The sequence below is a fragment of the Girardinichthys multiradiatus genome, chromosome 20, assembly GCF_021462225.1.
Source record: "Girardinichthys multiradiatus isolate DD_20200921_A chromosome 20, DD_fGirMul_XY1, whole genome shotgun sequence".
Classification (NCBI taxonomy): Eukaryota; Metazoa; Chordata; class Actinopteri; order Cyprinodontiformes; family Goodeidae; genus Girardinichthys; species Girardinichthys multiradiatus.
In genome coordinates, this window is record NC_061812.1 from 30187936 (window position 1) to 30307594 (window position 119659).

Consider the following 119659-nt stretch of genomic DNA (forward strand, 5'->3'; position numbering starts at 1 on the left):
TAACCTTAACCAGGATTGGACTTGGGGAGGCCACTCCCAGTTAGGCGCATCAACCCCCTTTCACCACAGCAACCTTAGTATATCTTTAAACTTGTCCAAGAAATATGATTTGTGCATTTACCACAACAGATTTTACAGTTAAATTGCGAGACTTGACATTCTAATAATTAATTTCCCACTATGTAATGAATGAAAAGAAATTGGGATAGAGTGTTTCGGAGTTAGACAACAGTAAATAAACAGGTTTTTTTTTTTACTATTAGATACAAAACATGACCAATAAATAGGGTTTCTAATACAAATACATGTTAGGGCCTACACAATCAATTGTAAAGTGGCCAGCAGACAGGTTTAGCCACAAAGGTGCTTCAAGAATCAACTCATATCCAAGACACGAGCGACAACTCGAAACCCGGTGTTGGTCCACTGCATTTTCATCAACACCGAAGCCTGTGCAGTTGTCTCTGTGCTTGACTGGCCAAACTGGCTTGAACTAAATATCACAGAGGAAGATGAGAATCACCAATCATTCATGAAAAGTTCGGCACAGCCACAGGCTGATTGGCTCCGTGCCACACTGCGTGTGTGCAGTAATTCCTGCAAAATGAGCCCAGATCAAGTATTGAAAGCATATACTGTGCAGGACGTGGAAATACTTTTCAGTACGCCCATGCTTGTGTAATAAAAAATCCCGTTTTATTGGTCTTATGTAATATTCCAATTGTCTGAGAAGGGGAAGTTAAGGTTTTCAAGCTGTTAGCCATCTACAATAACAGAAATGCAGGCTTGAACTATATCAGAGAGTAATGCATCTGTATAATATGAGTTTCACTCTTTGAACTGAATTTCTAACATAAATGTAGTTTTTAATCACGGAATTTATTGACATGCACATGGATGTTAGGTGCAAGAATTTGAGTGTCCTTGGGGCCCCCTGCCGGTTTAGGGTCCCTAATCAGTTTACTAGATAGCTTTGGGCAGTATTGTTCATTTTCTTCACTCCACCCACTCATGTCACGGAGACAGTTGATGCGACACGTTTATCTCGTCATCAGATTGTAACTAGACTAACACTGAGAAGTGAGCAAAGCTTCCTGTTCTCAGGAATTTCTGTCCCCACATACGAAAACAAATCTCCCAGGTAAGTGTAACGTTTTGCCTGAGGTCATTGGTGCAGCGAGTCACGTGATCTGCCTCTTCCACTCACCTTTGCGCTCACTCCCCCTCCGAGCCGTCCGCCAGTCCGGGCGGTGTCGCGACGGCGGTAGTCAGTGTCAGGTGTCTGGCAGGTTTCTGAGAAGCTCAGACTGAACGGAAATTCCCACAGGTAGGAACAGTTTCACGTCAGGGGGGGATACATACACTAAAAAACCATCGCGACTGACATTCAAAGTTGAGAGGTATGTTGAGATGCTTTTAGTTCGTATTCGCTAATATTGAGGTAGACAAAGTTTAATAAATACACGTGTATGCGCTCGGCCGCCCTCTGAGAGGAGCTGCTGCTTTCTCTCAGTGTTTCTGTTTATTCCTTAAAGTTAAATGGGCTGTATTCTCCGTCTGCGTCTTCTAAATGTTACGGACAATTTTCCCTTCTTTTTTCCCACTCTTAGCGACCATGAAAGCTACACCTGTAATTAAGGTTCTTCAGATGACATGTTGGCCTTAGAGATGGGCCCCCTGTCTTTGAGTTATGCCTCTTTATTACATACTTCAGTAATGACTCTTTATCTCAGACTCGTGTTCTCCTGAACACCTGACTCGGGCTTTTGTATTAATTCATAATATATTAATTATACATTAAGCAAGTAGGACTCCTCCTTTCCAAATGGGCCGTGGTTGCTTGTTGGCAAAGCAGATACATTTAAGAGTGTAGATGTCAGACATGTAGAGAACAAGGGCCTTGAGAACATATATTCTGTTGTTTAATTATGAAATCCTGAGGAGTTTACTGGATTATATGAAATAGGTTGTAATTTTTTCAAGCCTTTACTTGTGTCTCTCATTCCGTGCTGAAACAGGGCCACCTCTGTGGATGCTTTGTTTAAAATTTCGCAACATGATGCCACTGATTCAGTCTGTACTCCTTTTGTGAGCTTGTGAGCTAAAAAAAAATATATATCTGATGAGATTTGTATGGCTTTTATTATCACACACAGGCAGTTAATTGCAACAATCTTGTAATGAAATACCAAAGTCCAAACATAATGATGCAGGAACATGGGCCACTTAAAAATCCCCAAAACTTGCAGGAGAACACGGGGAGCATGATTAGAACTGGCAAGAGGAGGAAAGCAATGTGAATGCAGCAGAGAACAGGAGGATCTGACAAAAGGAGTGACTGCTCTGCAATGCTGAGAGGGGATGATTACTGGAATGGGACACAGTGCCATGAGGTGTAACAAGAAGTAAACTAAATACAACACACCAGGAAGGCATATTACAGAACTAAACTAAGATCACAAGAATTAACAATAAATTGTACTAGATATATGAGAATAAATCAGAACTAATACAAGAACATTGAATGACACATAAAAGACTTAAGAGAGGAAAAACAGAGCCAGAGTCCAGGCAATTGTGACAATTTCACATTCCAATGGTAAGATAACCCTGAGTGAAATAACACCGTATTTCAGTATTTACACAAAACCTTAAATCAAATGCATAACATGATGTAACTGCTTTTATTTGAAGCATGAAATCTAATTATTCCTCCTGCTGCTTAATTAATATAACATATTGATCTCACAATTCTAACACCGCTAGCCAACTTCTGTTTTAGCTGATTATTATTATTTTTAAACAAATTAAAACGGCTCAAACTGACAATTTCCATATCATGGTATACAGCAATACTGGGTAAAATCTATTGTCAGAAGACCGTTGTTAAGTTAGCTGTTTTCTCAGTCAAGCGATGTCCGTGTTACTATGCTGCGATGCAGGAGGCTGTGTTAAGCCGCCCGATCAGCTGAAAAAATGTACCATCTTCAATGCCCTTGCAGAAACAACAACCCATTGAAAAATCTCGAACTTAACTTCTCTATTGGCAGACTTAGAGCGGACTGACGAGCCGCAGCTGATAAGGTGGGGTGATACGGCCGGCATCTCCAACCATTGTTACTTTGACGTCATATGAATGGGTGGATGACTGATTGTAGTGTAAAGTGTTTTGGAGTCCTCGGACTTCCTAAAGGGCTACTTGTTTACTTTTCTACAAACTCATGGTAATATGGCATCAGTCTATTTTAGCTAATGGCACTAATAATAACTACACAGAGCCTCACTTCCAAAAATGAAAATATTCCTGTAAGCAAAATATACATAATAAAATAATTATAAAAGAGTACTATAGAATCCCATCTAAATTTAGTTGCAGTTTTCAAGTGCTCATTGCACAGAATCTTATATCTTGTAAGTGTTCTTCTATTTATAGTGTAAAACAGACAGATATTAGCTTGTCAATTAGTAAGGCTATCTGCTCAGGTAGCTAGTCTGCAGTTTTAATACAGAAAAAAAAAAAACGGTTCTTTCAAAGTGCACAAGATAAGCCTTACAGAGTTTGGTTGAAACAATCTCAGTATGTAAAACCTGTAAGATTTGGTTTCATGTGAATCACAGCTTTCAACTAATCCAACCCTCTTAAGTTTTAATTTTAGTTTCCAGTTCATGACTACTCGTATTTTTGCTGCTGGAAGTAATTACAAAAAGTCTAATTTATCTTTCTTGTAATTGGGGAGAACGTGTTGGAGCCTTCTTTCAGCCAGCTGACTGGTAGTGTTCAGCAACATGTGGGGGCGGACCATTTTGTCACTCTTTACAGCTGGAAAAAGCCTCATTAAAATGACTTTAAACTAACAGAATGGTATGAAGGAGAACTTTTTGGTTTTAAAGCTAACTTTGTAAACCCTAGATGTACATTTTTAGCCACCAAATCCCAGCATGCAATATTGCATAAGGTGTTTCTGCAGAAACTTTTCATACAGCAATAAATTTAAACATTAAGGCTGTTCTTTGCATTCCTTAAAAGCATGGCCCTACCTTCTTCTTAACAGCTTTTATGAATGTGTAGGTGACAGTGGATCTGCATTGACAATTCACTCCAGTAATATCTGGAAGGACAGGTCTGATGCATATTTCTGCTGTGTGGAGTCATTAATCTGTACCTGGTCTCATTCATTGCTATAAAATCCTTTGGCTATTTAAGATTTAAGTAAAGTAGCACAGGTGACATCTCCAGGGTGTGTCCCTTCCTTTGCATGTAGGAAATGACTCCGGGCTTCAAGCAAAAGCTGAAGCAGAAAGACCAACAGTTGAATGACAAGAAAGTACCCAGACCAGTGTGCCGGCTTAGCAAAAGTATCAAATAACATACAGGGTGACGAAATGAGCCACCCTGCCTTTGGATGGAAAGCTTGTGTCAGTAATAAGTAGCCTCAAGGAATGTAAACATAATATTTTAATGCAAGTTTGTGAATATGTGCTGCATTGCACTCTGCCTTTGGTTTTGTGTTATTATTTGTCAAACGTAATACAGAAATTAAATATTACCTGTGCAGTAGAATGAACTAAACACAAAGAAATAGATTTTAGAATTCATACCATATTGTCTTTGTCCAAACCGATAACATTTGGGCTAACATAAGAGGAGAACTGTTGCTCGTTTGATTTTGTTTGGAGGGTTGAAGTTCAGTCCAAAGTCCTGAAACCAGTCACCAGTGCAGCCTTGCATTGGAGTGGTGATGTAATTCTCTAGGTGTGCCAGGGTGAATATGTCTTCAGCTGAAGTGATCATTAGAGATCTGTAGTCAGCAGGGATTTATAGGGCCCTGCTAAAGGTTTATGCCTCTGTAACTTGTTCACATTTGGCCTGTTAAAACCACAAATGTCAGCCCCACTTTAGTCTGATGTTCCTAATTAAGGTTTGCAAGTGTTTTGGAATATGCCTTGACCAGCTTTGCACACCTAGAGTGATTTTTTTTTGTTTTTGTTTTGTCCATTCTTCTTTTCAAAATAGCTCAAGCTCAGTCAGATTGAATAGCAAGATTCTAAGGTAGATTTTGGTCTTGACTTTGACTAGGCTGTTCTGAGACATGAAAATGCTTTGATCTAGGGCTGCAACCAATGATTATTTTACTAATTGATTAACTGTGGACTTTTTTTGATTAATCGATTACTAATCGAATAGCAAAGGGTGTTTAATAGGAGATTTTTTACAGAATTTGAGCTACGTGAAGCTATGCTGCTTGAGGAGTTCTGGATAGAGCATATTTACAGACAGAACGGTTTTCATCTTAAATGCAAAATGTACATATTTTTGTACAATTTTGGCCTAATTACTGCTCTGAGTGGGTTGTTCTTTCAGCAAATGGCAAGTTTTAGACTTTGTGTACTCCAGTTAACGACATTTCAACTACTAAATTATTTGACGATTATTTCAATAATCGATCAATCATGAATAATTCAATTAATTGTTTTAGACCTACTTTGATCTAAACCATTCCATTACAGTTCTAGCTGTAGGTTTAGAGTTGTTGTTTTCCTGGCTGATACATTTCTGCCCCAGTCTCAAGTTTTTGCAGCCCTTACAGGCGTTCAACCTGGATTGTCCTGTTTTTAGCTCCAACCATTCTATCTGACCAGCTTTCATCATTAGTAAGTAAGTAAACTTTAGGTATAGAGTACCTTTCACAGGTCAAAAACCACAAGTGCTTTTACAATAAAAGCCAGCATAAAAAACATAAAAGTAAAAAACAAACAGCATAAATGTAACAAACATAACCCATAAAACCTGATCTGAACTCTGAATAAATGAGTCTTCAGCTGCTTCTTAAATGAATCAACGGATTCAAGACAGCTGAAAGTTGGAGGCAAGGCCTTCCACAATTTGGGCGCCACAGCTCTAAAGGTTTTATCTCCTCTGGTCTTAAAATGTGTTTGTGGAACCATTAACAGCCTTTGGACTGGAAGATCTCAGACTGCGAGAGGAGGTGTAGGGCTCCAGAAAGTTAGAGATGTAGACCAGGGCTTGACCACACAGGGCTCTAAAAGTAAAGAATAAAAATGTAAAATAAATTGGCCATTGTAAAGAGATTTAAACTGGAGTAATGTGCTGTGTCTTTCGTGTGTTGGTTCAAAGCCTTGCAGCAGTATTCTGTACCGACTGGAGATGGTCAAGATCTTTTTTTATTCAGGCACATAAAAGGGCTGTTACGATAATCAAGATGATTAATTATTAAATAAAAGCACGACTAAGCATAATAAAAAAGCATCCCCACAGCATGATATCACCACCACGTTTCACAGTGGAGATATTGTGCATTTACATTGAAATTAAATTAAACTAAACAGTGGTGGACTATATTTCATAATTAGATGACTTCTGAAGGCAGTTGGTTGCACTGGATTTTAGTTTGGGGTATTAGAGCAAATGGCGGTTAAATATACATGCATGACACACTTTTGAGATTTATGTTTGTTAAAGGTTTTGAAAACCAAGTTTCGTTTAGCTTCTTGATAGCTGTGCACCACTTTGTGTTGGTTTATCACATTAAATTCCAATTAAACACATTGAAGGTTGTTTGTAACAAACAAAATGTGAAATAGATCAAGGGGTGTCAATACATTTGCAAGCTACACTAAATTTAAGGTTTGTAAATATCATGTTTGCACTCATAGGAATCATAGTCTTCTAGCCTGTCTGTCCCTGGAGAAATTGCTCTGAGGTTCATCACTGGACACATAAACCAAATCTTAAAGCAATGGCTTAGTCAAAGTATAATTAAATGAAGGTGTAGTTTTGGGTTTACGCTCATCCTGTGAAACTATGCCACCACTAAGCCAGCATCGTGTTGTGTTGCTGTCCCTACTCTCTGCTGCTCTCTGTTTGTGTTTTCCTTTCTGCATTCACGCAACACGAGCTACAGGACAAGTTTCAACACGTTGAGTCGTCTGATTGCATGCATAACTGAATGAGCACAAATATGTGCATTCAGTTGCGAGCCATTTTGTTAGGGATGTTTATGGTATAAACTTGCAAATGAATAATCGCGAAACAGAAAGCAGATCCACCACAAACACAAAGCCGGACTCTGACATTGAGGTGCCTCACAGTCTGATGCTAGAACAGGTTTAAAACTTGTTTATCCAATTTAATTAAGGATTTAATCTTTATAACAGAGACTCTCTTTGTGATGAAAGACGGACTAACTGCTAACAGATACAGGAAAACAAGGGAGCTCCCTGTTGCTATATTAATTATTTTTTTGTGTGTTTATTGCCTACATGCTAGGCTGGGCCTGTGAAGTGTTAATTCACTCAAATAAGATTTATTATTAAGGATTATTTCACATTTAATTTCAGTTTTTTGCATTTATATTTCAAAATATTGTGCTTTGAAATTTTATTCTGTGATGAATTTATTTTCTACAGGCATCTGTTTGTGCAAAACAAATGTCCCCAAGGAAAGTATATTTGTAGATTCAGTGTCTTCCAAAAATATTAATTCCCCAAATTCTTCACATTTTCTCACTTACCATAACCATAAACTTTAATCTATTGTATTGGCAACAAAAGTAGTGCATCAATGTGAAGTGGAGGGAAAATAATGAATTTTTAAAAACGTTTTACAACACAAAATCTGAAAAAGTGGTGTGCATCTGAATTCAGACCTTAGTATAAAACCCCTGAATAAAGTCCAGTGCAACACATTTTCTTCAGAATTCCCTTAATTGGAAAAATTGAGTCCAGCAGTGCGTATTTCATCTTATAACAGTATAAACACAGCAGTTCTGTGAAGTTGTAATGTGACAAAATGGGAAAAAATTGAAAAGGTGTATAAATACTTTTTCAAGCACCGTGTGTTTTATCCCTTTGTTGTATTACTTTGTATTTGTTTCTCACCATGTCAGAGGCCATCACAATCAATCTGAGGGCATCACAATTAGGGCGGGCTGCAACTAACGATTATTATGCTAATCGATTCATCTGCTGACAATTTGTTTTGATTATTCGGTTAATAGTTTGATAGCAAAAGGTTAATAGTTGATTAATAGTAGATTTTTTACAGAATTTGAACCATGTGAAGCTAAAGCTATGTCACTAGAGGATTTCTGGATGGAGCATATTTACAGACAAAGGTTTCTCTTCTTAATTGCAAAATGGACATATTTCTTGTACAGTATTGGCCTAATTACTGCTCTGAGTGAGTTGCTTTTTCAGCAAATGGCATGTTATAGAGTCTGAATACTCCAGTTAGCGATTATTCGATTACTACATTAGTTGAATATTATTTCAATAATCGATTAATCACGATTATTCTGATTAATTGTTTTAGCCAACACAATACATTGTATCATAATCATATTGTATCACAGATTGTCTGCTTCTGCCTCATAATGTATTGAATAACAATTCTATCACATCGTATCATTGCTTACCAATTTGTTTTTGCAACAGGCATAACATTAGATATAGCAGATGTTGATAATTATACCATATTAGTTTTTGTTGATTACTGTTGTTTTATTTCATTTTTCTCTTTTTCCCAAAGCCAGTTCCTTGTGGTATTTTAAACATCAGCAGTTTAATGCCAGTGGCCAACTGCTAACTGAAGAGATTATATTTCACAGCAACAATTTCCAGTCAGCAGCACAGCTTCATTTCCACTGGAAGAAATATACTTTCAGAGATATATTATTAAATAAATGTGATCGAATACACACTGAATGTGCTTGTGTTTTTTTTAATTTTTCCCATCTTTAGGTTGACAGACATGGAGAACGGCCCATTTAATCGGCGGTCCTGGATGGCGCAGTCATTGCGTATCACAGCCAAGGAGCTGTCGCTGGTCAGTGGGCGAGGGAAAAGCACTGCCATTGCAGAACGATTCTCCAAGTGGGTAACAAGTTTTTAGCAACGTTAGATAGTAGTTTCCACTTTTAACAACTTCCTTTAATACAGTTAGAGGTTAAAGGAAACTTGAGAACCTGTTGAACACGATTGAATAGTAAATGATATCCTGTTGCTTATAAAAGACCTTGAAAGTTTGTTTATTTTTCAGTACATCTGAAATTATGATCAGACTTGTCTAATGAGTGTGAATCTCTTGAACTGTCATAATCAATTGTTTCCGGTCAGTTTTTCAGAATTCGTTTAAAATGAGTGCAGTCATAATAATCACACTAATAGGGCTGTCAAGGTCATGTTAGTTATTGACCCTAAAGTCCTTTTGGTTCCTTGGTCATAGTGACCTTAACAGCCCTATTAATACATGTTAAATTTAACTTAATTGTATATTATTTCCAAAAAGTTTGAGCTACACCCTGTTTCTATTTATTGTGGTTTTGATCCTCCGCTGGTCCAGTTGAATCTTATGAAATATAACACGTTACGACCCACATAAACACATTTCCTTAAGGTAGAATACACCTTGGAATATGGAATATTACTTGTCAAAGTGGGTAGGAAACGTCCTCCTGCCAGTCGGGTACGTAAAGACCACAGCCACATGGGTGTAAACTGGTGACGGAGCAAATTGACCAGCACCCGCCCCCACCAGGGGAAACTTGTAAAGTAAGGGAGCCAATGGCATAGCTGTAAAGATAAAGGGACATCCCCTTCAAAAACACCATTGTTGTCTGTAGTTTCCTGAAGACTGTGTTGGCAGGCAGGAAGGTTGTTTGAACGCGTTTGCTCGACGATAGCATATTTATTGTTTAGGTCAGAAGTGTTTGGCTTGGAGAAACTATAACATATGATTCCAGTTTGAGATTGTTATCATGGTGGTGGGGGTGCTGGTCTCATATAAACCAGTTTTACTGCACCTGGACTGGCTCCAACAAGGAACTAACAATTATTCCAGCTAACTTGAAGGGATAATGTCAGGAGACATGACTATACATTTTATTCATCCATAATTAATGCAGTAAATTTGACAACGGAGTTTACACCACAAAATGAGATGTAACGTGTGATCTTATCTTTAATAAATAACTTACAGAGTGTATTTTTTCATATGTCCTTTATGTAGCTCTCTAGATCTCCACTCTACTTGTAAGAGTTGGAAAAATCTGATAATTTAAGTATTTTAGTTGAATCGATGATGAAAGTTTTTAAACTTTCAAGCACCAGTGTCTATTAACAGAATAAAACGTTTCCAGAATTTTATTGTCTAATACTAAAATAAACAAAAAAACAAAACAAAACTGTTTCCTTTGTATTTTGTAATTTTAAAAACCTCCCTAGGTTTTTAAACCAAGAACCATGAAATGTCTGAATGCTCTGTATTGTTTTGAGTCAGGAGAGGTCAGTGTTGTTTCCTTGCCCTGCAGGTACCAGAAAGCTGCTGAGGAGTCCACTGCAGAGAAGAAAAAAGGAGTGAGTATTTCTCTTTAAACAGATTGAAAAAAATGGATCCTTGTATCCATTGAGTGAGGAAACATTTACAATAATTTCCAAAATAATTTGTATCCACATTTTGCTACTCTGTTGCTTTAGTGTGTTTTTAATAGGATTGTATGTGATAGACTAACACTAAGTCATGCGTAATTGTGAAGTGGGAGGAAAATTATGGTTTTCAGCAATTTGTACAACAACAACAAAAAAAAAAACCTGAAAAGGTTTGCATCCATTTCTATTTCCAAACTTTGTAGAATCACCTTTCGCTGCGATTACAGCTGCAAATACTTTGGGTTATCTTTTTTGTACATTTGTCTTTGCAAAATGGCTGAAGCACAGTCAGATTGTATAGAGAGCATCTATGAAAATAATTGTTTAAGTTTTGCCGCTAATTCTCAAGTTGAGGTTTAGACTTTCACTGGGCCATTCCTACATATGAACACTTTGATTCATGTCCTTCTAAACCATTGTAGCTTTCCTGCTGGAAAATGAACCTATGCAGCCAGTCTCAAGTCTTCTGAAGTCTCCAACAGGTTTTCTTCCAGGAATGTCCTGTATTTGGCTCCATCTAACTTCATGTCAGCTCTGTAGAGATTCACAGCTCCTGCTGAAAAGAAGCAATCCCACAGCATGATGCTACCACCACCATGCTTCACTGTGGGGATTATGTGTTTAAGGTGATGTTACTGTGTCCACTAATGTTCTCTAACAAACCTCTGAGGCTTTAAAGAACAGCTATAATTGCAGACATTTGGAGTCAATTAATTAATCAATTAACTGACTTCTGAGGCAATTGGCTGTACTGGACTTTTTTTTAATGGTTAGCAGCGTAAAGGGAGCTGAGTATAAATGCAAGTCATATATTTCAGAATTGTGTTTGCAAAAAAAAGTTGAAAACCATGCATTATTTTCCTTCCACTTTACACTAATGTGTTACTTGTTACTAAGGCGGGAGAGCCACTTTTAGATGGATGCAGAGCTGTTTGACTGAATGCCAATGAGGGAGTTCAGGTGTGCTGAACAAGGGAGGCTTTTAGAAGTTGCAGGATAGTAGCTCTTAAAGACTGGACTTGGCACCTCTGCAACATAAAATACATAAAGTTGGGGGTTTCAGAAAACGTTCTAGAGGTGTGAATAGTCTTGCAGGGTGCTGTAATGAGCCGTTCCTTCATTTTACACAATACAGAAAGAGATGAAGGTCTTTCATTTAAAGATGATGTGTAAATAGGCAATTTATTCCCTGTCCTCAAAGCCAACAGGAGGATTATATAAATTGTGTGTATGCTGCTTGTCTCCCCTGATTTCCTTCTTTCTAATCGTGGTGGTAAACTAATTAAAGCTTGGCGAGATGAGGAATATACACACAAACACACTGACTCACTGTCAACACACGGCACTGTCTTGTCCTGTCCTGGCTGACCTCTCATTGGCTACTTGTTGCGACAGGCAAGCTATCAAACCCGTAATCCCATCCTGTGTAATCCCCCCTTGTAAAACGTAGCAAAGTACCAATCGCAGGTTTAGCTGCTTTGTCAGTGTGAAAGAGCGATAAACAAACCTGGACTGAGATCAAATGAGAAACAGATCAGAGAACATCATGAGGAGATACAAGGTACTGTTGCTACGGTTGTGTGTATCTATAGGGACTGTTTCCCAGCCTGTGTGTCAGACAGCATCTCAGCATCTTCTTTCTTTCTTCAATGCTCTGGGTGGTAATGGCACTGGCTACAGTCTGGCTTCCCACTTCTACTGAGACCTAATTGAAGGTGGCTGCTCAGACGTTAAGTGTAATGATAGGAGCTGAATTCTCACTGCAAGCTGTAATCTAAACCAATATTTACACCAATTCACCCTTTAGTCTGATTCAAGTTAATTATTGTTTTTCATAGTTTTAACTTACAAGAGGTGAGTGTTTGCCTTCCTGGTAGATTTACTTATAAATTACTTATGAAAAACACTTGTAGTGTGGTGTGCCTGAGCTTAGTTTGAATGAGCACAGTGAAAGACCATCTGTTTGTGTGTGTGTGTGAGTGTGTGAGTGAGTGTGTGTGTGTTCTTGTACTTGTTGCTGAGTGAGAACCATTTTTTGTATTTTTATCGCAAAGTGAGGACATTTTGACAAAGTGAGGACATTTTCCTGGTCCTCACTTTTTCAAATTCCGTTCTTGGGACAGGGGTTAGGTTTAGGACTAGGGTATGAATTGAGTTATTGTTAGGGTTAGGGTTAGGTATTAACTGGTTAGTGTTAGGGTCAGGGTTAGGCACTAAAAATCAAGGAAAATGAATAGAAGTCAATGGAAGTAACCGAAAAGTCCTCATAAAGATAGTAAAACACAGAGGTGTGTGTGTGTGTGTGTGTGTGTGTGTGTGTGTTTGTGTGTGTGTGTGTGTGTGTGTGTGTGTGTGTCTCTATGGGAAGATTGTTGGGGGATGGGGGGACGTTTTCAACATGTCCAGGAAATAACAAGTCCATCCATTATTACAGAAAACAGAGGCAGATTGGTATCAAAAATAATATTTTTGGATTTTATCCTGTTGTGACTTTCAGTAATTCATTAACTCATTCAACTTAATTCATTGTATGAATAATTCAGTCCTTTTTTTATTTGGACTGTGCTGACTTGTTTATAAATTTAAGAAAGGAAAACGTGAAGGGTGGAGGGACAAAGTTCAATCTTCAGACCTGCTTTAAAGTGGGGCTACAGCCTGAAATTACCCAGTTTAACTACATGATGTACAATTAAGCCCCAAATTATTCATACCCCTAAAGATTTAGAAATGAAATTATTTGTATTTACCCAAGTAGTTTGTTTCTGACAGGAGATAAGTCAGGCATCTCTCAAAACATAATAAAATAATATAAAATAAGTATATTTTTAATGGCATGATGAAAATCATTTATAATCTTAAAAAACAAAGAAAAATCATTATTGGCATTACAGGAATCAAACTTTTCTCATAATTGCTGCCCAGTTTTTTGCATGTTTCTAATGATATTTTGATGGTTTATCTTTCGTGAGCTTCGAACATCTCATGTTGAATACTGCTCCATCAAAATGGACAGAGCAAGGTGATGCCAATGAAAGCATTAATCAGAGAAGCAACCAGGAGGCCCATAGTAACTCTGGAGGAGATGCAGAGATCCACAGGACAGGTGGGAGGATCTTTTGATAAAACAGCTGTTAGTCGTGCCCTTCACAAGTGAGCCCCGTATGGAAGATTGACAAAAAGAAAGCCATTATTGGCTAAAGCATTTTGCAGTTTTCAGATTTTTATTTTTGAAAAATAGCCATATAACAAATATGTGGTACTTTGTGTTGGTCCGCCACATAAAGTCCCGGTAAAATATACTGAAGTCTGTGGGTATAATTTGACAACATATGATAAATTAATGGTGTATACAGTAAATACTTTTGCATGGGACTGTAAATCTGTTTTTTCCTCCCTCATTTTAAGCCTAAAAATTCATTTTATAAGTTTTTCACAAGTTGAAGCTGGTTTGTATATCCATTATTATTTGGAGCAGTAACCACTGTATTTTCAGTTTCCAAAGAAGTCTTTTTTTCTTTTAACCAAGAAAAGTAATTTTTGTATCTATACCCCCACTTATTTTGCCTCCATGGATATTGCCTCATGTCTGTCTAACTCTGTGATTATGTATTTAGTTGGTTTTATAAAAAGAGAAAAACTTGCCATGCATTCATGTGAATCCTTGGACCGGCTTTCGGGGATGGCTTAAGACTGAGGTTTCCAATTCCAGTACTCGAGGGCTGGTGTCTTGCATGTTTTATGTGTTCCTGTCTCAGCACAGCTGATTTAAAAGCAGTAGGTTGTTAACAGGCCTCTGCTGAACCTGATAAAAACCTGTAAAAATATTTAAACCTTGTGATCTGGTGTGCTGAAATAGAAATATCTTAATAAGATAGGCTTGATGTATTTAGCCAAGTGACACTGATACTCGAGACCTGAAGACGGACACCATGGCTAAGGTATAATTCTGCCTCTATGCAAGAAATTACCAAAAATACTGCATCCATGATCATTTTTATATTTCTGTAGCGATAAAAGTCTGCAGTCTGTAAAGAATTGAGATTGACTTTCAAAGGTATACCCATACCCTTTGAACATTCTGTTACGAGCACAAACTTTGAAATAATTTATTGAGATTTTATGTAATAAATTATAATCTCGTACTCGTACTCATTGTCTTCCGCTTTATCCGGGACCGGGTCGCAGGGGCAGCAGACTCAGCAGAGACGCCCAGACGTCCCTTTCCCCAGACACCTCCTCCAGCTCTTCCAGGGGGACCCCAAGGCGTTCCCAGGCCAGCCGAGAGACATAGTCCCTCCAGCGTGTCCTGGGCCGTCCCCTGGGCCTCCTCCCGGTGGGACGTGCCTGGAACACCTCCCGAGAAAGGCGTCTAGGAGGCATCCGGTATAGATGCCCGAGCCACCTCAACTGGCTCCTCTCGATGTGGAGGAGCAGCGGCTCTACTCCGAGCCCCTCCCGGATGGCCAAGCTCCTCACCCTATCTCTAAGGGAGTGCCCGGCCACCCTACAGAGGAAGCTCATTTCAGCCGCTTGTATCCGGGATCTCGTTCTTTCGGTCATGACCCAAAGTTCATGGCCATAGGTGAGGGTAGGAACGTAGACCGACCGGTAAATCGAGAGCTTCGCTTTTCGGCTCAGCTCTCTCTTCACCACAACGGACCGGCACAGTGCCCCCATTACTGTGGCAGCCGCACCGATCCATCTGTTGATCTCCCGCTCCATTCTTCCCTCACTCATGAACAAAACCCCGAGATACTTAAACTCCTTCACTTGAGGCAGGAACTCCCCTCCAACCTGAAGAGGACAAGCCACCCTTTTCCGGTCGAGAACCCTGGCCTCTGATTTGGAGGAGCTGATCTTCATCCCAGCCGCTTCACACTCGGCTGCGAACTGCCACAGCGCATGCTGTAGGTCTTGGTTAGAGGGGGCCAGCAGGATCACGTCATCTGCAAATAGAAGAGACGAAATCCACTGGTCCTCAAACCAGACCCCCTCCGGCCCTTGGCTGCGTCTAGAAATCCTGTCCATAAAAGTTATGAACAGGACCGGTGACAAAGGGCAGCCCTGCCGGAGTCCAACATGCACCGGGAACAAGTCCGACTTACTGCCGGCAATGCGGACCAAACTCCTGCTCCGAATGTACAGGGACCAGATGGCCCCTAATAAAGGGCCCTCAATTCCATACTCCTGGAGCACCCCCCACAGGGCATCACGATGGACACAGTCGAATGCTTTCTCCAGGTCCACAAAACACATGTGGACCGGTTGGGCAAACTCCCATGAACCCTCGAGTACCCTGTAGAGGGTATGGAGCTGGTCCAGTGTTCCACGGCCGGGACGAAAACCACACTGCTCCTCCTGAAGCCGAGGTTCGACTATCGGCCGGACTCTCCTCTCCAATACCCTGGCATAGGCCTTACCAGGGAGGCTGAGGAGTTTGATCCCCCTGTAGTTGGAATATACCCTCCGGTCACCCTTCTTATGAAGGGGGACCACCACCCCAGTCTGTCCCCGACTGCCACGCAATCTTGAAGAGGCGTGTTAACCATGACAGCCCCACAACATCCAGAGATTTGAGGTACTCAGGGCGGATCTCATCCACCCACGAAGCCGTGCCACCGCGGAGCTTTTTAACCACCTCGGTAAATAATAATATGTAACATAATTATGACGTGGAAGGGAAAGTACAGGAAAACAGGTGGATAAAGGTGTTCTGGTAAGATTACCCTTCCGGCGTACATGCAAGATGATATATTGGGCAGGAAATGAATACTGCATATCACCCTGAACATATCCTCCCCACTGTGAAACATGGTGGTAGCAGTATCATGCTGTGGGAATGCTTTTCTATACCACTAGTGAATGGGAAGATGGATGTTATAGGACGACAACCCTAAATATGCAGCCAGAACATCGATGGAAGGCAAACATTTTAGAACAAAATTTTCATTTCCAAATTTAAAACTTCTGAGACTGGAAATTTTTAGTTATAATACAACATCCTCGTCTTTTATTAACCACATTGTTTGACTTTGTATCCCCCTCATTTTTGCTTAATAGTAAACAAGACCAAAAGGATCCAGCAACTTTTCCTCAGAAGGAGAAATTGGTGCAACCATTCATTAAACTTTGCTAAATACATCAAGCCTTTTCAAAGAAAGAGTCCTTATCCCATTTTTCTAAATACAATTCCTAGACTAAGAAAAGGGAAAACAATCGGCCTAAAATTTTTGAAAATGTTTTGTCTTTCTTAGAATAAGGCAAATGTGCAAGATACAAGGCTAAAAATTCCTTTTCTACAAAAATCAGACTTACCCTAACCCAAATTTTATCAAGATATTGCATGTTTATTGTTGAACAGATAAAAATAAAAATAAAATCACAAAATGTTGTTACTTTAAATATGACGATTTTGATCCTTATGGCAAAATATTTGGACAGCACTGGTTTATATCAAAGGAGTGTTGGAATGGCCCAGTCAAAGTCCAGGTCAAAATTAAACTAAGAATCTGTTGCAGAACTTCAACACCGATGTTCACAGCGGCTCTCCATCCAGTCAGCCTGAGCTGAAGCCACTTTTTAGAGAAGAATGACCTAAAGTTCAAATCTCTAGTTATGCACAGATGGTCAAGACATACCACAAAAGACTTGAAGCTCTATTTATGGGCCTCAGAGTAAAGGTGGCTCAGAGTCACACCACACTTTTAAGATTTATTTATTGGCTTTATAAAACATTTTGAAAAACAGGTATGCTTATCCTGACCCCTCACAGTTATGCACTGATTTGTGTTGATCTATCATAGCATGTGTGACCTGATAAAGAAACCCATCATTTCCCAAGTTATTGTAGGTTTTTAGCTATCAACAAGCAAAACCAGGGAACAAAGAGTTAACTTTTCCCTGAGCGTATCATTTCCTGCTCTGGTTTCCTGGGTATTCTGACTCTCTGTCTCTCACTTTCCTGCTGTTAGAGAGGGGCTGGACCGGCTCTCACTGGTAGATTTTGTCTAGCCGCCTGTATCATGCGCAGCTCGACCTTCTGCTGTGTCTCACACACTGAGCTGAGGAAGAAAACCAACCAAACGACCTGGACTTTCCTTGCTGTCCAGCTGTAGTGACACTGATCCTGGCTGCTTCATCTAATTTGCAAAGGTTTTCTTTTCTTTTCTACTTGTTTAAAGAAAAATTGGGAACAATCTCGTGGTGGTCTGGTTATCTATTCAGGCTGGCCTCGCTTCACAAAGACAGCAGTTGTCCCACTGCTTTTTGTTCTTTGTTGCGGTTTCGTCGTGTTCTTTATCGTTTTGTTTCTTTTTTTAATATTTTTTTATTGAGTTCATGCTTGCAGTCTTTAATTACCTCGAATTAATTGTAAAACATAAATAGTTTATTTTTTGTGGAAATTTGACGAGGGTTTGGCCAGGAAGTTTCATTCTAAAGTCCGTTTTGTTTTGTATGATTCATAGATCTACACATTGTCCTGTCCACATCCTCTTTGCTTATGTCTCATTTCTTTTCTATAATTAAGGAAGTGTGGGGTGCTCCTGCTGGCTTTTCTTCTGTGCTGTCACTAAAAGCAGTAATTTGAGTGGTAAACAGAATGATTGTCTGTGGGTTTCTGGGGAAAAGTGAAAAGAAATGCAGCTGAACAGTGTGTCACAGTAAATAAATCAGTATTTCTGACTTCGGGAGCCACATTTCTGAGCTGGAGCAGCTTTGAACAGCTGTTCACTTCATCTATTAACTGAGCCAAGTTAAGAATCAGGCATTTTCTTCATTCCATTGCGTTAAGCTGAGGTTCTACAGCTGTCTTTCTTGATCAGTTTGCCTCACTCCACTGGAACTAAATATTTCCTGGGCTCTGTCAATGAATGTTTTTTAATTAAGTTAATTTATTTTTCTCCTCTTTTTCTTGTTTTTCTTACAGAACATCGAGAGTGCTCCATCCTCTCTGCGCTCTGGCAACCTGAGTGTTCTCAAGGAGCGCTGGGAGCAAGCAGGAAACCTAAATCAAGATAAAAAGCCCCTGGTACCTCCTCCAAGCGGGTCCAGCATTCTCCGTAGACATTCAGCCCTGACCAGGCCTGCTACCATCCGTGGGGATCCCCAGCCCATGAAGAATCAAGACCTACATACTGATCAGGGGGATCAGCGTGCAGCCAGAAAAGTCCAGCAGCCACTCGCAACCCCAGTTGTTGAAGAGCAGACAAAGATGGACAGGTATGAGGTTACAGACAGAAGAAAACCTGAGGCGAATGAGAAAGAGGTTCCCACCAGCCCATTCGCCACTAATGAAAAACCCAGAGCGCCGCTGACCAACCTGAAGATGAAGTTTGAGAAGCGAGAAGATGGCAATGGAAAGGTAAGTCTTTACCAATTAATTTGTTTCTGCCAGTACATCTTTTTGCACTATTTGAAGGGATGATAGAAAAGTAATAAAAGTCTGAACTTGGCAGGACAATAAAACAGGTTTTTAGTTTAAAATTAAGGGCTGGAATCTTATTTGCAGGTCTTTTCAAGCATGTGCTGTCGGCCCAGTTTGTCAGGCGATAGCCGCCTTGATGGAGCTGTTGGTCTAACTAGTATTTTCTTTATGCTCTTCTTCATCAAAGGGTACCATATTTATTTCGTGGCCATACAAGTTCAACCTGTATATTTAACTGACGCTGAACTTACAGTGCCTTGCAAAAGTATCAAATACCCCTGCATCTTTTAATTTTATACAAGGATCTCAAGGGATGGACCAACAATAGGTGTGTACTGGATCACCACACCTTTCATTTGTTTTTTGTTTTTTTATGTTTTTGTAAAAAGACAATGGGCAAAGCCTGTATCTCACAATTAAATTATGCACTACTTTCTGCTGGTCTATCATATAAAATCCCAATAAAATAGGTTAAAGTTTTTTGTTGTGACAAAGAAAAGGTCTAGGGGTGAAAATTGTTTTGGAAGGTGCTGTACTATTTCATAATGTTTACAGAGGTATTGCTATTATGAATCCCACACATTCTTAGCCTAACTAGGTTCAAGATCCTTAATATTCCTTCTTGCTTCTAACTTGTAAAATGGCCCCTTTTTCCTTCGTGATTTAGTTCCTTCACCAGTTTATACCTTTGCTAGTTCTATTATTTAACTCCAGCTCTTTCTCTTGTAGCCCAGTACAACAAGTAGTCCACTCTTCAGTTTCTGTAACAGAGGAATGCAGTCATTCCTGTCCAAGGCCTGTCTCAGTCTTCATGGAATCACCTCTGTAAAGCTACTGTCTGTTTCAGACCTGGAATCCAGTTCTTGCTTCTTTTTTTTTTGCTTTGTATTGTTTTTTCAACCGCAGTTAAATCATGTTAGAGTGTACATATTTCCAGGCTATTCCTCTCATTTTATTATACTTCATCATCTGCACTCAAGTCAGTTTTGCCGCTGTTGTAGTTCTCTACAGTTATTCATTTTAGCATCATCACACTATCAACAGGAAATGTACAAAAAAGTGTGGGCTGTTTAAAAAGGCTCAGACTTTTGTATGTGTGCAAAGAGAAATTACCATTAGTGTTGGTGATGCAGTGCAAACAGGCACATGCACATCCATGTTGTGTTTAGTGAAGGACACAAGAATAGTTTCAGTTGTTTTGACTGCAGATCAAATGCTGGCTGGTGGAAGTCTTATCAGATCCCAGCTGTCCTTGCTGTTATGAGATAAGCATCAGAAATCCTCTACTTGTACCTCTTTTGTTTTGCTTCTCTTTTCTGATATAACACGTCTGTCATCACCTTCTAATAGAGGAAGTTGTTTCCAGTACCTGGTAAAAGCATTCATACTTCTTGAATGTTTTCATGTCTTGTCACATTACAACAGAAAACGTGAATGTATTCAAAGTGTGGTGTGCATTTGTACTCTGACACCCTTAAATAAACTTGCGTGCATCCAGAGCTCAGGCAGGAGAATCTGAGGACAGGACAACTATTACTTGTGAACCTGACAAATTTAGCCTTTATGGAAGAATGGCAAAAGAAAGTTGAAATACAAATTTGCCATAAGCCATGTTGAGCAAAATTAACCTTTTTGGCATAAATGAAAAAAATGATGGATGGGGTTCACCTTCCAGCAGGAAAACAACCATAAAAATACAGTCGGAGCTATAATGGAAGGGTTTAGATCAAAGCATGTTGAAATGTTGAAATGCCCTAGTCAAAATCCAGACCTACATCAAATAGAGAATCTGTGGTAAGACTTGTAAAAATAATATCCAGAGATGCACTCCATCTGATTTGATTAAGCTTGAACCATTTTGCAAAGAGCACAAATTCAGTCTCTAAATGCGTAAAGCTGTTGAAGACATACCCAAAAATGTCTTCAAAATGTCTTCAAAAGTATAGAAAAATGTCTTCGACTTGCAGCTTCAATTACGGCCAATGTCGGTTCTAACAAGTACTGAATTAAGGAGGTCAATACCATCGCACATTCCACCTTTCAGCTTTTCATTTGTTAAATACATTGAAGTTGCGGTTGCAATGTGATTAAATGTAGATGAGTTCAAGACATATTGTTTGTAAGACATGCTTCACTTACATTTCACCATTGCTCAGTCAGTGGTGTAATTTTTTAAAAACAGTGCTCCACAGATCTTAATATGACTGAACTTTAGTTTCTCTCTCATTGAACAAAACAGAGCAGAACTCAATGATGTTTGTTTTTTGCTATTTAACACATTCTCATTTGATGTTTTGCTGTTTCCACTTTATGTTCTACATATGTTAAATATACAGAAATTCAGGTTCTGGACCTAGATTTTAACCTTTAATTTTCACACTATACTTGATGACCTATGACATGGTTTGCTAAGTTTAGAATGGTAAAGGTTTGGGTGGTGTCTCTCACTATCAACTATTGCGAAATTTGGCCCACTTCTACGATAGTTTTGAGTAGTGAGGGCACTCCTGAGTAATACTAGAAGTCATGTCCTCACCAAATTGTGGAAGGAAAACCAGGGCATGGTAATACATGCATTCATAGCTCAACTCTCATCATCTGAGTCTGTTTTTACTGTTTTAGGTTGGCAGGTCAGCAATACGCAGCACTTCTGAGGAATCAGAACATCCTATCAGTAAGCAACGACGGCTGATTTATTTCTATCAACATTTGTTGTTTTTTAATTTATATAAAGTCCACAAGTATGAAAATCCACACCTCTGCCTTAGGTCCACGTGGGTTGACCCGATCTTCGTCTTTGAAGGAGAAGATGGCCAAGTATCAGTTTGCTGTTGCTAAACAGGACACCAGCCGCTCTGTGAGTTCAGTACAAGAAACATTTCAAGTCAGTTGAAACAGACAACAAAAATATTGCTGCTTTTTTTTTCTTATAAAAATCTACAGTGCCTTGGGATAACATCTCTGTGAATCGGTGCTAAATTAATACATTTACCAGTTCTGTTTACCTGTTGATAATGTCATCACATATTGCAGCATGAATCTTTGCCTACCTAAGTTGTATTTTCATGTGCCTGAATTCCCAATAAAGCTTCTCTTATTTACCAGTCTTCTTCCTTTAATTGAAACAAAGAGAAGTGAGTCTGAAATTCTGACTAAAAAACGTCTCATAAGGACCACATTTTAATTTGCTGCCATTTTCTGTGCACTAGTTGGTTGGTGTTCCTCTCTGTTAAAATCCTAAATCTGTTTAAGCACACGAGCAGACAAAGTCGTCACTCATGTAAAGCAAATATAAAACTTGTTAGTTACTAAACTCTGTGATAGATTGTCAGAGAGCATAGTTAGAAGTGACTGGCTGCATTAGGATGCAGCTTCGTTGCTCTGCTTATCTGTGCCTGTAAATCTGCAGCTGGGCTTTCTCCCTCGCTGCAGCAGGCTTATGCGTAGTGACAAGAGATCCAAGGTAGTGAAACAACTTGGCACAATCAGTTTCGAGGGTTAGAGCATGAGCCGCTCCTTTATAGTGATGAGCTTTAAGTGAGTGAAGAGGCATCCATTATGAATACCAGGTTTTCACAGAGAGATAAATGTGTGTGTGCATGAAGTATGCAAACACACACACGCAGCAGTCACCAGGCTCTCGCCTTTGAGGGTAAATGTTTGAAATTTGATGTTTGTCATGTAAAAAAATTGCATTGTTCAGTAAACGTTCTCTGAAAGGCAACAGCCCCAATGTTCAGAACACTGGATATTTGGTATCGTTTTGAAAAAAGCTTTAGGCAGTATTTCGTATGCCTTCTTAAGATTATTAACTTGTTGTTGATTCGTAATAAAAAGCAAAAATAAGGAATCCTCTTAAGGCACCGATTAAAATGGCCTTTTCAAAGAATCATCATAAATCTTATAGTTTAATCTGACTCTCATGTCTTTTTCAACCGATTTCATAAAATGTTTTTTTTTTTTTTTAAACTTAGTCATTTTCATAAAAGGTACAGAATCGTTTCCATTTAAGTTACTGTATTTTTTGCATCGTTTTCTCTCACTTTCTAAATTTGGATATTATAATTTATTCACTAAAAGGTGGTTTCTCTCTGTTTTTCCAAGGCTCAGCCCCAAGAGACGCCTGCCCCCAAAACATCTGCATCTGTGAAAATCAAACACACGCCAGCAGCTGAGTGCAATGGTAACTTTTTTCCAGAAAACAGAAGAAAATGTTTAATTCACTGGATTCTAACGTAAAATGTACAGTTTTGACACTGCAAAGCAACATCTTAAAGGCTTTTTCCTGCTTTTCCCACTGGCTGAGCAACATCGGAGCTGATTCTGTGTTTTATCTGTTTCAGGAGAAGGCACAGAACAACCCAAAGCAACCAGGGTAGGGCAATATGACATCAGACAGACAGTTTCTAAAATAAATTAAGTGTTGTTCTTTATGAATAAATTTGACTGTTTTTATTTTTGCAGCTGTTTCAACTATCAGTCAAAGAAACATGCACTGCCTGTCAGAAAACGGTGTACCCACTGGAGAAACTGGTGGTTTATGAGCACATTTACCACAAAAACTGCTTCGCTTGTATTCACTGCAACACAAAGCTGGGGTAAGCTTCTGCTGCATATTTTTCTTTTCCACTTAGACATAATGTCACATTTATGCTTGTATGATAATACAAGTGTATCTCAATTAATGAGAATATTATTGAAAAGCTTACTCCACTCACCATCATTCTTCCCAAACTCTTATATAGCCTTTACTACACAATCCTTTAAATGCAGCAGTTATCCTTGCTGCCTGTGTTACTACCTTGTTCTACCACACTTTTTCCTTCCACTCAACTTTCCATTTCTAGGCTTACATGTCAACTGTCAATTCAAGTCTTCCCCATGATTGTGTAGGACATAACATGAACATAAAAGTTTTGTATGGTTTTAAAAAAAAAAAATCCTTATTGTTCCTATGTAATGATCTAATTTTCTGAAAAACTAGATTTTATGTTTTGATTCACAGTTTATTTTAAAGATAAGCCATTATCTTTAAAATAAACTGAAATAAATTTCCCCATTGAACTGTTCTTTCTTTCTTTCTTTCTTTCTTTCTTTCTTTCAGTTGTGTCCTATCTGAATTCCCCCCTTCCTGCTCTCTGGTGCCATATTTTTAAAACCAAACAACTACCACAAATTCCTTATGAATTATTATTTAAAAAAAAGAACTTCAAGTATTGAAAACTCTGGAAAAGTCTTACAGGAAATTCTGGAATCTTTACACGAAGAACATGTAGGATTCGTCTTAAAAATTGTATGCTTATGTCAAATGACATGTTTGCTTCTCTGTCTCTAGTCTGGGGAACTATGCTTCTCTGCATGGTAAGATCTACTGCAAGCCACATTTCAATCAGCTGTTCAAGGCCAAAGGAAACTATGATGAAGGTTTTGGCCATCGCCCTCATAAAGAGCAGTGGGAACCACGAGAAGATGGAGATGAAAGCGAGGAAGCACTGAAGCCAAAAGAGCATCCAGCGGTGATGAAACAAGCAGCCGAGAATGAGTCTGAGATGCAGGCAGATCTGAGTGGGGAAACATCCCCCCAGGTGAAGGTCACAGACCTTGCTGCCCTACTGGAGTCCCGCACAAAGAAACATGTTGGCTCTGGAGAGAATCTCCAGTCTGCAGATAGACCAGCCGAGATGCGCAAGCTAAAGGTCGCCTGGCCTCCTCCGGCTGGCGAGGAGCACTCTGGAACAACACCGCTGAGTCCAGATGCAGAGGAGGTCCCTTCAAGCAGATCCTGGAAAGCTAAGTGGCCCCCAGAGGATGATGTGCACTCATCTTTCCAGAGCACGGAGCGTGCTGAGCTGAAGAACCTGAGGAGGAGCACCTCTCTGAAGGAACGCAGCCGTCCTTTTACACTCGTGGCCAAACCGAATCCCACAACCGCTGCGGGTCCCAGGGAGCCCCGTCGTCCACCCAAGGCTCTGCTGGAATGGAGGGCATCGTTCGAGGATAAACAGTCAGCTAAAGGAAAATCCAAAGTAAACGACAAGCAGGATGAAAAGGAAGAGCAGAAGATGAATCAAACACCAAACGTAGGTGTGACCTCAAAGGAGGAAGCTGGGAAAGAGAACCGTTCCTCCCAGGATGTGGGCTTCTGGGAAGACAACAAAGAGGAGAGTGATGCTGAGGATCTCAGCGCTGAGGATATAATCAAGCGGAACCGCTACTACGATGAAGACGATGAGGACTCAATAGTATAAGAGCAGCTTACAGTTTCACATGCAGCAAACAAAACAAACTTTTTAACTCATAGATTGATCAATAATTGAGCTTTTCCAGATTTTACACCTACAGAAACTAAAACTATACTAACTGTCTGAATTAAAGTGCAAATATATTATTGCTTCTTTTTTATGTTTCAATTATGATTGTAAAAATATTACAAACAGTTGCTCTTTTGATTGCTTGCCCTCTGAGAAATGAAGAATTGCACTAAAATCCGTTATTATTTCTATACGTGTCTGATTTTAGTCAAGCTCCCGGACTTGGAACAAATCTGCTCAGGGATGAAATACCTTCATATTAGGTCCTCTCTTCTGCAGGAGTAGCATTAATACTGCTTCATTTCAGTTATCTGCTTTGGACTGTTATTCCCCCCCCCAATGTTTCTGAATAATCTTTTAATTTCAAGTTTAAATGTTTTAGCTGTCAGGATGCCAGCTGCTTTAAATGTGATTATATTCATTCCTTTACAGAATCTCTAGCAAATATTCACATATTGCTTTCATACATTTTTTTTCATTGTTTTCCATATTAGAAAATCTGCAAATGTTGTAAATTCATCTCTTGAAATGGAAACCAAATAAGTTGCCAACGTTTCAGTGTAAAATGGTAATTTCTAACATCTCCAATGGCCTTTCAAGTTTTAAGGAACCTTTACAAATGTAATCCATTTTGTATGTGAAACATTTTTAATGTATTTTTATGTTTTGGAATATTGGTTTGCACAACAATTTGTCTTCTCGTGATTGGAGATAATACTCTGGCTGAAACAGAATAAAATATACTACTGAGGGCATCCAGTGTTTTTGTTGTGCTTTATCTTCTATGTTAATAAACAGTTTATTCAGGTTTTAAAAGGAATGCTGCACACTGTGACCACTGAGTGCTAATCTGTGCAGTTTTGATGAGAGAAACGCTACACATCACCCTGAAAACACCACCCCTACAGTGAAACATGGTGGCAGCATCATGCTGTGGAATGCTTTTTTAGTACGGACAGGAAACCGGATTATATTTAATAAAAAGCTGGAGCTAAGAAAAAGGTAAACCTGTTAGAGGCTGCAAAAGACGGAGGTTCACCTTACAGAAGGACGATGATCCTAAACATGTAGTCACAACTACAGTGGAATAGTTCAGATTAAAGCATATGTGTGTTAGAATGGCCCATTCAAAGTCCAGACCTAAACCTGACTGAGAATCTATAGTAAGATTTAAGAATTATTCAGACACATCCCAATCTGGCCTGATTGAACATATTTTACCAAGTTATGATGGCACGTTTTCTAGTGGGAAATTACCCAAAAGGTTTGCAGCTATAATTATAGCCAAAGGTGGTTGTACAAAGTATCGAAGGTTTGCCATCCACTCCACATAAAATACATCGACACTGGCAGTGTGCAGCAACACGTGGGGGCAGGGTAATGCTGTTGAAATGCTGAGAAATTTTCACTAGTCCCAGCAGTGTATGACATAAAATGTTAACGCTGTGACTGGTACAACACAGGGAACAGAAGGAGTGAAGTCTGTGCTGTGGTGAGTTTAAATATTAATTTATTAACATTTTTTGCATTATTGCTTTAAACATAAAAAACAGAGGTGAAAGGAGAAAAAGTACAATTAAGGACATATTTCAACTTAAGATATTTAACTGAAGACCATTCCATGGCCTCATCATCACAAGCAAACAATAGAGAAAATAAAAAAAATAAACAGGAAAACACCCACTACAGTACAGGATGATGTGATTTTATACCAAGCATTTTTCAGCACATAAATAGCAGCAACTCCGTATCAAATGAACTTAAAAAAAAAAAAAAAAAAACTTGCTTAAACTTGATCAAATATTCCAGCAAAGGTTGAAATCCGTTACATGTCTTTCATTTTTTGCAGACCTTTATGTTTCCATCCTGATCAATCTCTAATAATCACATTATACCCAAATCCTCTTTCTGTGGCAGTTTATTTCATAAAGGAAAAAGGCTCAAAGTTGCATACAGCACAAACTGCTCGTTGGGTCTCATGTTAAGACATCCGTATGTGTTTAAGGTACAGCTTTACAGGCACGTGCAAATGTAGCTGACAAAACAGCCTGACATGGCAAGGAAAAAAAGATAGGTGAGCCCTTAAATGTAGTCATCGTCACTGACTAACAGCACCAGAAAATCTTTAGAAAGGTTTTCTGAACAGATATGTGACACTGTCTTGGAAAACATTAAAGGAAAAATCTTTAAGAAGTAAAAAATCATGACCAGAAAAAGCAGAACAATTTTGGCAAAAACAAGCAAAAGTTATACAGAGCAAAACTCACAAAACTCAAAAGAAACTAAAAAGGGCACATTTAAGATCATCTATTATACCTGAGAGCAAATATGGCTTTAATTTCAAAATATAGATTAACATTTTAATTTTGAAGAGGTGAAAACAGATGCATGATCTTCAAATCCTCTCCTGAAAGGGTTAAATTATTCATCCTTGTAGTTTTCCTCATGTGAGATTTGATACCAACCTCTAAAATACTTCGATTTATTTTAATCAAACAATTTTCATATTTTCTTTTTTTTTTAATAAAATTTTAATAAATGTAGAATTTCTTTCATTAATTTACAATCATGAGAAACAAATGTGGGTCTGAAATTAAATTATTTGGACACCATAACAGAGGACATGTTTGGCTTAAACCAAATACAGCATTACAGGAAAAGAACCTCATACCACCAGTGAAGCATGGAGGTGGAGGTGTCATGGTTTGGGGATGTTTTGCTGCAGCAGGACCTGGTCAACTTATCTTCAAAGAATCCACCATGAATTCTACCATGTATCAGAAGAATGTTTAGGAAAATGTGGAACCATCAAACAAACCAATTTCCAGGACTGGCTAAAAAAAAATCGGAAAGCGAAAGCAAACAATGGCCAAGTCAAAGCTCAGGTCTTGATCTCACTAACAGATACTGTTAGGTGACTTGAAACAAACTGTACTTGCATGAACCTACTCAAACATCTCACAGTGGAAAGTGAGGATTGTGGCACCTTCCTCAGGCCGATGTCAGAGACTCGTAGGTGACTATAAGGAGCTTCTCACTGACGCCATTTCAACTAAAGGGGGTAAGACTAGCTTTAGGGGGTTAGGGTGTCCTAACTTTTTCTCATCTAAAAACACAGTACTGCTGATAGCTCTTGTTTAATGAGTAAAAAAAAATAATTTTTGGTGTTTATGTGTAATTCAACCCCTTTCCTTTCCAAAGACAAACAAAAGAAAACATAAAAATCAGCACATTTTAGGTGTAGGTGTTGAGGTTAAAAGAAGCCATGTCAGAATAAAGAAGCATTGTGTATTTTCACCTGAATAGCAAATGTTTCTAAACAGACAAAACACATTTGAAGTCATATCAAAAACATGAAAAAGAAAACAGAAAGTAAACACACCTTTGTGATAAATTATTTGTGATCATTCTTTGGGAATATTTAAATTCCCAAGTGTCCAGAGAAAGAGAGACCGTCAAAAACACATTTCAGAGTTTCCTACAAATCAAAGGAAACCAACCTGCCAAAAGATCCAGCATAGCTATTAGAGAAAAATTGTTAGTATTTCACAGATTGTTTTGCATTTTAATTCCTGCTGAACCTCGTCTAGTATCACCTTGGTGGAGTTTACAAGTTTAAAATGCTTTCACCATCTGCTCAGTGAGGACATCAAAGTCTGTTTTCCTCACGTCAATATAGTCTAATCTTCTGGATTGAGGCTATAGGTTGTTTCAATAGCATCTACAGCTGGGATGAAATGATACCAGATCAAACAACATCGTTTAAAAGCTTTAAGATACACTTTTTTATTGCAAGATAACAACCAGCATAAAAATAGTTTTGATTTCCACAAATTGTTATTGCACTTTATTTCCTCAGTTATCTGAAACAACGTCCTCCAAGCATACTGTGTTGACTTCATGAAATGACCCTCACTGCCTGAATCACTGCAGGCAGTATTACCGGCTCACTGCTGCTTCCTTAGAAAACTGAGCTCTCTCACCACTAGGTGGCAGTAAAGGACCATCGTAGTCATGGTTAAAAGATAGTACACCCCCTTTAATTTCTAGGGTTTTTCCATTTCTGCTTCATCATTGTGTAATAAATAAATCACATCTTTAGTTTTGTACACTTGAGATTAAATTTAAATAGATCTAGAAACTCATTAAAACACTAGAATTACTAGAGGGTGTACTTTCTTTTAACCAGGACAGCTTTGCTTATTTATATTATTGCTGATCGGTTTGGTCATTGAGGTCTTTTCCATTTGGACTTTTACATTCAGACCCCTTTTTGGCATTTTGTTTAAATTCACACTGTTTGATCAAACAGTCAAAAAGCATAACATTTACCTCCAAAATCAGACTGCTTCAACAGTTTCTTACAGTACAAAAATCATTTCATAATAAAGCTGTTTCTCTAGGCACAAATGTCTTATAAAGATCTTACTTTAGGATGTGTTTAGTCAGCATGTAAAGTGATGTTTACACCATAAAGGTGCAGTGAAGATTTGGAGGAATCATTTATCATCTTGAAGATTTTCACTTGTCTTCGTTCTGGTTTCAGTCAACCACTGAGGGGGTGCAGTTCAACTCTGACCTTCTCCCCAGTGCTCATCATCCCAATAGTGGGATAGAAACCGCTGGGTGGTAAGGACACTTCCCTTTTCCCCACCACCTTCCCGTTCCGTGTGAAAAACACCTGTTCCAAAACAAAAGCAGGAAAACAAGCAGTGTGAATGTGCACTGAAAGCATACGAGTTACTTGATTTATATTCCTGCATTCTGACAGAATCTCACCATGACCTTTCTGCCCTCTAAATCTTCGCCCTCCTCCTCCTCCTCGTCATTGTTTGCATACAGGTTGTTCTGCACCTCGCTGGGCCTAGAAGCCACTTCGAAGTCCCAGTCATCTAAATCATCTGAAAGAGCCGCATTAGGAGGAGTATGTTAGGGTCGGTAAGTTATGGAAGATGTGAGAAAAGATGTGAGGATGTTCACCTCCGCCATCGATGTTGAAGTCACGTGGGAACATAATCCCGCAGCCCATAATGTCTCCTTCAAAACAGCGCGGCCCAAAGGGGTCCCCGACCCCACTGCCGTGGAACAACTTCCCATCATCTGCAATCAACAAGGAGGCCGTTAAAACCTTCATGCCACCTTAAGGGACAATAGAGATGCTATACAGATTTTTTTAAACTGAAATTTTATGCCAAAACAATACCCTACACAATCTGAGGCTTGTCCAGCACACAGTCATTGGCACCCTTCACGAAGAGGGTAAACTTGAAAAGGTCATTGCTAAAGAAACTGGCTGTTCTCAGAGAACATTTTAATGAAAAGTTGAGTGGAAGGAAAAAGTGTGGTAGGAAAATGGTGCACACGCAACAGAGATAACTGCAGCCTTGTTAGGATTATAAAGCAAAGCCCAGTGAAGGGTTTGGAGGAGATTCACAAGGTGTCCCCTGCAGCTGGAGCTGGTGCTCCTAGAGCCACCGCATACAGATGTATCCAAGACATGGACTACATCTGTCATATTCCTTAGTCTGGCAGCTGATGCTTGAGTCATTCTGAGGTACAGAATCCAAGCTGCTTGAGCTCTAGGTTGAACTATCCACAGTCATAGTTTGGGAGCCAAATCATCTGCTGGTGTTGGTCCACTGTGTTTTAATTGAGTCCAGAGTCAGTGCCTCAGCAGAGCCACAGGGTTATCATCTCATGTTGGAGCACTGATGCAGGAATTCACGCAATAGGATCCATGACAAGTATTGCGTGTACTGTACAGTACATGGACATACTGTTCAGTAGGCCCACACTTTTGTATTAAACATCTTTTTTTTATTGATCTTACATAATATCCTAATTATCTGAGAAACTGGATTTTTGGATTTCATTAGTTAAATGTCAGCTTTATCAAAATTACCAAAAAAAAAAATGTTTTAAGTGTATCACTCTGTGGGTAATAAATCTTGATGGTGTGTATGTGTTTCTCATCTTGATACTACAAATACTAAAACAAAAAAATGTTTCTATTACAGGTCCTTCTCAAAATATTAGCATATTGTGATAAAGTTCATTATTTTCCATAATGTCATGATGAAAATTTAACATTCATATATTTTAGATTCATTGCACACTAACTGAAATATTTCAGGTCTTTTATTGTCTTAATACGGATGATTTTGGCATACAGCTCATGAAAACCCCAAATTCCTATCTCACAAAATTAGCATATCATTAAAAGGGTCTCTAAACGAGCTATGAACCTAATCATCTGAATCAACGAGTTAACTCTAAACACCTGCAAAAGATTCCTGAGGCCTTTAAAACTCCCAGCCTGGTTCATCACTCAAAACCCCAATCATGGGTAAGACTGCCGACCTGACTGCTGTCCAGAAGGCCCCTATTGACACCCTCATGCAAGAGGGTAAGACACAGAAAGACATTTCTGAACGAATAGGCTGTTCCCAGAGTGCTGTATCAAGGCACCTCAGTGGGAAGTCTGTGGGAAGGAAAAAGTGTGGCAGAAAACGCTGCACAACGAGAAGAGGTGACCGGACCCTGAGGAAGATTGTGGAGAAGGGCCGATTCCAGACCTTGGGGGACTTGCGGAAACAGTGGACTGAGTCTGGAGCCACTTTTGAACCAGAAACAGCGGCAGAAGCGCCTGACCTGGGCTACAGAGAAGCAGCACTGGACTGTTGCTCAGTGGTCCAAAGTACTTTTTGTGGATGAAAGCAAATTCTGCATGTCATTCGGAAATCAAGGTGCCAGAGTCTGGAGGAAGACTGGGGAGAAGGAAATGCCAAAATGCCAGAAGTCCAGTGTCAAGTACCCACAGTCAGTGATGGTCTGGGGTGCCGTGTCAGCTGCTGGTGTTGGTCCACTGTGTTTTATCAAGGTCTGGGTCAATGCAGCTAGCTATCAGGAGATTTTGGAGCACTTCATGCTTCCATCTGCTGAAAAGCTTTATGGAAATGAAGATTTCATTTTTCAGCACGACCTGGCACCTGCTCACAGTGCCAAAACCACTGGTAAATGGTTTACTGACCATGGTATCACTGTGCTCAATTGGCCTGCCAACTCTCCTGACCTGAACCCCATAGAGAATCTGTGGGATATTGTGAAGAGAACGTTGAGAGACTCAAGACCCAACACTCTGGATGAGCTAAAGGCCGCTATCGAAGCATCCTGGGCCTCCATAAGACCTCAACAGTGCCACAGGCTGATTGCCTCCATGCCACGCCGCATTGAAGCAGTCATTTCTGCAAAAGGATTCCCGACCAAGTATTGAGTGCATAACTGTACATGATTATTTGAAGGTTGATGTTTTTTGTATTAAAAACACTTTTCTTTTATTGGTCGGATGAAATATGCTAATTTTGTGAGATAGGAATTTTGGGTTTTCATGAGCTGTATGCCAAAATCATCTGTATTAAGACAATAAAAGACCTGAAATATTTCAGTTAGTGTGCAATGAATCTAAGATATATTAATGTTAAATTTTCATCATGACATTATGGAAAATAATGAACTTTATCACAATATGCTAATATTTTGAGAAGGACCTGTATATGCTGTTTAAAGTGTAACATTCCTGTTGAAACGTATGAAAAACTGAGCTTCCAGAACATCTCATCTGTCTCGGTCCGACTTCAGGAGGAAATCAGCCAGAAGCGACTCGGGCAGATATCATGCAGAGCTGGGATCAAATACTAACACACCAGCTACCTGTTGTTAGCATTGCCAACAAAAGCAATTATGTAAAGACCGACATGTTCTTCGTAGCGTTTCCTCAATCTGTACCAACACAAGAAGTTGAGACAAAATGATTTAATCTGCCAGACAATATAATCCCAAAGTAATATTAGTCTTTGATACAGATATATGAAAAGAGTTCATCCAGACCTTCATGGATCTGACTCTTGATTGTTCTTCATTTTCTTTTGGCGTATTTGTTAAACTTCTTTTTATATTTTTGTATTGTGACAGCAATTTTGCTGGATTTCTGCTTTACTTCTACAAATATTATGTCAATATGACTTTCACACAACTAAAGAGGACAAGTCTGCAGAACAGAGCACAGGAAGATCAGGTTAAAATGACGTCTAATGTGTTTAATAATGGAATCCTATCACAAAAAATCATCATATGCATATTGAGATTACCCAGAATACACAATACTTTGTTAAAATGTTCATTCCTCTTTGACGTTTACAAACCCCAATGTACTTTATTGGTTTTTATTTGACAGACACAAAGCAGTGGATGAATGAAATGGAAGAAAATGATGGTTAGATAGGGATTTCCTTGGAGCATCGGCCTCTGAATAGACGCTACTGGTGTGGGCTGTTTTATAGATAACAAGAGGGTCGTCATTTTTCATGTCTGACAGAGGCCATCGATGCGCCTTATCCGACCAGAGCACATTCATCCACATCTGTGCTTTGACGTCTTTTGGCTTTCTTTGAACAATGGATTTCTTCCTGCTACTCCTCCATAAAGCACAAAAATTTAACCTCTGATGTTCTCCAACAATCCTCTGAGGCCTTCACAGAATATCAGGATTCAATTAAACCCAGTTGGACTTTTCACTTCACAATTATGCCCTACTTTGAGTGTGTCAATCACATAACATCCTATAGTTTGTGGTTGTAGTGTGACAAAATGTGAAAAAGTTCAAATTGTTAGGAATTCAAGCCAACTTCCAAGTTTTATTTAAGGTGCCTTGTTTTGGATACACAGTGGCAGGAATAAAGCCCGGCACCGTTGTTGTCAAGAGTCCAGGTAAACAGGAATCAATCAGAGGCTTGGAAAAGAGATGATTGACCTGCTGCCACCACCCTGGTCGTAATGGACCTACTCAGCTAGTTTTCACATGTCCTCTTGGTTATGTTTACATCCATCCCACCGCTAACCAGGCAACAGCCTGCGCTGTCATCCAGTCGGTCGCCAAAACACTCCCAACTCTCCATCCAAGTGCTTTTTGTTCTTCTGTTGTGTAACATTATCTGTGTGATTTCATCCCTTTCAGGAAGTGAGAACTGTGGAGTACTGAGTTTCATTAAGTCTAGATCCTATAGAACATGAACAGACAGATCAGAAATGACTCACCTGCATGATAAGCTATGGACCCTTTGTTCCAACCTGGATGTTTGTCCTTTGGGTAGTCCTGCAAATCAAAAGACAAATTAGCTAATGAAAAAGAAATCCATAGAAAAATATTAAAAGTCTCTCATTAAACCGAGTCGAGCTCTTAAACCCTGAGTGTCAACATGAATCTTGGAGATGATTTACTGCTGAAACAGAAAAACGGCATCATCATTCATCACGTTTATAGCGGTCACGGATTGTTCAGGTTCAATCCAGCATCCTACAGAACTTTTACTGGTTTTACAATGATTTTAATTCTTACTGGTTTAATCCAGTTAAGCTCCACAGCAGGGACGACCACAACAACAGGTAGAGCATGGAAGGATAATTTGTGGGTGGTGGGCGCTGGTTGGTTTGGTCCAAGGTCATAATTCATCATATTTAAACAGTCAACTGATCCAAACACGGAAACAGAACCAAAATCAACAGAGAAGGATGCAATATAAAATCTTTAGGAAAATAAAATATGCAACTGAAGTCACTCTAAACATGTCAGAGCCACTGACAAGACTCTTCGCAGGGATGTCAACACAAAAGTTAAATGAATTTAGCGTAACGTACAATGCAAAACAAATAATGTTGCAACTGCAACACCAAGGAACGACCTGGTCCGGGTGACTCAGTCGGATCCGGTTGCTTGCTTGAATAGAAGCTTTGTTCCGGGGTCTGGCCTCATAACCAAAAACAAACTTCCTGACGTAAAATGGACCAGCATTAGGAGAGGGGGGAGCCAATCAGCAGCAGACATTTTGGTAACATAAAAGTTATATGATGTCAAAAAGTCAATCGGGTAAAGGGAGTCTAAAGTTAGCCAAGTACGAACGTTTCTTCACGCTGTTCTGGGGAGGGGTGTGAGCATTGCGTACAACTCGATTTTTTCACAGATTATCTGTCTCATATTCTGCTGTCAGGACATAGTGACACTTTAAACAAATATGTCAAAAAAGACATTTTTACAACTTTAAGGGTTGCCTTACATATTTTTTTTATCATACAACCGTTCTACTGACTAAAGCACATCATTTTTAAGAATTTAACTTTACAATCACTTCTTAACCACAGTACTTTAATAAAAATGGAGATAAAATGGTTAGCCTTGACGCTCACTGGTTTTGTCTCAGGTGACTCCAATTCAGCAGCAGATGGGTTTCATGAGAGCAGAACAACTCAGTTTGGAAGGTAACAGACAGGTTTTGTTCTCAGAAGACAGCTATAATTATGAGAAATATGCATCATTTCGGCTAAACTAGGTGTTCAATTTGACTACATATTAAAGTCTGGTTGGCTTTTTGAAGTAGGCAGAAGAGCTAGGAGGGAAATAAAAGAGCAAAATCCAAACATTGGTTTGTGGTACACTATACACTATAAGAATAAGATGATATTTGTATAGTGCTGTGAAAAATGATCCACTTACAGAATATTTATTTTGTTCTATGTGGAGTTATATTATCTGCCCCTTGGTAAATCAAGAGTTAACAGTGATTAGAACAACTTCACTAGGCACAGCAAGGCCTACTCACTACCGGACCCATAGAGTCAAGAAATCACTTGAATAAAACCTGTCTGACAACAGGAAGTAGGCTCAAGGATCTTAAAAATCATCACATCATGATTCAATCTAAAGAAATTCAAGAACGAATGAGAAACAAAGTCACAGATATGGAAGCGACTTCCGAGGCTTTGAGACTCTTTGGTCGGATGAAATATGCTAATTTTGTGAGATAGGAATTTTGGGTTTTCATGAGCTGTATGCCAAAATCATCCGTATTAAAACAATAAAATACCTGAAATATTTCAGTTAGTGTGCAATGAATTTAAATTATATGAATGTTAAATTTTCATCATTACATTATAGAAAATAATGAACTTTATCACAATATGCAAATTTTTTGAGAAGGACCTGTATGTCAGTAAAGGGTGGCAACAGCTTGGTACAAAATGGGGGGGGTGCTCATGAACTGTCAACAGAGCAAATTCACCCAATGCCAATAAGGAGAGCGCTGGAAGGTAAGACTGAGGTAAAGCAACACAATTAAATACCCACTGACACTTTCCCCTTATGGCAGAAAAGGGAAAAGGAATCCACTATAAACAATTGCTCATTTATCCAGAGTCCTCAACCTCAGGGCAAATCGTAACCACTAAACTCATGTTACACAGAGTGAAAAAGATGGCATTGTTTTGATTTTCTGCAGCAGGAGGTAATGCTTCCCATCAGCAGGCTGATGCGCCTTACAGGAGAAGATGTGAGGAATGACCATCTACCATCTGATGGATTTATAATTCCTCAACTAACCGCAGACACGGTAGGAAAAACAATTCCAGGAAAATAATCAGCCAAATGATAGAGCCCCATTCTCTATGCTGCCTGACCTGAGGGTATAACATGCCCACACAGAGTAACTAAGAGCAGAGCAGATGGGGTCATCTTACCGTCAACAGCGTCTGCGGCAATAATTCATCATCTCCCGGCTGTGGGTGCTATCGCAACTGGCAAAGCAGCGCTATGACTCTGATGACTGATGCTCAATCAATTAGAGCCCAACAGTTGAGAACAGCAAGCGAAAGCATGCAACGACATCACATTTCATAACCTTCATACACACACACACACACGACACGATAACTGCCCTCTCAGCAATTACTGAAGTGTTTTATTTATATTAAAACAGGATGTGCTCAACGTTCACCATGACTTTATTTCAGGCGAATGACTGCAAACATTCAACAAGGTTTATTTCCAAAATAAATATCACTTGACACCATTTTATAATTGGGAGAAGAACTATGTATCAATTTTCCCTTTCCGCCCCTCATAACATATTTCTATTTACAAATGCAAGGAATATTTTTGTTCAAAGAGATAAGATAAAGTGAAATAAATAGACAATCAGATCTTATCTCTTTACTAATGTTGCCATTTTGAACTGGAATCCCGTTAAGGTTCGATCAACATGCAAATGGAAGAAACACCATTTAATGGAAAACCAGACATGGGGGTGAAATGAGACAATATTTATTCAGTTGCTAGTTTTTCCTCTTTCGGTCATCCATCACTTACACTGGAAACACAGAGCAGAAATGCCTGTGAGGGAGACGGGTGGTGAGGTGTTTGAGGACGAAAGAAGAGCATTTAATGAAACGCAGAGTGTGTACAGTAAATCAATCCCTGTATCAGTGTTGGTGACATGGCTTCGTTGCTGTGTTGACTAAAAGGCAGTGACCCCTACCTTGCGTGCCAGCCCCAGGGCGATGTAACACTTCTCTCCAGCATCTGTGATCTCCAGCTCGTAGTAGTGGAAGCGAGGGTTGAGAGGTCGACAGGCCTGAGCCAAGCCCACGTCCACGATGCTCTTCCCTTTCCCTGTGTACTCCAGCAGCTGTGGTATGAGACACGTAAAACGTAGACCAACATCAACAGAGGCCAATCGATTCATATTAAATAAACATTTAAAAGAGCTGCGAAGAGATCAGTACCACGTTTATTGTAACTTTGAAACAGAACTGAGCCAGTCTCATCTCTGAATCTAAAGCAACAGATTTTACTATTTGAAATGGATCCTATGCTCTGTAATAGTTCCCCGGCCTGCAGTAGAAAGACATCATCTCACTGTGAGCTTGTTGGAATTTAAACTTGCAAGAACGGTGAAAGCTAACAGCTAGTGAGACGTACCCCGCCTGCTTTAGCTGTCTGTAGCTGTTTGAATCAACTCAAAATGATAACATTCATATCAGTGGGATAAAAAGCTACAGATATGAACAGTTTAGCCATTTCCCAACAGACCATTGCTACGTCTGGTACTCTTCCAGACGAACAACATCCTTGTTTCTAAGTGAAGTTACTTTAGTCGAGCCTTCCACCTGCATCAGTCCGCCAGATCGGCTGCAATTTGTCAGTCCAGTCTAGCTCTCCTCAGAACAGAGTAAACTTTTGGATTTTTGGGCCAGTTGTGCAGCATCATCAAATATGTGATGCTCTTCTGATTTCCAGCTGTCATAGCTCTTTGACAGTCACCTGATGAGGCAGATTGATATGGCATACGTCGGACTAGTACAGATAAGGGAAATACTACAGATTATTCCATCCATCTTGTGTGATGCATGGGTATGACCAGCAGCAAATCAACCCCACAGCATGATGCTACCACCACCATGCATGACAGTGGGCTGTGCCCTTTGATTTTAAAATCTAATCTTCTCTTTGGCTGGTTTGATGTTGGGAATTTGTTGCCATTCCTAAAGCCTTTTATTATTATTAGCCTGCTTGTTCCGTATGTTTAGAATTTTTGTTCTGCTGAAATACCTTGTTTTGGCGAAATATCAACCATCTGACCTCAGCTGTTACCCTCAGGTGAAATTGGAAATGAGTAATTTGATTAGGATGTTCATAAAAATCCAGAACCAAGCCTATCATCAACTGGAAAGGGTTGGAAGACACATAAGTGTGCCACGCCCACAGGTTTCTCTTTTTTCTCCATAACTTAACGTCCTGAAACCTTTTTATCAGCGTAGGAACATAAATATGACATAAATGCTGAAAAATATTCACAGGTTAAATTATTTTAAAAAGACTTCGATGGGAGCATTTATCTGATAGCATAAGTCGGTGCTTCCTTTAATTAAACATTGCTGGATTTGAGAAATGAACGTAAACTGAGTGAAACACAGCGATTTGCAACATGAGTTGGCTTAAAAATTGTTTTTTTACAAACAAAAATCCAGAACTCCTGTCAGGATTTAAAGATAGTACAAAATACAAACTGGTGAAGATAAAAGTTCAGGGTCCATCTCCCTACCAGAGGTGTTTTCTAGGCAGATTTCTACCTGGTTTTGTCTGATATGGCTCCAGAAAACTGCACTGGTTCCTGGAAAGGGTCCTGCATTAGAAGAGCACACAGTCTCACCATCCACAGAGAACCACATTTCTAAATCAACAAGGAATGAGGAGAGGCTGAAACAGACGCCTTCAAGTACAACAGAAATATTCAGCTCCCCACATGGAAGATCAGAAACCCTTCTGGAGAAACATTGTATAGTCAGATGAGAATATAAATTGCACCGTTTGGTTAAAATGACAACAATTATGTTTTGAAGAGCCAAAGTGAGGCTTTTAAACCTAAGAACACTGCAGTAACTGTCAAGCACGGTGGTGGTACCATCATGCCATTGCCTGATGTAACTAGAATAAATAAGTAGTATTACTTCCTCCAAATTCTTCAACTTCAGCCTAAATAGGCAGTTAAATGTCTGAAGTCCAGACACAACTGGGTGTTTGAACAGGACAATAAGCCCAAACAGACACCAAAGTCTGTTCTGGGAAGAATAATAAAGCAAGCCAACATTAAGCTTCTAGTATGACCACAGTGTCTTAATCAATGCCAGGAAACAAACAGTTTAAATCATTTCTACCGATTCTGATAACAAGAGTGCTCAGACATCCAGCCAGGATTGTGGCTGAAGTTTGTTGAGGTTTCTCTGCAAGTTTCTGTGGGACATCTAACCACATATTCCAGGGGATGTATGTATGTAATATTTCTCAGAGATTCACCATGAATTTAAACAAGTCTACCCACCTATTATTACTAAAAGTGACTCAAGTTTCATTTTCCATTATCAGTCCTCTCTGGATAAAAAGAACAATTTCAATAAATCAATAAAAGACCAAAACTGCGCATTTCATGCCAGTGATATAGTTTATGTCAACCAGAATTTAGAAACTCTGGAGGCTGGTGTTCACAAAACAGTTAAAACGACTGTGATTTCCTGCTAGTGTAAACATGCAGGACTTTGCACCAGCATGATGACAGTTTAGGTTCACGAAAACAGGAGATAATGGATGAGATTTTTTTAAGCTACCTGGACAGAAAATAGTAAGGAACAAAATCAGATCCTTTCTTTTGATTAGTGAGATTTTGTCTACAGTGAAACAAATCCAATCTTATAAACTATCGCAAAGTAGTTTTAAACACCTCTCACTGTGGAACATCATTAATCTTCCTGTGTAACAGATATACAGAGGTGGACAGCAAGGATTTACATTTAAAGACATTACATTAATTGAGTGTGGTTTCTGTGTAGTTTTAGTAAGCGGTCTTTAAAATACACTACCTGCTAACACTAGGGCTCATGCTTCAGCTTTAATCTGTCGGGTTGTCGCTTTTAGGCACAACATCGAAAACTGCAGCATGTGTCAGGACAAGCCAGGCTAAAAAAAAACCCCCAAAAAAAACCCGGAGACTTGGAGATGCAAAACATGTCGATCCAGCTTGCAGCCAAAACACATCACTTTCTGTTGCAGCTCAACTAAAGACATGTCACTCTGGTTCTATGGAAAAAGAAAGTAACTTCTTTATTCATTATGCTGAGTAAACTGTGTTTGTCCCATAGCATGACTATAAATAACAGCTTCTACAGTGGATGATAAGGTGGGGACAGCGGAGACAAGGCTTCCAGCATGTAGAACCCAACATTATCTGCTGCAGTGACACAGTTAGTCAAATAACAGCCTACATGTTTTGTTGGGCTGGACATTAAAAACTTTGATTGTTAAAGCTTTGGTAAAAAAAAAAGAAAATAGCCCAACTAAAGTTCATTAATGACCCAACTGGATAACAATCATTTTACTTGTAGTATTTCATTATGTTAATATTGACTGACTGGATGCTAAAACAGATCTTTGCTTATCAAACTCATGTAAAACATGTCAGACATAAGTCCCTTTTCCACGGCTCTACTGTGCCCGGCTCCACTCCACTCAGCCCGTTTTGCTACTGTTTCCATTACTGGCCCGGTACAGTCTTTCTTGGTCCCTGCTCATAAGCAGGTCTTATCTGGGCTGAGCAGGGCCAAAATGTGACGTGAACAGACTGCTGTTGAGTGGACATGAGCGTGATCAGCCGTATCTCAGCGGCATGAGAATGCGGTCGCTGAGGTAGCGTAGAGAATGACAAGCCACGGACTTTACAGCACACCGCAGTGCTGGGAAAAGCTCAAAAAGAGCATCAATTTATTAAAAGATACAGTCAGCAGGTCATATAGATACTTTAGGTCACCTGTGGTTTTGCCCTGTCTTTTACATCCCAGTGAAATGAAAATAGGCTGCAGCTTGATAAACAATCACATTAAATTAGCAGCTATACAGCAATAAAGTGACTGTCCAGTAATCAGTGTTTTAACTACATAAGACAGCTCGAATGTCCACTCCCATTGACAGGAGAAAGGTTTGGTGCAGGAACCGAAACAGATGCACTTTGTGCACCTACGTTATCATCTTTAAATAGGGAGAATCTCTCAAAGCCATAAACCTTTTGACAGTTAAAGCTGAGCTCAAAGTACAGCATATTTAAAGTTTTCACAACTACATTGAAGCAAACATTACTCCCTGGCCGACCAGGGATCATGGTAACCCTGGGGGAGCTGCAGAGATCCCCAGCTCAGGTGGGAGACACAGTTGACAAAACAACTATTAGTAATCCACTGCACAAGTTGGCCTTTATGGAAGAGTGGAAAGATAAAGCAATTCTTGAAAGAAAGTCTCAAAACGTCCTGCTTTAAATTTAACACAAGGCATGTAGGGGACACAGCAAATATGTAGAGGAAGGTGCTTTTTGATGAGACCAAAACTGAACTTTTTGGTATACATGCAAACACTATGCTGGAGGAAAACGAACACTCCACATCCCCACTGTGAAGCATGGTGTGGGCAGCATGATGCTGTAGGGAATGCTTTTCTTCCTCAGGGACAGACAAGACTAAGGTGCTGAATGTAGGGCAAGAAAACCTGTCATAGAATGCAAATGATTAAAGACTAGGGCAGAGCTTTACTTTCCAGGGGGGCAAAAACAACCCCAAACATTCATCGATGGGATAGTTTAGATGCAAGCATATTCATGTATTAGAACTACCTGGTCAAAGTCCAGACCTAAACCCAATTTAGAAAACATTATAAGCCTTGAATATTGTTTTTCACAGACATCCTTCTAATAAATCTGAAGGAGCTTTAGCCTTTTTTATTTCTAAAAAATGTACTTTGCATAATTTTTCTTCCACTTTATAGTAATGAGCCACTTTGTGTTGGTCTATCACATTAAACCCTAAGACACTGAAGTTTGTAGTGGTAATGTGATAAAATAGCTTGAGTTTGTGTAGAAAAACCTGCTGAATCATTCAGAGGCAGACTTGGTGTTTCTGTGTGAGGTTCTGAACATTGCTAGAGTTAGAGAATCGGCATAGTTGATTAACTTCACCCATTTAACACAGCACTTAAATTACATCTTCAGCCTAATAATGGGGAGTCTAATTTCTTGTTTACCTTTATTATTCTCAGTAGTGGTACCATCGGTACTCACAAAGAACTCTCATTAGCAGAATTAAGGAGAAAGCCAGCCCCACCTAAATGCTGATTTTCTGATTCAGGGAGATGGACTGCAGGCTGAAGAGGAGGTCTTTGAGACTCATCTTCTTCTAATTCCACACCATATTTCCTTGTAACTCTTAGCTTCTAGTCAAAGCTGACGCTGACTGAAGTGACACACTTAAAGAAATTTTCTTCTTCAGGGTTGACAAACCTTATCAATGACTTACCGTGCCAGTCGCTTTGATGTCATGGAGACGGCTCCAGTCCTCTTCATGGCTATCAACTATCATCTGTCCATCATCATCCTCCACCCTCCATTCAGCATTCAGGTCCAAAACCACTTCTTCCCCCAACGAGTGCATCCCCACTGCAGGGTAAAGATCATCAGGAGATGCTGGGATCTCAACACTGCCGATCTGAGGAAGCATTGGGAGACAGGACATGTTTAGGGACACCTTGTAGGGTTTGTATGACCTGCCGGTAGATTCTGTGAAAAGCAGAACTCTTACTTCTTCACCGTTTTTGGTAAAAAACACTGTTATCTGTCCATCGTCAGAGACAATTGATATTCCACAACCAATTTTGTCCCCTCTGCAGCATTTGGCACCAAACTGCTGTCCAACCGTGCTCCCATTATAGAGCCTGCAGGGAAGAGTGTAGGACAGGTTCATGTATGAATGTGACAGGTCATTACCATGTTAAGGCTTCTCATTATTTAAAAACATCTTAACAATAAAACAAGGAAAAGAGAAGGTATTCAGAAGATAAACCAAGTTGGAGAGAATGAAGAAAAAACATGGACAAAGAGCTGAAAATAACATCCACAGCAACTTACAACATATTTTATACCCATTGAATCTATGTTAAGAAAAACCAAACTTCAGAGCATTTTATTTGGATTTAATGTAAAAGACCAACAAAAACTAATGAAATAATGAAGAGAAAGGTGAAGGGATTTTTCCATCCATTCTTCATGGAAAATGCCCTCAAGCTCAGTCAAATTGGACGGAGAGGATCTGTGAATATCAGGTTTTAAGTCAGATTCTCAGTTGGAGTATATGTTTGTATTTAGGACGGCTGTATATGTATTAAATTTGCAGAACACAATTTCACTGCAGTTCCAGCGGCATGTTTTTTGGGGTATTTCCACCTTTGCACATCTTGAGACTAAAGTGTTGCCCGTTTTCTTTAAAAATAGCTCTGGTCTGTGAACATCAAATTTCACTTGTACCCCAAATCCCCAATTGGATTTAGGTCTAGACTTTGACTGGGCCATTCTAATACATGAATATGCTATGATCAAAACCATTTTCGTTGTAGCTCTGGCTGCATGTTCCCATGGCAACATTCGAGATGTGAAGATGGTGCAATTCCCCTGTCACACCACTAGTGAGTGGTATGTTCTTTGAAACGCAAAAACATGCTTAAAAATGTTTCCTGTTTACAAAATGGGGGAGAGAATGAGCACTTTATTGAAGAACCGTTGCTAGATTCAAAAGAGTCAGCAGCACAAGTAAGTACTCTTCAATCTGCTATTGTTATTGTAAAAAAAAAAAAACAACCTTGGTCTATAACATAAAATCCCAACAAAATACAGAGAAGTTTTGGGCTACCGTGTAACAAAATGTGGAAAAGTAAACAAGGCACTGCACATGAGATGAATAAACCAGAATTATGTCAGACTGACTAATCTGCAGCCTCTCCACAGCATGTGTATACATTATAAACATTAAAAAGATAATCATGACATACTTGCCATCATCAGCATGAAAAGCTACAGAGTGCGGGAGCCAGCCAGGCTGATGTTCCAGATTGTGGGACTGAGGCACCAAACCAACAGCAATCATCCCCCTCACTCCTGTATCATTGACAGTCACCTGGAAACAGAAGAAAAACTCAGTGTTTGCAAGATAAACACATACCAAGAGTTAAAAATGCCCTTCGACTATATGTTTCTGTTCGGTATGTTAGGCTACATACGGGAATATTAGAAAAAGAGACGCAGAGAGCAGCAGGTTTAAATGCTGGGGGAGAAGCCTCTGGTTTTCATAACAAAACTAATTAGATTTTATTTGGAAATGGGTGTGTTCCGTTTATACTTGATTACATTTCCATGTAGCACCCTTCTAAGCATCTCTGAAGTATGGGTCAAAGTGAAAAGCCTTAAACTGATAGCTGGCTTTCGCAACCATTGTCATAACTACATACTGACCACATAACATCATCCTGAGGGAGTCCTATGGGGCACATTAGAAGCACAATACATGGAGATGAGGAAGATGAAGTTGTTTCCCGTGACCTCATTTCACCACTGGTTCCATGGGAGTTACTAGGAATAGGCCTTTGTTTCCCTGTAACATGTAGATAAACCCCAGAATCTGCAATCAGATCTACAATCAGCACACACCTATCATTTAATGTGAACCTTTCTGACTCCTCCAGCACAGCTCCTCAACAGGTGAGTCACAAGAATGGGCTGCCTGGAAGTTTCAGGGGTGAAAACCTCACACGTCAGACTAGGAAGGATGTAATTGTAAGGCAAGTTAGGACATGGCTAACTCAGAAACACTCATTGCCCTCAGATGCTTGTCAAGTACAGTATCTAGATTACAGAGAAACTAAGAAATGCAGAGAAACCACAACGATGACTAAGACAACTGAGTCATGAGCACCCAAAGGTCAAAAATTACTGCTCGTTTATCTTTAGGGCTCTGAGCTGCAACTGTAAATCATGCATTTCTTGCTTTTATTAAGTTCGACATGGTTCAGTTGGGCTTTTCTGGATGTAACAAAGTTTTGATTGGTGCCATCTTTGAAGTCTGGCATTCTTTAGTCCCTCAGTACCAAGCAGGCATAGTTTAGGGTGGTATGATGTGCATATTCAACACCTCAGAAAGTTAAACAACGTGGCTTCACAGGCAAAATAATGCCTTTGACAACAGCTTAAATTACCCAATGAGCTCAGTTATCTGTGCAATAAACCTACTGCATTCATGTTTCGATCATAGAGCATCAAAGAAGGAGAATTGCCTTGTGGTTTCACTTATTTATTTTGAATGTTTTCTCTGCAGCAGGAAATATTGTTCTGCTCAGAGGTTTTCACACACTCACCATGAACATCTCAGTCAGTCAGTCATTTTCTACCGCTTATTCCATAGTGGGTCGCGGGAAGCTGGTGTCTATCTCCAGCAGTCTATGGGCGAGAGGCGGGATACAACCTGGATAGGTTGCCAGTCCATCACAGGGCAACACACAAACAACCAAGCACACACTCATTCATACACCTAAGGGCAATTTAGAGAGACCAATTAACCTAACAGGCATGTCTTTGGACTGTGGGAGGAAGCCGGAGTACCTGGTGAGAACCCACGCATGCACGGGGAGAACATGCAAACTCCATGCAGAAAGACCCCAGATGGGAATTGAACCCAGGACCTTCTTGCTGCAAGGCAACAGTGCTACCAACTGCGCCACCGTGCAGCCCACCATGAACATCTTTATCATGTTTTGGGGGCTTTTAATGTTGCCTTTGAACCGCTCTTTTTCACTGTCAACTGATGATTAAACGCCTATCTTCAAAACAAGAATTAGATGCACAATTTGGAGTTTACTGAGGATTTTATCCCAACGTACACAGGATTGAAATTATACATTATAGTTTACATACATAAAGTTTAAATGTATTAATATTTACAACTAATATTTGGACGATAAAAAAAACAAAAAACGATATTAATCCCAGAAGGGAAGTGAAATATTGCAGTAGATAACAAATATATAGAAAATAACAACTTTCTGTCGCAAGTGAAGAAGCACCAAAGCTTCTTCAAGAAGTACAGCCTGCTCTGTTCTTTCTTGTAGACAGAATCACTGTTGCATCACCAGTCAAGTCTGCTGTCCAAGTAAAAAGTGGCTATTTATTCTCCTCCTCTTCTTCTGCCATGATGGAAATAGTGTTTATTCGTATTCCTGCTAAAATCCACAATCTTTTCCTTTGTCTTGTTTACATTCAGGAAGATGTGACTGATAGTCCTTTAGACGGCTGCGCCCTAGTCTACACACTTTGTGTTGCCATCAATGACCTTTAGGGTTGGTTGGATTTCAAGTTTAGTCCACCAGTTTTTAGTACGCTGTATGGGGTCAGCTTAATGTTGGCACGTTTTACGCAGTAGGTTTGGGATCGTTGTCCTGTTAAAGCACTCAGCTGTGTCCGAGGTTCAAACACTGAGCTGTTGATCTCAGCTGAAGCTGTGGAATTTGGAGGTACGCGCCTTCCTTCATTATTCCACTTTGTGCATTTATAGTAGCAATCTCAATACAGTACCAAAGCATAACGCTGCCACCACCATGCTTGCCTGTTAGAACCATGTTGCTAAATGTGTAAGAACTGTTTTTGATATGAATAAAAGCATTAAGCTTTTGTATATTTATTTGTACAATTATACAAAACGTTATGAACCATGCTCATAATCTGGGTAAGTGGCAAGAAAACCAACAAGTTTAACTGAACTCTTTCATATCTACAAAGAAATGTGGTCAAGTAATCAGCCAGAATTATGACTGTTTAGAAGCGTGCTGATGACTAGACAAAGCATGTTGTTGAGGTGCAGTTTGCAAAGGGAAATTGACCAAATATTAGTGGATTTGTGTATATATATTCATGTCTGAAGGTATAAATTTGACAACATGTGGATAGGAGAAAATTCATAATAAATGTACTTGTCCACTAGGGATGGGAGATAAAATATTTCTTTCGGTGCATCAAGATGTGGACATAGACGATTTTGAATCGCTTTAGAAATGTCAAAACTCAATTATCTTGGGGCGTCCTGTGGCTCAGTGGTAGAGCAGGCACACCATATGCAGAGGATACAGTCCTACACATTGTTGTCCAGGGTTAATTGGGCCATTACTGCATGTCCTTCCCTTCTCTGCCCTTCTTCCTGTCCAGCTACTGGTGAATTAAGGCCACTAATGCCACAAAAATAAAAACTAAATGATCTTAATTAATTAATAATCTAATTCTGAGATTCACAAAGGTGCACCACCTAGACAGTTAATTGTGAAGCCTAAACCCCTAAACTAACAAAAAAATGAACCATACTTATGGGCAGACTGGGTATATTTCATAAAACATGGGTTAAATAACAAGGCTAAACTCCCCCATTCCACATTCACACAATCACCACACTCACATTTAAAAACAAATAATGATTTCAAGGAGGTATGGGGGGTAAACGAAGTGAATTATTTCTAACTTTTATTTGGAAAGAATAACAGAACCTGGGATACTTTCTCATATACTGCTTGTTTAAATAAGAAGAATTAATTAACAGCTAATGAAGACTGAATCCTTCATGGTCATTAGAATGGATCGGTCTTCAGCAGGTACTGAATCGTACTGATCTAAATCTAGGCTCAAATGCACAAAAAGCACACCACAGATTTCACTTCATCACAAGTCATCATTTAATAAAACAAAAACATGGTTGTTAGAGAAAAACTAAGCACACTCTTGCTGTGGAAGAATAGGACTTTTAGAACAATTTCCTTTGGATAGATGAGAGCAGAGTAGAGATGTCTGATGAAAATCAAACAAGGCATATCAACAAGAACACCTCACACCATCTCTGAGGCACGATGGAGGACGGATGATAGCTAAGGTTTGTTTTGAGAAAACCAAACAGTATATCAACACAAACATCTCATATCAATTGTCAAGCATGGTGGTAGAGGAATGATGATGTGTACTTGTTTTGAGAAAGCATACCAGCATAAACACATCATCTCAACTGTCAAGCACCATGCTGTAGGGGTGATGATTTAGGCTCATTTTGCAGCCATGGGACCAGGGCATCCTTTGGAGTCTGAGTTCACCATGAACTTTTCCATACAGCAAACTATTCTAGAGTCAAACAGGAGCCCAGCTGTACAACAGCTGAGCACGGCTGCAGTTCGATCATGCAAGAGGACAATGAACCCAAACACAGAAGCAAATCTACAACAGGATGGCTGAAAAGAAGAAAATCAATCTGCTGCAGTGACCTAATAAAAGTAGAGATCTCATCCTGACTACAATGCTGTGGCAAATACATAGACAACTATCTGCAAACCTCTATGAAGTGGAGATTCATCTCTATGGAGGAATTCCTCCACGGAGATGTGAGGGACTGATAAAGTCATACAGACAACAACTACTTCAAGTTATTGCTGCTAAAGGTGTTTGTTTGATAAATAATGGCAGTGTGGCATCAGTTGTATTTCTTTGTACACCTGAGGTACGTTGTACATAATAACAGAACCTGGTAAAACCAGAGTGACTTTTATTATAACCTAAGATGTAAAACTCTAAAGCTGAAAGATGGTGAGCCTTTCTTTCCTTGTGACTGTGTATCACATGGTGAGTAACGCTAAAACTGCGATTTTCATAATAATGGAAATGTGCATCCTGTTGCACAACAAGTACTGGAGAACAGCCATAGAATAAGAAGCAACACTCAGTTCTTACTTCAAAATAGCGCCTCTTTTTTGACAGTGGTCTCGCTGCCACAAAACAGCCAACCTCATCTGAATCCCCATGATACCTAAAGATCCAACAGGAAAAAGACACGGTTGTTACTTCAGCTGAAATCATGCAGTTTTCTCACTTTCAGCTTCTAAAATGAGCATTTGCTTATCATTGTTACCTGAGTATGTCACCTTCTCTGAACATGTTCCTCCACCGATCCCGGTACCGCACTGCTCGCACCTCACGAATTTCTCGAATCCGTCTCCTCCAGTTCAGAAAGCGATAATGAAGGTTTATGTCGTCCATGTCTGAAAATCATCCCCAGCCTAAGACACAGAAACCAGACACAGGACACGATCGTGATTTAAAACATTAAGGTTCAGAAAAGACACAAAGATACAGATGATAGAAGAGTCAATAAAAAAACAAAACAAGAAAAAAAAATCTATTTTTCACACATGAGCAGAGGGGGTTTGGTAGAACTTCAAATAATCTTATGTGAATCATTATTTAGTAAAACTTAAAGAGAAACAGTTTTAAGCTGAACTTTAAACAAATGCTGTAACTGAGATGTATCACTCCTCCTCCTTAAAAGTCAGCTAATAATGTTGAGCACAACATTATCACCACTGTTGCCTGACAACAACAAGGTTATGGATTTGATCCTTCAGCCAAACCCTTCCCTTTGAGGAGTTTTGAGTTTTTCCATTCACATTTAATCCCATTTTCCAGAGACAAGTCCAGGCCTGGACATAGACTGCCAATGGGCATAAACATGAGACCAAAACTGTTTTAACCCTGAGACGGTCACGTTTTTTCCTCAGGCATCCTGAGCAGGACATCTATGATTTAAATATGTACTGTTTCATAATTTCCAAAGTTTCCCAAGCAAACCCAGGACAAGAAACAACAACAATTTATGAACATTTTATATGATCTTAGAATAAAATATTCAAGTAAATGCAATCTATATGCAGTTAACTGTTTTATTAGGGTTTCTTTATTCGGGTATTTGTGAAATTGAAGGAAACAATATGTGGTTTTTAATGCCTTTGTAAAAGTTGTCTCAATAGAAAACCTGTGTGTTTTCTGAGAATAAATGTAGCTGTTCTGTGACGGCCCCAGAGATTGTCAGAGAACATAAGTGAACAGACAGCATTATAAAGACCACAAAAAACTCCACACAGGTGAGATGGCACCAAAATATGCTATGTGTGTGGAAAAACCATTACTGTACATCACTCTGGACTCACAATCACCCCACAAAACATGGAAGTGGCAGCATCATGCCGTGGGAAGGCTTTTCTTAAGGGAGGATAGGAGACCTGCTCAGAGTTGATGGGAAGGTGGATGGAGCTAAAGACAAGGCAAGGCTAGAAGAAACATATTAGAGGCTGCAAAAGACTTGGAACAAGTACGGGGTTTCATGTTGCAGAAGGACGAACCTAAACATAAAGCCAGAGCAAGGATAAAATTGTTTAAATTTACACATTTAGTTGTTAGCGTGGTCCAGTCAAAGTGTAAACCTATATCCAATAGATTATACACATTACCTGTGGCCAAACTTAATTGATTTTCACAGCACAGCACATGAGATGTGAATATGTTGGTATGGCACTACACTGATCCCTTTGACAGGAAATCCATTGTTTATTAATATATACAACTCTTTTGGAAAGGTTGCCAACACATATAATATCACCAAGTACCGCTGTGAAATTACTTTTTCCAAAACTATTACATTATTGATGTTGTAGTTGCTATTGTATCTTTTTAGTAAATTTAACAATTTATTTGTTTTGTCTGTCAAGCACCAAATGAATCATCAATATCAGCCTGCCAGCTACGTCACCCTCGTTTACCTAAAATTGAACTCATATAACAGGAACAATAACTTAAAACAATGGGTCATTTATGGCTAAACTGACGACTAAGATAAGCGACTTAATAACAGGAATGTGTTCGGAAAAAGTAAATAAACATCTAAACTGCTCAATTTTTTGATGATGGCGTTTGAACACGTCCTAAACCACTAAATTCCGAGCCGCCACTAAACGCAGCCTCGTAAAGTACACGCAAGACTGTTGGCCGGCTAGCTGTTTCCAGCGTTACATTACCGCGCCGTGCGGCTAATTATGAGGCGAAAACAGCAGTTTGTCCCACGTAACGCCGGCCCTAATGAAAGACTTTTAGTCTTACGCTGGTTCCTTACTGTTTTATGACTCGCAAAGCGTGGTCCTTCGGGTTTTTCTTCCTAATTTCAGGAGGTGAAGTCTGACACTTTATGTCCAACCTGTTCTCTCCCGGAAGTCCCGCCTACTCCACCAATTAAATGTGAGGGATTTTTAACCCACGCACTGCCACAACTGTGACTGTAATGTATTTAATTCATTTCTTAAATGTATATATTTTTTATTTAATTCCATGTAGTATTTTCGTTATTTCATTTTGTTTATTTCATTGTGTTTTATTGTTTGCTTTTTTATTTTAATTTATTTTTTGGTTTACTTATATTTTTTCTATTTATTTTATTGTTAACTTTTACTTTGTTGTATTTTATGAGTTGAGAACTAGTCTGCTTCTATTTTTGGGTTTAGATAAACTGTATTCACATTTTCATAGTCAGTGTTGTCACAAATTAGATATGAGCGAATACTGCTATAGTTCTGTGACTCAAGAGTGTGAAATTTACTGATTGGGATTTTTTTTTTGCTTAGCTGTCTTACTCACTGAGCTTTCAGACACACCTTTATAAGTCATTTCCTCAGAAACTACAACCAATTTTAAAATGCTGTGAAATTATTCTGTAAAGCCTGGTAGTTTGGATACTGCTGTTATTAAGGAAAAACACCACAAACTGTAGTGAAATGTGTCAGAATGACAAATTTATTCAACTCTCTTAAGAGCAATACCTCTATTCCTCTATTATATAAGAAAAATCACACGATGCCAATTAACTTCTTAATGTCTAACATTTTCTTGGCAGTTTTTACAAGATTATTGTATGTAGTGACAATAATATGATAGATCCTTTTAAAATAAAACTTGTAACCTGGTTGACAGATGTGAAAGTTTATTGCCACTAAAACATCAAAAGCCATTTATTCTCCAACTGTGATACAAGTACCACTGGTACCTGGGTTACAATTAGTGTTACTCAGAGGAAATTTTTATTTTAAACCATTGAACAGAAAAATATAAAACAAATGACCTGTAATATCTGGCGACCTGTCCAGGGTGTACCCCGCCTCTTGCCCATAGACTGCTGGAGATAGGCACCAGCTTCCTCGCAACCCCCTAGGGAATAAGCGGTAGAAAATGACTGACTGACTGACTGACCTGTAATATGGAACTGTGAAGCCCAAAAAGTCCAAAGCATGACGAGTTCAAGCACATCATCTTTGCTTCAAATAGATACTAACCAAAAGGAAAGTGTAGTTAAAAATATTTTGAAAAACTCCCATTAGAAACTAAATCGGATGACAGCTGAGTTAGTGTTGATGTACACTTTTGCGCCTTTCATTGACCTCTAAGGTCAGTTAAGGTGTCCTGTCTGGCAGAGTAGCACCCGGAATTGTTGTCTGAGTGCCAAGAAGAAGCCCAACAGATTTACTTTCACAAGTGGAGCATTACGGCTAACACTATAATGCTCCGCTTGATATATATAACAAACACTTAATTAGAAACTGCTTTGGGATCATTTCAGTTACAATGGACCCGGAGACGGAAACGAAAAGCAAAAAAAAGCAAAAAAAGAAAGAGAAATTGGCCAAAAGGAAGACCTGCAGACCTGCCCCCATAGACCCCAGACAGATGAGGAAATCCAAGCCACAGACCACAGACATCCAAAGGTCCCCCAGAACATGGGAACCCCGGGAGGACCGCTGCCAGGACTACCGCAACCCCCCCCCCCCCCCCCAAGAGAAGAGCAGGGAAGATTCCCTGGAGAACCACCCAACAGCCACAGTGCAGAAGGCCCAGGGGGAGCTGCAGCGACTAGCCCACATGCCCCGCCAGCAGCCGTCTATGCCAGAGCAGATCCAGCCATGGACCCAGAGACCTGAGACCCCGGGGCACATCAACCCCCAAGCAGAGGCCCGACTAAGCCAGGGGGCCCAGGGCCAGGCAAGCAGCCACTGGGAGTGAGCCGGCAGACCCCAAAACACCCAGCCCCGGACTCCAAGAACCAACAATGGACAGAGACACCAGCCACTGGCGGGAGTGTGGCAGGGACAAAAAAGGCCCCACAAAACCCAGCCTAAAACAATAACAGAGGCACACCGTCACAATCACACATTCCCACCCTCATGCGTACACATAAATAGTATAAATACTCACACCCACACACACCCAAAATAAAGACACACAACAATGGATGAAGGACTCTCACGCACACTCCTAAAACATACTCTGTATTCCAGATCCAGGAGTATAGAGCACACCACAATGGCAAGGCAGGGGCCCCGCGCCTTGTGTATTTTCATCAGAAAACTTTGTTTTGTCTTGTTTATTTTGGTCCGGATTACTATTGATAAAACCAAAAGATCTTCGTTTGGTAGTTATTATTTATTAGAGTCATAGAACCACATTACTTATAAACAAACTATAAGTAGATTATAGAAAATTACCTTAAGTCACTGGTGATCACAACAGAAAGGAAACAAACCACAGGCAGGAATGAAATAACGCATGGTCAGTATAGAACAACTTGCAGCAGAGAAGCACTATTTCGAATTCGTAAAAGTCTGGTATGTAGCGTCAGAACCCCAGGATATTCCAATACTGGAGGGGTGAAATGACCAGCACCATAAATTAACTATTAAAAGTAATACAAGCATGGCTGTTTTTTATTTACTGAAACACTAAAAGAATAAATTCACAAAGAGGTTTCCTCTGTATTTATGTTTGAAAGATTTAATGTGACAAAAACTACAAGAAGTGTAAATAATTTGTTTATTAACACAGCTATAGCAATGTTTTACACACTTGGCAGCCACAGTGGATTTTTGAGGTTAGGGTTGGCGAGTAACTTTTATATTTCCATCTTTAAATTCGGACTACACGGTATCTTTTTGTTTGTTTGTCTAAATTCAAACTTTTAAGTAAAAATGTAACACATAATTAAACTACATTCTTCAGCCAATCATAGAGGTGCAATGAATACAAAACAAGTTTTCTTCCATTTTGTTTCTATGCCGTAACACAACAAGCTAATAAGGTCCAAGTTATTTTCTACTACTAGAAACGGCAATCTAAAACATGCTAAACATTCATTCCTTTACTGGATAGACTGGATTCTGGCTCTCTAGGCCGGTCTATCACATTCAAGAATTGTCTCCGTAAATAAATGACTCGCAGATGGGGAAAAGTCAGAGCAATGGAGCAGTAAACACTGCGATTACCTGTGATTTATGTCAGTGTTGAAAACAATCCATGATGACGGACGACAAACTGGTTGAAGGTGTGTGAGTCTTTGTGCGTGCGTGTGTCATGTCAAACTAGGGGTGTGCTCAACTGTGTGGAAATAAGAGGGAAAGCTAACATTCTCCATCATGTACCCTCCCATATACCTTTCCTCACTGCTTGAGGCTCCTTAAAAGGTGCTGCCAGTAGTGTCTGTCTGTCTTATCATCAGTGTCTTGCCAGGAGGAAATATATCCACCTATTATAGACAGAAAGACTGCAGTCTGAGGAGTTACACGATTCTGAGGACAGAAAATCTTCACAGAAAACATATTAACCTCTATTAGGAATTTGGATGAAATTACTTATGGAAATCCTTCCAATCAAGATGTTCCTGCACGTAAACATATTGATGCTGCTTGTCCAGAAGGTTGCTTTGTCAAGCATCCCAACCAGACCATCAGGAGGATGTCCCACCTGCACAGGAGAGTCTGTTGATTTGCATGTGGCCTCTTTGTCTTCTGGTGAGCCATGCGGTATCTACACTCTGAGCTGTGCCCCGGGTCTGCGCTGTGAACCTCTAAAGGATGAGCTGAGGCCCCTGCATGCCCTACTGGAGGGCAGAGGAGTCTGCAGCAATGTCAGCAGCACTACACCGGCTACACATGTCTACACAGTAGGTAAGGTATATGGAATTGTACTAGCTGTGACTTTCCCTGCTCATCAGACAAATGGGCAGCTGAAATGGAAAGCCAAAGTAATTGCACTGGTAGACTAGTTATCTGCAGCTCTCCTAAATGTCAGTCCCCAAGCATGTTTTGGGTTTGGGTTATGTATTTTGGATGTTAAATTGTGTTTTATTAGAGTGTTAAACTTTGGACACATCATCTGTAGTAAACCGTGAGATCCTAAGGTTTTCAGTAAGGCTTACTGCAGGGCTGACTGAATGAATGGGTAACTATGGATTCTTGACAAATGACTTGTTTACTTTGGATGTGGTTGGATAACGTAAAGGTGGAAAGCATTTTAAGCAGGATTAAAAGTTTAGCATGAAACAGTAAGAAAATAATTTAATAGTTACTTTTCATCAATTTCCCAAAGATGTGGAATGCACCTACAGAACTGTTTGTTGTCCGCTAAAAGTTAAATGTTGAGTAAAAGGATACACAGTAGCTACTTGAAAATTTCCTCCAAAATATTCTTGCAACTTTCTCACATTTCACAAGTTTTACATAAGAATAACTAAACAATGTCTGTTGTTTTTCCCACTATCTGATCTTAGAACTGGCGCCAACTGAGGATCCCAATGAGGTAAACGTGATCTAAATCTGTTTCAGCAGGCTGTATGCTGTAAATCCTACACTGTAAACATAGTATTCTGCATGGATCTGGTTCTTCCTGCAGGCTCCCTGCCGCAAACTGCTAATGAAAGTCATCAAAAGTCTTGATGCCCATTTATTTAAGTCCAATCATGATGTCTACATGCCCAACTGTGACAAAAGTGGTTTCTACAAAAAGAAGCAGGTGGGTTTCTAAATAAAACAAAATCATGAAGGAAAACAATCAACAACATCAAGTTTCATTCCACATATTTAGACTAATCATATATTGGTTGTCTCAGAGCTGCTAAACTTGTGTCATTTTTGGTTGACTGTTATATTTTATATCCAGGCATTAATGTTATGGATAAAAATAAAATATGTGGCCAGCTGGATGTATTCTCACTGTCCTTCATGGCCAAGCTTGATACAGATATAAGTGACTGAGATACTCACATAGAGCAGTGAGAACATTGTGATGGTGAAGTGAGAAAACTAAGAAAAATGTAGGTTAATTGTAATAGATAATAAAATTACAGTGTTGTGTTTTCCTAATCCTCCTGTGTCCCTGGAGATTTTTATTTTTTGCATAACTTTGCCTGCATTGATGCTAATGGCATATCATTCAGCCTGGTTGCGTATTTTGCAGAGGAGTTACATTTTTTATAATTTTCCTTTTCTTCCAGTCTTTCATACGTCTTTTAAACTAAATACAACAATCATTTCAAATACAATTCAATTGCAAATAAATCTTCAATATAAAAATAATTCTTTTTTTCCCCTGCTGTTTAAATCCTTTATATAGTTTCCAGTTTTATTATTTCTTACTAAGATATTTTTTCATATTGTAAATCAACCAATTTGACTAAATGGGATGTAAGAAAAATGTTTTTTTTTGTGTGTTTTTGTTTTAAAAAAATACCTTTAATTACCAAAAAAGGCATTTTTGGGGTTTTAATATGTGGATAATTTAGGAACACACGTTAATAATGGCATTCTTAAGAAAATATGCAGAAAATAAATTAATACATAATTTTTTAAGGCAATGTTTTAAATAAATCAAATGCTGTGTGCCAGGGACCCACTTGGAGAAATCTATTTACAAAGAAGTTCGAACAAAAAAATACCAGTTGATTAAAATGTTGCTGCCATTTACTGACACTTCAAGTATTGAATAAAAATAAGTTTGAACTGTAATTAATAATTTAATTAACAAATTAAAGCTGCAAGCCGCATTGAAGGCTCTCGCAGCTCAATGCAACTCGGCCTGTGCAGCGACCGTGGGAGCCTGGCATCGCGACCCACACGCCACCGACGTGGCCGTCGCTCGATTCCACACGTCGCCACTACCTGACACTGAACGAACTTTCATACGATCTTCGGTCATGCTGAGTTCTGCTATGGCGAGAATTTTTCAAAATTTGGCCGAGTCTGACCTTCCTGTTGGAAGCTGCACTCACTTGTTTATCAGTGGGTGGGGCTACAATGATGTCATCAGTTGACTGTGGCAACATGTTCAGCATTGATCCCTGATGATGTATACTACATTTGAAGTGGATCCGATGATGTATGAGGGAGATAGAGACCTTTAAATGTCCTAGGGGGCGCTGTTGATCCAAATTCAAATGTAATCAAATAGAGCTTTATGGGGGTTGATAACAATCAACCATATTCACTCTGGAGTAAATCGGATTTCCCTAATGGAAGTTACACTCACTTGTTTATTAGTGGGCGGGCTAAAATGATGTCATCAGTTGACTGTGGCAACATGTTCAGCATTGATCAGTGATGATGTACACTACATTTGAAGCGGATCCGATGATGTATGAGGGAAATAGAGCACTTAAAATGTCCTAACCATCAACTATCAACCATATTTATTTTGGAGTGAATCAGACCATGCATGTGTAATTTAGAGCCAAACGTATGGCCGTGGCGTGACATCAGAATTTGCCACGCCACCACAGCCACACCCTCCAGCCAAACCAGTCAGGAGACTGTCTTAGACCATCATGTTATCTTGGGACAGTTTTACATTGATTAGGTGAAGGACACCAAATATGGACGATCAAAAGGAAACCATGACACTTCCTGTTCTCAGAGGGCGGGGCATTGAAAATATGTCAAGATTTGATCAGTGAATATTGTTCAGGGCCAGAGGCAGATCAATCTCAGAAGGTTTCAGATCTCTGCGAGTTTCCTTGTAGGAGCTATATCAATTTCATGTTTTATGGCAAGAAGTCATATTTTGAGGCTTGGCCACATACTTTCATGTATCAAAAAGCTTTTGATAACTTTCTATCCCCAGTGCTTTAAGAGTATTATGAGTGATTTTCAGGCCTCTAAGTCAAAAGTTGTAGGAGGAGTTCGCTCAGATATGTGGGCTAGAATCGGCAAAACCGGGGTCAAAATGGCAATTTCAATTCAAAATGGCCAACTTCCTGTTGGGTTTGGACCAACGCTCCAAGAGACTTTTTTGTAGGTACTGACAAGTTACATATGTGTACCAAATTTCACAATCCTCGATCAAAGCATGGCTTGGGCTGAGTTTTTAAAATTTTCTAGGGGGCGCTGTGGACGAATTAGGCCATGCTCACCAAATATGTCATCAGATCTCTGTTGGGGACTGGACTAGGATCAATCACATTGAATTTGGTGCAGATCAGATGATGTATGTGGAAATTAAAGCCAAACGTATGGCCATGGCGTGACGTTCAACTTCGCTGCGCCACCACGAAAAGTCACTGTGCTTCAAACAAAGTTAGACCCACTAGTTATCTGTCTTCTGACACAGTTTAAAGAGGATTGAGTGTAGAGAGCCAGATAGCGACCTTTCCCAGTAAAAAAAGGGACTTCCTGTTCTCAGGGGGCGGGGCTTAGATGATGTCAGCCTTTGACCCCATAGGATCGTCGGGAACCCAAAGGTCCTCCTTCATGCCAACTTTGTTGTGATTTGGTATTTCTTTGGGAAAGTTATTGCATGGCCGAAAACTCACAATTTTGATAACTTTTAATCCCCCATGCCTTATCTGCCGTTTGACCAAATATGAAGCCGATTGCTCAAAATCCCTAGGAGGAGTTGGTTAAAGTTCGAGGTGAGTAAAAGTGGCCAAAAATTAGCCTTTGATCCAAAATGGCCGATTTCCTGTGCGTTTTAAGGCATACCCCCAAGGGACTTTTTTTTTTGTGTTTTGAGGAGATCTAGCAGTGTCCCAAATTTCAGATCTCTATGACTTACGGTTCAACCTATCTCAAGTTTGGGGGCGTGGCTAAGAGGTTTGGTCACGCCCACTGACGACGACATTAAAGAACAAAAATTTCAGGTGGGGGACAATTTTGGGTAAAATCATACGCGTTTTGGTGCATGGCAAAGTCCCCAAATTGCCCCGCAAAGAGGCACCGGAATAATAATAAGAAACTTTACGATTACAATAGGCCCTTGCAGGCTTCCTAGGCTTCCTGCTCGGGCCTAAAAATGGAAGAACTATGTATATAAACTCCCACTCTACAGCTACATCACGTGGCGCTGCATTATACACATCTTAAAAAATGTCAAAGAGTGCCGATGAAGATAATTTAACCCTGTTTCCTAAATGTTTTGCATCTGAAACAATTATTTCTGAGACCTCAACCTCTTTAGCGTTTGTGCTTTCCTCTCAAACCTCCTCTACCGAGTGAAAAAATTCTGCTCAGTATATTTCACACATTCTCTGTCAAAATGGAAAATGCTGTTTTAGTATGTCGCAGGTTTTTATGATACACACAGAATTAATCTTTTTAGTTATGATCATTGCATTAACTCAAAAGCCGGATGTATCAGATGTGATACAAAAAAGACAAAAACAGACTTTAAATGGTTAAAGAAGTCCGATAAAAACTAGATACTTTCAATTTAAAAACTAATTTTTGCTCGCTTGCTCTGTGTGCAGTGCTGGTCATCTAGGGGTAAGCAGCGTGGAAAGTGTTGGTGTGTGGATGAGAACGGCGTCCCCGTCCCACCGAAGACTAAACGAAAGCGCAACGTGATCTGCTGAGGAGCACGATAGATTACACACATGAAGGAGCATCGAACTTAATAAACTGAACACACTGTTTCGTATGATACATTTCCATCAGATGGAAACAGATCTTCATCCCTGAGGAGCCGTTTTACAGGGAGGTCAAACTTTGTCTACTTACGCCCTCTGCTGAACACACTCAGACTGTGCTGATTGGATTCTTTCACTTTCGCCTGGATTGCATATTGTTATTTAGAGTATGCATTCAGTCAATATCTGACTGCAATTAAATAAAATCAGAAGTTAGACTTTTTTATATCATTCACCCAAAAACTAATACTTTTTTTCTATTCTACTCAAACTTTAAAAATGAAGTTATTGGATGTTCTTAAAGAATTCAAAGCACAACCCATTAATGATACATTACAAACTCTTTTACAAATATAATTATGTTGGTTTAGGCGCTTTATGTCTTTGGGTTGTATCATATTTACATATTTTCATATTTTGCTCCTTACTTTCCTTTGAAACTACTCTAACTTTATCATAGTACCTGCTGCATACAAAACTTGTAACCATATTTATGTTACTGTATATAGGTCTATTTATGTTTATATTGATCATTATAGTAGTGTTAGATATAAAAGTGAACACTAGAACTCCTTTGAGGGAACCTAGGAACCTGAACTGTTTTTATTTATAACATTTCATGACTTTTAATATTGGTGAAGACTGATAATTTAAGGCAGTCTTACAATAATGTCCTTGATGAACTGCTTTTTGTGTATTTGATTCTTATGAATTAAAATATAGTAAAAAAAATATTATTTTCTCATTTCTTTTTTATATAAACAATGTCAAGAAATTCATGATCAAGAAGTCACATACCTGTAATCTGTATGATTTGTCTAAAAATTTGTAAAGTAGCTTTAAACTTGTTGTATTTCCTGTAACATTTCTGCAAAAACTAAAAATGTTATTTCTTTATAGATGGTATTCAAATCATTTGTGACAGAATGTATTGTACTTTAACATGTGGGAATGTGTTTTATCTATCTTTTCTAGGAAGATAACAGTTACTGATAACCTCTGAGGCCGCAAGATAATTTGAATGAACACATACTTAGAGAGCAGATGAAGTGAAATAAAGTGCAAAATATCTTCAGAGGATAATACCAATTTTAAAACATCAATGCGTAAAAGCTGGTTTTGGAATACACAATGTGTAAAGCAAACAAAAATCAACAATTAACTAGATGTCCCCTGCATACATATAATTTTATGACTTTATGTTTCAAGGCAGTAAATTTTATATGGGTTAAGCTGATAACAATAAGGATGAAGCCAATTTATCCCGGTTTTAAATATTATAATGGTTTTGTTAAAAAAATGTGTCAAAAATGTTTTTACAAGCAGAAATTATCTTACACTGCCACATTATTCCATTTCGCTGCAGCATAAATGCTATTATTATTATTTTTGGCAGTATAGTAGTAGTGCAATATTTTTCTTTGTTTTACTCAGTTACATATCAGCTCTCTCACAATTTATCACTCAAATAAATTACAAACAAATTAAATACATTTAAATAAAAACTGTGGAATACACTTCTCTTAAGAGAAATAAAATGAATTATATCTTTTTTCCATTAATTGGATAAACTTATTGCTAACTTATTAGCAGAAAGACACTCAAATTACACACACACACTACAAATTTTACTTCCAAATTTCTATCTGGTAACACTTGATATCTTGAAATTGCTGGAAGAGTATTGTCTTAGAAATTAATAATAATATTTGGGGGCTGGGCTAAGCCCCAGTGTATCCGGATCCTAGCAGCGCCTATGTGCCTAAGTGTCCTGTTAAAATGTGGGCCTGTGTGTCATGTAAAATAACAGACAAAATTGCCTCGCAGCAGTCAAGTGTTAAGGTTACTTTCATACAATACTACCACAAGGCGCACATTCATGAGATAAGCGCACTGACATAAATCTAGTTAATGTTTAATTAGATTGATTGCACTATAGTAGTTTCGCTGAGCTCTGCCCTTGTTTCCTTCTCTGTGACTGGACTGCACTGAGCAAAAGTCTCAGCTGCTGGTGCTGCAGAGACTCCACAGGCGGACCTCAGCCTACTTTACATAAACAAAGGACTCCACAGGAGCAACAGCAAGGCTGCTCACACAGACCCAGGAAAGGATAACCTGAGACAGGTCGATGTCTTCCCCGAACGCCGCCTCCTCCTCCATCCCTCCGGGCCCTCTGAAGCCCAAAAGGAAGACCAAGAAGAAGAACTTCGTGCAGCAGAAGGTGAAGGTCTTCCGAGCCAGTGACCCGGTGCTGAGCGTCCTGATGTGGGGAGTCAATCACTCGGTATAAAAACAAACGCCCTTTGCGTTGAACAGTGATCGGTTTACGTGGAGCCGGGTTGCGGAAACGGTCATTAACATTTCACCCATTGATCATGCGCAGATTAATGACCTGAGCCAGGTGCCTGTACCTGTCATGCTGCTGCCGGACGACTTCAAAGCCAGCACGAAGATCAAAGTGATCAACCACTGCTTCAACAAGTAATGTTGCTCTGCTCCGCTCCATTTGTGAGAATATTCACCCTGTTTTCTGTAAAGCTGCACAGATTTCTGCGGTCTTGGTGCTTATCAGAAATAGCAGACCCTTTAGAGAGCAACAAGGCTTTTCGTGATGACAGAGCTTTTTTTTTAAATTAAAATGTAGCAATAATAATAGAAACAAACATGCTGCAGCTTGTTTTATTTAATGTATGTTATTTGTGTGGGTTAGGGGACACTTAGCCCTAAAAATGTGAGGCAAGACTGTTAAATGAGGAGATGTTAGGATATTATAACAGTTTCTAAAAGTTGTGCCGTACAGAATGTCTCCATTAAAGATTAGTTTTCAAACTAACTGTGCAAAACCTTGAAAGCCTTTCAATAATCCCTTAATCCGTTCAGGAATCCAGCTCTTTGAAAAACGGCATAGACTGGAAGAAAAGGAAAATCATACCATATTTCTCAAGATAAAAGGACTTTGACCTTACCACAGTGACATCCAGATGTTGTTTTATGTGACTTAGAGGAGAAACAATCAGACAACAGGAAGACAAGTATCTCTTCAGCATGATGCTGCCACTACCATGCCACTGTGTTTGTTTTCTGCCACATATATGTTTAGTATGCAGGCTTTTTATTTTGTCTAATCAGACGACCTATCCTTTTCATATGTCTTTTGACAAACTTCTTATGGCTTTCTTTCAACAACTGCATCTCTGTCTAGCTTCTGTGTCCCTGTTTAAGAAAAGTATATCACACTCATATGGACTTAGAATTTCTATTTGCCTGTGTTCTGTGCTCTTGTTCTTATGTTCTGATTAATGCCTCTGGTTTGTTTTGTTACTGCTGACATTTGTTAAGTTGTACTTCTTATAATACCATTTTATGTCTTCTTGTATTGCTATCAAATCTGTGACTTACTTAGTCAATTTCCTTCAGTCTTTCAATCACCTCCTCTGTATTCCTGGTTCCTGTTTAGTCCTTTGACAGATCCTTGCGTTGCTTTTCCCTTTCTCAGTTTCTCATGCATTTTCATGCTTGTTTTCTCCTGGTGGTTTCTCCTTCATCATTCTCTCCTGTGATTTGTGTAACTTTCCATCTTCACTAAACAATTTCTGTATGATTCTTGTCTGCATTGGGGTCCTACTCAATGATAAACCATGACAAACCACCATGTTTCGCAGTGGGGATGGTGCGTTCAGTTTAATGTGCAGTGTTATTTTTGTTTCGCTTATAGCATTTTGCATGTAGGCCAAAAGGTTGAATTTTGGTTTCATCTTACCAGAGTACCTTCTTGCAAATATTTGCTCTGTCTCCAACATTACTTTCTTTCAACAGTAGGTTTTGTCTTGCCACTCTTACATTAAGGCGAGATTTGTGGAATGGTTGTCCTGTCGAAAGGTTCCTCTACCTGAGCTATCTGTGGCTCCTCCAAAGTAATCTTAGTCCTCTTGGCTGCTTCTCTGATAATGTTCTCTTATATTGACTTCTGAGTTTACCCATATCTTAGTAGGTTTGCAGTTGTGCCATACTGGATGGACTGTACAGTGCAAGACAATCTGCTTCTATTAAAGTTAAGTTTTTAAACATATTGAGCAAAACCAAGTAGCCCTTCAGTAATCCCGTAATCTGTCCAGGAATGCAGGTCATTTAAAAACTTCAATAACAGAGGTGGGGTGGGGAATAACAAATGTTTTCTGGAGCTGCAAGGCTGTTACTTTAAATTTGTCTACTGACTTTAATTCGTTTTTTTAATGTGACTTGGTACAGAAACAATTAAATAGCAAGATCTTGAAAATAATTAAACTGGATACCATCACAAAACACTGACACTGTAAGAAACAATGAGTCACTATTCTACTTTATCAAACTGCTTTTATCCTCAGGGAGAATCTTCCGGGTCAATTTAAATTCAAAGAGTACTGCCCACAGGTGTTCAGAAACCTGCGAGAGCGCTTTGGCATTGAGGATCAAGATTACCAGGTACAAACTCACAATTATTGAACTTTTGAAAGTTCACAAATACACAAATGAAGTACAAACACTGCTATTTAAGAATTGCTGAATTGAACAAGATGGAGAATATCCTCACAAGCACACCTCTTTCAGTATTCTCCTTTTGGGGGAGCTTTTTATTGATGTCCTCCGGTCTGCATTTGCATGGCCTTGTGCCTTATTTGCATGTGCCAGGTGGTGCACCGAGTTATCCTTCAGAGCGTGCGGCGCACATTTTCTTGGCATACAATAATGGTCAACATTTTCCATTAGCCAAACAAAATCTGGGAATTACTGGAAGATTAACACTAGAACTATGTTAGTACAAAAAAAGGGTGGTTTTATTAGATCTCGATGTGCAACAGTGGCATGAGGCTGCAGATATCTTTACAAAATGTTCAGTTTTGTGGAACCCTTTTTAAATTTGCAGTCTGATTCAGGTACCATTAGGCTATGTGACATTAATGTTCCTCTTTGTGCTGCTCTCTCCCTGAGATTTCTCTGACCCGCAGTTCTCCCCTCAGAGATGAGGAGGGGAAGTACTTGGAACTGTGGCTGACATCATATGACCGGACTTTGGTGGTGAAAGAAATTTCCAGTGAGGAGGTCGAGGAAATGCACAGCTTCCTGTCAGAGTATCATCAGGTACTAACAAAAGCATGTGTTATTTACCCTTTTCATTACATGGTAGGAGGTTCATTTGTTCTTTAGGATAACATACAATGTTTTTATGTTGTGTTTCATTAAATCACAAACTTAAATGTATTTTCATGGGTTTTTATGTCATAAACTAACACACAGTAGCACATAATTGTGGAGTGGAAGAAGAAGCATACATGGCTTTAAAAATGTTTAAAATCTGAAAAATGTGTAGTGCATTTGTATATTAATATACACTGCTCAGAAAAATATAGGGAACACTTAACACAATATAACTCCAAATAGATCAAACTTCTGTGAAATCAAACTGTCCACTTAGGAAGCAACACTGATTGACAATCAATTTCACATGATGTTGTTCAAATGGAAAAGACAACAGGGGGAAATCTTTGGTGATTAGCAAGACACTCAATAAAGGAGTGGTTCTGCAGGTGGGGACCACAGACCACTTCTCAGTACCTATGCTTTCTGGCTGATGTTTTGGTCACTTTTGAATGTTGGTGGTGCTTTCACACTCGTGGTAGCATGAGACGGACTCTACAACCCACACAAGTGGCTCAGGTAGTGCAGCTCATCCAGGATGGCACATCAATGCGAGCTGTGGCAAGAAGGTTTGCTGTGTCTGTCAGCGTAGTATCCAGAGCCTGGAGACGCTACCAGGAGACAGGCCAGTACACCAGGAGACGTGGAGGAGGACGTAGGAGGGCAACAACCCAGCAGCAGTACCGCTACCTCCGCCTTTGTGCAAGAAGGAACAGGAGGAGCACTGCCAGAGTCCTGCAAAATGACCTCCAGCAGGCCACAAATGTGCATGTGTCTGCACAAACGGTTAGAAACCGACACCATGAGGATGGTATGAGGGCCTGACGTCCACAAATGGGGGTTGTGCTCACAGCCCAACACCATGCAGGACGTTGTCATTTGCCAAAGAACACCAGGATTGGCAAATTCACCACTGGCGCCCTGAGCTCTTCACAGATGAAAGCAGGTTCACACTGAGAACATGTGACAGACGTGACAGAGTCTGGAGACACCGTGGAGAGCAAACTGCTGCCTGCAACATCCTCCAGCATGACCGGTTTGGCAGTGGGTCAGTAATGGTGTGGGGTGGCATTTCTTTGGAGGTCCACACAGCCCTCCATGTGCTCGCCAGAGGTAGCCTGACTACCATTAGGTACCGAGATGAGATCCTCAGACCCCTTGTGAGACCAAATGCTGGTGCGGTCGGCCCTGGGTTCCTCCTAATGCAGGACAATGCTAGACCTCATGTGGCTGGAGTGTGTCAGCAGTTCCTGCAAGATGAAGACATTGAAGCTATGGACTGGACCGCCCGTTCCCCAGACCTGAATCCTATTGAGCACATCTGGGACATCATGTCTCGCTCCATCCACCAACGTCACGTTGCACCACAGACTGTCCAGGAGTTGGTCGATGCTTTAATCCAGGTCTGGGAGGAGATCCCTCAGGAGACCATCCGCCATCTCATCAGGAGCATGCCCAGGTGTTGTAGGGAGGTCATACAGGTACGTGGAGGTCACACACAATACTGAGCCTCATTTTGACTTGTTTTAAGGACATTACATCAAAGTTGGATCAGCCTGTAGTGTGTTTTTCCACTTTAATTTTGTGTGTGACTCCAAATCCAGGCCTCCATTGGTTAATAAATTTGATTTCCATTGATGATTTTTGTGTGATTTTGTTGTCAGCACATTCAACTTTGTACAGAACAAAGTATTCAATGAGAATATTTCATTCATTCAGATCTAGGATGTGTTATTTGAGTGTTCCCTTTATTCTTTTGAGCAGTGTATTTCAGAAAGCACAATAATGCTTTCAGCCCCTTTTACTGTGATACCTGCAAATAATATGAGGTTAAGCCAAATGCCTTCAGAAGTCACCTAATTAGTAGAGTCCTCTTGTGTGCATTTTAGTAATTTAGTCCTCAGCTGTTCTGTGAAGACCTCAGAGGTTTGTTAGAAAACATTAGAGAACAAACAGCATCATGAAGATAAAGAAACACATCCTTTGAACATCTCACAGATCATTGTTAAAAACATAGAAATGAAACAACTCCAAACCTACCAAGTTCCTAATCTGTGAATAATTTTAAATTTGGAAATATAGTCATGTAATCACATTCAACAATTCTCTTTCATACCAATTAATTTTTTATTTTGTGCCATTTTTGTTCAGGAAAGGAAATCTTACCCTTTTATAAACCTAGTTTCCATGGCAAAGGCTTCACATCAAGGCTAAGAGATTAATGTTTTTTCCTTCTCAAACAGGATAATGCAACAATAATATACCATAAAATGCCTACACTTTGTTTTAGAAAGGACAGGTGTCCAGATAATATACGGTGCAAAATTTATATAAAGGACATGGATCAGTTGCATGTACAGTTTGTGTAAAAGACAATTAGTAGATAACTTGTTTAGTTTTAACAAAACAGGGATCTTCTGAAGGCACATGAAGACAAATATCAATGCTTTTCTACACTGTAGCATGCTGTGAATGTTGATATCTTTGTTCTTTGTCCTCCTGCAGCATATTGTCACTTGCCATGGCAGCACGCTGCTCCCTCAGTTCCTCGCCATGTACAGAGTAACGGTGGAGAGCGAGGACACCTACCTGTTAGTAATGAGGAACATGTTCAGCCACAGGCTGCCCGTCCACAGGAAGTACGACCTGAAGGTGAAAGCTGCAGGAGACGTTGATCCAAATGAGGTTTCAGAGATTAGTCAGGACAGCCATGATGTATAATACAGGTCCTTCTCAAAATATTAACATATTGTGATAAAGTTCATTATTTTCAATAATGTCAAGATGAAAATTTAACATTCATATATTTTAGATTCATTGCACACTAACTGAAATATTTCAGGTCTTTTATTGTCTTAATACGGATGATTTTGGCATACAGCTCATGAAAACCCAAAATTTCTATCTCACAAAATTAGCATATTTCATCCGACCAATAAAAGAAGTGTTTTTAATACAAAAAACGTCAACCTTCAAATAATCATGTACAGTTATGCACTCAATACTTGGTCAGGAATCCTTTTGCAGAAATGACTGCTTCAATGCGGCGTGGCATGGAGGCAATCAGCCTGTGGCACTGCTGAGGTCTTATGGAGGCCCAGGATGCTTCGATAGCAGCCTTTAGCTCATCCAGAGTGTTGGGTCTTGAGTCTCTCAACGTTCTCTTCACAATATCCCACAGATTCTCTATGGGGTTCAGGTCAGGAGAGTTTGCAGACCAATTGAGCACAGTGATACCATGGTCAGTAAACCATTTACCAGTGGTTTTGGCACTGTGAGCAGGTGCCAGGTCGTGCTGAAAAATGAAATCTTCATCTCCATAAAGCTTTTCAGCAGATGGAAGCATGAAGTGCTCCAAAATCTCCTGATAGCTAGCTGCATTGACTCTGCCCTTGATAAAACACAGTGGACCAACACCAGCAGCTGACACGGCACCCCAGACCATCACTGACTGTGGGTACTTGACACTGGACTTCTGGCATTTTGGCATTTCCTTCTCCCCAGTCTTCCTCCAGACTCTGGCACCTTGATTTCCGAATGACATGCAGAATTTGCTGTCATCCGAAAAAAGTACTTTGGACCACTGAGCAACAGTCCAGTGCTGCTTCTCTGTAGCCCAGGTCAGGCGCTTCTGCCGCTGTTTCTGGTTCAAAAGTGGCTTGACCTGGGGAATGCGGCACCTGTAGCCCATTTCCTGCACACGCCTGTGCACGGTGGCTCTGGATGTTTCTACTCCAGACTCAGTCCACTGCTTCCGCAGGTCCCCCAAGGTCTGGAATCGGCCCTTCTCCACAATCTTCCTCAGGGTCCGGTCACCTCTTCTCGTTGTGCAGCGTTTTCTGCCACACTTTTTCCTTCCCACAGACTTCCCACTGAGGTGCCTTGATACAGCACTCTGGGAACAGCCTATTCGTTCAGAAATGTCTTTCTGTGTCTTACCCTCTTGCTTGAGGGTGTCAATAGTGGCCTTCTGGACAGCAGTCAGGTCGGCAGTCTTACCCATGATTGGGGTTTTGAGTGATGAACCAGGCTGGGAGTTTTAAAGGCCTCAGGAATCTTTTGCAGGTGTTTAGAGTTAACTCGTTGATTCAGATGATTAGGTTCATAGCTCGTTTAGAGACCCTTTTAATGATATGCTAATTTTGTGAGATAGGAATTTAGGGTTTTCATGAGCTGTATGCCAAAATCATCCGTATTAAGACAATAAAAGACCTGAAATATTTCAGTTGGTGTGCTATGAATCTAAAATATATGAATGTTAAATTTTCATCATGACATTATGGAAAATAATGAACTTTATCACAATATGCTAATATTTTGAGAAGGACCTGTACGTTATTATCAGGGAAATGTTTAATTCTCATGTGTAGCAAACAATAATGTAATGTCAGGCAATGACAAAAAACTTGCAAATAGCATAGTCATTTTAAATTTAATAAAGCCAATAATGTAATAATTGTTACATTTAAAACCAACAGACACACTGACATTAAATCATAAATTTGCATGTTCAATAAAATTAATGCTATTCTAAATAATGCTTTTTATACCAAAGAATCCTGAAATTGGCTTTTACAATCACATTTAAGGACAGAAAGTGCTGCATTTATTCTTGATGAACGAGACACGTGATTGTCATGCCCTGTCCGTGTTTTCACTTTATATCTGCCTTCGGTTATGTATCCAGTATTCAGATTGTGAGATTAAAATAGTATAAAGATGCTGGTTTATTTGCGGTAAGAACATTTCAGCATAACTGCATTTGGATCTGTTTAGTTGGATGAACCATAGCATTAAAGCAAAGCTGTAACCTTAATCAAAGTAGAAATTATTGTACATCATCATAAAATAAATCGTAAATGTCTATTGATTCAGTCATCAACCAGAATTTATTTAAATTTAAATCCCCCCACTAATTTGTACCTGCTCAACAATAATAAACATGCAAAATTTGAATGAAATTAACTATTTTGAAAATAAGACGCAACCTTTACATCGATATATAATAAACTGGGCTAAATTTGATTGAAAATGCTTGAATTTAAAAGATAAGTAATTTACTAGATTTTTTTTGGGGGGGTCGATTGTCATTTTATTGGATATGGGTCACACACATTCCTTTGAAAATGCTTGATGCCTTCACCCAAGTTTAATGACTGGGTGTGCCAATAATTATGACATTATATGAAAGCAAAAAAGTGGTTAGTGAAAGATTAAGACTTTGAGTTGTACATAACATTTACCATTTCAGATTTTAATTTGTCCATGACCTTTTTTTCAAATTAGTGGAAACTTTCACCTTAAAATGTTTTAAACAGTGTTTATCTGCAAATTTGTACCATTCTTGAATTGCGGTCATGGGCCGCACAAAATCCTTCAGAGGGCTTTGACCCACAGACCGCACTTTAGCGACCCCTGATATGACCCCTTTAGTACACCAGTTCACAAATAGCAACACATAACCCTTACAGCAAATAGACTGTTGCATTGAAACCTATTTACGTATCACATATAACCGTGATGTGCAGGTTGTTTTTAATTCATATAAAACAGGTTTGCCATAACTATGTTTGAAAGTGTTTGTTTCTGATCTATTCAGTTTGAGGCAGTTGTATTTGTATAGCACCGATTCACCATAGATGTCATCTCAAGGGACTTTAAAAGACAAACAAATCAGCACATATCCACTGACATCAGTACAACCCAATACAATTATACGGAGTGATTCAAATTTAATTAGAAAAAGTTCAATTTCACCCAATTTATGATGCAATTCAGTCAAATGTGACTAAATGCTGATTTCCTTTTTCCTTCTTCAGGGCTCCGTGCTGACTCGTGAAGCAAGTTTTAAAGAGAAGGTGAGATCATTTTATAGTTAGACATTATATAACTCCATATATAGAGTGGAAATACACTTAGTAATCATGTGTAAGAACCCTGAAAACTAACTAAATTTAATAGAAGTAATAACTTTATGAGAATCCAGCTTTTAATTTGAGTAGATTCACATAGTGATAAAAAACATTATGAAATAATTGGTTTCAACAAAATTATTGGTGAAATCCTTATTGACACCTCACTGTTCCTTTGACCCCATTTTGCTGTAAGACAGCGCTTGGTCTTCTGTAACATTTCAGAAGGTTGGAGCACACAGAGACAATCTTTCTTAAATTGTTCTTGGTCCTCTCGACTACCTTTGCATAGGAAACATTGCTTAAAAAGCCCTTTGCCCCAAGCAGAGTGACCTGCAGCATGGAGGTCTAAGATGCTATCTGAGCACATCATATCAGAAAGTATCATGCACATAAAATCCATGTCTGTGTGTTTGTGGACTGATTACTGGGAGCTGATCACCTCAACTCTAATAAAAACCTGAAGTTGTTCACTTATTGATTTTATTTTCACAATGGTATAACAGGTTGCCACACCGCTCTCCACTCAGTGTCAAGTGAACACGAAGGGGTTGTTGTTTCTGCACGACAGCTAAATGAGCCTAAACTCTCTCCGCTCATCAACAGTAACGCTGCTCCCTTGCTTCTCCCCTATATGATTAGTGACATGCCCTGGCTTTTCTTTAGGAGGTATCCACATGTTGTGTTCAGACTTCAGCCTGGAAAAAAGCAACCAGCACGACTGAGCCTAGTGGCTACAATTTTAAGGTGTGAACAAATTCCCCAAACTGGTAGTCAGACTACAGCAGCGAGTGCAGTACATGCCACTTCATATGTAAAAACAACCTTATGCTCTCTTCTCTTCAGCTCCCCCAACTGGTGTTCTATAGGATTTAGCTCTGGAGACTGAGATGGCAATTCAAGAGGGTTGATTTATCACCTGGTAAACCATTTCCGTGTTGATCGCCAAATTCATACTTAAAATCTCCTAGTATTTTAAATGGTTCCTGATGCCATCTATCATCAGTGGGAAGAGCCCCACAGCATCACAGATCCTCCCCCATGCTTAATAGTGGGCACATGCTTTCCTTTTACATATTCTTTGTTTCACACTAATTAACCTGGAGTGTTTGTTACAACAAAAGTTAAATCTTGGTCTTATCGGTTCCAGTTAAGACCCATGAGGTTAGCAAACTCCAGCATGTAAAGTGCACCTAATGGTTGTTATGGAGACTTGTTGAGCCCGATTTGGGTTCTCGCCCAGCCTTATTTGTCACAGTTCCAGCTCTTTCCCACTTTTTAGTTATTGCACTGACTCTGCATGTTGGCAAGCAGCCCTTTTCTTGTAGCCGTTTCCTGACATAAAGATAAACACACATCTGCCATACTTGTATGTTGTGTACTCTTGTTTTTCCCATTTTGAAGAGTGGCTAAGAGAAATGGGCCTCTGTGTCCTTTTGTCTACCTAATACCCTAGGGAAACAGGACATCATGGATTACAAATAAATGTTCCAAGAAACTCTGGTCAATTTATGAATGATAAATTATAAAATAAATATTACATCTATCCTAAGGAATTGTAAGAGATGCCAAATTTTTTTAAAGGTTGGATTTGTTTTATCATCTGTTTGCAAGATTGATTTCTTTTAGGACATTTTACACATCTTCAACAGGGGTACCTACACATGTGGACACTTTAGTTGTCAGACAGGTTTTCAGCTACACTTCCCTTTGTTTTTGCTACAATGCAGATGTGTTGTTTGCGGGATGTTTTTCTGAAAATATTTAGTCAGAACTGATGTAAGCTTCCAAATGAGAGTGGCCTATAAGATAATGCATAACCTGTGGAAAAGATGCAAATTCTGTCTTTTTCTATTGTACTATTACACTTCTGTGTATAAATGTTATCCTTCACTTGGGCAAATGTGATCTTAAGTTTGGAAATGCTGGAGCCACACAAACTGGACCTAAATATGAACACTGTCAAATAAAATGAACAAAGCTCCGTGTCATTTTTGCAGAGTTTGAGGGAAAACTGTTTTCCGTTGTTTTTTCAGGTCAAAGAGCTACCCACCTACAAGGATGCAGACTTCTTGAATAGCATGGAGAAGATCTATGTGAGCGATGAGGAGAAGGAGAAGGTGATGAACAAGCTCAGCAGAGACATTGAGGTGAGGAAGTGACGCGTTCTCTGTCTGAATTTGCACCCTTTTAAAGGTTTCTATTGTTCAAGTGTGCATTGCTGCAGTTCCTCATGTGTATGAGGATCATGGACTACAGTCTGCTGTTGGGGATTCACGATGCCGAGCGGGCCGAGAAAGGGGAGGAGGAAGATGTGGAATTATCCTGTGATGAGGAAGAAGAGGATGAAAATGACCCGGGTGTTCCTCCATGCTCTACCTCACCTGAAGGTATCGCCGGCTACATGAGCTCCTTCAAACCCATGGGTTCTGGGGAGTTCGACCCCTATGTGGACATGTACGCTGTTCAGAGCGCTGTGGGTGAGTAGCACCTGGGCGTCAGCTCACGCAGAGCTGCAAATGGCTAGCTCATGCTGTACTCTGGCATCAGTTTCACTCAAAAAATGCTGTGAATCATTCCCCTGTAGGTGCTCCCAGGAGGGAGGTGTACTTCATGGGTCTGATTGATGTGCTGACGCAGTACGATACTAAGAAGAAAGCTGCTCACGCTGCCAGGGCTGTCAAACACGGGGTGAGAGAGCATTACTCTTTAAAAGGACTGCTTAGTATGGGGACGCAACACATCTCCAGTGTAAATGGTGGCTTTCATCTTCTGCTCCCCTGTTTTTCAATCAACTGTGCTTCTCTGTGTGTTTTGTAGGCAGGAGCTGAAATCACAACAGTTCATCCTGAGCAGTATGCGAAACGTTTCAAGGAGTTCATTGCTAAGATCTTTGCCTAGTTCAAAGATGCATCGTCTTTTAATGCTGTTTAACTGCACAATACTCACAAGAAACACAAAACATTTACAGCTAAATAGTCTGCAAAATTATTCATACTCCTTAAACCTTTTAAAATGTTCTCACATTACAATTATCCAATCTAAGCCACTGCAGCTCTGCCCTTATGTTTGGCAGTTTTGTGCTGCTGGAAGGTACATCTGGGCCCTTTAACAGACTTTCTTCTGTTATTGCCCTATATTTTACTCCATCCATCTTCACATGAACTCTGGCCAGCTTCCTCATCCCTGCTGAAGAAAAGCAACCCCCACATGATGGTGTCAACATGCATGGTCATGTCTTGGTAGGTTTACAGTCTATTTTTGTATGATGGATTGACCAGTATCTATGGTTTATTTGGACATCCAGGTAGTAGTGAGCTTCTTGGATGTCTACAGGAGAGGAAACTCTGTGGGCCGGGGCTCCTTATTTACACCCAACGTAAACAGAAACAACACAGCTCTGAAGATCAAGATATCTAGGCTTTGGATGGAGAAGACAAGTGGTATGAAAGAGGCATCAAAGAAGCCATCTATGTAAAAGTTGAGCAACAATCACCAAACAGTAGAAGAGATCTGAGACATCATTTTACGACAGCTTACAGAAATTATTTTCTGTCTTTTAAAAATTGTTTTTAATGTCCAGCTTTTAAAGATTCAAGCTTTGTGGAGACAAAGTGAACAGAGCTCCAAGAGGTGTTCAAAACCTAGGATATTATTTTAGAACCTAACTCTGCTTTAAACTTCTCCACAACGTCCTCCCTGACCTGTCTGCTGTGTTCCTTGGTGTTCATGATGCTGTTTGGTCACTTACACAAACCTCTGAGGCCTTCACAGAACAGCTGAATGAGACTAAATTATAAAACTTAAATGTGCATTTTGAAACCAGTGGATTTTATTTAGAAGTATCTGATTAAGCAGGACTTAAGATTTAGATTTATTAAAAAGTTTTCTTCAATTTTTACAATTTCACTACTTTGTGTTGGTCCATCATATAAAATCCCAATAAAACACATTAAATTCTGTGGTTGTAACATGGAATTTTTTAATTTTGAAAAGCTAAAGGTGTATGAATACTTCTGCAAAGTTCTGTAGATAATATGGTACAACCTGAAATTATACAGTGCAATGCAGTATGATACAATGTAAAATTACACACTTCTTGGTCTCCTTGCAGAAGCCAACTTTTACTGCTCTAAATAGCTTCCTTAATAAAAGAGCCACAAATACATTGAATATAAAAGCAAATGTTTCCAGTACAAACTGTTTCACCTGGAAGTTGCATTGCAGTCAGCTACAGACTAACTACCTTACATCGGTCCTGAAACCCTCTCATCAATCAAACTGAAAAAACAGTGACAACAGTAAGAAAACATTTGTTATCAATGCTTGGTTTGTTATTTACAAATAGATAAAAACAATATATTGGTTGTTAATGTTATTTCCTTTATCATTATAACAGTTAAAAAGATTTATTAGTGATTCTTGCATACTTAGCTGGTAGTTGGGGTTTTGGTTTTTTATAAATTTGAAAATACAGGAAGAAATTCATGGCAAGTGACAATATAAAAGGGTTTTATCCCATTTATCCCAGCTATGTCCTGCTTTTTAATCACCCATTCTCCCCTGCCACTGTACTTTAAACAGATTCTTGAATCTCAGGCGAAGATATAAGAGTTTTTGGCCAAAGTGCATCTCCTTGGCAGTACAAATGTGGGAATTCAGGAAAATCAAACCTGTACCCATGGATCTTATTTTGTCAAATACAGAATTGATAAAAATGCATTAATTAATTTATCACAGTTTGGTTGACAATTATATACTTCTAATAAAAATAAATCTATTTTGTTTTCCTTTTATTTTTTTCTTTGCATGCGATCATTGCTGTGGGGTTAACAGCTGTTTTGAGTATAACATTGGAAGTCATGTTGAATGAAGGAATTTACATGTTTTAACTCTAACTAACTTTAGTATTTTATTGTTAATATCAGCAAGTATCTTTTCACTGTTTGAGCTGTCTGTGGACTTTGAATAGATCTTAATTAATGTACAATTCTGTGCGTAGTGCTTACAGACCCATTCGTTTAGGCCAATCAAGCTATAACAGTCGTCAGTTTTTTCTGCACAAATACATTGTTTTCATTGAAACAGAGATATTTCTGCAAAGACCAGTAGAGATGGTTTTCTCTACTGCTTACTTGCTGCTTACTTTTTTAACATATTTTATTGGACAGCCCGAGCTTCAGGTTCTCTTCTTATTTGCTGCACTGGTTCCATTTGATCCCAGTAGGGGGAATTCAGTGATGTGACAAATTCATTTGTTTCTCTAGTTTCAGCCCCACTTTGTATGAATATTGAATTGGTTGTGTAGAAAGACTCCAAATAAATGTGATAAAATGTTCAGACTGACCTCATAGACACAACTAATTAAAATGTTTCAACTTTTCCTGTTAGAAGCTCATTAAAATTGCAAATGAAGCGAGAGAAAAAAGGCTGTTATTTCTGTCCTTAATTTATTTCACCTCTCTAATTGAATACGTTTATTGATGTGTTTCATGTTTTCATACAATTTTCAGTAAAATAATGAAAGCCTGGCCTGCAGTGTTCAGCTTGTTCAGCAGCAGTGCGTTGCCATGCAAAGATGTTCACAACACTAAGTTAAAACCAGAAACTCAAATGTCTTTTATTGGAATTTTATGTGATAATAGGACATAAAGAGGAGAGGAAACAACATTATGCATTATGTTTATAGGTTTTGTGGAAACAAAAATCTGAAAGGTGTGGTGTGCATTTGTGTTCAGCTGCTCAGGGTCCTTTCACTGCCATTACAATTGAAAGTATTTAGTGTAATTTACATTGCTTTATAAACAAAAAATAAACAAAACAGCCAATATCCTTCTAAACATACCTAAAGGAAGACAATGTAAACACAGAATTAACAACTTCCTCTGCAGTTTATTGTCCATACTACCCAGTAATGCACTGGAGTTATCCAGTTTCAGAAGATCCTAAAAAACAAACAAGTTCACATCAATAAGTTCAGTCACAGAGCAACACTACGCCCCAGTCTTTCACAGGTTGTCCTCCAAGTTTTCCCTTTATGTCGCTCCATTTATCTTCCTGTCAACTCTGACTGGCTTCGTTAATTCTGATGAAGAAAAGCATCTCCCACAGCATGATTGTGCCACTACCATGTTTCACAGTGGGGATGGTGTGTTCAGGAGAACAAATGTCTAGTTGTTACAAAACAAAATATAGGAAAACCATTGCTTTCACTTGATTTTATTTAGGGGTAACAGAGAGATTTGTAAAAAAAAAAAAAAAAGTGAGATCCATGGATTATTACACTTTGTGTCGGATCATTACATAAAAGTCCCAATAAAGTAGATTCAAGTTTGTAACGTATGTGAAGAATAATTTTGCACATTACTGTTTGTTTTCAATTGTAGAAATTGTCTGCCTTCAGTGGCCTTTAATGCACGAACCCTGCAGAAAGATAAACAACATAATATTTGTTGTTTGTATTAATTAGTTTTTTTTAAATTCCAGCAATACACTATTTGTTTATTACATTTAAAATTTGACCACATGAAGTTAAGTTTCATCAGGAGTGTGCATCTCTTACAAGTCACTGGATTAAAAAGAGTGATTCTTATTCACTCGCCGTACAGGTGCCCCTTTGAAATTTAATCTCTTTGATGGACTAATAATTTTTTGTCTTTATTTAGAACCTCTCCTGTCCCAGTGCTCCTGGCACACATTCCTGATGCTCCTGCTTCACACGAATAATAAGACGATTCAAAAAAAGGAAACAATATGCAGTAAAAAAACAAGTGACTTGAAATATATAACATCTGACTTGAATACATGTACTGTACTTCTCCCAAAGCTGAAACCTCCTTCCACATTACAGCAACAAGCTCTGAATTTTTACTCAGACTTTTTCTCCCTCACTGGACTCAAACCACTAAAGAATTAAAAGCCCTCTGTAACCTCAGCGGCTAAGTACCATTCAATGATCCAAAATTCTTCAAGGACACAATTTATAATTGGTTAGAGACCCATCCATGCTGACCTCAGTGTTGATAATTCATTTTCTTTGCACATTTTTTGTGCCTTTTGAATGTAGGAGTGCTTTGAGTCAAACAGGTTGTATTATGTGCAAAATAACCAAAAAGAAGTTGAGAACCAGCCACTTACTTGTTATTTCTTGCCCATACCTCCTTCATCTCCTCCTTCAACGGCCATCCGGGAGGGGCTCGGAGTAGAGCCGCTGCTCCTCCACATTGAGAGGAGCAAGTTGAGGTGGCTCGGGCATCTATACCAGATGCCTCCTGGACGCCTTCCTCGGGAGGTGTTCCAGGCACGTTCCACTGGGAGGAGGCCCAGGACACGCTGGAGGGACTATGTCTCTTGGCTGGCCTGGGAACGCCTTGGGCTCCCCCCAGAGGAGCTGGAGGAGGTGTCTGGAGAGAGGGACGTCTGGGTGTCTCTGCTGAGTCTGCTGCCCCCGCAACCCGGTCCCGGATAAAGCGGAAGACGACGAGTACGAGTACCTCTTTCATCTGTCTCATTTATCTATCAGGTAAGAAAAACCATGAAGTATAAAGAAAGGCATTTTCACTTGAAGGTCAAGAGAAGGCTGGCTGTGTTTACTTAAATATGCAGTACTTGAGTTTACTGTATGAGGAAGAGCATTGAATGCTAGTTGCACACAGAGGGATATTACTGTGTGGTTAATGCATAGAAACCTTGCGTCACGACAAACATTAATGTACATTTAAGGCTTTTATATTGGTGTAAGAGCCAGAGGCGGTTGGCTATGACAGGCGTAGGAACGAGAGATAATGGACACATGATTTAAATGTGCAAAATCTCAGTGGTCTAGCCTTGTGACTCACCAAAATATTACTGGATAAGTACCGAGGCATTTTTCAGAAGCTGAATTAAACCTGTGGGTGATAAAAAACATAACCTCATCAAACATTATTTCATAGTTTTTTAATCTATTGTCACTACCTTTGTGTTTGTTTTATCTTTCTTACCCATATATATGTCTATATGGTGGTCCTATGATCGACAACCAGCATGTCCAGGGGGTTCAGAATCTCTCACGCTTTAACACTGGAGGTAGGCATTAGCCTGAACAGGATTGGTATAAAAAAAGTAATAAATGAATTGATTTATTTTTGTTGTATTGCATAAATTAGGGCAAAATATGCCATTAACAAGAAACTTTACATTTATTTTTTTGTCTAAACTGTTTTTGGGCATTAGATACAGCACATGCAATTATTGCCACCTTGAGTGAAGATGTGTGTAAAAACCATTACATTAAATTAATTGTTTGTAGAAGCAGCATAATCTCACACTGAATGATTTTGGAAAATGTAAGCACATTTAAATAGTAGGCACACAAATACCACTTTAGGAATTAATTGTTTCTAACAAACTATATAAATTATTGACACTTCTAACAATCCCAGCAAAACAAATGCAATTATTTAATTATAATTTACTTAATTATTTACTGGTCACTCGGTATGTGACAAGAAAATATCGGCACCAATGAGTGTCATCATGTCTCTATAATAAACATTAAATCACCTTTGGGATGCGGCTTAGAAAAATGCCTCTCCTTTCTGTTAAAGGGACTTCAGTTAGAGCTGTGTGCTCTATTCAGATGAGACTGACTAACTGACAAGACTTCACCTGGGTTTGGCAAGAAACAAAGGATTAATTTATGGAAAGGACCTTATTCTCTTAAATACAGTGGAGGATATGTGATGCTGTAAGCTTGTTTCTTTTCCAAAGGCCCTAGGAACCTTTCACCGATCCCGGCATCATGAAGTCACTTGAATACCAGTGCATTTCTAATACAAATTTATTGGAGTCTACCAGCAAACAGAAAATAGGTCCCGATTGGGTCTTTCAACAAAATAAAGATGTAAAACACAGGGCCAAAACAAAAAAGAAAGAATTCAGTCCATATCTATTGTCAGAGCAAAAACTAAAAAGTTTAAAATAATTGGAACTGTGACAAACAAAACTGGATGATGACTTAAGTTTATCTTGGCACCCACAGTAAGGAGGATGGGAACATATCTCCAAAGGTTCATTGCTACAAAACTGCTCCAAAGAGTGGTGTCTCGGGGTCACCAAGTCTTCATAAGAATTGTTTATTTTAAATATTTTATTCACATCTTTACGAAAGATGAGGAGTGCACAGCGACAACCAAGAGTGTGGCCCCACTCCAAAAGAAAAGAGCAGACCAGCCAGCCCAGCGCAACAAGATTATGCCACATAAAAGAGGGTACACGATCGACATCCCCAACCATCCCAGAACCCATGAAACAAAGCCAACAGAGCCCCCTTTTTCTTTCACTTCACACTGGTTTGTCTTGTGTCACATAAAATCCTTATAAAATACATTGAGGTTTGTTCAAGGGGGTACAAATACATCGGGGGCCAGCAGAGATCTGTGTTGAAATGCTGGTTGAATATAAACTGATGAAGGAATGAAACTTCCACAGAACTGAGTCCGCGTAATACAAATATTCTTTCAACCTCTTAATTGTGAGTTCAGTTTATTAGTGGCGAAAAAATTTAATTAAAATCTGAACACATGAAAATTACAAAAACAGCACAGCATAGGTGACCTCAGTGTATTGATAATGAATGCCTTTTGATTTACTAAATGGGTAAAAAAAAACAACCAACCATGAAAAGAGAACAGTGTACATTACAGAAAAAGTCAGCTTTTGGTCACAATAAAAGTACTTCCAATACTGCATCAGGTACAGTAGAGTTGATAATTATATAATAATATACTTTTTGTTTTAAAATAAATTTGGAAAACATTCCTCTGTTGTGTGTCTGTGTTCAGCCACTTAGAAACTTCATTTAAAGGTCATGTTTTATACATTTGTAACCTCTTATTATTTAAAGTATATCTTTAATTTCTAATAGTCACATCAGGAATAATAGTTTAAAATTGTATCCTCTAAAAAAACACATCAGCGTTAGTGTTTATCTACATTAAGCCAAAAATTAAGTCATTAAGTCAACTTATTTATATAATGTGATGGGAAAAAGTATTTTCATCTTTACATATTTCTCATATTTTTGCTTTTCCTGCATACCTAACATTTTCAGATCAACTTTGGTACTACAGTTTTCTACAGTAAGAAAACATGGAATAGTTATGAACTATCCAAGTAGATACCAAAATTATTCCAAGAGTGCATCAATGATTCATCCAGGAGCTGACAAAAGGATCAAGAAAGAAATCTAAAGCACAGTAGGACCGACTTGCCTCGTTTAGGGTCATTGTTCATCATTTAACTATTTAAAAAGAGTCTGGCCAAAAAAAATTAATCTATGGGAAACTTCCAAGGCGAAAATCACTGCTGACCAAAAACAACATAAAGGTCCATCTAACATTTGTCAAAATACACCTTGAAGTTCCACAAGACTCTTGGTGAAATATTCGGTGGATAGAAGAAACAAAAGTGCATCTGTTTGGAAAGTGTGGGAAGGTTATAGCTGGTGTAAAACTAACAAGATTTCAGGATAAATTATACCTACAGTCAAACATAATGGTGGTAGCGTGATTGTCTGGTCTGCCTTCCTGCTTCGGGCCCTGGATGATTTGCTGTGAGTGATGGAAACATGAATTCTGCTCTGCTCTACCAGTAAATCCTGAAGGAGAACGTCCCCTTCGACCAAGTTTGTCACTTGTACCCCAACAGACTTGGGTTATACAACAGAACAACAAGGGCAGGAACACCTGCAAGTCCACCTCTGAATGACTCAAACATTCCCTAAAATGAATGTTTTGGAATGGCCTAGTCAAAGTCCAGACCTAAATCCAAATAAGATGCTGTGTCATGACCTTAAATAGTGGAGTTTTTTTCCATGTAGAAAAAAACTCCAGTGTGACTGAATTAAAATGAATCTGCACATAGGAGTGGGACTAATTATCTCTAGAATGATGTAAAAGACTCACTTCCCAAACACTTACAGTTGATCCCGCTGAGGATGTCACGAGTTATTGGGTTTAGGGGGCAGTGACAGGCTCAGGGTGATTTGGTTTGCTTTCTCCTTTTTAAATATTTTAAAGTGTATTTTGATTAAACTCAGGTTTTATTTGTCTGATAATAAAATCAAAAATAATAATAATAATCAGATCAAAAAACCAAAATAGAAGAAATCTATAAGGGGGTGAAAACTTGTTTCCCAGCACTGCACATGTATCTTGTACTATACTCACTTTACCATGAGTTGCTGCTGTCTATACAATGTTTTACATCAGACACACCGGTAACAGACAAAACATAAAAATCTGAGTTCAGCAAGAAACTAAAACTGAACTAAAACTCTGTACAGGTAATCTCTGAACAGCAATGAGTAACCCTTTATGTTTTATACACAGAAACAACTGTACAAATCATACAGTAATAAACCGAAAATTAAACACTTTAAAATTTGTAGTATTTTAACATTTTATCAAGACATTTCTATACAGCTGTTTTATCCCTTCCCAGCCACTAACATATTTCACATCAACTTACACAGAACTTAATTTATGCACTTAATGACAAGCTCCGATGAATCTAAAACTCACATTCACTGTCAAAATTAATAATAGCCATAATCTTGTATGCTTCGAGTTCAATACATCCCACTCTCAGGTTAGTAAACTTATTGCAGTTCTTCTACTTCTGGGCTTCAGCTGCTCAGATAAGCTGTTTGAGGCCTGCAGGCGGTTTTCCATTCATAATTGAGTGGAGAAGAAAGTCTACTATTGACTGCATGATGAGATATGACTCTGGTAAACAGTTTGGTACATTCTAATTAAATCTGAATGCACAGACATGTAGCCAAAAACAGAAAGAAAGGAATAAAATCGGTCCAGAACAGTGTATTCTCCAGTTTCCGTTCCTGGTACACACACACCTCCAGACATGTCATCTGACTCCAGGTGGACGGTATCTGTCAGTATGTCCATTAGGCCTGCTGGGCCATGTGGATGGACAGGACACTAAGAGGGCAAAGCAGCAACCAACTCACACACACACTTTAAAACACGCCACACTGCAGTTATGACACAGCTCTTCTGGATGTGCTGTAACCCAAGCTGGTGCCGCCGCTCTTCTGTGTGATTTTGATCGTTGTGGCAACCGTCAGGCTCGGCGTCATGCCAGCGGGGAAGCTGGACGTTACGGTCGATGCGAAACCGACCATCGTGCCTAGAGTGGGGGCCGGCTCATTTGGGCATCCGTGCTGCAGCAGGATGTCGATGCACTCCTGGCTTCCGGCGCTTTGAGCCAGAGCCAGCGCTGTCTGACCCTGAGCGTCCCGATGACGGACGTCACAGCCGTACTGGAGACAGAAACGGTGAGGATAACAAGCCTCGTTAATGTGGGCAGTTTGATAATGTTTGGACGAATGTTTGACTAACAATGCCTAGCAGAAATATTGATACTTCTTTTAACCACGTCATATTCTGTCACAGTATACATCACGAAGTAAAACATATTTTAGTGGGATTTTATTACATAGATCAACACAAATTATTGCAAAGTAAGAGGAAAATAACACATGAAAATTATTCACACATAAACGTCTCAATAGTGCAATTTGAAACTCCATTTTTCCCCTGACTCCTGGTACCCCTAAATAAAAATTCAGTGCAACCAATTTGCTCTAGATGTCAGGGTTTGGACTTTGTTTGTGTTTAGTCACATTTTATGTTTATATTTAGTATTTTGGTAGTTGTAGACGTTTTGGTTACTTCCTCTTACTCCTGATTGTTTATTTCGTCCTAGTGTTTGTTGTCACTCTCCTCGTTCATTGCTCCTTTGGTTATTGTTGCTTTCTTAGTTATGACTTAGTATTGTTTTCTCTGTGTTGTTGTTGTTATTATTATTATTATTATTATTCATTATTGTAGTGCTCTGGTTTCCTTGGATTTCCTAGCTCAGTTTCCCGTGTTTATTTATGGTTAGGTATTTTTTCTCCTTTTGCACTTTTCTAGTTGATCAGTTTATCTACTTTCTCTGTGTTAGTCTCCTTTATAATTGTAGTCCCTTTTAGCATGATTCTTTATGTTTAGTTTCTATAGTTCTAGTCCACCCTCCTGTTAGGTCAGCTTTAGTTATCGTTTACATTTTGTTTGTATTTATTCTAGTCCTCATGTTCTCTCCTTGTTTCCAGTTATTTCCATCAGTGTGGTTTTAGGTTTGTTAACTTTTGTTATCTGGGTCTCTTTATGGGTCCTTTGTTTATACTTAGGTTGCCAGGTCTTAGGTTGTTGTTATTCTTCTGTTTCCTTTAGTTCATGGTTATTCTAGTTTCTTATGCTTCATTTGATTATTTATCTTTGTCTATAGGTTTGCTTGGTCTGTGTTTCTCTTTATTGTTTATTAGTCCCTTTGCCATGCGTTAGTCTATGCATTAGTTCCACCTGTTCCTTCAGCCTCCCTGCCTCCTTGTCACACCTGTTCTTAGTTCCTTTGATTACCTGCCTTTGTCTCCATCGGTATATTAGTTGGTTTTGTTTCATAGTGTGTCGCTGGTTCCTCTGTTCACAACTGCTGATTAGGTTCAGTTTTTGCCACGTTCCTGCAGGGTAAACTCAAGTAAGTTTTGGATTGTCTCATGCTTGTACCTGCTGTGATTTTTGCTACATTTTTGCTACGTTCATAACATTTTGAATAAAGCTGAAGACTGTTTCAAAATGCTGCTGCCAAGCTCTTGTCTGTGCTTTGGTCCACCCACAAACCCCTCCATGACACTAGAATTTACCTATTAATAAATAGAGTTCAAATGATGAAGAGAACATTATTCAGAGATGTAGTAAAGAGGCCCATGGTTGCTCTGGAGGAGCTGTAAAGATCCACGGCTCAGGTGGGACACCTTATAAATAGGACAACCATTGTTTGTTCACTTCACAAAACTGTAAGTATGAAAAATTCCTTTCCCTAGTCTAAGGGACACAGCAACATGTGGAAGAAAGTGCTCTGGTCAGATGAGAGTATAGTTAAACCTTTTGGACTACATGCAAGACACTATGTGCAGTGAAAAACTAAACCCCTAAACACACTATTGTGATGGTGAAACATGGTGGTGCCAGCATCATGCTGTGGACGGGGAAGCTGGTTAGAGTTGATAAAGATTAATTGAGCTGAAGACACAAAAGTAATCCTGATACAGGCTGCAAAAGAATTGAGGCTCAGCAGGACAGCGACCTTCAATTTAAATTCAAAGCTAAAATGTTCATATGTTAGAACGGCCTAGTTAAATTCGAGACCTATACCCAATTGAAAATCTGTTGCAAGGTTTGAAATTGATGCTCACAGATGTTTTACAAAATCTGTTTGAGCTTGGGGCATATTTTAAGAAATAATCAGCATAAATGTCATACTTGAGATATGCAAAGCTGGCAGAGACATACCCCAAATTATCTTTAGCTGAAGCTGTGGGGGTGAAAACAAATGCATATCACACTTTCAGAGCTTTATCTGAACAGATCTTTTTAAAAACCATGTTGGTTTCCTTTCATTTCACAAATATGTGTTAGTCTATTATAAAAAATGTCAAATACGATTCCAGTTTGTGGTTTTCATGTGGCAAAATGTTAAAGGGTTCAAAGGGGTATGAATACTTTTGCAAGACACTGCGGGTGAAGTAAGTTCTGTGAAAACAACAGCAGGATGACTAGAGGAGGTGTAACACACCCATACTAGAAGCTGCGTCATCACCACATCAGCCTGCTGACAGGCAGCGTGCAGGGCAGAGCCAGGCAGGCGGAGTGCGAGGAGCGACCTGGAGGGAAGCGACAGGAAGGGAGGGACGTTGATGTCCTCCTTAGTGCAGTGGGCCAAAAGGAGCAGCAACTTGGCCAGATTGCGCTCCATCACTGCCAACAGAAGACGGCCCGACATGCTGATGTCTGGGCCCTCGCTGGGTGTGGGAGGAGGCAACGGTGCCACAAACAGTTTCTGCTCATACTTGGCTCTGATCCACGACTCCCGCTCCTCTCTAAGAAGGCACGGGCAACACAAGGAAAAAAGTAGATGGCAGACTGTAATATTTAACAAATGTGTAAGAAAATGTTGCACAAGCACAATATGGAATTTTCAAACAGTCCATCATTTACCGTGTAGCATCAGGTGCTGGCTTCCGGTGGCCCATTGTACGTGCCTCCCATATACTGTTGACCATGTGGTTGCCGATGGTGCTGAGAACCAGAGTGAGCTCTCTCGGCAGGTCATCAAGGGCCAGCGAGCGGACCCGCGACAAGTGGGTCCCCAGGTTCCTGTGAATCCCAGAACATTCGATGCATATGAGAGCGCCCAGGTTCAGGCTGGCCCACGTCGGATCTTCAGGAGAGATAAAACGCAAACAGCAAATCAGAATGAGACATCAGTTAAAACTGAAATACAGATTTAAATCGGTAGTTTTCAAGTAAAATGTGTCGCATTTGGACTTTTTATACACTAAAAGGTTATAAAGATGGAGAAGTTGGAGAAGTTTACATGACATTTCCTTTAATTGCATTGTTTCACTGTGTCCTCCTACTGAAATGAGATGTCAATAGGTTCAGTGCATCTTTCATAACAAACATAGTTTTGGTTTGTTAATTAACAACAATATTATTCTATCTTTTGAATTAAAGTCTTTTCGATGATTCAAGAACTGAAGTCAGATGTCATCAGCAGGGTTCATCTACTAGCCTTGATGCAAGAGTACGGGGCGATGTGGAAAAAAAGTCTTTTAAGGCATAAAAGAAATGGAGGAAATTTTGTTGTGTTAAATACTAGTGGTGCATTCACAAGCTCAGTTATTTTTTATATTAGCCTGATAACAGTTACATTTGAATGCACGCAAACCATTTTTCTACAATGACAGTTTGTCATCCAGCACACATGCATATACGAGACCCATATGTGCTTTGCTTAGACTGGATCAACACTGTGTGTGCCTGGGGTCACAATGGGACCCACTTGGGTTGAACAAATAAAGCCCATATCAGCAAAAGCAGATGGGCACCTACTATAAGTCTTAAGTCAGTCTTGTTTGGGCCATAAGTTCAAACTGTGTAACAGAACCAAGACCCATATAGGTCCAACCTTTAAACCAAAGAGGTCCTTCATAAAATGTATACATGCATTTAATATGGGGCCTGTTGCCAATCTTGCAGTCGATTTCCAACCCAAATGGGCCTTTTGCTTAAATGTTGGCACCACTGAAGTAGGTTTCACATAGAAAAAAAAGAATAAAGGTATTTTAAACTTTAGGTTAACTTTTGGTATATAGATCTAAATCTTGTCTCTTTCTTTACAAAGGATATGGACACTGAAAGCAGCTCAAAATGCTATGTTCCATCCATCCATCCATCGTGGGGGCAGTAGCTTGAGTATCTCTAAGGTAGAACCCAACTACCCTGCGGAGAAAACTCATTTCAACTGCCGGTAGCCGCGATGTTCTTCTTTCTGTCACTACCAAAGTTCATGTACATAGGTGAGGATAGGAATGTAGACCGTCCAGTGAACAGAGAGCTTTGGCTTACAGTTCAGCCCCTCTTCACCACAATGGACAGGTACAGAGTATGCAATACTGCAGAATCTACACTGTTCTGTATGTCAATCTCATGTTCCCTTCTTTCATCAATCGTGAACAAGACCGCTGACATACTTAAACTCCTCCACTTAAGCCAGCTCCTCATCTCCCACCCCACCTCCCTTTTCCAACTGAGGACCATGGCCTCAGATTTGGAGGTGCTGATCGTCTTCCCAATAGCTTCACATTCGGCTGCTGACAGTTCCAGTGAGAGGCGGCGATGACACTAACAGGACCACATTAATCGCAAATGGCAGACACAAATCCTGAGGTCACCAAACCTGACCCCTTCTGCCCCCTGGCTGCGCTGAACAATTCTGTCCCTAAAAATTATAAATGCAATCGGTGACAATGCGCAGCCCTGGCGAAGTACAACCCTTACCCTGAAGCGGTCCGACTTACTGTCAGAAAAGGGAACCAGACTCTTGCACCGCTTGTATAGAGACCTAATGGCCCATAGTAATGAACCCTTGATTCCATACTCATGGAGCAACCACGCAATGTTGCAAAAATATTATTCCTTTCCAAAAAAAAGCCCTCATCGTCAGATCAAAGTAATAAATGAACTGATAAGAAAATCTCACGTAAAGATGCATGATCACAATAGAAATATACCGTTTGTACAGTGGAATAGCATAGTGGCTATAAAAGGAAAAACAGAGAAGGAGCGATTAGGAGTTATTACTAACTCGGAGCATCACAGTCAACGCAGAAGTTGTTCCCTTTTGCATTGCGGATCGCGTGCAGCGCCACAGCTTCACTTTGGCTGTTCTTCCGATCCTGCAACAAACATACAGAAGACGGTAAGAAGAAACAAAAAAATCAGCACACCACTTTGCATTAATTGAGAATTGGTTTGTTTTTCTGATTTTTATGGCCTTAAATAGTTTTGGCCTTAAATAGTTTTAGCCCAAAATATTTGCCTGATTTTCTTTTTGACCAATGACCCCTCAGGTCAGCAGATGCTGGTTCTTATGGTTGGATGATTGATTCTGACAATGAGTATTTCTATATCCATTAGAGATGGTTTCCTATTATACTAAGCCATCAAATCATACAGACTTCACTGCCACCTTTCGGTCCAGTACAATTGGGCCTGCAATAGTTTCCTCTAGATTTGTCAGCTGCCTAGGTGGGGATGAAAATATTCTGCATGTACTGTTGTGGGTTCCTTGCCTTGTTTTTGCTGCTCTCACACAGCTGCAAGCTGGCCAGAATCTGGCTCTCAATGGCTTGGACCCAGGAGTCCCTCTCCTCCATGCTCTGGGCTTCAAAGTGCCACGTCTGGCCAGTGCTCGACACAACCAGGAAGTCAAAGTTGTCCTCATCTGATACACACAGAAGCAAACATAAATTTCCACACAGTGGTACTTCTGATTTCTTACTATGACGTGTATCTGTATTCAGCCACCTGTAACACCGCTAAATAACATCTTATGCAACAACTCCCTTTGTTGCATTAGAAGTAACCATAGTTGTTAAATAGAATCCACCTGTGCGCAATTTAGTCTCAGTATAAATCCAACTGTTCTGTGAAGGCTTCAGAGGTTTTTTAGAGGACACTAGTGAACAAACATCACCCTTAACATATTATCCCCACTGTGAAACATGGTGGTGACATTATCATAGTAGGGGGATAATTTTTCTCAGCAGGGAAGCTGTTTGGAATTGACAAAAGGATGAATGGAGCTAGATACAGAGCAATCCTGGAGGAAAACCTATTAAAGGTATTTTTAACCTCAACGTATTATAGTAAATCCAGATATCTCACCCGAACCGTGCCAATGTTCCTAACTAGAATGTGAATTTTGATTTACTGAAATCATCACTGTTATGTATTAGGAATAAACAAGTCTTCTTGGCAAAGTCATTTATGTCCAGAATTTTGGCCTGCAGTTTTAAATATCCAAACTGGATTGCTGAGGAGCAGTAACTGAACACTGCAGTGTAATTTGGTCTCCCTAAAACACAGTATTCAAATTAAATGTTTTTAAAAGCATGTTGAGGAATAGTTGATAATTACCTGTCTTGCTTACGTTTCTTGAGCTCCCAAAACTTTTGAGTTTCCACATTTTCCGTTTAGCTGCACAAGAAATAACAACATACTGGTGAAGAGATAAAAAATAATACATTTTATAGTGTATATGTAATTATGTCCTGGCAAGGATTAAGAAAGAGTAAGAAGAATTAGAGTACGAATTATGTTTGCATTAGAACAAAACAAGAAAAACAATTAAAAAAAGGCAGTTGCTTTACTGTACCGTCTGCTTGGCCCACGGCTGTGTCTCCTTTCTGATTTATGCTCTTCTTCCTTCGATGCTTCTTCCTGTCGGTCAGCGGGGAGGCTGAGCCGATGTCTTTGGTAGAGGAAGAGCTGGAGACTCCCTCGACTGCAGAGTCTGGCCACAAGAGTGCAGAAAGAGTATGTCAAAGGCTTTATATTTAACTGGTGCAAAGTTGTTTTAAGCTGAACGTCCAACCAAGAATGTGTTCTGGTGTGCTCACCAACGCCTTGGGCATGGTTAGACAGCGTAGATGGGCAGCGCTGAACACCAACGTTACTTCTCAGGAACAGAGCACCTCCCATCCCTTCCACCTCCTCCATTTGCAGGAGGCCACTCGTACTAACTACACAAATGACAGCAATTATATTTTAAATTATCTATCTGTCTATCTATCTATCTATCTATCTATCTATCTATCTATCTATCTATCTATCTATCTATCTATCTATCTATCTATCTATCTATCTATCTATCTATCTATCTATCTATCTATCTATCTATCTATCTATCTATCTATCTATCTATCTATCTATCTATCTATCTATCTATCTATCTATCTATCTATCTATCTATCTATCTATCTATCTATCTATCTATCTATCTATCTATCTATCTATCTATCTATCTATCTATCTATCTATCTATCTATCTATCTATCTATCTATCTATCTTGTCAGTGAGCAGGGTTTATTAGGCTATTACTTTCTATATGATTTTAACTATTTATAGTAACAATAGTTTCTGCTAAGTCACGTAGAATGATGGGAGGTTGATGTTTTGAGCTTGTTTGCAATCAGAGCCATCCAACAAGGCAATAATCTTAAGAGCAGCCTGTAATAAATCTACAACAGAAAGGCTGAAAAGGCAAAATTCAAACAATTTTAGTGAAAGTGTCTTTAAAATTAACAAGTAATATGATCTAGTGAAAAGAGAGTGGGAAATACACTGAAGCACCGTTGTAAAGAATATTAGTCCAAAAGCCTGCCACTGCAACCAAATCATGGCTTAGATTTTGAGAAATGAGACAGTGAGATCTGTCATCTACAGATGTGTGGTTGCAATTTAACAAACCCTAATCTGTAGAACTGCTTGAACGAAATAAATTTTCACTGCAGACGCTGACTGTAATCATTTCAAGTTTTGCTTTAACATTTAAAAAAAAGCATAAAAGTTGCAGTAATAAAAACACAAACCAGGTCTGTTTTCTGTTTTCCCCACGTCTGTTAATAAAAATAATGCATCACAGGATCACAGCTATGTAAGCTAAGATATATCTTTACCTTCAGCCTTTTTGTGTGTGTTCATGCCTGTACATGTAAGGTTTATTTCCATGCAGAAAAAAACGTCTAAAGGTCAAATTTCCTACATTCCTTCTCGACGTTAACAAAGCGGAGTCTTTACCTTCAGGTCCCAGCACATCTTTAACCCGCCCATTAAGCCCAGCAGGGGGGCCGCATGCGGGCACAGCGCGAGGGGGTCGCTTTCCCGGCACCTTGACTGTCACTCGAAGCAGGTCCATCTCTTTCCCCGGAGCGTTCAGCATGTACTCCTGCCAAAGCAAACACCAGACTTTCAGTCTCAGACATCAGCCAAACGCTTTGCAGGGCTAGGTTAGAACACGCAGACTCACATTGACACTGGAGTGGTAGGAGAGGATGCCATCATTGGACAGAGTGACATATTTCTTTTTCCACTCTTTGTTAAGGGAGCTTCCACTGCGCTTCAGCAAGACACCCTGATGGTGATAAAAAAAAAAACAACTGAAGAAGACGAATGTATTTCCAACATCTTGTGTCCTAGCTGGGCGCCAACAACACCCACCGTCCATTCATCACATCAATATGAGAGATTGCAGCACTTCATGACTCAACACGACAAAACTGGCTTCACAGACTCCGAAGCGACTGTTGATGCTGTGTCCGCCGCTGAGGGCCATCAGATACGTCTTACCTGTTTCTGTATCAGACACAAATCCGTGTCCTACCTGTTTGATGGGGATGAATCGTCCGCTGCCGAAGTCGCCCTTAAAGTCTGCGCTCCGTCTGTTTGAGTCGCTGCCTCTCCGGCCCTGCAAAGAAGGAAAGAAAAGCTGCATCAGTAGCAGGAATGGAGTCATTAGTTTGGATTATTTTTCAATAAAGGATGAAACACAGTTACTGGAAAGCTTCTGCAGACTGGAAAGGCTGGCAATGAACAGAGCAATAACATCAGATAAACACAAGGTCAGATCTAACCTTCTGCACTTTCTATCTATTTCTATAGCTACAGTTTTGATCAAAAGATTACTCACAGTCAGAGCTGTGAATACCACATTAAAGATTTTTTAGGTTATTCTTTTTCATCAAGGACTTATATTACAACATACAGCTTTAATGATGCTCAGTCAGTCAGTCATTTTCTACCGCTTCTTCCATAGTGGGTCGTTGGGGAGCTGGTGCCTATCTCCAGCAGTCTATGGGCGAGAGGCGGGGTACACCCTGGACAGGTCGCCAGTCCATCGCAGGGCAACACACAAACAACCACGCACACATTCATTCATACACCTAAGGGCAATTTAGAGTGACCAATTAACCTAACTGGCATGTCTTTGGACTGTGGGAGGAAGCCAGAGTACCCTGCAAGGCAATAGTAGTACCAACTGCGCCACCGTGCAGCTGCTTTAATGATGCTTAAACATGAATTTGGGTCAACAAATTAAATTGTTTTGTAGATTTTCTGCAATTCATACGGGTTCAAAATTATACATACAGGCTCAGATAAATACGAAGACTCCCCACATACATACAGTCATGGATTAATATTTGGATATTTCTTGAAAGCCTGTAGTTTTTCTAACATATTTGAAAATATGGATATTTAACAGCAAATTTAACAACAGAAATTCAAGTAATATAAATTATCAAAAAAACTTGAGAAACCAAGTTTTGTAACTTTCTGTAAAATATGAAAAAAGCTTTTTCTGGTGAAAAACAAATGAGGAGACCCCTACATTTATCTCCACTTTAAAAGGGTAAAATCACATCAGTTGCACAAGACGAGAACATCGCTTGTAGCAGGAAGAAATGGAAAGTACGGGACCGAGTCAAAGCCCAGATCTTGATCTTACTGATATGCTGCAGGTTGACTTGAGACGGGCTGATCATGCAAGAAACCATCAAACATCTCACAGCTGAAAGTGAGGAGAGGGTCAAACGTTCCTCAGACCGATTCCAGAGACTGGTAGATGGCTTTAAGAAACGTCTCACTGAAGTTGATTCACCCAAAGGGGTAAAACTTTTTTTATTGGTCTAGTGTAATATTCTAATTTTCAGTGAAACAGAATATTGGGTTTTCATTTGCTGTAAGCCATAATCATCAGAATTAACAGCAATAAACTCTTAAAATATATTACTCTGTGAGTAATTAATCTATACAATATTTGAGTTTAGCTTTTCACCATGAATTATCGAAATTAATTAACTTTTCAGTGCTGTTCTAATTTATGTACCTATTTGGAAAAAAGGGCAGAAAAACAAAAAATCTTGGCTTGTGCTGCACTCACCACAAATCTCGGAGTCCTCTTGCGGACGCTGCGGACTGACCCAGGCACGCCGCTGTCCCCTTTCTCCCCTCTCAACGTTCTGGAAATCTCTTTATGGCTGATCACAGGAGTGGAGGGGAGCGATGAGGAGTAATCACTGCTCTGACCTCCATTACTGGCCTACAGAAAGGAGAGAGTCGGAGCAGAGGGGAGGAGGGAGTATGAAAACTGAGCAAGAGGAGGGAGACGATTTTAATATAGCAACTATTTCAATACCTGAGAAATCCTGACCTAAAACATACATGCAATGGAGTATATGAAGTCAGTAAGTTTTACCTGTCCTGGAAAGACACCAGACACTGGAGTGGAGCCTCCAGAGTGACTGGGAGAATTGGGAAGAGATTTACAGGAAGCAAGTAAAGCGGCTTGCTTCTTGGCCGCCATGATCTTCTGAGCAGCTGTTAAATAACAAATAAAAAAGCTTAAATCTAACTCTAAAAAAAGAGGAAAAAATACCATCCAGGTTTATGTACACACCATCATTAAAGACTCTGTTCACATTGAGGCCATAAGTCGCACATGTTTCATAGTAGGTGCAGCGCCGCACATCTGAGCACAACTGTCGGGCTTTGGTGTCATCAATTACTCTGGGGTTTGTGCTGCTGATCTTATCTAGGAAAGGCACAAGGTTGCATAAGAACAAAACAAAGTCCCATCTTTCCAGCATCTGAACTGATGTGGAGTAGGAGAGCCTTACCCTGAGTACCAACAACTACAAAAGGTATCTCAGTGATAGGCCGATGCAGTGAAAGCTGGTGGTAAAATTGGTAAACTTCCTGAAAGCTGGCTTCATTTTCCAAACTGAAGACCAAAATGATGGCATCCACCCAGCTGGTAAACTAAGAGACGAGAATGAAGACAAATAGAAATACCAGAAGATACGTGTACGTCTACCAGAAAATGTTTTCAATATGTTAGTTTTTCAGTTCAACCAGTTTAGGTCAGTCTGCAGCCCACCTGAACCCCTGGGAGCTCCGTCTCTTCTCTGATTATCAGCAGGTGGCTCTGTCCGTCTACCAGCACGTCCTTGATGAACTGCCGTCCTGGTTGACATTAGAAATTGTATTTAATGTCTCCGTAAACATTTTGACTGGCTATATTAGTGAAATTGATGGAAAACCTGGTTTACATTGCTTTGCAAAAGTATTCTTACTCCATCAAAGTTTGTCAGGTTAAAACCCTAAAGTTCAGTTTATTTTATTGGGACTTTATGTGAAAGACCAACACAAACTAATGCATAACTGTGAGGTGGAAGGAAAAATTTGTTACAAATAAAATTCTGAATCTGTGCATTTGCATTCAGTCCCCATTAGTCCAGTTTTCACAACAACTTTTTACTGAAATTACAGCTGCATGTCTTTTGGAGTATGTCTCTAGCAGCTTTGCACATCTAGAGGCTAAAACGTGTTCAGTCAGAATGGATAGACAGAGCATAGACGTTTAAAGAGCATCTATCAACGTCAGCTTTTAATTCTCTGCACAGATTACATTGGATTCAGGTCTGGACTTTGACTGTGCCATTGTAACACATTAATTTGTTTGGTTGAAATCATCATTGTAGCATTGACAACATGTTTAGGGTTGTTGTCCAGCTGGAAGTTGAACCTCATTGTCTTTTGAGACCACCATGTATTCAGCTCCATAAATCTACCCACCAACGCGCACCACCTACCCTGCATTGTCCATGTAAAAACAAAACATCCCCACAGCATGATGCCACCACCACCACCATGTTCCACTGTTGAGATGGTACTTCAGGGCACAGTGTCAGTTATCCACAACCCACAGCGTCAAGCATGTGGGCCAAAACGTTTATTTTGTCACGGCCACTCTCTGCCTCGTCATGACAGGGGTATTCCTCTTCTTCATCCCTAGTGTGGTTTATTGGCCTTTAACACCACCTTCTGTTCTTTTTGTTTTTCCAAAGCTCCACGGCAAATTAGTTCTGTCTTCCCGTCTGATGACGCCATGGTGTTGGAAAGTTTTGGAAAGGAAGGAATTTTTCACCAGAAATATAGGAAATTAGTACACTCAATTATAAAGCAGAGAACAGTGCACACGGAGCCCGTGTTGCTCACTGTACACCCGACTTCGTTCTGCCCTTATTAGATATTCAGATGATTTTCAGATTCTGAACTAAATAGTTCTCTCTGAGATGCTCAACTCTTCTTTAAACTTCTCCATAACTTTCTTCCTGGCCTGTCTTCTATGCTCTTTGGTGTTCATGATGCTGCTTGTTCACTAGTGTTCTCTAATAAACCTCTGAGGCCTTTACAGAGTATATTGAGAATAAGTTACATGCACATAGATTCAATTTGTTAATAAGGTGACTGTAGATGGCAGTTGGTTGAATTTATTTAGGGGTTTCAGACTAAAGGGGCCTGATTACAAGAGCAGATGGTTCTTTTCAGATGTAAAACAAATATAAACCATATATAATTTTAATTTAATTTCACAATTATGCACCCCTTCATGTTGGTCTATTACATAAAGTCCATCTAAAACACAGAAGTGACAACATTACAAAATGTCAGTATTACAGGATGAGGGACAGCTACAGATGAAAAAGTTATTAAACGGACCCTCTGGGATCTCCTCCGGCTGATAACTTCCTGTTAAGTGTCTATGGACGAGGGCGGACTTCCCACTGCACAGTCCCCCCAACACACCCTACAGAAACACACACAGACAAACATTAATCCAGCATCAAGCCCAGCTGAGAGGTTTGCTAAAGCTACACTGTGCCTCGAGCTTACCAGATGAAGCTCTTGAACAGGTTGACTCATGGTCCATTCTTGACTGCTGGTGCACACAACTGAGGAGAGAGATTGACACCAACAAAACAGAAGGGAAAGAGTTATGCTTATGTACAAATGATACCAATGTTCTGTGTTTGATCAGGGGTCACAGGTCTCCGTTTTCTGCAGCTACCGATTCCAACCTTTACAGTTTATAGTTACAAAGAATAGCTAGAGTGAGGTCACACATTAAAGGGTGAAACAGCTGTACCAAATACTGAGATGGCTGTAGTTGGGTCATTTTAGACTGATTTACAAGAAAAATAAAATAAACGTAAAAATGTAACTTTTAGGAAGGTACTGAATGGGAGGAATGTGAGGTCCCCTCCTGCCTCAAACGATCCACCATCATCCCGGTTCCCAAGAAACCCACCATCCTAGGACTAAATGACTACAGGCCTGTAGCCCTGACGTCTGTGGTCATGAAATCCTTTGAGCGGCTGGTGTTGAAGCACCTGAAAGACATCACAGGCCCCCTGCTGGACCCCCTGCAGTTTGCTTACCGAGCAAACAGGTCGGCAGATGATGCTGTTAACTTAGGTCTACACTTCATCCTGCAACACCTCGACCATCCAGGGACGTACGCCAGGATCCTGTTTGTAGACTTCAGCTCGGCCTTCAACACCATCATACCAGACATCCTCCACCAGAAGCTCACCCAGCTCAACGTCCCAGCCTCCACCTGTCCATGGATCAACAGCTTCCTGACGGACCGACAGCAGCAGGTGAGACTGGGGAGCATCTTCTCCCGATCCAGATCAATAAGTACTGGTGCCCCCCAGGCGTGTGTTCTATCCCCACTCCTCTTCTCTCTGTACACAAATCACTGCACCTCAGCAGACTCGCCCGTAAAACTCCTGAAGTTTGCAGATGACTCCACTGTCATTGGACTGATCCAGGACGGTGATGAGTCTGCATACAGACAGCAGGTGGATCGGCTGGTACACTGGTGTTGTCAGAACTACCTTGAACTCAACCCACTGAAGACTGTGGAAATGGTGGTGGACTTTCGGAGAACACCACCCCAATACACCCCCCTCACCATCCTCAACAACACTGTATCGGACCACTTCGAGTTCTTAGGAACCACCATCTCTGAGGACCTGAGAAGGTCTTCACACATAGACACTGTTCGGAAGAAGGCCCAGCAGAGACTGTACTTCCTGAGGCAACTCAAGAAGTTCAACCTTCCACAGGAGCTGCTGGTCATCTTCTACACTGCCATCATTCAGTCTGTCCTGTCTTCATCCATCTCAGTGTGGTTTGGCTCATCCACAAAACAGGACAAGTCCAGACTGCAACGAATAATCAGGACTGCAGAGAGAATAATCAGAGCTGACCTTCCCTCCATCCAGGACTTATACAGGTCTAGGGTCAAGAAAAGAGCTGCTAAAATCTCGGCAGACCCCACACACCCTGCACATAAACTGTTTAGAGTTTTACCTTCAGGCCGCCGCTACAGAGCACTGTTTACTAAAACCAGCCGCCACAGAGACAGTTTCTTCCCCCAGGCTGTTTCTCTGATGAACATTCAATAGAGTACAAAACAACAGCATACAGATGTTGCAAATGCACCTTTTTATTATATATGTGTATATTGTACATTGTAAATATGTATATTCTGTAATACAAAAACAAAACCAAAGAGCAAAGTGTACCGGAGTCAAATTCCTTGTTTGTATGTACGAACTTGGCAATAAAGCTGATTCTGATTCTGACATAACTAAGATGCTGTACAATGTAAACATATGGTGGATACTGCTCATTTAATCCCTTACTGGTTTTGTAATTTTACTGACAAATGTACAGTCTCTATGTTTTATCCATGTTGGATACAGACTTTCCCAGTGGGAATCACTTCAGGAGGCATTCGTATTGTATTTCTTACTCGAAACTCAGAAAACCGGACCTTCGAGTACAAAGAGAACAACCGATCAACTCAGAGTGAAAATCCTATTGTTAAACTCAAAATGTATGTTCATAATTAAATAAAGATATACACCTCCAAAACCCACTTTTCTTCAATCTAAAGCTGAAAAGTGTTTGTCTTCTAGCCTTACTGTGGGGAGGACCTCAGTCTGTTACAACTAGAATGACCTCTTTGGCATCTTAAATGTTCTTGGTGTGGTCAGATTACCTTTGAGCCACAGAGTCAAATTATTGTGGTGATCCTAGCAGATTTAATCAGTTTCCTCTTGCGCTTCTTGATTTATGGCTATTACAACAGCAGGGTCATGCTATGATGTTTCACACTCATACGATTCTAAAAAGGTATTTAAGATATATTTAGCTGTGAAAATAATTAAACCAAATGACATTTTTTGAAAGTAAATAGTAAAATATATAAATGCTTTTCACAGCTTGTCAAATTGATCATCTTTAATCCTAAAAGATGAAATCAAAAGGTGAACATGACTTATTATGATTAAAAAAAAAACTTTAATCTAATGATACCAAAACTGCCAAAGAGCAGTATATATGATACAAGCCAAAAGCTAACCTGAGTCACCTGGGATGCCTAACTTAAACTGACTAGGAAAATAACAGGAATGTTTTTTAAACTGATCTAAAGGTTTGTGGACAACTCCTACCAGGTCTCCTGAGTTTCCGACACCCAGTCCTGTTCTGGACTCAGCCTAAATCTCTAAAACCCACAGGGTTCAGAGAGGATGCAGCTTCAGACATGAATCAGTCAGAGAGCATGCAGGATATGTTTGTCTTCACTATGTCCTACTTTTTATTGCAGATATAATGAAAAACAAACCATCTATTAAAAAAAGGTTTAATAAGGGCTTTATTCTTTTATTTATCCCTAGAGTTTGAAATCAAAATGCGTCAGTCAGCCAAGGACGTCATATTCAGTTTAGTTAAATTAAGTCGATACAGCATGCAGTTCACTGCTTGATTTTCCGTTATTAACAGAATAAAAACTGATTTCTGAAAGATAACCTAAAGAAATGTTATCCTGCTGTCTGTTTAGCAAACAAGCTGCGATAATCTCTAAAGTCTAATATCCTTTCTTTACTGTATACATGTGTTATATTGGTAGAACAGCATTATGTCATATCTTAATTATTAGATTTATTCTCTATTAGAAACCCCTATACTGGGGGTGTACAAAGTGGGGCCTGTGGGCCATTTGTGGCCCGTAAACTGATTTTGTTTGGCCCCCAACAGGAATTCAAGATTGATACAAATTTGGCCAACTAAGGTGCCTAATGCAGATTGAGACTTTTATTATTAATTAAAATATTTCAGACAAATTAAAATCTTCTTATAATTGAAAATTTTAGGTAGAACTGAAATGCTGTGTTAGTTTTACGCCAGATGTAACATGACAAACATCTTTCAAAACGTTCTACTTTTTTTCACAAAAGCCTTGGGGATCATAAAGATGGTTTCTGGTAAATGTGAGACAGGTCTTTAGGTTCTTTTTGGTCAGCATTTTAGGTAGAAAAGTATTTGTCATTTAATAACCAAGCTTTTTTTTGCATTTGCTTTAACTTCACAGTAGATAGGACCTATCCAGTGAGTTCTACTCAACCGCCATCTTTTGGTGGACCCAAATCCTGCTCCTATGCTGAGAAGAAATATTTTTGTTTTATAATCAAGTCCAAAAGAATTTTCTAACTGGATGCCTTTCTTTTAATAAAGCAAATGTGCAAACCCCTTTTGGATCTAGAATGATTTACTCATCCTTTTCCAACAAAAAAATCTGACTACTTGTTTAATTTTTATATTGAATGCTTAGGTTATTGCTGAGCAGGTGAAATAAACAGATTTTTTTGACCCACTAATAGTTTTGATTTAATGATTTTGGTCCACGTGACAAAATGTTTGGACACCTCTGCCCTACTATGTACAGAATAAGAAGACTACAAAAAGCTGTTTTTATACAATGATTTCATTTATTAAGGGAAAAAGCGATAAAGAAAAAAACAACATGACCCTCTGTGAAAAACTAATTGCCACCTAAACCTAATCAGTGGTGGTTTTACTCCCCTCAGCAGCAACAATTGATATTAAGAGCTTACAATAACTGGCAATGAGTCTTTACCACCACCACTGAGGTATTTTATCCCACTCTCCTTTGCAAAAATGTTTTCTTTCAGACTTTGGCTAGGCCACTCCAAAACCTTTGGAGCCAGAGGTGGCTTTGCTGCTGTGCTTTGGATTATTGTCCTTCTGCATAACAAAAGTGTGACAGGGCTTAAGGTCCTAAACTGATGGCTTGGCATTCTCCTGCAGGATGTTCTAGTAGAGAGCAAAATTATTCCATCAATTATAGCGAGTCGTCCAGGTCTGCAGAAGCAAAGCAGCCCCAAACCCTCTCACCACCACCTCCATGTTTGAGATTTGGTATGATGGTCTGTTTCTGAAATGCTGTGTTAGTTTTACGCCAGATGTAACATGACAAACATCTTTCAAAACGTTCTACTTTTTTTCACAAAAGCCTTGGGGATCATAAAGATGGTTTCTGGTAAATGTGAGACAGGCCTTTAGGTTCTTTTTGGTCAGCAGTGGTTCTGGATTTCAGACTCTCTCATGAAGGCCATATTTTGTCTTGACTCTTGTTCTTATTGTTAAATTATGAACGATAAATTACGTTGTTTTGTGACCTCCTGGTGGAATCATAGATGTGATCTTGAATTCATTTTGGCCTCTCTTAGGAAGGTTTTCTTCAGTTGTGGATTATGACTCTCACTTTGGTTGGCTGATGTCTTAGAAATGATGTCGTAACCCAGACTGATTGATGTCAAAGACTTTGTTTTCCTTCTGTTTCTTTATTTTAGATTATTTGTTGCTTTTTGAGATATTTCAGCAGTCAAACAGGTCCTATTTAAATTATTTATTATATTGCATGTCAGGTAATTATCAGGGCTGGGTCAGCTTTCTAAAAAATGTAGTTTAATGACTTGATTCATGATTTAACAAGGGGTCATCATTTTTTCACAAAGCACCAGGTTAGTTTGGATAGCTTTTTCCCATAATGAATAAAATGATCGATTTTTGTTTTTACTCAAGCTATCTTTGTTAGTGAGGAAAAAACAGAAGAAAGGGGGCAAACACTTTTCACACCACTGTATCTGTATGGGTTTTACTGTAAACATGTAACACTTTGTGAATATTTATTATATTTTAGACACAGAACAGCCTAAGGTGTAGCATCCTACTGACTAAATAAGGTACTGCTACCAAATCTTTGTGCCACGCCTTTGTATTTCATAGATATTTTTGTCCAAAAGTGTTTTCTCTGAACACTGTATCTCTGATTAGCTACTGTGCTCTGTACCTCCTGATTTTAGCTGGCCACTCATCTGTCTGTATCCAACTTGAACTCTGGGAGAATGAGCATCATTTTTTTATTTTGAGCTTTGTCCATAAAGCCAAGATGTAGACCAAATAAATTCTGTGTTTCAAAGACTTTTTTAGATTATGCTTATAGACTGAGATGTTTTAAAAGTCACAGCTATTAGTATATTTTACTTAGATATCCCAAATTGTCTAGAGTGTGAATAAATGATCACAATGTACTTGTTTGGCAGCCATAGACGAGTGGCTGAATGGAGATCCTCAGAGTAAATCGTCATAGCAACCTGATGCAGACACCAAAGAGCCCCTAACATGTCCATCCATGTGTGATGGGCACTCTGTATAGTGCCTTATGAAACCATACACACGTGAGTGTGGTGTGTATTTGCCCAACCTGTTACTGCAATTACACTAGCAGGTCTTCTGGTGTATGTTTTCTACACGTTTTGCAGAAGGAAAGATTAATTTTGTTTTTATCAATTCTTTGTAAAAAAGCTTGAGCTCAGTCAAATTGCATGGAGAGCATCTGTAGGCACCCATTTTCAAGTCTTGCAGCACTTTGACTGGGCCATTCTAATACATGAATATCCTTTCATCTAGACTCAGTGTTGGAGTCATGGTCTGGATCATTTACAGCATGTATGTGCTTTGGCCAAATGTTTATGGTGGTTGCTGTGCATGAGGGAAAACCTCTAACCTCTCAAGTGTCTTCTAACAGTTATTCTGTCAGGACTGTCCCTGTTTTTACATTAGCCCTGAAGGATTATACTGCCACCACAATATGGTGGGTTCAGTATGTTGTTCTATGGTAGTTTTCTTCCATAAAAAAGTAAGCTTAGGGCAGATGGTTTATTTTGGTCTCATGTGACCAGAGCACCATTTTCCACGTTTGCTGTATCCCCTACATAGCTAGTGAACAAATGAAAATGGTATTACTTTAGGCTTTCTTTTAACAATTTGTTCCATAAATACCAGGTTTGTGGAGTTGTTCTCCTGTTGACAGATTCAATGAAATGTGCTGCAGGTCCTCAAGAGTTACCATCGACCAGGAGACATTCAGAGCTTGGGATATGGCTTTCTAACCTAAGGTTGATTTAAACTTCTCCATAACTTTCTCCCTGACCTGTCTGCTGTGTTCATTAATGCTGTCTAACAAACCTCTGAGGCCTTCACTGCACATCTGGATTTATACTGAGATTAAAATTACAAACAGTTGAACTCCGTTTAGTAATTAGGCAAAATCATAAATCAATTGTTTGAACTAGATTTTTTTTCTTTCACATAAAATCTCAACAAAATACATTAAAGTTTGTTGTTTAAGGTCACAAAGCAGGAAAAAGTTAAATGACCATTAATATGTTTGCAAGGCATTTTATATAAGGGAAGCTATCTGAACAGGTTTATGCTCTACACCACATAACGTGTTTGGGGTAGCTCTGTAGCAGAGGTGTACTGAAGTGTTTTCAACAAAGCTGGGGAAAAGAAACCTTGGTAAGTGAGTAAAACCCTTAGATGGAGTCATGATGAACACTGTCTGCCTGCAGATAAAAGGATTGGAGCTTTGAAAAACAAACACACATTCAGCTTAACATTGAGAAAGTGCTTGCAGATGTGCATTCTTGCAGACTCTATACCAGCAGAGGAAATGACACAGATACAATGTGCGTAGTCACACTGAGAAAACTGTCGGGTCATGATGTTCTGGGCGGAGTGGCAGCATTCGCCCGGCTCCGTGAGGAGCCAGAGTCTAACTTTAACCAACCCAACGCACCCCCCCATCGATCACCACCACCATCACGCTCTCTACATCTCTGGACGCTCCCCATGCCCAGATCGCCCCCATCAAGAACGTCACAGCGCAGACCAAGCAGCATCTCTCGTTGCTTGCTGTTGCCATGGCAACTCCATTTTCCAGAAGCCTCCAGTCTGGGTCTCCATACAATGAGCGGTCTCTCATGGAGACAGCAATTTGCGTGAGAGGCACTCAGACATGATGTCCACCTGTGCATGCATGACGCTTTGACACATTTCTTTTACCAATATTTTTGGAAGAAAATTTGATTGTTACTGTTTTTATGTCATCTGAGAGAAATGAGTGGTGACAGGCTCGTTGTGACTATGTGGCTGACAAACACTTTACTTACATTTAAACACAACATGCCTCTGACAAATGAATAGACTCATTTGAAAGCTGATTAACCCCACGCACAGAGCAGGAAGTAGCAGGTTCCCACTCCCCTCACCCTGCCATGAACACAGCTCTGTGTATCCCCAACCTTAATTATTCATGTCCCACTTACTCCCAACACATTATATTCAGAGCTCACTGAAATCCTGTACTCTTTGTCTAGGATCACTTCAGTGGAACTGTGGAAAAATTAAGATATTTTTGCGCCGATTGCATTGCAGATCAGAACCAGTTGCATCATTTTGTTTGCTTTATTCAGAAAAGCATAAATCCATCATGAACTGTTTTCTGTTTGATTACGAACTGTGTAATGTAACACAATGGGGGCTGAAAGAAAGTAAAAGTACTAAAGTTATAGGATGGCGTACTGAAGTTTGTATAACACATTGTCCACTATTCCTTAAGTTCATGGTTGACTTTTTTTTTGTTAGTATTCATTTCGTGGCCATACTTAAGATAATAGGAACTGAAGACATAGATATTAGTTTCCTTGATGTTTATCTTGATCAAAATCCTGTTGGAGGCCAATATCCTGCTTTCAACAAAGAAGATAAACTTGACATTTAGATAGCGTTTTATTGCAAAATGCAAAGACAAATCAGGACTATGACAGAATTATTTTATTATCAAATTCTACTGATGTCTTAGGAAATTACCAGCTTGAAAAAAGGGGTAATTTTTTTTCAAAAGCTGTGTCACACTGTTTCTTGCCACATGTGTTGGTGTATCTAAGAGCACTTTTGTCGTCGTTCAAATAGGAAAAGGTAGGTACATTTAGTCAAATATCAAGTCCTGTCATGTGCATGAAACTGTGTAACATGGGCACTGTGCTACTGCGTCAGGAAAGAGTGAATTACTTTTTGCTGAGACGTTACGCTCTCAATTTTTCCCCCTACCTAATAATTGCTTGACCATCTGAAGGCTGAAGGTTTAATGCTGAAAATACAATCTATGAGTGCCCCGAAGGTGGCAGATTATAATTAGATGGATTCATTGGAAGACACTACTAATTTATCTGCCATGACAGCGACTTTAAGCATTCCCCATGCCGAGGTGAGCTAACCTTTATCAGGCAGACAGAATGTCTGTATAGTGTAGCAATAGATTAGGTAATATTATCGGTTTATTGCCATCATGTGTAAAACATAAGTCAATTCCTTAGCATTGGCAGATTTATGTAATATGTGGTCTCGAAGTGGTGACAATCAGGCCATTGAATTGTGCGACAATGTATCAGATGTGTAAAATATTTTTATGATGTTACAAGCTAGTTTGAAGTCAAAATTATCAGTAAAACTGAATTCTAGTTCATCCATTTGTAACATCTCCAAAAGATATTTATATGCTTAAAGAAAAAGGAAATTTAAGTTTAAAAACAAATGTCTCAAAACAATACTGATCTCTCAGCTCTTAATGGAGAAATACAGATTTTTTTCAGCTGAGTCACATTCACACCAAAAGCAGATTAGGCCTGTGTTCAATATCAAAAGAGCTTCTTTTCATTACATCTGATTATGGATCTGATTGCATTTCCAGTGAAATTATTATGAAGCCACAAATCTGGGTGGGAAAAGTAGTAATGTTTCAGGGAAGCGTTGGCTGATTATGCTTTAAGCATGCTGTAAATTCATACTACTGTTGTTTTATATTTATATTTATTAATATTTAGATTTATATAAAGCTTTCAGTTACAGGATTTGTCCTAACATTACGCATTGGACTACAATGAGATTCTTGAGATAACCTTTAAAATATTTATTTTTTACAGTATGCAAAAAAGAAAACAATGTTCTAATACCTACTTGCATTTATTTTAAATAGATTAGCAGCTATTATTACTGATGCCAAAAATAATAGAACATTTTGATTGTAACAGTTATAATGGTTATTTATAACATTTATTGTTATTTTGATTTGAGAAACAGAATTCTTTAAAAATATAGAATAAACACACAAAAAATAAAGGGGTAGTTTTCAAGTGCTTTTTGTGCAAAATGCACATTTATTTACTTCTGTTCTTTATAGAGTAACAAATTTAAGGTGTTCCAACTGTAGCTTTTAGATAGTGGTACCTTAACGAGAGAGATGGATGGTGTGTTTTTAGTTTCAACACCATGACTGTCTGTGTTTTTTTGAACCAGAAATATTTCTTTTTTTTCACAAGGGAGGGAGAAGTAAGAGTCTTCTTGCAGCCAGTTTGCTAGTGGTGCACAGCAACAGGTGGGGGAGGGGCAGAGCATTGCTGCTGTGGGCTGCAAATAGCCAGAGAAAATGCTGGTCACTCATTTGCTTTCTTTGGCATCTCTAAAAGTTTTGAAACTAACTTTTTAAAACCTGAGTATATCTTGATATGATTAACCAGCCTAGTTATTATTCTTTTGCAAACTGTTTATTCTGTAGAAATAGCCATAGTTGTGCTAAAGACAAATGGTATTCACTTTGTTTCACTAAATTTGTGCACCTTTTAAAAGTGAATATTTCGTATGGAATAAGTAAATCGAACTGCTCAAAACACACAAAAAGCAGTTCAAGCCATTGGGAATGTATTGGTTTCCACCAAGTCTAAGATGGAAAATTTAATACTCTGGTACAATTGAGTATTATACAGAGATTGGAAAAAACTTTTTTTTTTTGGAGGTGGTGTTTTTAGGCCTATAAGGTGTGCTGGTGATGTTTCAGTCATGCAGGCAGCTTGCCTTACCTTCCTCCTCACTCGAACCCTTTTCCACAGCTGAATAGAGAGGAGGTGTAGTGTTGGCGCCTGGGGGACCAGTTGTACTTTTGGTAAAAATTCCACTAATGAACTTTAGCATCTTACGATCACGAGGAGGGGGAGCCCGCTGGATTGTTCCTCCTTGGCCATCTTTTACCTTCCTCGGGTCCTCACAGTAAGAGTGCAGGTCACTGTTGTCAAGGGTACAACTTGTTCCTTTTCTAGGTGGCCTGCACACGTCGGGGGCAGGGGGTGCAGGTAAAGAGACAGAAACCGCCTTATATCTCTCCCCCTGAGGGCTCTCTCGGGCCATTACGCCCGAAAACCCTCCGCTGATGGGTGCTCCGGGCCGGATGAGCGTCCCTCTGCCATCGCTGTCTGCCCAGGATGCCCTGTAAGGCCCCAGAGTCGTAGCTGCCACTAAGGGAGACTGTTCCCCGGGGCGATTATCCCTTCGATCCAGAGTTTTGGCTGGGTGATACAGGCTTGTGTTGGTCTCCCTCAGCTCCCTGGTGTATGAGGAGTTACTGCCTGAATGAGACCTCATCACAACCGGAGGAGGCTGGCTGATCTGCGATGAGATAGTGAATGGGAGGCTGCAACGTGAGCGGCTATTCAAGTCCGCTCCATTTTCACCCTTCAGGAACATCATGGGAGGCTCCCTGTAGAGCTCCGTTTTGGGGCGTAAGGCATCCGAGCGAGGTCCCTCCCTGCGCACGCTTCCCTCAGACATAGTTCCCCCGTACACTTTGACCATTTGCCTGACAGGTGGTTGTGCAAACGATGCATCTTTGCTCTTACTAACTGGTACAATGTCTCTCTGGGGTGCGTGCACCTCCCTCCTCTCAGGCTTATCCCTGCTTTCATTTGTATTGCCATGCTTTTCGTGCACCTGTTCCACTTCCTCCTCCACCTGTGTCTTTTCTTTTTGCTCCACTTCCACATACAAAGACTCTTCTTTTTCATGGACATCTCTCACAGCCTCCTTCTCGTTCTCCTCTGCCTTCACCTCTACCTCCTCCTCCTTCTTCTTCTTACTAGGGCTCCCTTCCCCCTCTGGAAGGCCCTCCGTCTGGCTCCCTGCAGCATCCCCTGGCACGGCCTCAACCTTCACCAGAGTGAGGGAGATGAGGTAGGTGGTGCGTTTCTGCGTGGTGCCGGCTTGGCTCATTGGGATAGCAGACCTGAGCACGGTGGCACCTGCTCTCTGACCTCACAGCACCTGTACACCTCAGCCATGGCAAGACTGAGGCAGAGGAAACACCAGAAACATGTCAAACGGATATTGGGTGTACTTGACAGGAATGTATCTCTCATTTCAAAACCTGAATGAAAGGGGTGTATATATGAGCTGAATTGCTAATTTTTCTGAAAATATTCAAGGTGCTGACCCAGTGGTTAAACAAGTCTACACAGTTTTCTTAAATGCCTTCATCAATCTCCTTCAGTACACACTGTTACTACTGGTGTCTGCCACTGATTCATTCATAATCCTCCCTCTGTAGATCTATTTTTCTATAGAAATAGTCCATCTAGACTGAGTTAAGCCTGAAAATATACAATATCTTCATATGATTATGATTTTTTAAATTATTTCAGGTCAAATAATGCCTCTTTAGTACAGTATGTTTTGGCTTTTCCTATCATCATACCTTCATTTTTTTTCTTCCTGGACAAGATTAATTCACATCCCCATGAAGCTTTGATGTGATGAAGAATTCATCCAGCCATCAGATTACCGTTCATATTAAAGAAGGCTGATAAAAATAGCTCCAGTAGATGAGCCTGAGATAATAAAAAAAGAGATGAAAAAGGAGCAGAAAAAAAAAATGGAAATGGTTCACTTGTCACGAAGCGTCTGGCAACAGGAGACTCCGTTCGACAATGTCATCCATAAAATTATAAGCCCGGTGTAAGGGTCACTGAGAGATGCTCGAAAACATCTGTTGTAATGTCTGCAGGAGAAGGAAAAATGAGCTTTAGGACCCTGATTTAGGAACCCCGAGCAGGGCTTTCTTTTCTTGCATGTATCCCTCCTCTGGAGAGCAGCTCCTCTTGGTCACTGCATCCTCTCCTCCGAGAGCCTCATCCAATTAGCAAGTCAATAAAATGTATCTGTGAGGCAGAGGAAGCCCGCTAGCTCACCAAACCGGCCCCTCCTCCTATTTTTCCTCCCCTCCCTCCTCTTGTTCTTGCTGCCACTGAGCCTTGCAGCTCTCCGCCACCTCGCCGTTATCCTGCTGCACAACCAGCTCTGCTCAGGATGCAGCTCCGGCAATCAGGCTGGGAGTGACAGGGGCTCACTGTGAGGCAGCAGCGATGGTGGTCCTTGCCCACGTTCATTTGATTTTTATCTTGCACCGTTACAGCAAACGAGCCAGGAGGGAGAGAGGGAGGAGTGAAAAAACGAACCTCCTCAGCTCTACTCCTGCCAGCGCATCTCCTCTCTCTCTAGCTCTGTCTCGCGGCACTCTCTGAGGATAGCTCCTGCTTTCTTCACTCTGTCTAAATACACATCCTCTCTGAAAAACAAAGTCATTTTCTTCTGAATAATGGGACATTTTTTACAAACTAAAGGAGAAATGACGTGGGTAATAATAAAGGTTAGTGCTATGAATTTGAAATGGATCATATTTGAGATAAAGGACAAGAGATGTGCTTTAAGAACAATAATAAGACTGAAAAGGTTTGATACGCATATGCATCTCTTATGAGATGTTAGATAATGTATATATTTTAAATAATTATATCTTGTATTTTAAGATAATAAAATCTTGTCATAATACAACCACAAGCTTCAGTGTATTTAAGTGGGATTTGTAATCTTCCACCACCACCCATACTATGATTCCCCAAAAATAAAATCCTGTGCAGTCAAAGGCTTTGAAATGTCACCTAATAATAAATACAACCCACCTGTGTGTAACCTAATCTCAGCATAAATCCAGCTGCTCTGTGAAGGCCTTGGAGGTTTCCTAGATGTCCTACCTCTGGAGGAGCTATAAAAGTTTACAGCTCAGGTAGGAGAGTCTGTTGTCAGAATAAATACTAGTTATGTACTCTGATTTTTATGGAAGATTGGCAAAAAGAAAATGTCCTGTTTCCATTTGCCATAAGCAATGTACCTACAAAGAGGATGAAGAAGGCATTCTGGACAGAAAAGACTGAACTTTTTTGTTTGCAAGCAAAACTGTGTGTTTGACGAAAAACTAAAACTGCACATCACCCTAAATATACCATCTCCACAATCAGACATGCAGGTGGCAGCTTCATGCTGTGCAAATATTTTTCTTCAGCAGGGACAAGGAAACGTAGTCAATGGGAGGATTAATGAAACTAAATACAGGGGAATCATGAAAAAAAGTAGTTAAAGACTCAAGACTGGGTTGTATTTAGGGGTATCAGAGTAAACTGTGGTGACTACCAATGCATGATGACACATTTCAGATATTTTATTTATCATGTATCCTTTTGGTTCCACTCCAAATTGTGTTGCTTTGTGTGGGTCTATCACAAAATCTTAATACAAAAATAAACAAACAACCCAGTAAACTCTATTAAGGGAATGTATCCTGCCCAGGCTTTAGACCATGCTAATAGTGCTTTCCATTAAATATACCACTGCCCAATTTTATAAGTAGACAAAAGTAAGACAAAACAGCACTGCTGCTTACAGTGGCTCTCCAAATGTTTAAAAACCATGATTTTGTGATGTAAAAACTGAGACCATGATAAATCATTTTAAAACTTTTTTTTCCATATATAATGTAACAAATAACCTGCACAATTTAGCTAATAAACAAATATGTTAAATGGGGGGGGAAAAAAGGTCAACAAAGCTATAACCCAGCTGCGCAAATGTGCACACCGTGAAACTAATACTTTGTTGAGGCAACTTTTGATTTAATTTCAGTATTCGGTCTTCTTTTGCAGAAAGCCACATCTTTTCTTGACATAATTTGCCAACTTTATCTCGCAAAAAATTACTAAACCTGTCATATTGTGAGGACATTGTTCTTAGCCTTCTTCAGGTGACAAATATAGCACTGAACTCTGGCTCGGATATTCCAAAACCTTAATTCTTCTATCATTATTTGGTTGATTTGAATGTGTACTTGGACACTACATGATACTGAAAAAATAAAATCTCTATTCATTTTCAGCTATCTAGCAAATAAAACGGTTTTCGTGACTTCAGCTTAACAAAAAACCTCAGTTCCATCCTAAGAAAGGTTGCCCCATAGCATGATGCTGCCACAACCATGTTTCACTGTGGGTATGTGGATGTGCTGTGGTGCTTTTGTTCCAAACCTAGCTTTTGGAATTGTGGCCCAAAATGTTAAGTCCGGTTCCATCACACTATTAAAAACTGATTTTCAACCTGGCGTTGGGGTCTTCATGGCTTTTCACATAGGAAACACTGTCCTACAACCATTTAGCAGCAAGATGTTCCAGCTGGAAAACACAACACTAAAGTTAGCATCTGATTCGAAGGTTCAAGTTTGTTATTTAAGTGAGAAACATCGTTTTAAACAGGCTTTTCTGAGGCTACAAATCCACTTCAACTCCTGAGGTTGACAATTAAATTAAATTCAGTTTATTTATATAGCGCCAATTCACAACACATGTTGTCTCGAGGCACTTCACAACAGTAAGTTACATCAGAATCAGAATCAGAATCAGCTTTATTGCAAGTTCGTACATACAAACAAGGAATTTGATTCCGGTACACTTTGCTTTTTTGTTCTGTTTTTGTATTACAGAATATACAAATTTACAATGTACAATATACACATATATAATAAAAAGGTGCATTTGCAACATCTGTATGCTGTTGTTTTGTACTTTATTGAATGTTCAACAGAGAAACAGCCTGGGGGAAGAAACTGTCTCTGTGGCGGCTGGTTTTAGTGAACAGTGCTCTGTAGCGGCGGTCTGAAGGTAAAACTCTAAACAGTTTATGTGCAGGGTGTGTGGGGTCTGCAGAGATTTTAGCAGCTCTTTTCTTGACCCTAGACCTGTATAAGTCCTGGATGGAGGGAAGGTCAGCTCTGATTATTCTCTCTGCATTCCTGATTATTCGTTGAAGTCTGCACCTGTCCTGTTTTGTGGATGAGCCAAACCACACTGAGATGGATGAAGACAGGACAGTCTGAATGATGGCAGTGTAGAAGATGACCAACAGCTCCTGTGGAAGGTTGAACTTCTTGAGTGGCCTCAGGAAGTACAGTCTCTGCTGGGCCTTCTTCCGAACAGTGTCTATGTGTGAAGACCTTCTCAGGTCCTCAGAGATGGTGGTTCCTAAGAACCTGAGGTGGTCCACGGCCGATACAGTGTTGTTGAGGATGGTGAGGGGGGTGTATGGTGGTGGTGTTCTCCGAAAGTCCACCACCATTTCCACAGTCTTCAGTGGGTTGAGTTCAAGGTAGTTCTGACCGCACCAGTGGACCAGCCGATCCACCTGCTGTCTGTATGCAGACTCATCACCGTCCTGGATCAGACCAATGACAGTGGTGTTGTCTGCAAACTTAAGGAGTTTCACGGACGAGTCCGCTGAGGTGCAGTTATTTGTGTACAGAGAGAAGAGGAGTGGGGATAGAACACACGCCTGGGGGGCACCAGTACTTATTGATCTGGATCGGGAGAAGATGCTCCCCAGTCTCACCTGCTGCTGTCGGTCCGTCAGGAAGCTGTTGATCCACTGACAGGTGGAGGCTGGGACGTTGAGCTGGGTGAGCTTCTGGTGGAGGATGTCTGGTATGATGGTGTTGAAGGCCGAGCTGAAGTCTACAAACAGGATCCTGGCGTACGTCCCTGGGTGGTCGAGGTGTTGCAGGATGAAGTGTAGACCTAAGTTAACAGCATCATCTGCCAACCTGTTTGCTCGGTAAGCAAACTGCAGGGGGTCCAGCAGGGGGCCTGTGATGTCTTTCAGGTGCTTCAACACCAGCCGCTCAAAGGATTTCATGACCACAGACGTCAGGGCTACAGGCCTGTAGTCAATTAATCCTAGGATGGTGGGTTTCTTGGGAACCGGGATGATGGTGGATCGTTTGAGGCAGGAGGGGACCTCACATTTCTCCAATGACTTGTTGAAGATCCTTGTGAAGATCGGAGCGAGTTGATTTGCACAGGCTTTCAGGCATGATGGGGAGACGTTATCAAGTCCTCCAGCTTTCTTTGTTTTCAGGCGCTGAAAGAGCCTGTTTACCTCTTCCTCGGAGATCTTTAGTGCAGGCAGAGGATCTGATGGTGGGGGGTTGGTTGCTTTATGGGAGGAATTTGTTCCTGAATGGGATGTAGAGGGGATGATTTGAGGTGTTAATGGCTTTTTGTCATGTCTGCAGTAGAAGCCATTCAGACGGTTGGCCAGGAGACGACTCTGTTCAGGATGGGTGGGAGGGCTCCTATAGACAGTCAGGTTTCTCAGACTGGTCCATACAGCTGAAGTGTCACCAGTAGAAAGGCTGTCCCGTGCCCAATCTCCACTGCTGTGAGCTTCTTCCTTTTCCCTGCGCAGATTCCTGAGGTGTGGAGTAAACCATGGCTTGTTGTTTCCAAAGGTGCAGAAGGTCTTGGTCTGCACACACATGTCCTCACAGAAACTGATGTATGATGTCACCACATCAGTTAGTTGGTTTAAGTCAGTGGCTGAAGCTTCAAAAACAGTCCAGTCTGTGCATTCAAAGCGGGCCTGTAGCATCTGCTTTGATTCCTCAGTCCACTTCTTAACAGTGTGAACCTTGGGTTTGGAAGCTCTTAGTCTCTGTCTGTAGGTTGGGATGAGGTGGATTAGATAATGATCCAAAAAACCCAGAGCAGCCCTGGTAACCGCATGATATGAGTCCTTTAAAGCTGTGTAACAATGGTCCAGTGTGTTTTTGTCTCTGGTGGGACACTTTATATGCTGTCTGTATTTGGAGAGTTCATGGGAGAGGTTTGCTCTGTTAAAATCTCCCAGTATTATGATGAAAGAGTCCGTGTATTTTTTCTCCACGTCTGTAATCAGCTCAGCAAGATGTTTTACAGATTATGGAAAATGACTCCAGATCAGGGCTACATGTTTTTCCCAGCACTTTTACGTCTCTGCACCAACCTTCATTTATATAAAAGCAAATTCCGCCTCCTCGCTTCTTCCCCGATAGCTCCGCGCTGCGATCCGCTCTGAACAGCTGGAAGTCCGGCATCAGCAGTGCGCGGTCCGGGATGTTTTCACTCAGCCATGTCTCGGTAAAGCAGAGAACCGCTGATCCGCGGAGGTCCGAGTTTTTACCGGTGAGAAGAAGCAGCTCGTCCATCTTGTTGTTGAGAGAGCGGACATTTGCCAGGTGGATTGAAGGCAGTGGTGTGCGAAGTCCTCTATTGCGGAGCTTTACCAGCGCGCCAGCACGGTTTCCCCTCCGCCGTTTTCGGCGCAGTATCCCGTATAGTGCCGCAGCTCCGCTTGCCAGGAGCTCAGTGAACCTCAGATCGATGAAAGATGGTGAAAAAATCCCAAGAGAGGACTCTCTGATGTTGAGAAGTTCCTCTCTACTGAATGAGACCACAGAACTGTGGCTCGAAAAACATAAAAACACACAAAATACAAAAACAAAGAGAGAGCGAAGCTCCGAGGCTGTCATCGTCGGCGCCATCTTGGTTGAAACTACATACATTCCAATTAATCGTAACCATTGAACAGTGCAGTCAAAGTTAGTTATTTATTCAAATTGGATAAAAAGTTTTTCTGTCTAAGGAAATCCAGCAGATTGCATCCAGTCAGTGACTTGCAGCATTCGCTCCTCCTGGATGAGCATGTAGAGACAGTGGACAGTCAATTGCGTTGACTTTGCAGCAATCCTTCAAACTGAGCATGCATGTAGCGACAGTGGAGAGGAAAAACTCCCTTTTAACAGGAAGAAACCTCCAGCAGAACCAGGCTCAGTGTGAGCGGCCATCTGCCACGACCGACTGGGGGTTTGAGAGAACAGAGCAGAGACACAAAAAGAACAAAGAAGCACTGATCCAGGAGTCCTTTCTATGGGAAGGAAAAGTAAATGTTAATGGATGTAGCTCCTTTAGTTGTTTCACCTAGAAAGAAAGAACAGATAAACTCTGAGCCAGTTTTCAAGGTTAGAGTCTGAAAGAAAGCACATATAATTAGTTACAGTAAAAGCTCAGTCAATCGCCATGTCTAGGAGAGAGAAAGGGTTAAAAACTAAAAGACAGGGCCATGTGGATCATCGATAGAGGGTGAGCATTAAGTTGTTGCCAGCAGAAGCTCGGACGATGCCCCTCTCCAGAAAGGTGTCACAGGTAGACACAGAGTCAGGCCAGGTGTAGCTTCTAGGAAGAGAAAAGAGAGAAAACATAAAGCTAAAAGCTGAAATAATAGCAAATAATGCAAAATTGGAGAGTAGTGTGAGAATGTAGCGAAGAGGGTGAAAGTGGTCATTATGTCCTCCAGCAGCCTAAGCCTATAGCAGCATAACTACACAGATAGTTTCAGTTCAGATTATTTAGTTAAACGGCGCTTATTTACAACAATGTTGTTTCAAGGCACCTCACAAAGGGTCCCACCGATGGTCATTGTTATACTAAAAACCACAAGGATTGGGATACCTCTCTCTGTCAGACTGATTATAACCATTGGAAAAGAGAGGGGGTCATACAGGTAGCAGAAATGGAGGGTGTGTTTGCACCTCAACCATAACTGAGCCGGTTTTGGCTAAACCTGACTCCCCCTTACTCCAACCAACAGGGAGGGAGGAAGGCTCCCTCCCTGATAACCTAAGCCACTCTAACTATAAGCTTTATCAAAAAGGAAAGTTTTAAGCCTAGCCTTTAAAGTAGACAGGGTGTCTGCCTCACAGACTAAAACTGGGAGCTGGTTCCACAGGAGAGGAGCCTGATAACTAAAGGATCTGCCTCCCATTCTACTTCTAGAGACTCTAGGAACCACCAGTAAACCTGCAGTCTGAGAACGAAGTGCCCTGTTAGGAACATATGGAACAATCAGATCTCTGATGTATGATGGAGCTAAATCATTAAGGGCTTTATATGTGAGGAGGAGAATTTTAAATGCTATTCTGGATTTATCAGGGAGCCAATGAAGGGAAGCTAAAATAGGAGAAATATGATCTCTCTTTTGAATTTTCATCAGAACTCTTGCTGCAGCATTTTGAATCAGCTGAAGGCTTTTAACTGCATTTTGTGGACATCCTGATAGTAAAGAATTACAATAGTCCAGCCTTGAAGTAACAAATGCATGGACTAGTTTTTCAGCATCACTCCTGGACAGGATATTTCTAATTTTGGCAATGTTCCGGAGATGAAAAAAGGAAATCCTAGAAACCTGTTTAATATGGGATTTAAATGACATGTACTGGTCAAAAATAACACCAAGGTTTTTTACTTTATTACCGGTGGTCAATTTAATGCCATCCAGGTTAAGTGACTGACTAAGCAGTTTCTTTTTTAAAGACTCCGGTCCAAAGACGACAACTTCTGTCTTGTCTGCATTTAGAAGCAAAAAATTTAAAGTCATCCAAGTTTTTATATCTTCAAGACATGCGTGTAGTCTATCTAACTGGTTGGGTTCATCAGGATTTATGGATAAGTAAAACTGAGTATCATCAGCGTAACAGTGAAAATGTATCCTATGCTGCCTGATAATTTGACATATTGGAAGCATATATTTATAGTAAAGAGAATTGGCCCAAGTATTGAACCCTGTGGTACTCCACAATTAACCCTGGAGTTTAAAGATGATTTATCATTTACATGAACAAACTGGAATCTGTCAGACAGATAAGATTTAAACCAGCCTAGCGCTGTTCCCCTGATCCCTACAGCATATTCCAGCCTTTCTAAGAGAATATTATGATCGACTGTATCAAATGCAGCGCTGAGATCTAAGAGGACAAGTACAGACACAAGTCCATTATCTGAGGCCATAAGATTATCATTACTGACTTTCAGCAGAGCTGTTTCAGTGCTATGATGAGCTCTGAAACCTGACTGAAACTCTTCAAACAGGTCATTGCTGTATAAATGCTCACACATTTGATTAGCAACTATTTTCTCAAGAATTTTAGATAAGAATGGAAGATTGGATATAGGTCTGTAATTTTTCAAGTCATCTTGATCAAGCGAAGGTTTCTTAAGTAAAGGTTTAATTACAGCTAACTTAAAAGCCTGTGGTACATATCCATTTACTAAAGATAGATTAATCATATTTAAAATGGGGCTGGTAATCAGAGGGAACACTTCCTTAAATAATTTGGTTGGGATTGGGTCTAACATACAAGTTGAAGGTTTAGATGAAGCTAATATTTCTGATAACTCAGGAAGCTCCACAGGATCAAAACAGTCCAAACACAAATCAGGTTCTACAGTTATTTCCAATGTTGTCTCACTTGCTGAGGATGAAGTAATCATCTTTGGGAGTAGGTCAAAGATTTTCTTTTTAATAGAATCGATTTTATTTAAGAAGAATCCCATAAAGTCATGACTGCTAAGAGCTAAGGGAATGGATGGCTCAACAGAGCTATGACTCTGTGTAAGTTTAGCAACTTTACTAAAGAGAAACCTAGGATTATTCTTGTTCTCTTCTATTAATGATGAGAAATAAGCTGTTCTGGCTTGGTGAAGTGTCTTTTTATACAACAGTAGGCTATTTTTCCAGATTAAGTAGGAATCCTCTAGGTGTGTAGAGTGCCATTTTCTCTCCAATTTTCTAACATTGTGCTTTAAAGTACGCAGCTCTGAATTAAACCAGGGAGCCAGCCTCCTATGAATAATTACCTTCTTTTTCAAGGGGGCTGCATTGTCTAATGCATCACGCAATGATGAAGTAAAACTATGAACAAGATAATCAATATGTGAAGGGGAAGAAACAGTATTATTGCCCTCCACTGTGCTTTTCAGTGATAATGAGGAAATTAAAAGTGGAACAGACTCTTAAAAAGGAAGTTAAAGCATCGTCCGATAATGATCTACATTGACAGAACATTTATTTATCTATCTACTTACTTATCACCAGTTATGCCGCTTCATAAGGAGGTTAATTTTTCCTCAGATTTGATGGATAGCAGTGGCAGTTCAAAAGTTGGTACACAGTCCATATCCAACTACAAGATTCTTCTATTTTAATACACTAAATGTAATTGTTTCAACACAAATAAAAGTGAACACGTACACGTTTCATACCTCCATCCTATTATTTTTTACATTTTTGAGGAGCAAGCCTTATTTAGGGGGTGCCTTCACCCCACCTGTAACTCGCAGAGCAGGTCTCTGAGCTTCCTTGCTGTCCTTCAACTCGGTCAGGTGACACATTCTCAGCATCCAAATATCTAAATAATCTAAATAATCACATCTCATTATATATAGAATATAACTTCCTACATCCTTCCTTTTTTGGGAGACATTTAAAGGTCCAACATATATCACTCCCATTTTGCTCATTTTAATAAGACATTAGCTCCATTGACCTAACCTGTGGGTTAAATCATGTACGGCATTCCAACCTGGTAAAACAAAATATATAACTTACACAATTAAACTAATTAGCAAAAAATGTACTCTAATAACAATGTTGTAATGCAGAACCTGTTAATGCTGTTTAAGTGTTTTCAGCATAGGTAGAACTCAGTTATAATACAGCCAGTGATACATGAGGTCCACTTTGACGAGCAAACAATTAATTGCAATTTCCTGTCAACATAAAATAATGACATCAAAATTCAATTACTTTAGTCCATAGTTGTTTACTGATTTTTTTATATATTTTCTTACCTGCAAAGTAAGCTGCTCAGACTGTTTATCCCACTTCCTGATCATGCTGTGTATGACATTTCTGTGAACTTACATTTGTTGGCCAGTAGGTAGCAGTGACACAAGAGTCAAATGAAGTGGCCTGGCCACTATGCATGAAAATAACCTATTTATGAATGGTCAGCATGTGTAACGTATGAGAATATTTCATACTATATCAGTAGTCAATGATTTGTTTTAAAATTCTCCCAACAGCTTAGAAATATTAAAGCAGAACTGCCCTGATTTACAGGTTTAATTTCTTGCCTGCTCTGAGTAATAAATGGTGTTACTCATTTAGCGAAAAGTCTTATAGAAATGTGGTAACAGAACAGGTTTTTCAAAAGGAGTGTTAAAAATCTACTCAGTTGATGTCACTGAGGTTATCTGAGATTTTTTCTCGTTAAATACTTAAAATGAATCATCAAATTTGGCCACTGCTTGGAGAATAAAAGATGTGAGCACTGGCTCCGCTTCAGGCACCTTACAGAAGAGTTGCATCATGTTCCATATTACAGTGGGGAGAACAAGTATTTGATACAATGCCGAGAGTTTCCCACTTGCAAAGCATGTACAAGTCTTCAATTTTTATCATAGGTACTCTTCAACTGTGAGTGACAAAATCTAAAACAAAAATCCAGAAAATCACATTGCGTAATTTTTAGGTAATTAATTAGCATTGTGTTGCATGACATCAGTATTTGGTCACCTAACAACCAGTAAGAATCTCAGCTCTCACAGCCCTGTTAGTTCTTCTTTAAGAAGCCCTCCGGTTCTCCACTCATTACCTGTATTAACTGCACCTGTTTGAACTCGTTATCTGTATAAAAGACACCTGTCCTCACACTCAAACAAACTCCACAATGGCCAAGACCAAAGAGCTGTGTAAGGATATCAGGTATAAAATAGTAGACCTGCACATGGCTGGGATGGGCTACAGGAAAATAGCCAAGCAGCTTGGTGAGAAGGCAACAACTTTTGGGCAATTATAAGAAAATGGAAGAAGTTCATGGTGATGGTCAATTTCCCTCGTTCTGGGGCTCCATGCAAGATCTCACCTCGTGGGGCATCAGTGATCATGAGGAAGGTGGGGGATAAGCCCAGAACTACATGGCAGGACCTAGTCAATGACCTGAAGAGAGCTGGGAGCACAGTCTTAAAGAAGACCATTAGTAACACACTACGCCACCATGGATCAAAATCCTGCAGCTCATGCAAGGTCCCCCTGCTCAAGCCAGCGGATGTCCAGGCCCCTCTGAAGTTTGTCAACTACCATCTGGATGATCCAGAGGAGGAATGGGAGAAGGTCATGTGGTCTGCTGAGACAAAAATAGAGCTTTTTGGTCT

At 39.8% G+C, this 119659-nt stretch overlaps 5 protein-coding genes across 9 annotated transcripts; 3 read left to right on the forward strand and 2 right to left on the reverse strand.

Annotated features, from left to right (window-relative positions):
• The first annotated feature begins 1237 nt into the window (after positions 1 to 1237).
• Positions 1238 to 25937, forward strand: LOC124857511 (LIM domain and actin-binding protein 1-like). 3 transcript variants are annotated; one of them, XM_047348791.1, is made up of 10 exons: positions 1238 to 1327; positions 8761 to 8892; positions 10329 to 10374; positions 18374 to 18808; positions 21494 to 21545; positions 21640 to 21728; positions 22976 to 23054; positions 23215 to 23246; positions 23336 to 23469; positions 24207 to 25937. In XM_047348791.1, the coding sequence occupies exons 2-10, from the start codon at positions 8771 to 8773 to the stop codon at positions 25117 to 25119; spliced, it is 1902 nt and encodes a 633-aa protein (XP_047204747.1). In that variant the 5' UTR covers positions 1238 to 1327; positions 8761 to 8770; the 3' UTR covers positions 25120 to 25937. The 3 variants fall into 3 exon arrangements, with proteins under 3 accessions (XP_047204747.1, XP_047204749.1, XP_047204750.1); XM_047348793.1 differs by having other exon boundaries at positions 1268 to 1400; XM_047348794.1 differs by lacking the exons at positions 1238 to 1327; positions 8761 to 8892; positions 10329 to 10374 and adding an exon at positions 17416 to 17598.
• A 738-nt stretch (positions 25938 to 26675) lies between these two features.
• LOC124856883 (SPRY domain-containing protein 3-like) lies at positions 26676 to 62220 on the reverse strand. Of its 2 annotated transcripts, none has more exons than XM_047347825.1 (11): positions 62089 to 62220; positions 49357 to 49504; positions 49179 to 49254; positions 44423 to 44547; positions 43180 to 43312; positions 42898 to 43086; positions 37545 to 37694; positions 34276 to 34333; positions 30163 to 30282; positions 29962 to 30083; positions 26676 to 29863 (listed from the first exon to the last, which is right to left on the reverse strand). In XM_047347825.1, the coding sequence occupies exons 2-11, from the start codon at positions 49482 to 49484 to the stop codon at positions 29729 to 29731; spliced, it is 1236 nt and encodes a 411-aa protein (XP_047203781.1). In that variant the 5' UTR covers positions 49485 to 49504; positions 62089 to 62220; the 3' UTR covers positions 26676 to 29728. The 2 variants fall into 2 exon arrangements, with proteins under 2 accessions (XP_047203781.1, XP_047203780.1); XM_047347824.1 differs by lacking the exon at positions 62089 to 62220 and adding an exon at positions 51391 to 51617.
• On the forward strand, positions 54677 to 60850 carry LOC124856885 (insulin-like growth factor-binding protein 5). The gene is made up of 4 exons (XM_047347828.1): positions 54677 to 55261; positions 55864 to 55892; positions 55986 to 56105; positions 59830 to 60850. Exons 1-4 carry the CDS (start codon positions 54937 to 54939, stop codon positions 59932 to 59934), a joined length of 579 nt encoding a protein of 192 aa, XP_047203784.1. The 5' UTR covers positions 54677 to 54936; the 3' UTR covers positions 59935 to 60850.
• Positions 61896 to 76490, forward strand: LOC124856882 (phosphatidylinositol 5-phosphate 4-kinase type-2 gamma-like). Of its 2 annotated transcripts, XR_007035441.1 has the most exons (11): positions 61896 to 62272; positions 62372 to 62469; positions 64353 to 64449; positions 64957 to 65106; positions 67669 to 67815; positions 70983 to 71021; positions 73112 to 73225; positions 73303 to 73555; positions 73663 to 73766; positions 73896 to 74317; positions 74412 to 76490. XR_007035441.1 is itself a non-coding variant. In XM_047347823.1 (10 exons), exons 1-10 carry the CDS (start codon positions 62117 to 62119, stop codon positions 73974 to 73976), a joined length of 1239 nt encoding a protein of 412 aa, XP_047203779.1. In that variant the 5' UTR covers positions 61896 to 62116; the 3' UTR covers positions 73977 to 76490. The 2 variants fall into 2 exon arrangements, 1 of the variants encoding a protein (XP_047203779.1); XM_047347823.1 differs by having other exon boundaries at positions 73896 to 76490.
• A 3388-nt stretch (positions 76491 to 79878) lies between these two features.
• LOC124857446 (arf-GAP with GTPase, ANK repeat and PH domain-containing protein 1-like) lies at positions 79879 to 108917 on the reverse strand. Its single transcript, XM_047348705.1, has 20 exons — positions 108169 to 108917; positions 106505 to 107762; positions 96261 to 96319; positions 96087 to 96174; positions 94462 to 94547; positions 94202 to 94343; positions 93982 to 94116; positions 93781 to 93902; positions 93466 to 93624; positions 91909 to 91992; positions 91555 to 91659; positions 91326 to 91473; positions 90145 to 90267; positions 89901 to 90038; positions 89663 to 89722; positions 88816 to 88967; positions 88329 to 88419; positions 86177 to 86399; positions 85755 to 86058; positions 79879 to 83397 (listed from the first exon to the last, which is right to left on the reverse strand). The coding sequence occupies exons 2-20, from the start codon at positions 107685 to 107687 to the stop codon at positions 83116 to 83118; spliced, it is 3684 nt and encodes a 1227-aa protein (XP_047204661.1). The 5' UTR covers positions 107688 to 107762; positions 108169 to 108917; the 3' UTR covers positions 79879 to 83115.
• Positions 108918 to 119659: the final 10742 nt, after the last annotated feature.

Excerpts from the sequence above, each read along its gene's own strand:
- LOC124856883 (XM_047347825.1), bottom strand. The coding sequence starts at position 49,484 with ATGGACGACATAAACCTTCATTATCGCTTTCTGAACTGGAGGAGACGG. Across the intron at positions 34,334-37,544 it reads CCCTGGGGCTGGCACGCAAG|GACTACCCAAAGGACAAACA; the intron begins GTAGGGGTCACT and ends TTTGATTTGCAG. Across the intron at positions 30,283-34,275 it reads GTCCATAGCTTATCATGCAG|ATGATGGGAAGTTGTTCCAC; the intron begins GTGAGTCATTTC and ends TGTTGATTGCAG.
- LOC124856882 (XM_047347823.1), top strand. The coding sequence starts at position 62,117 with ATGTCTTCCCCGAACGCCGCCTCCTCCTCCATCCCTCCGGGCCCTCTG. Across the intron at positions 67,816-70,982 it reads ACAGGAAGTACGACCTGAAG|GGCTCCGTGCTGACTCGTGA; the intron begins GTGAAAGCTGCA and ends TTCCTTCTTCAG. Across the intron at positions 73,556-73,662 it reads CGCTGTTCAGAGCGCTGTGG|GTGCTCCCAGGAGGGAGGTG; the intron begins GTGAGTAGCACC and ends ATTCCCCTGTAG.
- LOC124856885 (XM_047347828.1), top strand. The coding sequence starts at position 54,937 with ATGAAATTACTTATGGAAATCCTTCCAATCAAGATGTTCCTGCACGTA. Across the intron at positions 55,262-55,863 it reads TACACATGTCTACACAGTAG|AACTGGCGCCAACTGAGGAT; the intron begins GTAAGGTATATG and ends ATCTGATCTTAG. Across the intron at positions 56,106-59,829 it reads GTTTCTACAAAAAGAAGCAG|TGCTGGTCATCTAGGGGTAA; the intron begins GTGGGTTTCTAA and ends CTCTGTGTGCAG.
- LOC124857511 (XM_047348791.1), top strand. The coding sequence starts at position 8,771 with ATGGAGAACGGCCCATTTAATCGGCGGTCCTGGATGGCGCAGTCATTG. Across the intron at positions 10,375-18,373 it reads CTGCAGAGAAGAAAAAAGGA|AACATCGAGAGTGCTCCATC; the intron begins GTGAGTATTTCT and ends TTTTTCTTACAG. Across the intron at positions 21,729-22,975 it reads AACAGGACACCAGCCGCTCT|GCTCAGCCCCAAGAGACGCC; the intron begins GTGAGTTCAGTA and ends TGTTTTTCCAAG.
- LOC124857446 (XM_047348705.1), bottom strand. The coding sequence starts at position 107,687 with ATGAGCCAAGCCGGCACCACGCAGAAACGCACCACCTACCTCATCTCC. Across the intron at positions 94,344-94,461 it reads CGGAGCTCCCAGGGGTTCAG|TTTACCAGCTGGGTGGATGC; the intron begins GTGGGCTGCAGA and ends CTCGTCTCTTAG. Across the intron at positions 91,474-91,554 it reads CCTACCACTCCAGTGTCAAT|GAGTACATGCTGAACGCTCC; the intron begins GTGAGTCTGCGT and ends TTGCTTTGGCAG.